The sequence below is a fragment of the Numenius arquata genome, chromosome 3 (genome assembly GCF_964106895.1).
Source record: "Numenius arquata chromosome 3, bNumArq3.hap1.1, whole genome shotgun sequence".
NCBI classification, from domain to species: Eukaryota; Metazoa; Chordata; class Aves; order Charadriiformes; family Scolopacidae; genus Numenius; species Numenius arquata.
Genome location: NC_133578.1, coordinates 69,853,492 through 69,997,670, shown reverse-complemented (window position 1 = coordinate 69,997,670; position 144,179 = coordinate 69,853,492).

Sequence of the window (144,179 nt, the reverse complement as noted above, 5' to 3'; positions counted from 1 at the left end):
AAATAAGAAGTCATTTGTCACTTGAAAGATGAAATTGTTTATTTTTACTGTCAGCCAAAAAAAAATATTTGTCCTATATCTGCATGCATACATTTTTTGCATCTATAAATGCACCTATTTTGGCCTTTTTTAAAAATCCACTGCAGAATCATGTAGGTGACTCTCCTTCTCTTCCATTACCTTTCATAGAAGTTGCTCTTGGGTGTGCAAGGACTGTGCATGGCACAGGTTCTGCTGACTCCTATTTAAAGGCTTCTTTAATCAGGTGAAATTAAAAATCTCTGCCTGCAAGGTCGTTTTTGAAAGTTACACATGACACATGAATGATGAAACATTGCCTTTTGTTTTTCTCAGGAGGAATTTATTAAAGGGACCAAATTAATACAAAGGTGAGGAAGCTCAGTGGATAAACAGCACATTTTGAGTGAAATTCAGTCAAAATGTGGTAGATATTTCCCAATATACATGAATATGGAAGGTGTGCCCCAAAGACTTTGCTCCAGCCCAGCAGAGTGGGTGGATGTGGATGGACAGACCCATACAGGACGCACTTTGCAAATCACAGGCTCCAAGGGCAGTGAATTTGACTGGTCCCCTGCATTCAGCAAGCACAAACCAGTGCCCTACAACCAGCACTGGGAGCTGTGGGTCTGCCCCATCCAGGCTGGCCACCCTGACACTTGGGAGGGAGCAAAGCACATCACCAGTCCTCGCTTTCTAGTCTTCTCTGTGCCATGACTTCTCTGTTGCACGATGGACCAGGGGCTCTAATTCGTGTGTGTAGAGTTGCCAGCTCTATTGGTGACTTTTTTAACCTTATCATGAGGGTTGGATGCTAGCAACCCTTTCCACAGACCTTTCCATCACCGTTCCTGCCCTACCTGTTCTCCAGTTCTCCATCCATTTGCATACCAAGGCTGCCTCTGTAATTCCCAGCATACTCCTGGGCACAGGAATGTGGCTTTATTTGCTGGTAAATCCCTAGACTGTTGCCTGTCCAGAATTTGTCCTGTTCCAACTTGTGCAGTCCCCAGCAGCCCCTGGATGAAATTTAACAGCTGGCATGATGCAGGGATCATTCCCCAAAGTGGTTTGTGTGCAGCCACCTTATTTTGGAGACTAACCATGGTTTACTAGCAGGGGTGCAGGGTGATGTATAACACTTGACTTCGAGGCCCAGGAATATCTATTTGTCATCGTAGGCAGCCAGCATGTCCCACGACATCCTTCTCTCTGTGCCTGTCGGCTGCCCTTGTGGAACCTGCCATTTCAAATCTCAGCTACTGCAACAGACCCTTATTCCCTCTCAGTCCAAACCATTTTCAGAAGGCTCCTGCATGTCAAGATCATGTCTGTGCTCAGGTGTGAGCTAATCCCATCACTCAGCAGCAGGCAGGAAGCTCCCTGCTCCAGCCGAGGCTTATTCCTCAAGGCGCACTCTAATTGTAGAGCAGCAGCTCTCCCATCCCTCAGCCTGTCACGGATGTAGCTGCTGACAGAAACATTAACTGCAACAACAAATAGTCAGAATTTTCCCTAGAATATGAACAGTAAGGATCTATTTCTTGGCGTATTTCTTTCCTAGACCTTGGGATACAATAATCTGATTAAATTCTTATTTTCTTATTTTTTCTTTCTTATATTGTCGCTGCTTGATGAGACAATTGGAATAACTGAAATCTACCCATGGTATTTTGAATCGTGTCTTTTCTGATAAGACTGAGACCTCTGGAGTAGAGGGCAGGGATTTGCAGCATGACTCTCATGACTCTTTACGCATTGATAGCTGGGTAATTTGGAAAACAAGGGCAATTCAGACTCTGATTCACATTGGATTTACCTGCAGTGGCTGAAGAAGTTACCAGCCTGGAAGATAAACTCTTCAATTGTTGCAGCTAAATCAGAGATGATTGTGAATCTAAGTTGTCAGCCTGCGCAGTTTACAGCTTGATGTTTTAATGTAAACTGAGATTGATAGTGGTTTACATTTACTGGCAATAGTGAAATCTGCCCCACACCTAATCAGTAATCTGGCAGGGACACTTGGGGGTGGCAGGCTTTTAAATCACCCTGGTCTGAAGTGCCAAATCTTGTGAAAAAGGTGGCTTTAAGGACAGGGCTCTAATATCTGACTCTGAATTCACAAGTCCGTGTTCATCAGCCCTGTGGATTTCAGTGGACTCATGAGAAATAGCTGACCTGTGATATTGTGATAAGTATTTTTCTTCTGCACAAGTTCTCTTCCTATCTCTGGATCTCATGAGAGATCTTGTCAAATCAGAAGATTGGAGTAGATTTATTGAAGTGGGTGAAAAAAAAAAAAAAGAGCTGGCTAATTAAAACCCAATTAATTTGATAGCAGTTCTAAGACTTTAGAAGAAATTTTTAAGGAAAATATAGGCATACAGAGAAATGAATGAATATGCTGCAAGGCTTTGTCAAAAACAGGTTCCCCAGAATAATCTGAAGCTTTCTTTGATAAAATATGAGATTGTCTAAATAAGTCAACAACGCATTTTTCTCTTGACACGTAAGAAATTATTACTTATGTTGATTAACAGAATATGAGTAAAGAACTGTGAACTGAGTAGGAATGAAATTAAAAGAAAATTTACAATAGGTTGTGGTGAGGATTAAATTATCACAGAAGAAAAAAGGTCTATGTCTTTGGAAACTAGTATGTAAAAGCATGCATTAACAACCTCTACAGAAAAGCAGGGGTAAATTTAAGAAAATTATTTATAAGAAAAATTAGGCAGAACTTTCATCTCAGAGCAGGTGAGGGATAGAGTTTAGGAAGAGTTAGATGACCACAGGGTAGACGTGGCCAAAAATGTGTCTGAATGAAATGCAAGTCACACAGGCCTTAAGAACAGGAATTTTGGCTGCAGCATGGGAGACCATGATATAAAATAGAAGAGACATACCTGACTATCCATTCAAATGTGCTTCCAAGATTAGGATTACTAGGCAAAGCGGTTTAATGGAGATAAAAAAATGCCAGACTGTAAGACTTTCTCTGGAATAGCATGGGAATTCTGGTCTCCCATGCCTTAGAAAAAGAAATATGAGCTGAAGCAGGTAGAGAAAATAGTATCCCAGCAGGTTTTTTTTATTGGAGGAATCCAAAAGAGCTTAATTTATTTCACAAAGGGAAAAAATGATAACAGAATACATCCATGGTAGGTGTGTGTCTCTGCCCAGGGAACATTTTTCCTGGTGGAGAAGGCTGGTGGATACCCTTCAGTGCTGCATACCTGGTAGGGAAACATAGTTTGGTGCCAAAATGGTTCCAAAAAAAAGCATTCCAAGCCATTCTGAAAAATTATTTCAGTTGTGGAAGCGCCAATTTGTTTCATTGCCCTTTGAATGTTCCTGAACAAGCATGTTGCGTATAAAAATTATTAAATTGGAGGAGGTGAGGGAGATCAAACGGAGAGGTGTCATCTCAGCTCCTTGGTCTCTCACTGCATGGGAGTGCAAAGGGATGTGACTGCCCCAACTTACTTTGGTTGTGGGCGTTCTTGTACATTTTGTGACCTGTGCCACCTTTTGCAGATTATCCCATCTTGAGTGCCAGCAGGGTCCAGGAAACCTTCCCAGTAGCAGTTTGCTGACATCTCTGTGAGAGCGTGGGCAGATCCAAGGAAGACCACAGTACTCTCCCCCAGCTTGTGCAGTGTCTGCTCTCTGCTATAATGTGCTGAGCCAACACTGAGTGGTGGTAAAACTCATGGGCTGGGGAGTCCAGACCCAGGTTTGGGAAGGAAACATGAAGTTTCCTATCAGTTTGAAATGAAAGAAGGAATTAAATCAAAATATTGATGCTAGTATGTCATTCAAGCTCTATGAGGACCCCCAAGGCTTGTTTATCCATTGGTTAAACAGATGTAGCAGACCTTACCTGCTTCAAAGAGGATTCATAAGAAATGGCAATCAATAAATACTTGTGAAGACCTTTGAAGCTCGAAAATGGAAAATGCTATTTTCACTAGACGTATACAACAATCCAATTACTGTTTTGGAGGACCAGAGGGAGTAAAGCAAGCAGATTTGATCAAGAATGAGGTTCTTTGCCGTGATTACACTGAGAGGTAAATCTGAAAAATAATAACAACAGGCTAAGAAAGAACTGATTCAAATGATTATCTTCCAAACTTAGAATAAGTACAAGCTCTAGAAATGTAATAAAAAGAATATTGAAGAAGATAGGCAAAGGCCCTTCTGTCAGATCAGGTGTTTCTGTGTCAGGACTAATGGGAGCAGTGTATCAGGTTAGGAAGGCACAGTTCACAAAAATAATGAAAATATAGGGGGATGATAAATGTGTTTTGATACCATCCTAAGACCGTGGTGTCCCTGAAGAGCTTACTGCAGAAGTGAGTGCAGAACACAATTCAATTTCACGTAATTGCAGTGAAGGCAAGATTGAAGTCACCTAAATTAAGACTGAATTTAGACTAATGTTCTGCAGAATTTGGTACCAACAGCTCAGACTTCAAAATGGCAATTGTCTTGATATCCTCCTTATTGTCCATTGTCTACGTGTCTCTTTGGACACCCCCAAAGTTCCCTGTCTATATAAACATGAATGTTGCACATCCCTCCTGTCACCCATTCAGATCAGGTTGGTGCCCTTGTCACCTTCAAGATGCCTTGACATTCAGATTTAGGCACCAATGTATAATTCCATCCCGGAGAGCTTCTGGCCCATGGTGCTATACTTGCAGGTGCCCTCTGCCATGCATACATCCATACGGCTGACAGACCACAGATATTCAAGCCTATGACAGTGAAGAAGAGAGTACCCAAACCCCAGGAATTTAACCTTATCTGAGGTAAGGGGTTTTGAGTCTCTGTCTCTCACATCACCAGCCATCATGCTCCAAGGACATGTTCCACCCCTCTGGATGCACAACTGGGAGTTTAAGATTTGTGATACCAGGAGGACAGAGAAACAACAGTCTGACTGCTCTGAGAAAAGAGGCTGCATTTCTGTCTGGGATAGTAAACCTTGTCGAAGGACAGAGCAAAGGTAGGTTTCATTTGGTCCTAAGCACTGCTGTAGTAACAGTTTAGCAGTTGGAAAGTTCTGCACTGCCCACCTGGGTGTGAAAAGAACCTGCCACACTGACCTTTCTTGGTCATTAAAGTTTGCTTCCGTTGTGCAGACTTGTTTAAAAATGCCTCTCCCCATGCATTTGTCGTGTGCTTTTCCTTCTGTCTCCTAGAAAAGAAAAAAATGTCATTTGAATATAATGGAAAACCTACTCCCATGATTAAATGCAATGAAGAAACCATTGAATGCAATGATTTTCTAGCAGGAGACTCATATGTCTTTAAATCAATAGAGTTATATTTGCTTGCTGTGATGAGCCAACGGCCCACCTATGGCTGGCAGAGGCTGGATCAGCTGGCTGGCTGCAGGACTCCAGAAACATGTATTACAAAAACATCAAAAAGAGCACATCTGTCATGTCAGCTGTTTTGAGAATCAATCCTGTGCTGGGCAGTACAGAAAGACCGCACCACGATCAGTCTCTGACCTAATATCTCAGCCTGTCTCTTGCATCTTTTTTGTGCACGTGTAGTCTCACTGTGGCCACGAATCTGGCCCTGATTCTGCCCTCTTGCCTGCCGCATCTCTTGGCTTCATCACCATGGGGGCATCATCTACCTGCCCCTTTGTCATAACGTGGGCATCTTTCCTTTCTCCTCTCCTGTCCATTCAAACCACTGCTGCTCATGGCATCCATTACCTCTTCAACTGTTTATGCTGTTCACTGGTCTACAGTACATCCAGGAGAAGCTAATTTCACAGTCTACATCTTTTGCCCTCTCTTCCTCACCTTTCCCATCTTCCTGACCTCAGTCAGGCCTTGACATCATCTCAGTTGCTTGATTTATGCTTTCGAGCGAGCTCCTCTGTGCCTTCCCTGAAGTTTTCTCCTGCATTAGGTAGGAAAACCCCACAAACACCTCTGAAACTACTCTGTTACAATCCTCCTTTGAAATCCCTCCCTAAAATACCTGTTAGCTGTGTGAACAGGGCTTAGGTCCTTCCTCTCCTGAAACCAGCGGCCTTACCACTTTGACCAACAGTGTGTACTGGTTTCCTTGTATTTTCCTTGTCTGCCTGTTGCCTTTCACCTTACATTTACCCCGTGAGCTCTGCAAGGCACTGAGCTCCCCTTCGTCCTGTTTGCAGAGTCTTCCAGAAGGAGGACTGGTACAGAGGTACCGTCCAACTAAATTAATACCCTACGGGCAGCTGTTTGCTCCTGTTGTTAAGGCAGGATCCATCTTCTTCTGTTGCCTCTCCGTGTTATTTGTTACACTCACCTCTACGAACAGAATGTTCTCCTTATTACTAAATAACATGTACTTTCCTCACTGCAACCCCTAAAAGAGGCCTACATTTTTGCAACAGCTCTCTTAGACTCCCTGGTTTCCAGCCCTGGAGCTTCTTTCACTGGATGTATTTTATTTTTAAGCCCAGAAAGGATCCCTGTTGGTCTGACCTTTGCTGCAACACAGACCAAGATAGCAATATTCCGTCCTGCTATGCTGAAAGTCATCAAGGCCACTGGGCTGTTGGGAAACACACTCAGATTGGTCTGAAAAGCCCAGAGAGAGAGTTATCAACTATTTCTTTTGGCTTCAGCAGAAATTCCTGCAGCTGTTGTTTAAAAAAGAAAACAAACAAATTCCAGGCCGGATTTTTAAGTTTCAGCTTTCAGTCATCTTATTCCGATTATATCTTTATTAGGCACATAAAAAAACTCCTTAAAACCCAATATATTCTACAATTGCAGTCTGGTCACTTTTCAGCCATATCCTGTACCTTCAAGAGTATAATAATGAAAAGAGTATAATAATGAAAATAATAACTAATAATGATGATCAAGCCCATTATTCACAGAAGAGACAAAACACACAAAGTGAAAAACATATAGAATCAAAAGTGAAGGCTTGAGCATAGCCCAAGAACATTTCATAAGCTGAAAAATGAAGGCCTGATCATAGCCCAAGCTATTTCATAGGCTGGGACATAATTGCTCTTGATTTCTTTATATTGGCTTTTTATCTCAAAGAAGCCAGATGATGAATTGCCAAGTGATTTATCATAAGCCATTAGTACATGGTTTCCCTCCCTTCCTCCTCCTCCTCATGCCCTCCTCCTTTGCCTTTGGATTTTTTCCTTTTGGTATTTTTAAGTCTACACAATTTAGAAAGGCCGAAAAATGCAGAGCACAAGCCTTTTACACTCTGCAGCCAGCTGGCCTCCTTCTTACTATTTATACACTGCAGTTGCACTTGGAACTCAGTCATCTTTGGTGTTAGACAAACCCATTTAAGAAGGCGCTCCTGCCCTAAGAGGTTTGCACTGAATAGATGGAACATCTAAGAGAAAGAGGATAAATGACAGTGACTCATCCAGAGTCAGCGGGCAGGCAAAGGGCAGGCCTGGGAAGGAATTTATGTCTCAGCGATGCCTTAGTCACCACTTTTGCCATCAGCTACTGTCCTTTTTTTAGGACAAAGAACGTTGTGGCTGAGAAATTAGGTGTTTCTCCAACCTGCCCATCGCCATCCAGACCATAAAGGTCCACTGGGGTGGCCCAATGCAGTTTAATAATGTTGCAATATGCCTGTATCCCCAGAGAGCATTTTGAAGCTGACGGTCAGATCTAGGTTTCCTGGGAAAGAGTAAGGGAAAGATTCCAGCATCCCTTCTTCCCCCCGCCCCAGCAGACCCCATTGCTGTTCCTCTATCATGGCACTCAAACCTTGAGCACTGTGGATGTTGGGGGCCTGGCACTCCCCACCTTTTGATCCTGATTGCTGGTTGTAATCAGCTGGAGACAGCTTACAACACCGGCAGCATCAGGGTGTACATTTTTCATGCTCCCTGTGACAGGAACAGAGGTGAGGAGTTCAGCACTCTCCCTTACCTCCACTGACATCAGTGCTGTGTCAGCCCTGATGGTATTAGCACAATCTTTTAAAAGCAGTTCATCTTATTACCATGGTGTGCACTCCCTGAAGGCCATGGACAAATGTTAAAGTCTGGAAGTGCGTGTGATGTCATGGAAGAAATATGAAACAGCAGCTGAACTGCTAGCTGCTACAAGGGCAAATTTTGGTTAATGTTTCCTATTAACTCCTAGCTCCTCTGTCGTCCTTCTATCATGGTAGGGAGACACTAAAGGAAATAGCTTTCTCGTCTTCTGCTCAAATTTGCCATTTGCCAAGGATTTGCTAGAGGTCTAATTAAAGCAGAATAAATGTATTTTGCATTTCTCACCCAAGAGGGTAGTTTAGATCACAATCAGTGAAATGAATACAGCAAGTTTCTGACTGAATTGCCACTGCTAATGAAAAGGGATACTCTGAATGATGAAGACAAATGTACTTCAAATGAAGAATTAATACTGCTCATAACAGCACAAATATGAAAATCCATATTCTTAGAACAAATGCTTTGGTACTATTAGGCACTTATGTGACTAAATCTCTATTAAAACCTACAGCTGGAATAGACAAATATTTGTGCTGATATTTAGTACTTAGTACTAACGTGGCTGTAATTTATACTCCCCCATAATCATGTCAGAATGCCACTTTGTGTGCTTTGTGCTGTGGCATTTCCACTTTCAATTTTAATGTCCCTGAAGCAACTCTTCATGGGGAAACCCATTCTTCCAGCCAAAGAACAACTGTTTTCAAGTCTCTGTGGTGCTCTCTGAAATACAAATAATAACACTAATAAGGCCCAGAAGCTTCTGCATTGAACAATAGACAACTAGCTCGTGAGGAATCTCTTCATCACAAGGGACCTTATGTTCTTAAACAAGATGCATCAAATGATTTTTGCAAACAAGCAGCTATGGAGGGAAACCGTAGCTAGCCAAGATACCTGGCAATGGAGGCTATCTATAAATGTGAGTTGTGAGAATGTCTTGTTTATACGGACAGAAGCAAACAAAAAAATATTAATGATATCACAGACCTTACAGCCTTACAGAGCAACAGCCTTGCTTGCTCCTGTTCCAGGAACACTTGGAGGTGCATGTCCTCTTGACAGCCTTTGCACTGGATTAGTCCACCAAATGTATACAGGCTTACTTCTGCAGAGGTTCTTAAAGATGGATGAGATATTTAACCAGATTGTTCTCTCCCATACTCTTTCTTGGAGCTCACATGTCTTTCCCTTGATCATGCACTTGGAAGCACATCCCTGACATCCTCAGCTCACTCTTTCTGCTTTTAGCAGACCAAATGGGCCAGCAAAGCACATGTCTCTGATAACATGAAGGAGCATGTCTCATCGCCTCCTAGGGGAACCCTGAGCCTGGCTGCGTAAAGCTTTCCCACAAAACTAAACTGAAGCCCAATTTCAAAACTTAACATAAGTTCCTGGAATCTGTGTAAGAAGAGTGATGAAGAGTGTTAAAGATGGCAATTGGTGGAGGGTTAAAACTCTGAGACCAGAAACGTAAAATCTAGGATGTATTTTTTTGCTAGGTCTTGCTTTTGCATGGTCATCTGCTGTCACTGTTTTGCAGTGACATTCTAGTAGTGGTAGATTGTCATTTGGAGTGTAACCTAAAAGGCTTCCCCTTTCAAATCTCATTTTTCCACCATGATGGACTCTATGCCATAATTTGTCTTAATCTCTCAGTCTGCTTTTTAGAAACAAGGATAGTAATCAACTTTGTAGAACTATTCTGTCATCCCACAGAAAACAGTGTTTTTAAATATTTTTATTAATATGTGAAATGTATTATTCGAGGCTTGCCCCATTCTTGCCTTACAGACTGTAGCTGTTGCCAGACTAACTCCACTTGCTCCCCTTTAATATAATGTTGTAGTAGTTTCTCCAAGTACATTTTTTTTCTGCAGGTTTTCAATGAACCATTGCTGTTTACTCATGAGAAAAGTCATTGGTGGTATCTTGGTTCCTTGCGATAATGAAGATATTGGCTTACACAGCAAATAGCTGTTCCTTTGCCATCGAGTTTATGTTAACATTTATAGTATCAATTAAACAACATTTGAGGATCAAATATGTGACAATAACTGGAGGGGCTGAAATAATTGCAAAGGTTAGATCACGGTGATCAAGCTTCCAAATGCATTTTACAGACCGCTGATGTGAAGTCTGCAGGTTATTTCTTCTTCCTTCAGGTGTCAGAACTCATTTAAGCTTTAGACACTGCCATAAAAGGCAATCAGATCTTCCTTCCCAATCTCCAAAATCATTTTAACACAAGTAATATCAACAGAGTCACATCATTTAAAGCCTTCTCCTACCGCCGTACAGCTGCTCAGGCAGTTAATTACAATATGTTCCCAGGATGAGAGGCTGAATAGGCAGACACATTTCTGCGCTTCATTAAAATGAGCTTAGCAAAATTAGGCTGATAGGATAATGGGGATACCTTGTGCAGTTTCCACCATTCCCAGCAGCAAGGATAGTGCCAGATGTTGATGTCTTTGTGTAAATTATATACTTTGTATTTGTTGACTAGGAATAAGCACATGCTTTCATCTTACACCAACGTGCTAAACAGAATTATTTTAAAGCCTTATAAATGAAAGACATGTCTACTCGTGAAAAATAACAGTATATCTACTATCAAGCTTATCATTTAGTGCTGAGGAAAGAGAAGCCTGAAATATTTTTGTTAGGAAAGTACAGGAAACGAGCCACTCCACGAGAACAGGTGCCTTACATGAAATATGTCATTTGTGCATCTTCATCATTTCAAGTGAAAATGTTCCTTCTAAGTTTATGCAGCTCTTTTCTCTCACCTTCAAGTTATTAAGACTGGAAATTCAAATTATTTTAATAGTATTGATTTGTGCATTGCTGATTCATTTGCAGTGGGTCAGGCCCCCAAAAGTGGGATTCATCTCATCTGTCTTTATCGCTGAAAAACTGTCACCCAGTTAGCTAAATTCAGTGTAAAATGGTTAGGGGAACAAACCTCCCTCCAAGAAAATCTACCTCAGGAGAAGAAACCCCTTTGATTACCAAAAGAGCCCCAAAACCAGATTGAGAAAAATCAGCTAACTGTGAGGCACTCCGTGTCAGAAAGGGTGAATCCAGACCAGAGAGGTCCATTTTTTGAACCCATCAATTAATAAGCTTTACTTGATTAACAGAAAGGTGCCATGTTCAGATAAAATAAAAGATGTTGTTTTACAGGTTTTTGGTGTTTGTTTGTTGGTATTTTTTGGAGGGGTGCTGGTGTTTTGGTTTTTTTGGGGTTGTTTTTCAGGTTGTACCTCTTGCTTTCTGGTTTTCCTTTTCATGGCAACAAATGAGGAACTTTGGCGCTCCCTGGCATCCTCCTCTTGGCTTCGCACAGAGCAGAATGAATACACCGGCGCAGGTTAAGCTTTACCAAGCCCCTTTAGCCATTTCTCTGAGCAGATAATGAGGGCCAGTGTGTGTGGCTCCCATGTATGAGGTTAGGGAAAGAAAAGCCAAGGCCAGGCTGGATGGGGCTTTGAGTAACCTGGTCTATGGGATGTGTCCCTGCCCATGGTTGGGCGTTGGAACTCCATAGTCTTTAAGGTCCCTTCCAACCCGAACCATTCTATGATTCTATGAAAAGTGCTATATCCTGTTCCAGAAGCCGGTTTTGGTCCTTATCTCTAGGACATCTGCAACAAGCTAAGGAGAATCTAAATTGGAGATTTCCAAGACCCCAACAATGAACAAGACTACTAAATGTGGCTTCAGGTGTCTCAGTCGTCCTCGGGTGTAGCCCACTGGATATTGCAGACCAGGTCCCTTTGCAGAGGGATCGTATGAGGCATATTCTGCTGGATGCTTCAAACGTTACACCTGCAATTTTGGAGTTTCATGGTCAAACACCAAGTCAGAAATAAGCCTTCAGTATCTGTTCTTTACTATCCACAATGCAATGAAAATGACAAATAGTGTGAGGCTCTTACTTTTAAATGGCCATTGAGGGGGAAGTAGGTTTCCCTTTCTTTGCTGTTAGCAAGAGCTGTATTTGAAAGATAAGTGAGTGAAACAATTGCGGAGAAAAGTAAGACATTATTCCGTTCACCATCCCTCAGAGATATACCTATTTTTTATGATATATGGATAAAACAGGAGGGATTTTCATCTTTTTTAAACACCTATTTTTCTATAGCAGTGGGGGGGGGGTGCGTTCTTACGAGAAGACTTACATGTAATTCCAGTGTGTACAGTTTTATTGTATTCAGAATTGCTGAAAATGATTAGCCACAATTCCAATTTCCCTTCTGGAGCTTAAGAAGCAGGTTGAAAGCAATGGTGTTATTAAGTATAATTTCAGAGCAGTAAATATAGCTATCTAATCATCTGTAATGGCAGGCTAGACATCCACATTTGACTGAAATGAAGAAATATATCACTGCACATTCTATTTCAGTGAAAATACACATACATCTACCCTGCATGCAGCAAATGTAATGTATAGAAAACATTTTTCAAAACACATAATTCCTTCAGTGATCAGCTCCTAACCCTCACTCTTGCCTCCAAAGTATTAAAACCAAAACGCTATATAAAATACTGCATCTGTTCTGTTATACATCTTGATCTACTAAAAAGTTGGAATACTTTAAATATATTTTATATAGATATAAAAACCATTCCGGATCAAAGCCTATGTCCTGGAAGACAGTGAGACTCTCATTGATGGTTAAGTTGTTAAACTGATAAGGTCCCGGAGATCTTGTTGGCACTCGGTACCGGGTCCACATGAAAAATACAAGTCAGTAGTTGTGGAGCTGCGTGAACAGATGGGACTGTTGCTCTCAGCTCTGGAGAATGCAACATTCATGCCCCCTGATAACAAAACATATGGTCTAATAAACATAAATGAGGGTCAACATTTAACTCTGTTCTTGAGGTATTTAGTGTTCACCTAATGCCCTTCTGACAGAAAGCCTTATGGGACATATGTGGCCAACATTCCCCGTACAGCATAAGTTTAACCATTTATATTCTGCTTGGCAAATACTATTTATACTTCACATTTTTAGTTTGTGAAGTCTGCAGCATTTCACAACTTTTATGATGCTACATATAGAGATGAGACCAGTAACACAAAGAGGCGACTGACACTGATCATGTCACAAATTTTGCAAATTTTGTGGTCTTTGGAGAATCTCAGTGATACAGAGTGACTGTGACCATAAACTGGGCTCTGTGTGTCCAGTGCTGTGCACTGATCCACATCTCTCGGGGCAGGCAATGCAAGCCGGAGCTCGTCCTCACAGGACAACCGGGTGGACCGACCCTGCAAATCACAGCTGGTTTTGCTAAGGTATTTTAGTAGATTACTTTTGCTAAGATATTTTAATAGATTCATACACTTTTTAAAGGAAAATTAGACTATCAATTAGGATGGTTTGACTTCTGCAGTAGACACCAGTGTTAGCGGAAACTCCCTAGTGCTGGTTTCCCATTTCCAGGTGAAACTACCTCTCTGCTCGCATACACTAAAAAGTAAAACTGTTATGGAAAATGAACTTTTTCCTTTATGTTACAGATCCTTCTCTCTCCCAAGGGCAGCATCTAGCAGATGGTATGATACATTGTGCTGGAATGCAGCTCGTGTTTAAGACTCAAACTGTAGTTACAAAGGCAAAGCTTAGAGAATGATTTCTTTTGCCATAGCATTTTATCCCAAACACCAGCCAGATTTCTTGGCCCTCCTTCACTCGGTATAAGGAACCATAGAGACATGCATTCCCAGTAGTTTTACAATACACCAAGAAAGCGACCATACTTACATGACGGTGACTACCTCAGAGCGATGAACTGCCTGTGCTCTGAGCCCCCAGGATCCAGCCCAATCACCCTGCAAAAGCTGTGTGACTCCATCAACACGATACTGCCTTTGATATCCCTGACATGATCAAGGGGTTTTGGCCAGCTCAAAGCATAGGCAGAGCATGTTCACATCTTCACACAACATATCACGAAGCCATACATTGAGTGAAGTCACTGGCTGTCACACTAGGGTTTCCCCTTCCAGACAACTTCAGTGCTTATCAGTGATCCTTCTTAGGAGAGGATTTTGAGTTTAAATCTGATAAGCTATCTTCAAAGAGGAAGGTCATTTGCTGTGATCAGATGCGATGGCAGACACTTGCCTTTCAGAAGAGCTCCATTAAATGAAAAAATAAACCTCTCGTTAGTGAGGAATTTTTCTCAAGACACTAAAAATCTACATCCTGGTATTAATTCTGGACTCACTTAATAGACAGATTAATTTAAATGTTTACTGTATCTAATCTTTCACTATGTGAATCTGGATGTTTCATAAACCAATTTACCTTAGGTATGGAAAGATCAAGCAGTAGAGATGCAAACTATACATAACTTCTCTGCAAGAGCATTAGAACATGACATTAATCTCCTTTCTAATTTCCTACGCTCCCATTTTTGTCATACAAGGTGACATCCCTCACAGCAACTGGGTGATTTATACTGTGGAGGGTAATTCTTAACCATCTTTAATATTGGTGCAGTAGCTCATCCATCTTAAAGCAAATGATATATGCAAGATTATTTATTCAGAACAGGCATTGAATCATTAGAAAAAAAGGCTTAATCCTGGGTAAATACTAGCATATCTGTGTTTGTCTCTCTGATACCAAGTAAATTACGTGTGTCCATTATGAGTATATATAACCCGTCCCAAATAAATGGACTCTAAAATCTTATGGTGAAATACCTATCTGAAACAGAATAAGGACTTGAAAAATAAAACTAAAGGGAACTTATTCTCTTATTTCCACAATATAAAAAATTATATAAGTACTATAACATGATGTCAGAAAAGCAGAACCAACAAAATAGTTGTATTTAGTCTATTCTAGTCTAACAATGTGTCAAAGTTTTTATGTTGGCTGCAAGAAGGTCAGCATTATGGTTTATCCCTATCCAAGTATTAACATCTTTATGTGTAATAATTAACTTCCTCAATAACACTGCGTTTTTGATAGACTTAAGACTTTCTTTGTTATTCCTCCCCAAAGTGATAAAGGCTGTCAACAGTAATTGCCCTAAATTTCTGCTTGTGGGAATGAATGAATGAGGTTGGGCTCTTTGAGTACAGTCTGGCAACCAGAAGTTTTGTAGGATCTGTTTGGGTTGACCTCTTTCCACTGAGAAAGCATCTTGACCATTTTTTTTTCCTTTGATTCATTTATTCCCATGAAAATATTGCTCTCCTTTCCCCTCCCAGTAATTACCTCTTTGTGGGTGACCTGTCTTGTGTCCTCCAAGCTTTCATTTTGTTAGGCCAACAAGTCATTTTTCTATAGGGCTGTTAGAGTTAAATATTGCCCACATCTACTATAATCAGAGATAAGAGAGAGGTAGAGAGAAAGTTCAGAACAGACCGAGAAATTCTGGGATAGCATTGGAGGATTGTCAAACACAAGCTGAAATATGCAGTTTTAAAAATTTTTGTTCTTGGTTTTCAGCTAAAATGCTTGTATTCCATTGTCTGCCTCAAATTAACAAACCTCCATTGAGAGTGGAGGGTCTGTTAATTTTAAAGCACATTTGTCTACCTCATGCTGAAATCTAAGAAAACGGAAACTAGCAGTCTTAGAAGACAAGCAAACCACAGCTTGGCCTGATCCAGAGCACGTGGAGGTCAATGGCGAGATTGTCAGAGTCTTCAGTGTGTTTTGAATCAGTTCTCTTTGAGAGTAGCCACCATCAATCCCTGCTGTGAGGAGGACAGAGAAAACAAAGACAATTGGAATAAAAATCCAACACTCTACTGAAAAATCCCCTGTTCTTTATTTAAGTGTCAAATGTAGAAGAACAAATTACTGCAAATTTTTCTTTCATGGGAACTACCCAAATAACTTTTTGCTTTGAAAAGTCAGGGTTCGTGTTTCTTTCTTTTACAAGAATTGCCTCAAATATAAAATGCATGCCTGAAGAAAGATAAATCAATCAAAGCATAATAACTTATTCAATAGTATAGACTAATGCTGCCAGTGAAAATTGATAAAGAAATAATCAGAGTGCATTAGACCCCATCCTTTCCTGAATTACATGAATGCAGCTCTGGATGTAGCAGAGGCAGTTTTGATACTTCAGAATCTATACAAGAAGCATGGGCCGAAATCTCCTCCCATATTAATTTTATGCCAGGGTAATTTCATACATTTTAATGAAATCACTTTGCATTTACACCAGTGAGAGAGACCAAGAAAAAGCTTCCATAAATACTCTCTCTCTCTCTTTTTTTTTTTTTTTTTTTTATAGGGGGAAAGATATAATTTGGACATAGTAATTTTCAAAAACATGAGTCTTTTCCTTTGTGGACGGATGATCTACAATACCATAGATACAAATAATGGCCATTGAGCAGGGTCCATATATTATACTGTCAACGAAATACTGACTTGAAGACCAAAAAAAGAAAAAGAAGAAGTCGAATAAAAAAATCCCTAATAAAAATATTGATACTAACATGGAGTCAAATAAATTAGCTTTTTGTAATGAAAGCAGTCATCTAAAAGGGGAAGTTTCATCCTGAACTTTTTTTTTCATTGTAAGTTTTTTCTTTAACCTTCATTCAGTCTGCATCCACAAGAAGGTCTCTCTGCTAATAAGGTTACTGTTCAGCCCTTCTCACCTCCTGTAATTTGCCTAAATTACGGAAGGCAAATTAAGTCAGCTCAAAACGATATTAACAGATTGGTGCTACCATCATAATTGAATCACAGCAGATGCAAAGGGACGATGGAGACTTGGTTGTAAATATATCAAGTGGTTCTGATGACAGTAATGCATTTTATTAGGGAAAACTATCATCATTTTTATGATCTAATGTGCATTTACCCTTTTCTTGCCCTTCATTCATCAGGTAGGACATAAGGTAAACGGATTCATGTATGTCAATGTTTTTTTTTCTAGTTAACTGGTATTAAGATTATATTACCCTCTTCTCACCCTGCCTGCAGGGCAAGTGCCTCAGGGCTAGGGCTGGACTTGAGCACTGCTGTGCTCCAAATCCTGGCCAGGTGGGAGCACACAGTATGGTGTTTATACTTGCTATATGCTATAGGGTTGTCACACATAGCCCATCTCTTTGGGTATTTATCAGGCCACCAGTATGGGCGGCCAACCTTGAAGACATCAATGCTTTTCTCATTCCCACAGGACTCTGGGGTGTATTCAATGCTGATATCCTTCATTTGATTTTAGTCTTTCAGTTTCCAGTGCTACCCAGTTCTACCCGTCTCTGCTTGTTTACACTTGAGAGAGAAAATCAGCTCAGAAAAAACAAGACTCTTTTCCTTAGCTTGGAGCATCAATCAAACCAAGCGAGGGGAAATGAAGTGGAAATGGAGTGTGACATCTGGGGAAAAGCCTTCCTTTGATCTGTCTTTATATTGTTGGTTACGGCTAAAGGGGAAAACACAATTCATTCATTACTTTCGGGTATATGAACTAATTATTTCGGAAAAGGGTAGTGGTTGGATGTCTAGATCCTGTAGCCTATGCTGGGGAACAATTTTGTGATATTAGTATAGTACAAACCACAGAGGACAGTTTATCTTGTGGGAAAACTTAATTAATAGACTTGTGTTCATCCAGACCTAATATTACCTATAAATTGTCCAACAAATTTTAATTATGTCAGAGGGGCTGCAGGATAAGGACATGATTAGAATAGTGTAGAGACCTTCCATTGCACTCCTTCTCCTATTACAATGTTGTATGTGCTTGCTAATTGCCTGTGTATTATATCTGTTTACTGGATTAAATATGAAATAACTAAATTTTACCCTGCAAATTTACCCTTTAGTGTTATTGCAGTCCAGGAGAAAGATGGCCCTACTGACTTCTCAGGTGTGATCTGCTGGCCAAGGTCTGAGTGGCTCGTGACTGTAGAATAGGTGCATGAAGACATCCTAGATGGTAGTACGCTTTTTATCATAATAACTTTTCCTGGCACCAGGTGATAGTAGCTTTAATCAGAAGAAGACATTCCTCATAATCAGAATGAACAGAGAAGGTGTTTTAATCCTAGAAGATATCTGAACTCTCAGTTCAGCAATTATGAACTTCAGTGACCTACAAAGAGTTTTTATTTTTAATGTCAAATAAAAATTTTCCCCTGGAACAAATAATGGCTTTGCTAGTCTAAACTAGGGGTTTACAAAGGTTAAACCAACATTTGGCAGATTGTCCTTTTCAAATCCTTTACAGTCAAATCCGCTCTCCCTATAGTCAGAGAATTCAGGTGCATCCATCCTTTGGATGCTCTTTTCAGACAAAAATCCAAAAATTCAACCTTCCAGAGTGTGACAATCTGTTCTGTTTGTGGGATATCCCTATATGATAATTAGAAAGCAGCAGCAGAAGGCAGCTACCCGTGTCCGGAGGAGCGTATTACACCTTGCAGAGTATGTTGCACTGAGGACTGTCACTGATCTTAGTATCCTAAGTGTCCTTAGTATCTTGGCTGACTAGAAGACCCTAACATATGACGATCTGAAATCCACACTTCCATTACCTTTTGCTTACATGACCACTGTCTGCACCTGTGAAAACTCACATTAGCAGAGGACATCACAGTGGCCCCTGTGGTGTGGTGGCCTGTCTTGACATCCTCAGACCTGTTCTAGCCTCTCTGACTTCTAAGTCTTGGCCCTCATCATCAAGGAACACAGTGACAAGCATTTCTGAGTTGTGCCCCTAAAGTTTTAAATCATTCCCATTCTAGAAATATAATCAACGTTCTGCCCCTCAAGCATCACAGAGTTAGCCCAAAAAGCAGCTAATTCCCTCAAGACTCAAGAGGACATTTCCAACACCTACTATAAGGGAACTTCTTTAATTTCCATAATTATTTATAAGAACAAAAGACATTAAAAACATGTAAACATAGCACTGAGCCTCTCACACCAACCTTCTCTGGAAACCAAGACAAACCAGCCATACACAGCAAAGACCAGGCCAGGCACATTAGTGCAATGCCAGGAGATGCTCAGTGATATGGTGTTATGGGCAGAATAATACACCTTCGCAGGAGAAAACAAAACTGGAGTTCCATTAAAAATTCATGGGTTTGATTAAACCATAGAAACTTTTCAGCTTGTAAGGTGCTCTTCTTTCTTCATGAGCCTTACAATTCCCCCAGTTAAGGAGGCAAAGGCTGATGACTACACAGTCCCAGTCAGTGGTATCTAATGCTGCCGCCCACCACATCTTTTGGCTTAGCAGACTCGGTGTCCGTTTATCTTCAACATCCTCTGTGAAGACTATTCACTATTTTAAACAATTTGGATTAAAGAAGAACATAAGCGTGCATAAAGTATACTTTTTTTTTTTCATTATATGCTCAATCATATTTCTAGAAAGTTTCTTTTTCTGTGGCCTAAACATTACAAATGAAAAACCCAAACCATACTGGAGTACTGTGGGATCACTGCAGGTGTCTGCCTCCAATCTTGTCAGTCTGACAGACACTGAAGTAAGCAGTTCAAAATGTTTTGGTTTTTTTTTTCTGTTTTAGGGTTGTGTTTTGTTGGGGTTTTTCTATTCTTTTGGTTTGGTTTTTTTTTTTTTTTTTCCATTATGGTACAGCAGCAAAAATGGGATATTGTTTAACCAGAGTTCTGAACAATTCAGAATTTGAGGAGCACTAGATCTAGGTACAAAGATCAATTGTGCTCTATGTCACTACCAAATGACCAACTAAAACCAGGCATCTAGTTTTGGACTTGGTGTTTGGACAAACTGCAAAGGTCCACGTCAAAACCATGCAGTGAAACCCCTTCCATCTCTGGTCTCAAGTCTCTCCACCTCCCAGATGGAGGATTTTTTTGTTACTGAATTAAAGCAAAATTCACTAGTCACCAGAGTGCCCTGAAAAACTGAGAAACAAAGTGATTATTACTAGTCTCTCTACAAGAGCAAATTGCTTCTGTTTTAAATATTTCCCAGGAAGGGCATTTTTTTTTCCCAGGTCCCTCAAATAAAGCCAACAATTCCAGAGAGGGTGACAGTACTTACATTTATTATCTGACAAACCTTATGTAGCAAAAGATTACATCTGTCTATATTTGTTGGCTGTTTGTGGGAGCTGATGCCATCAGAAATGAAATAACCAACTTCTGAGAATGCTTCCTTTTGGTTTATTGCCTCATTTTGTTTTATGAATGCAGCCTCCATAGCCCTTTGCTTTTATTCTGGCTTTCCATGTTGCTGTGCCTGCTACTTTAGCTAGTTGTGTCATCACTTACACTATAAATCCCAGGGGCTCTAACCGGACGTAAAATTAGCCTCACGTGAAATTTGTGAACCTCAACAAAATGAATTTGAAATACCAATAATAAAAAGCTTCATGCATTTAGAAAGAAATCAGTTTGTTCTTTTTGTAATGTAAAAAAACCCTAAAACCCAAACAACTTAAAAATAAAAGAGGATAAAAACCCACTTTTATCTCTGTTGAAAGCCCTCTGTGTAACCAGCCAAAGGAGCAAATTTTTCCAGCAGAGGAAAGTCCATACAGAGGCCAGGTGTGCAAGCTTCTGCTTCAACCAAAACCACCCCTTCAACGTAAGGAGTTCATTGCCAATTCCCACTCAACATATAATCTCACAGGCCAGGGGAAATGAATGCACGTGGGGTTGGGAGGGAAGAGGAATGAGGGTGGAGAAAAATATAATATTCCCTGAGTAAAATGCAAGTTCCCTCAATATATGTCTCCCTACCTTCCTCCCAAGAGCACAAATTTCTATCAGATCTTTCCTGAACCTCATTCGATTCTCAGCATTCCTCCTTGCCTTTTCCTCTGGAGGCCTTGCACGTATGCACATATTCCAGTTTTCATTTGCTGTGTCTGTGCCTTCTATTTTTCAAAGCTAATAGACGAGTCTGATGTTTTCTACTATTTTATATTCTGGAGAAGTTTTCCAGCAAAAAACATTGTGAAAAATTGCAGTATGCAGCTACGCACTGCAGGTTACCCCATGGAATTGGAGCCCTGTGATTTTCCTCATTTGCCCAAGCAGAATACCCTCCATGTGAGAGATGTCAAACGCGTTCAGAGAACAAGGACAATTATAACTTTTAGCCATGGTCTGTAGTCTTCATCTGTAAAGTTTGAGCCTCATATTACACTCAATAAACAGCTTGTCTTTAAACTAAATATAGACCACTTACTCATGCAAATTACATTATCCCGAGTGGAGCATACCATTACAATAATTGCATTTACAAAGGATGTGAGCATGCCTAAGCCTTTTGGGAAAAGTTTTTTCCTCCACTTACATAAATCTTAAGATTCAGGGCTCCATTGAGATGAAGGGCTTGTTCATACCTCAGGCTCCCTGTGACAACCCTCCATCATTTCAGGTTGGAAGGCTGCCCTGGGAAGCAGGAGGAGGAGCGGGCATTGCCCTGTGATTCTCCAGACCGTGCTCCTGGTGTGGCCATTCACATCTGAGTGGTAAGTGAATATAAAATGCCCTTAAGTGAAATGGGAACATTTTACACCTCCTTTGTTCTGAAAGTAATTGCGTAAGAAGAATGACAGCATCAATATGAAGCTATAGTTTAAAATAAAAGAAGTAAAAAAAAAAAAAAAAAAAAAAAAGATTTGTTATTTTTAGGAAGGAGATGCATGTGGAGATGAGTAAGGCTACAAAGTAAGCTGAGATTATGGCTTTTCCCACCACCTTTCTACTAATATTTATTTTTGAGAATTAAAAATCTCTTTGCAAATGCAAGTAGTTACATAGAAAAAAATTACCTCATAAACCGCTTCACTGCCTCCGAATCTTTCTGATGTGAAAACCAGTGACCAAATAGTAAAAAGGAAGATGGGAGTTCAGGTTCAGAGGAGGGAAATAGCACATCAACAAGAAGGTATTTTTGGTGTCTGAGATATAATGTGGTATATGAGATTTAGACGTGATTTCAGCACTTAGACTCCATGGCTTATTCCAGAGCTGTGATGAAGATGTGATAGCCCAGAAAGGCAGATCTAGGAATACCTGTCTCATCTTAGAGATAAAACTGTAATTCCAGTAAACGGTGTCTTAGATAACAGAGAAACTCAGGAAAAAAGATAGGGGCAGTTGAATAACCTACACCAGACTCATATAATCGAAGATATTTCAAAGATGGTCTGCTAAGGAATTTTCAACAGAAAAATGAGCAGTTGGATCTGATAGAAATTTCCTTGCCCTTGTGTGGGGAGTGAAACTTCTGAAAAAGGGGAAATGACCACCTCCAAGCAACCCCGCAGCCCTCTCTGCTCCTATGGGGGAGACAAAGGGAGCACAGGGCACTCTCTAGGTAGAAGAAACCATTAGGAACCATTAAGGCTAAGAGCAAACTTGCAGGTGTTTAATTAAATACCTAGGACACCTAAATACTTACCTAAATAAAAGGATTAAATAGAAGCACAAGGGTGGTTGCAAGGAAAGCCAAACGTGATTTAAGCAGTCGGCAACTCGATGGCACATTGCCTGAGTGACAGGAGACACTAACAGATCTTAGAGGAAGTAAGGACAGAAAGAAGAGATGTTTGCAGTGAGTAAAATTCTCCCTGTGGGGCAGATAAGCAAATCAGATCGATTGTGAAGCTCTGTGGCAGCAAACGCTCAAAGGTGGTGCATGGAATAGTAAGCAGGGAGGAAAACTGTCTCCCAGGTGGGTGCAACAAGCCCTGTGTGGGGCTGTCAGGGCAGCGTCAGCATGGCTGTGACATTGCTAGCAATCACAAAGGATGAGGGAAGACACCTGTCTCCTGCTGGGCTGGTGGGACCAGCCAGGGCACCAGGGGTGGGATGCTTCTCAGCTGCAGTGGGGATTTGCAGCTCCACCACTTGTGACGGCTGGATAAGGCGTTGGGACCGCTGCCGCAGCAGCGTAGCAAATCAGCATTAAGAGCTGTCAAGAGGACACTGCTATTAATGTAAAGCTGCACTTAATAATTTCTAGGAAGCTGCAAAATTAGCCTCCCCTAGGAGAGGAGCTGAACAAATGTGGCACAGAGAACAAGAAGCGGATTGTTTGGTCAAGTCAATATGGAAAACTGGGTCTAGAAACCCTGTGATTTCAGCCCCAAGAAGGGAAAGCCATAAATTTAAATACATTTGTATCTTCCTTCCCCTCCTAGTTCTCATGCTGCCCTTTTTTCCCAACCTCTCATTGGCAGCACTGGCACGTGGGGAAAATACAAGTACAACATGCATACATATGGACATATTCTGTGTCCATATCAGAGACACCTTTGGCATGGACTTCAGGAGCAGAAGGATCATAAGACTTGTTCTCCAGACCCCCTCACCAGTTTCATTGCCCTTCCCTGTACACACTCTAGCACCTCAATGTTTTCCTTGTAGTGAGGGGCCCAGAACTGAACACAGTACTCAAGGTGGGGCCTCACCAGTGCTGAGTACAGGGGAACGATCACTTCCCTACTCCTGCTGGCCACACTATTTCTGATACAAGCCAGGATGCTGCTGACTTCCTTGGCCACCTGGGCATACTGCTGGCTCATATTCAGCCAGCTGTCCACCAGGAACCCCAGGTCCTTTTCCACTGGGCAGCTCTCCAGCCACTCTTCCCCAAGCCTGTAACGCTGCATGGGGTTGTTGTGACCCAAGTGCAGGACCAGGCACTTGGCCTTGCCAAACCTCATACCATTGGCCTTGGCCCATCGATCCAGCCAAGTCCAGATCCCTCTGTAGAGCCTCCCTACCCTCAAGCAGGTGGACACTCCCACCTAACTTGGTGGTGTCAGCACCTGGCAGACAACAACTTCAGCGGGCCAGAGCCTTAGGGGAAAGCATTAGCACAGTAGCAAAAGTCCTGCTTAGTCTCATTAAACCAGAAAGCTCCAAGCTCTGTGGCATAGTTGTGCTGTTGTCCATAGCTCTGGGATGGCTTTTTGCTGGAGATAGATGGAGATACTTGGAAAGCAGAGAGTGGGTAGCTCTCAGCTCATCCCAGGCTAGCTCATCTCCCAGAGAAGCTGCCAAGGATGCAGCACTCCTGTGGCCTCACAGGACCTGGGGACCAAGAACACCTCACAGCTGCTCTCAGCAGACATCTGCAGGAGGCATGCTAGGGCTGGGAGGGTGCAATGTGCTCAGGAACTGGCACTCTGGATGGGGGGTCTTCCCCGGTATGGTGAGCAGAGCCCCATGTACCCCTGCTTCAGAGTCCTTTTGTGCAGCCAGCCCCACAAGAAGAGTTTATAAACGCACAGATTATAAAATCAGGTCAGACTGTGCCAGCACACAAGCATGTTCAGAGTGAGTTGTAGGTGTGCAATATAAAGATTCAAATACACCATCCACTTCATTTCAAGCAAATTTTTCTCCCCAGGACATAAAACACTAAATAAAAGCTGCTGTAATGCCTGGGGTATTCAGTTTCTCTAAAGGTGTAAAGCAGACCAGCCTCTCAGGGATTTTTCTAATTGAGAGAAGGTAATTAAATGGAGAGTGGTGAGACAGGAAGTGCCCTAAGTATTAAATACTTAAAGCTGGTTTGTGCCATTGTGAGTAAAAGGAATCAATGCTCTGTATCATTATTTAAACACTATAATTAAATTTGGAAATGCAGGTACTTAATGCTCCCTCTGGCCCGCAGCCAGAGAAAATTGTGGTCAAAGGAGAGGGGGCCAATAAACCAACAAGGCAGCTCAGGTGGGCTGGAGATCAGAGGAGAAATTAATTCCAGGGTACTAATTGAAATCAGTGGACATAAAGTAAGGCCCCGTCAACCTCAGGGAGCTGAGTGAAGTTTGCTTTCATTTTGTGTTGTTTCAGAGAGAGGTTTTCTGGCATTCCATGCCTCCACCTTGAGTTGCTTCTCCATCATCTCTGTTGAAGTGATCATGGTGCTACCTTGGAAAAGACTTTGCAGTGATATTTCCCTGTAAAGACTGCTTTTCTCTCTATCTTCAGCTAAAGCACAGCTACTCTGAAAACATCTTTAAACTTTCACAAGCAGAAGAGGGAGGGACCACTGTTTCTAATGACAGAGCTCCACTCCCAGAAGAAGGACCTACTCCTGTCCTTGAACAGATCGTCACTGCTTTTAGGTGTCCCTTCAGCACTTTTCTGCATCCTCCCCAGCAAGGAGGCACCTCCTGAAGTGCAGAGGTGCCAAAGAGAATGCTGTTGCTGTCCCTTGTGTTCCAAAGTAGCGCCATGATCACTTCAACAGAGATGATGGAGAAGCAACTCAAGGTGGAGGCATGGAATGCCAGAAAACCTCTCTCTGAAACAACACAAAATGAAAGCAAACTTCACTCAGCTCCCTGAGGTTGACGGGGCCTCAGTCCTTATGTGGCACTGAGCTGATTATTTAGATAAGGGCCACAGAGAACATCTCATATGGTCTCAGCCCAGTATTTATGGCTCAGAAACCAGCAGACTTCATCTAAATTATCCTACACTAGTTGAATCAATTTTTATGCCTTCTTTAGGTGGATGTACCTGTAACAACAGACTGAATAGGGAGAATTAAGTCACCTTCTCTGGGTATTGCTTTCTGGGTAAGGCATTTTCCTACACAATTGGAATATTGGGTTCATGTCCCCATTTTTAATGTGACAGAGCAAGGGCATGATGGTAATATTTCTTCCTCCATCATCTACAGAGGATAATTTAATTTTAGTTCCCCTCAGGCAGCCTAATAGCTGGGGACTGATGTCAAGGAAAACCATAGTGAAAATAAACTTTGATCAGCAAGGCCATTTGGCCACTGGAGCAGATTGCAAAGATTTTCCAGTTGCAATATCTTCAAATCAAGAATGGGAAATTTCCTAGAAGTTACTGGTTAGGCAACTTACTGAGCTCAACATAGAAGTAAAAGAGTGAAAAGTGCCTGACAGCAGGAAAAGGTCAAAGTAACTGATCAAACTGTCGTCAGCTGTGAGGATCTATACATCATCGGTGAAAAAGGGCTTTGCAGCCACTAAATTTGTGATGCAATGCTGGATTTACTTTTTTTTAATTTCAAGATTAATAGCTAAAGATAATTGGTGCCAAAGTTTTAAAAGCAAACTTCATCTTATGTGTAACCCCAGGACAGCAAATTATCCAATCATATTTATGCTACTTGTGGCAAAACCGTGCCTCCCATTGCTTGAAAAATAGTATCGTGGAGCAAGATTTGTAAGGGAGTTTCTTATTTTCATCCAACAAATTTTAAGGTCAGGCTTAGTAGTTTGTCATTGACAGGGCCTTTTGTCATTTTGAAGAATTGGGAAAACAGGGCAATCGGTGGTTTTCAATGATGTGATGTCCTACCAGCATTGCATTCAGAGAGATGTGTCCTCATCTAAGTTGCATTTTTCTTAGCATATTTTAACAGGAATTCTGTCTTTGGCAATCCACTATACAGAAAAAGAAAATAAAGATCAAAGAAATTTACAATGTGAATTGCAGAAAGATACCTTTGAGCAGTTTCTATAGAGATGAGATTGCCTACTAGAGATGATCTTTAGAGCAGTTTCCATGGTATGTGCAAACAGCCTCAATGCAAAATTATGCCCGAGTCTCTTTCAGACATTCCTTTATCTAAAAGAAGGAGCATTAAACAGCTCATTCACCCACCACCTTGCTTCACAAACAATGCCACTGAAATCAGCAACGAGGATGGCAAAATCAGTCCCTGGGTAATCATGCTTTTCAAGAGGATTTCAGTTCTGCAAGATGCTCAGCAGATCCTGCGGAACTGACATGGACTTGGAGACAATTAAGACTTTGCAAAATCAAACTGATAATTATCAGGCTTTGATAAGTGTTTATTCCTGGGTATGAAGCTTATATTTCAAGTTTTGATCTTGTAAGTAATTTCTCTAACCTTTTCTCATTGCAGCTTCTTGAAATAAAGTAATCAAATAACTTTGGCGTTCAGATATACGAATGCCCCACAGTTTATTGGAAGTGACACTAATGACTTCTTAGGAATACTAATTAATGCAATAATTCTTTTACTTTGTCCAGGCCTGAGCAAAAAAACCCCAACCCTGATTTTCAGATACATTTCCCAATTTGTTTAAGTATATACATATATTATATGTACAAATACAGATATTTTTATATTGTGAGATGATAATTCTTATGTTGCTGTAGCACAGCCTAAACAAAACACGTTGCTTAGAGGTGTGTCTCTCACCCTTACATCAGAAGTGTCACCCTTAGATCTGAGGTCTGACCCTTAGATGGTAAACTCCTTGGGGCAAACAGCCATGCTCTTGCTATGTAGTAGAAAGAGGTGACTTTACAGAGCTGTTCCGTTTTGTGCTTATGTTTGCGTAAAAGAGGAATAGAAGTAGGGCTTTTTGTCTTCTATAATAACACACATGTAATTGATTGGCTGCAGAGATTAAGGTTTGATGTGTAGGAAACACAGAGATAGGGTGAGGTGTCCCATTCCCAAGAAATGTGGTGGTATATAGTGGTTGCCTGTGAATGCAGAGGCCTGGAAAGTGTCCATCTAGGTTCAGTGCTTTTGGTGCTACAGAGGTTCCCAGCAGAGGTGGCAGTGATAAGTGAGACCTCTACAACCTGCTCCATGAAATAATATTGACTTCACAGCACCTGCACTTAAAAACTTGCTGATGTGCGCATTGATCTGCCAGACAGTTCGAGATTTCAGATGTCTTGGTCTGAAACCTTTGGGGCCACAAACCTATGAATTATATCATTCATCTATGAGGGATGAACAGCCTTTTAGAAAACAAAGTTGATGGGAACTACCAGGCTTGGGAAATAGCAGACTCTAGCGTATGTCACTACCAGTTTACTTCTACATTTGCAGATAAAGGTGGTAGTACTCATACGTGGTACCCCAAGCTGTGGCTTCTCTTCTGAAAAGGGTTTTAAGACCACACTTTATTTTTAGGAGAGGATCCTAAAATGAATCAATTTTTTTTTTATTTTTTGGCAAGGGCCACACCGGTAGAAGGCTAAACACCTGTCCCAGCCTGGCACAGACACACACGGGGCTGCATTTGCTCTGCAAAGAGAGAGCTTCCATCTCCAGCCCCTGCTGCCTGGCACATTTCACATGTATTAATTCTACAGAAAAAAAAAACAAAACATGAATTCTGTTTTTTTAAAGCAGATGTCTAATTAGCTACTGGCTGCTATTCTTCTCTTAGACATGCTTTTGGGAGATTAACGATAATGAAAAATTGCTGAATCCCCTTTATCCCAAAGAACATTCATTCCAATAGTTTAGATCTAACGCCATGACCCACAACATAGTGCTGGATGGTCTCCTGCTTTCAAGTATAATCCCTGTCCCTCTTTTGGGGGAAGGGAGAGGTGGTTTGTTTTTGTATAGCCACGTCAGTTTTGATTCATACGTAATTTATGGTGTGCTTTCAACTCTTCAGTTAACTTGCCTTCTGTGCATATTCCACAAAGCGAACAGAGTTTATTTCAGATATACAAACTTTGAAGAGTTTTACTTTTTTGAATTGTTTGATGGATTACGCATATTCGTATAATAAGAAGTGGTGTGGATGTTGTCGCAGACCATGCTTAATGGATTGGAAGTAGGAAGTTTATATTCCCACTGTGAACATAAGCATCCGCTGTGTTTGCAGGCTCCTAGTCAGAAAAATCAACTGAAACAAAAAATATGCTGCCAAAAAAGAAAGTTGTTGGCTGACAGTTGGCCGTTGTACTGCCGTGGGAGGAAAGGAGGCACTGTTCTGCACCCTCGCATTGTGATGGAGGCAGGGAGCCTAAAGATCTCTGTAGAAATCTCCTTGAGTTGAACTGTCTTCCTGCAGAGCTCCAGTTCACTCTCTTTCTCAATTACTTTCATTCTGTCCTTTTCTGCCTCTGTCAGACACCTTTCTTCTCTGAAAACCCGGGGATGAAAAATTGCTCTCCATTGTAACTGGAAAATTAAGGGAGATGTCCCAAGGGTGGCTTCACACCTCCACTTCAGCTGCCTTTGGCTGAAACCTTTGCATCAGTTTTTTCATAATTTTTTTTTTAATCATACAGCCCTGACCTTCTAGTCCTCCAGAATGTGGGTAGAAACTCTTCATATCAGACTATATAAAATTTCTCTGTAATTGAAGTGCGCTATTGAAATAGAAACTCAGATGCTAATTGCGCTGAGATATCTGAGTCTAGAAGAATATCCTTTTTCTTAACAAGTTCTGGCTATTTGATCTCTGCAAGACAAGCGATGAAACCCCACTATCACAGCGGTGATGGTAGATTGCTCTACCAAAAGGGCATCTCTTCAGTAGAATTATTTTTATGAACACTTTCAACTGTTGTCCCATATGTTGAGCACACTTGGGGGAGGCTTGGCTGTGCAATGGGGCTTTTCATGCCAGATGAAATGGCAGATCTCTTAGGAGTGAATTATTCATACTCATGTCATGACCTTTCATTAATATACTCAGTTTCAAAAATAAAGTTTAATATTTTTTAGTTAGTCTCCCTTCCTTTTTCTCAATATCTTTTTCTTCTAACTCAGGAACAGACAGATCCTAAAACTTGAATGTAAGTTCCTGAGAAGAGTCTCTCTTTTTTTCAATCATTCCCCAGCCTTTTTTGTTAATAAGCTCAGGAAACTGAGAAAAGTTCCTATATTCCTTTCACTTTAAAACACACCAATAATTTCATCTTCCATGGAAGAAAGTCACTGTAGCCCTATGTAATTAAACTTCCTACCATATTCTACTAATTATATGCCACTTCCTTTAGGGAAATTATTTCCCAATTCCTGTATCATATCATAAGAAATGTAAGGTATAATAATACTGATTTATTTTTACAGACATTTCCCCTCTCATACAACTAAGATCTCTTTCCTTCCCAAACTTGTCTCAGCTCTTTAATATTCTAGAACTCTTACATTCTCATTAGTAAATAATAGATCTTTATATTTCAGCCTCTTCTAAGAGTATTGCATTTTTCAAATATAAGGATTATCTCAGTATCACGATTTCTAATCCAAATATGGATTACTTGTAAACTTCTCAGTGAAGCACAAAGCTTTGCTTACATCCATTTTTTTTTCTTGCATTCGCATTTGCAAACAATGGGTTTGTAAATCACCTCCTCATCCCACAGTGTGCAGAGTATTTTTTAAATTATTGCCAATGCATCTTGGGTTTCATCTAATTAAACCACACTTGACTGATGGATGTGTTTCTGTTTTATCATTCCTTGCAAAACGATATTCTTTTCTTTACTAGGCTTTCTGGGTCACCTTTCCTTAATGCCCTTAAAATCCTGCAAAAATTCTGGAAAAAATAGTAGGACAATTTATCCTGGGAGTCCTTGCTCATTATTTCAGATTGGGTCTGATCCTGTGCCCGGTGAAGTCAATAGAATGATGCCTTGTGATTTTTGATTAAACCTTTTGATTAAACCTGAGGCATTGAACTCGGTTGTTCTCAAACCTCTTAGGTCACGGCCTCCTCTTTCTTCTCCTCTTCAATAGCTTAAGCATGGGCAAGGGCCAACAGAAAGGCTCTTTACCTGGCTGATCTTCCAGCGAGGCAGAAGAGAGGAAGAGAAACTCAAAATTGTATAGGTCAGAGATAAAGACCTGGAGACTGTGCTTCTCCCCTGCCCCAAATGCAGCCTACCCTTTGCCATAGAGCCCACACTCTGAAATCTCTCTTGGTTTGAGAATCAAGAGTTGGCTTTGCTCATACCTTCTTCCTGGATATCACTAAATCATGCAGGTGAAACAAAAGACCTTCCCACCCTCTTGAGATGTGAATGCACACACATCCCACCTCTAAAGACCTTTGAGACACAATCTGTGATAAAAAGCAATTATTCTACCTCTTTCTTACTTTTATAAATCAAAGTGGTTAAATGCATATGGTTTTCTACCCATCGTCACAACCTGAATTTAAATACAGATTTTGTGGCTCTCTGGAAAGAGAACCACATCATTTTTTATGGACCTATTCCAGTCACAACTGTTATTCTATCTTACTGACGGAAGCAGAGCTAGTTCTTGGTTCTGGCTGATTATGGAAAAGGCAGCTGGGTTCAGAAAGGGGAACTTGATTATCACAGTGCTGAATTTTCAGGTACCTATCTATAAATCACCTTCCTCCTTAGTGCATTTCTAGGTATACAAGGTGAGGGTATTGTTAGACATCCAGAAGTCACAGAGGTCCAAATGCTGTGCAGAGAACTCTTAAACTTAGCCAATAGGATCCTTTAAGGGAAGGCTTAAACTCTTTGCCCTCTTAGCAATCCTAATTGGAGTTTCTTCTGTGAATTCACGCCTTGCAGTGCTTCCTAACCCCCCTGTCAGGATTCAGGGACAAAACTATTACTGGGGAAAAGGCAAAGCAAAAAAAATAGACACGATAGACACATGGAAAAGAAAAAAACCTGCACATCATATTGAACTTTGGTGATTAACTTCTACCATTTTGTCTGGGGTAACATCAAGACCTCTAAGGACTACATGGGCTCAGCATTTACATGACATAAGAGTTCAGATCAGGCAGATGACAAGTGTGACCATGTCTCTTGCACATTTTATGTCTCCCAGCCCCTCTCCTGATGATTACAGTGCTCTTCTACTCTGGTGAGAGTAGGGACCTTTCAGTTCCAGTTTCAGTTCCTAGTACCATACCCAGAGGCAAGCAGTCCTTGCAGGAGTGGCCAGGACCATTGAGTGAAAGCATCTTTCTCTGAAGGTAAAGTTAAGAATGCAAATTCCCCCATACCATGGTCTTCTTGATCCTTGATGAGCTACTATGTAACACTTAGATGGGAAGCACAACGTTGCCCCTTCTAGTCATCTTCTGTGAGGACCTTCTTCCGGTGTTTGGTAGATACGGTCCAGATATACTATGTAAGCTTCTGGGTACGGAGGCACCCCTCTGTACATGCCAGAATCACAGTGGAAGACAAACCCCTAGGCCATCTGCCAGCTTAAGGCCGTGTCAGGCAGCAGTTCAAACTGAGACAGCTGGGATTTTGTCTGGGGGATCTCCAGGATAGTTGAGAGAAACAACTCTAAAAAGCCTTTCCTAGTTCTGACACCTGAATTTTATTTACTTTGAGTCATATGTGATGTTCACACGTCCAGAATCTGGCTCTAAGCGTTTAATTACCTCTTTTACATAGCCAAAAAATGAGGTCCCAAAAGCTTTATTTGGGCAAATTGCTTTCAAATGTACTCAGCACATACTTTTACATTTCACAATTTGTTTATATACCTGTGAAAAAATTCATTAATCTTTCTTTAAGTCTCCAGTTTTGAAAACCTTTTGGTAAAGCTTGCATGGCTCAAAAGCTTTAGTGATTTAGAAAAGAAAGAAAAAGGACCAGAAAATTCCTTGAAGCAGAATTGTTCCTGGTGTCAAGATACCATGAAGTATAAATATCAGCACAAGGATTTGCTCTATTTCTATATGTATTTGAAACAGACAAGGAGATACGTTCCTGTAGGAGTCAGTGATACTTGTACCAAACCCAGTGCTTCTCGGTTTTCATGTACTATTCTCTTTTACACTTGATCTATTTGATTCAGTATTCACTTGATCTTTTTGCACTGGATATGCAGCTAGTGCACTAATATTAATTTTGGCATAATTTGGTATATCAAGTAGTAATGAGTAAATGTCAAAAGTTTCATATAAGGATCTGCAGTCTATTCCCAATACCCGGCAGGTATTCCTTTCTTTTCACAAGTGTTAGGGAGCTAATTTAGCCAACCACATAAAGCACCATCATCAGGTAAAAATAATAAATTGTAATACTTGATCTTTTCAGAACTGACTCATTCGGATCTCAGTGTCACTATCTGAGCTTCTTTGCTTTGGTGGAACCTAATTAATGAACCAGTTAAAAAAAGGCTTGATTAAACAAAACATCCTTGCATCCTGCTCTGAAGATAACCAACTTGATTCACCAGCAATTGCTTTATAAATGAGTATATGAATATTAATATTCATGTGATTTGTTGATGAAGCTATTCACACCTTTTCAGAATTCTTTAGTCTTAAAAATATACTCCCTTCTGTACCTTCTTTGGAGTCTATCGTCTTAATAAAGAGCACATTTAGAGCCTGCTCCTTCAATGTGTTGAGTGCTCTACTTCAGTCCTGAGTGCCCTTGGATCGGTGACCTCAGGGACATTTTGTGGAGCACTGTTCTTGCCTGGCACAATAACAGAACATCCAGTTTCTTTGCTCTAATCCTTTGGTCCTTCTGATACTTTAATAGTTGGTTTATTTTAGCTTAGACAACACTGCTTCAAATAACTCACCTTTTATGAATTTTATTTTCCCTGTCAATCTATGGAGAAATGGCATCTGATGTTATTTGTTGTAGAAATAGGTGTTAGAAAGTTCATCCTCAGTTTAGCAGACGTGGTCCAGCCTCCCATTTGCCACAGGGTCTCGTAAGACAAGAGCATGGCAGACCTTTCTTGGAAGACATTTTTACAGTTTAATCAAAGGACACAGTTAAGAGATTGCATTATTAGGAACTGTGACTGAATTATATCTCCTGCTTAATTTCCCCAAAAGACTGCAGGCTCGGCAGCAAATGCAGCTACTACTTTCTCTCAGGATCTTTTCTCAAAGTCACATATGTGTCACTAAGCTAAATAACTGAATGAGAGTCTTGTCTTTATAAGTTTTGGAAACACAAAGTATGCTCACAGGTTAATCTCTGTCCTGAGAGGATGCAGTGGGAGGTGTTGCAAGGTTCCTGTTATGGATTTACAGATCTAATACCAGCATTAGGATAACACAGTCATGGAGCTGAAACAGTGCCGGCATGGGCATGCAAGTGTCCCTTGACATCCCATGGGTCTGTAACACAGGACTTTGACTGGGGGAGCCATTAGCTGTTCTTTCCTACCATACCATATTACAGCCTTCCCCAGTTCTCTTCATCTGCTGGAAGACTGGAGAGAAGCTGCAACGCTCTCCCCAAAGCTGTAACAGGGAAATAAATGGAAGAGGAGAACCGAAGGTCCTTACCTCCGCGTAACCTGTCCCTGAGTCCCTGACAGTATTGATTTCACAGAAATTCTGTGAAAGCCACTTTCTCTTGCTTTGTCTCCATCTGAAGGATTTACCCTTGGCTTCTGTATTCCAGTTTCTAGGAGAAAATGGGATTCTAAAGCAACTGGGCTGAACAGGGGAAGCAGTTCTTTCTGGCTTCTCCAGCAATGAGTCCAAGCTCTGAAGCTCATCCAATCTCCCAAGCTCATCCTTTTCTTTGGATGATGTCCTTTCTTCACATTTTTTTATCATCTTGCCCTGAGCTTGATGGTCTATAGCAAGAAAGATCAGCATGTTTTAGGTTTTAGGTTTTGGGTGAGGAAATAACATTTTGGGGGCATGCATAGCTGGCCAGATATATTCTGCAGTGAATAAGGTTTTTGTGTGGTTTTGTGCTGGTTCGGGCTATCTGAGGACATTTTTCTAAAATGTGAGCACCTCTTTGGAGTGGCCCGAGTCCATCAGCTCATTTTGTAGAGGATCTGCTTGCCAAAAAGCTGTCAGGTGATAATACCTACAGCCTCTCTGGGTGAGCTTGAAATGGTGAGCTGGCTTCGGAGCTGGCTCCGAACCATTGGTTTGTTCTTCCAGGCAGCGATAATTCGGTGAGATCAGCACAAGCCTGCGGGGTCCTGGTGCTGCTCTCCTTTCAGCTCACAAAGCAATGCCCAGATTAATGAGGCAGGATCTGCAGCACCCACACTGAGGGACATCTGGTTACTTGCTATCTTCTAAATGTAAGTGCACTTCAAAAAAGGAAACAAGAAAACCTAAGAACCCACAGCTTAAACGAGTAGGCACATGATCATCCATGAGAAACAAAATGTTTCACGACTGAACAGCTTCAGTTTTAATTTAATTTTACAGCTTTATTAGCCTGAATAATCATCTCCCAGGAAAATTTCTCAGAACTCATGGCCTGGCAGGCAGAAAACCAAACGGAACAGAACATTAGCCAAATGTGCATTGGTGAAGACTAATCCTGTCTTGGCAACGAGAAGGAACAGATGACTGAGAAGTCTTTTCCATCTCAGGCCATGGTGTTTCAATAACAGCACTGTGCCAAAAATTGGCTTCATCCAAAAAACAGTCCCAAATTTCTAAGCATATCAAAACACAATGGAAGAACTGACTTACAGGCAAAACGCTGGATTACCAGATCTTCACATTAAAGATGAAGAGTTAATTCCAACATGTTTGATATTGAGATCTTCACTTCTCATCCTCAGAGTAGCTTACAGAACTAATTTAATATATGGGTAAAAAAAAGAAAATGTATAATGCAATATCAGAATGCCCTAGCAGGGTCATCAGAACAGTTTAAGCTTTTAAATCCACAGCTTGAGATATAACAACTTGAGTAAATGGAATTCCCAAGGCAAGAGAAGGCCCCTGTCTTATAGGTGAGACGGTCATTAATAGCATGTTACATTTGTGCACACACAAATAAGAGGAGTGAGGTTTCTTCTAATTTCTACCTTGAAACAGATAAGGTGTGTGTGAGGTGAAGTAGTTGGGGAATTGATGTAATTTATGTCTCATTCCTGGATGCTTTCCAGTGGCTTGCTTTGGGACTGACCTCAGAGCAAGTTCTGAAAACCTCCCTAATACTGTTACTGGGTCTGGTGGTAGGAAGGGACCCCAATTTTGAGAAACCACCTACCTTGGATAGTTTATCCTGAGAACCAGAAGTAAAGGCAAATAAGCAGTGTGCGTTGAGCTTTGAAATGGTGGTATGGTGGTTCTCAGCATCATAAATTGCAGCTTGTCTTGTTTGTAGAGCTTATATAGGTATTTTAAGTTTTCCAAACCCATGCTATGTCTTCATGCTTCCTAAGGGGATCCACTAGCGTTTTCCAAAGTTGGACTAAATCAGAAGGGAATGCAATGGTCACACCACAGCCCATGTGTAAAGGATACTGGGGTGCATACACGTACAGCAGTAGATTCATTGTTTGCATGTAGTACAAAATCTATAGCAGCACTCACATTTGAATCTACAATGGAAAAAATCATTTTCAGTCATGGCTCACAACTTCAAGTGCTTCACTATGCTTCACTATCTTGACATCATTAAAGTCAAACACTGCCCTTTAACATGTTTTTTTAAAAAACAAGAAAGCCTATAAGATGTTTTTCTTTCAGAATATATTCCTGGTTACCATTTATTCCAAGTATTCCGTCCCCTTCAGCTGTGCTAGTCCTGAGTTTACATATTATAGAGCACTTTTCTTCTCTAAATTAAGTGCAAAACTTAGTCTTTGGAATACTGACAACTGTAAAGACCTAAAACTACAGAAGGCACAATTAGAACACAAAGGATGTGTTGACAGGCTGAAAAATGGACAAACTAAGCAAATTTGCCCTAGAAAGGTTTGGGGAAGCATCTCTTAAAGAAACAGGAAAATTTTGTCTTTGCTTTGCCCCCACATAAATATTTTTTTCTCTACAGCATTAAAAAAAGGAAGCTCTATATTGATAAAAGGTTAACAAACAGCATCTTCAAAGACAGGAAGAGTAGTTTTCTATCAAAACACTCAAAGGAAGAAATACGCTGGAGTTATTTTTATTTCTGAGTTCTTTTCAATAATTTTTGGCTCTAACTTGAGAGTGCTATTCTCTTGAGAGAGTAAGAAGGTAGCAGGGAGGTTTTCTTACACAACATGTTTTCTCCCTGTGTTTATGCAGGGTCCCATTTGCCTAATGCCAGAAGACGGATCTGTTTGTCCTGTGATGCTAGCAATCATGGGAGTTGGAAATGGGTTTCATTTTGGCTTATGTGTCATTGATTAGAGTCTAAATTAAAATATGAGATCTGATAACTTCGGGATATGAGTCACCAGGATGGAGAGAGTGATGAATTTGTTTGAAGATGAAATTACAAGTGAACTGAAGAAAGAGAAGGGAAAAAGCAGTGATGGAACATTTCTGTCCCAACGTTGATGAAGAATCAGAGAAAACAGCAACTCCAAAGCCACTTGAGTGATAAAAAAAAAAAAAAAAAAAGCCCATAGCACAACAGCTGTCTCAGATGCAGTCTATACACACCCAGATTATAAACTCTCCTTCTGTGTCAAGTCCATATCAGCAAAGCTTTACTGGAAAGGCCAACTTCTGAGTCAGAGAGGAGCAAAAAATTTAGGAGGCATCATCCCTAAATCCATGTGGTGGTGGGCATTTTTGGTGACAACTAGGCTAACTTTAAGAGTGCACAGGCTGTTCACAGAGGTTTCTGGCAGCACCCCCCAATCCCTGGTGGAGCAGAATTAGGTCTAGCATGGGTACAATGGGCTTCAACACCCCACAGCCAACTCTAGCAGAAAAAAATCAGTACTAATACAGCTGAGAAACATTCAACCAGTCCCTATCTTCCAGCCCATGAGTAGAAACCAAGGCAGTTTAAGTTTTAAAGATAAATAAACGTTTCACTAAGTTAATTAATTTTCAGCTGTGAAAATGAAAAACACATAGTGACTTATGGTTTGTAACTTAATATTACTGTCCAGAAAAAAAACAACAAACATAAATCTGAAATACTATCTGTCACAGTGGAATACATCACAAGTCAGGTCTTCATAAGAGAAAATAACCTTTTTCAGTAAGTTATTCTTGGAATCTGAGTGGAAGTGGTGAAAAAAGATTTTCTGAAACACAAGGGAGGTAGCTAAGTGGGAGTTTTAATGAGAGGAAGTTCTGGCATTTCAGTCAACTGCTTCAAAAGCAGTTTGGCAAAGCTTTAAAAAGCCTTCATTAAAGTGTCCATCAGCTGCACTAAGGTTTTAAACATAGTCCATATTTTCATAACAGTATATGACTGAAAGGCGAAAGGGACTTGTGAGCAGCAGGTCCCATCTGTGTAAGTGGAAAGGAGACATATGCCAGGTGATTCCCCTCTTTCAAGCTCTATAATTCTTCACAGGAAGAGCATTATTCCCTGCAGTCAGCTGGGGACACTGTAAAGTCCTATAGAAATGTTTTTCTTGTCAAATTAAAGCTAGATTATATTTTTAAAACATTCTATTAATTTAAAAGATGATTAAATTTTATTTGGCTCTAGATAAAAATTTTCATTTCAACTTGGGGTCGTAGAAACACCTTAAGAAATTATTTATCTCTCTAACTCTCTCTTTCCTTTTTAGTGAAAGTTATTTTTAAGCAAAGGTGGTACTTTGAACAAAATGCGAAGAAAAATCTTAGTTTTTCAAAATAAAAAGGTCATACAAACCCATACTGACATTTTATAAATGAAGCAATGTACCTGCAGAGAGGAGGAGAGTGTGATGCAAGCCATTCCAAAGAAGGAATATAATGAAGAAAAACTTTTAATAAATTGCCTTTACAATGAAATGAGCGACTGAGCTCCAAGACTTCCCACAGTCACTCTTGAGAGGGCTTCTTATTCACAGACTACTTAAGTTGAGCGATAGATGAGCCATGTACCTGAACTGCAATAGAAACGTCCTTTTCAACATGAGTAGTTCAGCATCATAATTCAGGGTCCCTTTGGTGAGTCAGGAAACCAAACAGTTTATTTTGTCTGCAAAATCTTGTCATGTAACATTTGTGCCTTAGACTTGCTATCCCCAAATGAATCAGATAAAAGTTCCCAGATGTTCTTATGTTTATAGTTAATCAACCGTTTCTACTTTTTTTTCAATAATGGAGAAAAAATAAAATGCATCAGCGTGACACAAGCACAGCTTCTTTGTTTCACTTTAATACTTAGAAATGAAAATTATTTTTATTTATTTCCAATCAACCACAGCATAAGAAATGCCCTATGGTCAGCAACCTTCAGCAACTCTCTCACAGTATGCACAAAAATGGTCAGGGAATGTAGGTCAAGGTAGAAGGCAAAGAGATAAGGTGCTAAAAAAAATCTCAGAAAAGCGGGTGGCAACAGAACGATGCTTTTAGAAATGTAGGAAATGAAAAAGAACTGCTTTCTCTCCTTTCTGTATTCCTGTCTGCAAGTAAGCTGCACAAACCAGCCATAGGGAAATCCTAAAATCAAAGACAAATGGATTTTTCAACTGTTGCTGGAATTGGAGAGGCTTCTAATGTAGTCTGTCAGGTTTAATCTCTTCTTGAATTTCAAGACGAAAAAGGAAGGTATCCTTCCTATTCTAGAAGAATAAGTCTATGGGCCACCACTCAGCACGGACATGATTGTCTCCTCCTCCACCCATAAAGCAAATCCTCGTTCTCTTCTTTGGGAGAGCTTTCCAAAGGGCAGATGGGATTTCTGTCTCTCATTTTGGAAAAAGAACCAACAAAATGTCAAGAATATGAAGTCTGAGCTTTCCTTAGCTGCTCTTATAGGGCAGTAAACCTGAAAACTGAGACTCCAGGAGGCCCTAGTACTCAGAAGTCTTCAGACTGCAGATCCTGGTTCACCTGGATTCCTTTTTTTTTTTTTTTTTCCTTAGAGCTGATCTAGAAACAAAAACCAATACCATCCTTCACAACCACACAAATCTGGTAACAGTTTTAACTGTCCAGTTTTCACATTCCCTAGTTTTACAGCAACCACTGTTCAGAGACATGTAGTGTTTTCCATCATTCAACAGCCCATAAGCAATGAAGAACAACTTTCCTGGTTTTTTGGATAGGGAATTCGAAAGGAAAATTAATTTTCCTATGTCATCCTATGAGTAGGTGGCACAATTCAGAACTGTAAGCTGTTTTTCTGAGTCCTGAACAGCAGCTGGAATATGGTTTTATTCCCACCAATAAAACCAGCAATTAAATGTTTCAATAGATTTTTTTGGAAGGGCTGAGGTATTTTCTTAGTACACAGGACATTTTTATATTTTTATTTTGTTTTGATCATTGAAAATGCATTTTCCTATTAAAAATATATATATTCCAATGGGAAATGTTAGCCTAACCTGTTTCTAGTTCCTTGCCAGATCTGAGAGTTGACAGATCACAAATCTTCAGCACTAAGACAGGGATTTCCTTTCAGATTATTATTTTAATAAGCCACTAGCAATGGATCTACTTATTCTGGAACTTTAGTCAATAGCTGTCAAGGGCTGGGATTTATTAACTGCCTACTTATGCAAAAATGGGTTTCTGCATTCAAAAGCTTTGCAGTAGAAGACAGCATCTGAGCTGAGTTCCTTTATCTCCACATTCAAATATTCCCCAATGAACCGGAAAGGCTAGCAGCAAAGCATGCGTGCTACATGACTTATGTTGAGCCCAGTCAGGGACAAAATAAAACCTGGTTGCAGCTTCCACTAAGGAAAAGATAAAAAAAACCTGAAATTGTAGTCAATGGAATAGTAATTTTCAGTGTTGCTAATTGTGGATTAGATAAATCAGATAAATCCTCACCTCAACTACGTTAGGTAGAGCTAAATTGTGTTATTCTTTAATACAAACAGAAGCTGATAGAAATAAACATGCATAAACTTCCAGTGCAGTTAATTAAACATACTTCTCAAGCTTTTGTAATCTCCTTGAGTGTGATGAAGCACCAGTCTCCAGGTTCTAATTAACCTGTGATGATCAGGGATGTGACAGCTTGGGAAGCCTTATCCCAGGCCAGTAACCAGTAGCCATACTCAGCCTCAGAATGGACAGCAACCTGTTTTTGGTTCATTGACCAAAATTAATGCTATTTTAATTTGCTGTCCTGCAGACAATATTAAACTGCATCACAACACTTTGAGACACTGACCACAAGCTATAATGCGCCTATTGAGAGAATTAAACCCTTTATGGAAACCAATGAATTTTTTGCTTTTCATCTCAATTGCTTCTATCAGAGACTTAAATATTAAATATTGCCCATTCTGTGTATAAGGAATTAATCCCTAAAAACCCCCGTACAAAACTAAGTGGGAAAACAATAGTAAACTACTATTTTGTGATTTGAAACACTATAAAGTGGAGTTTCTCTTTAACTTTCCCTCAGCAAGGGGGATGGAAAGCTCCCTTGTGCTGCTGACTAGTTTAGGAGCCTCTCTGAGCCAGGAGAGAGGTTTAGAAAAAGGCAGTGATAGGACACTGGTATGATGCCATCCCACCAGAGCATGCAGGAACAGATAACTTTTGCAGTGGAAACACTGCGAGACCATCTCACAACGAGAAAGAAAAGTTCTGCTGTTCTTGATGACAATCATAGCATGGGGACTGGGTACCTCTGTGCAGTACTGTAAGGGATTATAAGGTTGTAGGATAATTCAGGTTAGAAGGGACCTCAGGAGGTCTCTTGTCTGTCCTCCCGCTAAAAGACGGGTCAGCTACGGCTCAAATCAAGTTCCTTGGAGCTTTATCTGGCACAGTCTTGAAAATACTTTCGGATGGAGATAACAAAAAGTCTCTCAGCAACCTGCTGTACTGCTCAGCTGTCCTCACAGTGAAACGTTATTTTTCCATCCAGCCGTCTCTCTCCTTTTAGCTTATGCTCATTGTCTCTCCTCACTCCATGCACCACTGAAGAGCATGGCTCCATTTTCTTGCTGACTTCCCCATAGATACTGGAGACTGCTCTTAGGTCCCCATGCAGCCATCCCTTCTCCAGCTGAACAAGCTCTGTTCACTCAGCTTCTGCTCAGTGGGAAAGTGCTCCATCTCAGTGGCCCTCCACTGAAATTGCCCCAGTTTGTCTACGTTCTTCTTGTACTTGGGGGGCAAAACAAAGTTGTGATTGAACATATTTTTAAGTGTAGGACTTAAGCCTACATGGTCTAAGGCCAGAATTTCCCTTACTTACAATCCGATGTGTAGCAGTATGCTGTAAACCACCCATCTGCTGACCTTTCTGCCAGCATCTGCTTCACTTCACAGATTTTAAAGGTGAGCACTAATCTGGTCTGATGCTTTGTGCGAAGGCAGTCCAGAGACACCTATTGATGACTGCATAAGCCCCAAACAGTTTATAGATGGCACATAGAATTAACAGCTTAGTTTTTTTCAGTCACCAGTAGGACTACCAAATATCACATATTCTGAGTAAAATGTAAAGGTATGGAGAGTATGAGAGATGAGTAATTGTTGCCTGTTCCTCTTTGGAATGTCCACATTCGGTTTTCAAAGCAGCTGCTCATCTAGTTACGTTTAAAATAAAAGACCATCTGGTTCCAGCTCTGGCACATCTGGATGGTATATGTGAGGAACAGTTTCCATGTTTCCGTGGTATCGTTCCCTGTTTCCATATTTTCCAGTGTCTCATAACTTTTTGGTTGAGTGTTAAAATGCAGAGGCAGAAGAGGGCAGGATTGCAATACTTCGGTGCTTTAGCTATTTTCTACATCTGTATGAAATTTGGGTATTAACTCAAACACATTCACTTACCTAAATTAGGGTAGCAACCAAGCTGATACGGTGACTGTTGTTATGCCTGATAACAGCAGATTTTCATGCCTCTAAAAAGTCAAAACCAAGTTTTGATCATCAGACCTCATCTGTATTTTGTCAGAGATGTTCATTCCTCAAACTGGATCATGTATGAGGTATGGATCATGTGATATTTGGCCATGAAGCAAGAAAAAGAGGAAAATGGAGGGGAAATATAAACCATCTTTGAATACTGATTTGAAAAGAAACAGAATGTTAAAGGTCAGGTCCTTACCCTTGTGGTCTTATTTACTGACAGGGTCCCACTGACATTGATGTAACTTCTAACAAAGGGATGAGAATCTAATTAAATAAAAATGTGATTCCTGTATTTATGAGAAAGGACCATATGGAAGGAATGGCCAAATTCTCCCTTGCTGAAATTTTTGTCTTTTGCTGTCACTCTGTTCTCCATCTTAGCTAAGCTTGAACCAGCATCCTCCTGTATCTACAGCTTTCTTGTGGGTTAAGCAGGCTTCAAGAAGCCAACTCATAATTTGGAATTTTGAAATCTTTTATTGGTCCTTTGAAAAGAAATAATTTTCTCTTTGAGTCCAAGATGTATCTAAGATAGAAAAGGCTCAAAGTAAATCACTACTTTTTGTGGAGTTTTCTCTCTCTTCCTTAGCATCTTCTTTCTATGGAAACACATTCTGTTTAATTTTTCTGTTACTTCACAAACTCAAGCCCTGGTATTTTATACATCCTAATGCCTGAGAACTTGGAAAAAAACCACATAGGGTTCAGGGTTCCGTGATGAAAATCTGCCAGAAAAAAAATGTGTATAAAATATCAAAACCAAGCCTGCAAGCTGTTCTCTAATCTGATTTCCTGGAAGAACTGCTATGGAGAAATCACAGCACACAAGTGATTCCTTTTTAGATGGACTCAATATTTGGTTCATGATAGATGGTACTGATGCCCTCAGGAACTGTCACACCCTAAGCTCATGTCATGTAAGACAGCACTGTTACATGCACAACGATTTGTTGGAAGAATGATGCTGGCAGTGGATGCTTGGGCTCAGAGCATGTGGAGTACCCAACAGATCTACTCTCACTACACAATCCACACATATCTCGAAGCACTGAACTGAATCTAGTCTGGGTGCAATAAGGGAATCATCTTTGAGGTGCTTATTCAGTGAGTGTAGACTCATCTCTTGGAGATGCTGCTCATCACTGTCACACTGAGACAAAAGGGCTGTTGTCTAAATTGGACTTGCTACTGTCTAGAGAGGTGTTTGTGGGACCCAGAGGAAAGACCCTGAGTAAGAAGTCCTAATCTATAACCCTCTCTAACAATCATGAAATAAATCAGTCAACTCAATTCAGATCCTTTTGTAGAATGACCTGTTTAGGGAAATCTTTCTGTAGCAACAAGTTGTAGATAAATAGAAAAATGAATGCAAAGTAAAAAATTCCAGAGTTTAACGGCTGAGTTCAGATACACCAAAGCAATATCCACTTCACTCCAATTATAAGCCAGTTAGTATATAGTCCTGCGCTGGAATACTGGACAGTGACGTAAAACCTACATATACCTAAGAAATAAATGTTCAAATCCCACCAGTAACCAAGCTCAGCAGTAATTGCTTTACTGAGCAATTTTCTGCTAGTCATATGTCCCTAGACATGCCATAAAGGAAGCAGTTGTTTTCCCTGAGATTTTCTTCTGGTTGATGGTGTCATCAAATACCCCCTTTTCTACAGTAATGACTCCTTTTCCTATAAATATAAAATACAGTGCTGGGAAAAAATTATCCTCTATCCTGTAGGAGTTTTTTGCCTCATGAACACAGAATAACTCATGATGATCATTTTATTAGAAAGACATTGAGATGCATGCATCTTGGGCCATAGGTTCAGAATCTGGCATTTAAACACCACATAAATCTCTTGTTAGGCTCTGAAGGACCATTTGTCACTCAGCTCTAATCAGCTTGACAAAAGAAGGGAAAACTCCAGGCCACAACAAGTAGCAATATTTTAAAACACTAAGCATCAAGTTAAAAACAAACAACAGAAATAAATTATTTTAGTAGATGTTTGCAAATTTAATCTAGTTGTCAATCACCTAGTAAAATTTAATGTTACCTTGATATTGTCACCACTTTTCTACAATGATCATTTTTGTTAAGAAAGTTGCCTTGAACCACTTCCATATTGGGTAGTGTCTGAAAATGGCTGTTTAGCATTCTAAGGAGGTGTTTTCTTACGAGCGAGCTTTGCAAGAGAAAACCGTCCCCACTTAAGCTTCTCTAAGATCCATTCTTCCTGAGATCAGAAATGTCACTGTAAACTGCATTTCCTCTTAGGCTAATTGGTAAAGGTTCTCATATTTAGTCAATAATTCATCAGAGCAAAGTAAAATGTAAAATGTGAATTTTACAAAAATTCGTAATTAGCAGATTATGAGGTCCTTTCCTGAGCTAGTTTCCTGCTGATGCTCAGGTGCTCTGACATGGATCTATGGTTTTGGCTTTCAAAATCTGCTTGGTCAGTGCTGGCTTTGGTGTCTCTGTAATGTTCCACTGCATGATGCAAGTGTTGCCTTTCTTGAGTGAGGGGGCCCTGGATCCTAAAATGCTGTTGGCAAAGGGGACATCAAAGTTCAGTCCAAAATCTGATGCTGCCTAGGTTTTTGGCATGTTTTTTAGGCAATTGTTGATATTTTGAAATGTCAGTGACAAGTCAGCTACTAAAGGAGGGTAAATTGCTTAGCAAACTATACAGAGCTGGAAGAAACAAATCTGTGATCCAGGAGGCCAGGAGAGAAATCTATATTAATAAAAAAATATTTGTAGTGCAAAAAGGGAGACCTTCATCTGGAGACTGTGTTTCCAAAGGACTGGAAAGAGCAACACTTATACCTGGGATCAGCTGCTGCATTAAAATAAAACACTTTACTTTTCAGTGACTATTTGAACAAAAACAAAAAATTACAAGTTTCATAACCTCTAACTAGTTTTAGAGATCATTGCTTCTATTACACACTTGAGAAGCCTAAAAGACTCAGAAACACAGATTTTGTTTTCCAACTGTATCATACTGTCTAATATAATCTCCCCGCAAGTCTGGCTTCACTTGTGGACTTGACCTATAACAGTTACAGCAACACTATCCCTAGAAAGAGATAAAATCCCATGGAATTGCATGAATCACCTGCATAGATCAAGTATCCCCTTGGGCAAAGCAACCGGTCATCTGTGGTTCCAGAAAAAAAAAAAAAGACTTTTTATTCTTCCTATTTTCTATAACAACTGAATCTCCAGTGAGAGCAATGTAGCATCTATCCACATGCTCTGTGCATGGTTAGCACTATGCCTTCCTATAAGGAATTTGCAATATATAGGAATGGGAGCGGTAGAAAGGAAATTGTACCTTCCATCATTGAACACATAGTCACACCAATATCTAGAGACATGCCTGAGATTTCATAAGATGTCTGTAGCACAGCCAGGAATTGCTCTATATTTATCTCACTGATAGCCCATGATATTATCCATAAACCCAACTTTTTCAGGGCTGAACTAATACAGAGGCATCTGAATGAGAAATAAGTGAAGCATGTTGATTCTGCAACTTCAGTTAGAGATTTTTTCATTTCTTTGTTTCCTTTCTCTTTACTGCATTAAGACTATCTTAAGGATGGAGGAAAATATCAAAGAAAGCATTCATTGTATTTCAAGGCATGAGAAAAACACTGGTGTGCTGGTTTTGGCTGGGATAGAGTTAATTTTCTTCATAGTAGCTTGTATTGGGCTATGTTTTGGATTTGTGCTGAAAATAGCATTGATAACATACTGGTGTTTTAGCTATTGCTGACCAGGGCTTACAGAGAGTCAAGGCTGTTTCTGTTCCTCACACTGTTTCACCACTGAGTAGGTTGGAGATGCACAAGAAGCTGGGAGCAGACACAGCCAGGACAGCTGGCCCCAACTGACCAAAGGGATATTCCATACCATATGACGTCATGTCAGCATATGGAGGAAGAAGAAGGAATGCGAGGATGTTTGGAGTGATGGCGTTTGTTTTCCCAAGTAATAGTTACGCGTGATGGAGCCCTACTTTCCTGGAAATGATTGAACACCTGCCTGCCAATGGGAAGTGCTGAACGAATTCCTTATTTTAACTTGCTACCCTCATGGCTTTTGCTCTACCTACTAAACTGTCTTTATCTCAACCCATGAGTTTTCTGACTTTTACCCTTCTGATTCTCTCCCCCATCCCACCGGGGAGGAGTGAGTGGCTACATGGAGCTTAGTTGCCAGCTGGCGTTAAACCACAACCATTGGCAATACTCCCGTTGCCTAGATGAAAAAAGGAATCTCAAAGCAATTAGAGGACAATGACAATTTTAAATTAAGATGTATACACCATACAAACTGATTTTGCTGAAGGCAAGCATAATGGTAAAAAAATCCTTACTGGCAAAGTGCTTTTGAATATTTAGATCAAGTTTATTTCTTGATAAAGACTCCTAGAAAATCCCAGAAACCCTGGCTCTTATGTTTATACTACACAATCTTTTCTACAATTTATTGCTCAGACTGTATATCCTTAGGTGAAGATGAAACATCTTCATGTTACTTTTCTCTTCCTGCTAATGTTTGAAATGGGGGTTGAGAAGAATCATAGCATCATTTAGTTTGGAAAAAACCTTTAAAATCATAGAGCCCAACTGTTAACCTAGCACTGCCAAGTCCACCGCTAAACCATGTCCCTCAGCACCACATCTACCTGGCTTTTAAATACCTCCAGGGATAGCGATGCAACCACTTCCCTGGGCAGCCTGTTCCAATGCTTGACAACCCTTTCAATGAAGAAAATTTTCCTAATATCCAATCTAAACCTCCTCTGGGGCAACTTGAGGCCATTTCCTCTTGTCCTAACGCTTGTTACTTGGGAGAAGAGACTGACCCCCACCTCGCTACACCCTCCTTTCAGGTAGTTGTAGAGGGTGATAAGGTCTCCCCTCAGCCTCCTGTTCTCCAGGCTGAACAGCCCCAGGAGCTTCAGGTTCTCCTCATAAGACTTGTTCTCCAGACTCCTCACCAGCTTCATTGCCCTTCTCTGAACACACTCCAGCACCTCAATGTCTTTCTTGTAGTGAGGGGCCCAAAACTGAACACTGTACTCGAGGTGGGGCCTCACCAGTGCTGAGTACAGGGGAACGATCACTTCCCTCATCCTGCTGGCCACACTATTTCTGATACAAGCCAGGATGCTTCTTGGCCACCTGGGCACACTGTTGGCTCATATTTAGCCCACTGTTGATCAATAACCCCAGGTCCTTTTCCACCAGGCAGTTTTCGAGCCACTCTTCCCCAAGCCTGTAGCGCTGCAAAGGGTTGTTGTAACCCAAGTGCAGGACCCAGCACTTGGCCTTGTTGAACCTCATACCATTGGCCTTGGCCCATTGATCCAGCCTGTCCAGATCCCTCTGTAGAGCCTCCCTACCAGCAAGCAGATCAACATTCCCACCCAACTTGGTTTCACCTGCGAACTTACTGAGGGTGCACTCGATCTCCTCGTCCAGATCATTGATAAAGACATTAAAGAGAACCACCTCCAATACTGAGTCCTGGAGAATGCCACTTGTGACCGGCCACCAACTGGATTTATCTCCATTCATCACCACTCTTTTGGCTTGGCCATTCAGCCAGTTTTTTATCCAGAGTAGCATATGGCTGTCCAGTCTGTGAGGAGCCAGTTTCTTCAAGAGAATGCTGTGGGAACCCATGTCGAAGGCTTTACTGAAGTCCAGGTAAACATCATCCACAGCTTTTTCTTCATCACTAAGCAGGTCATTTTGGTATGGAAGGAGATCACATTTGTCAAGCAGGACCTGCCTTTCATAAACCCATGCTGACTGGGCCTTATCGCCTGGTTGTCCTCTATGTACTGTGTGATGGCACTCAGGATGATCTGCTTCATAACCTTCCCTGCCACTGAGGTCAGACTGACAGGCCTGTAGTTCTCTGGATCCTCCTTCCAGCCCTTCCTGTAGATGGGTGTCACATTTGCTCCTCCTGTTTGTTGTCCATGATGCGTGCGTTGGGGTAGGCAAGAAGAACAATGGGGAAGATGATATCTGATATTTTTACAAAGAGGTATGTTAATCGATCTTATGTTCCAGAAACAACTCTTCTGCATTGACTACAGCTACTGTTTGAAACAGATCAGTAGCTTTCTATGTACAGTATGGATGTTGCAACCAGAAGTTTAAACGCCTTCTGTTATCTGCCACAGGAGACTCCAAATCTCCTGGAGCAAATAGACAGAACATGCCCACAACAGCCACAACTTCAGGCCAGTGTTTCTGAACTTCCACAGGGCAAAGAGCATTCACATTGGTAGGAGAAGCCATGGAGAGTCTATGCCAAGTGGTTAAGCTCCTGTGCATCGCTGATAAATGTCCTGTTAGATACTGAACTGTTTTCTTGAACAACTGAAGGACGCTACTGTGTTGGATTTAATCTCACAACAGTTTTGGAGTTCACCTTCTTTTCCCTCCTGTCATGCCGTTATTTACTTTTCCTTTATCTCATGCACGTAACTAAAAGAGTGCTGAGAACCAACAAGTTTATCAGACTGTTCCGTTTTGATAGCGTTTTTGTTGGTACCTGATATACCCCAGAAATCAATACGGAGACTTGACTGCAATGTGTTACAAGACTCCACTGTAAGAGATTAAAGAATTAATAGAGCAATCTCTAAGTACCACTCATGTATACAGTGCTTTGTCGGGGCACGGAAAATCTAGTTAAAAGGAATCCAGGAATCCTTTTTTTTTTTTTTTTTTTTAACATAGTGGTGCCAGGAAATAGGTCTCTGGGCAAAGAAAATCTCTGACCTCATCCATTTTAGTAGCAAAGTAGCAGAGAAAATCCTCTTTCTTTAGAAATGCAAAACATACAAGGAGTTGAAGACAACGAACAGTATTAGTTTCAAATTCATTTTCCCCACGCATCACTATTAAGTATGTCAATGTATTGCTTAATTTTATGACTTTTTAAATACATTTGAGCATGACAACCCCCTAAAACCTCTACTGAAACTATTTCTACAGAGACAACCCTTTACCTGAATTACTGGGGTTCTAGTAAAGGGAGCCTTTTATATTCAAAGAAATATATAGTGACAATAAAGCATGTGAGAATGGCCACATCTCCAGTGAAGATGGGTTTGATAGCCACATTTTTTCATGGTTATTGTTATCCATTAGTCCTTAAACGAACTGAGCTGTGGAAGAAGAATGAGGAAAATGGGCATTCTTGTATCTTATTTTAGCAGAGCTAGGACTTCCCTAGTTCAGGAGATAAGTGGGAACTCACTAAATGGATGTCCATCGGGCATTTTAGTACTGATAGGGGGGAAAAATATACACTGTTGCGTGTTAATTTGGAGGCTATGTTGAACAGGAAAAAAAATCCTCTGGACAAGAAATGTTGTGATCAGAATGCTGTCTCTCCCTGCCATCCCTAAGTCTGTGGATATAGGAAGCTTTTAACAGAATAGAAGAGGCACTTTTATATTGAAATTCATTTACTGTATAGATAACAGAACCTTTCAACTCAAGAAGTAACATACGTGATAACAATTTTTATTTTTACTAGGTAAAATAATAATTTCACATAAAATATCATTAAAATACATAAATCCACGTTAACAGTTAGCAATTAAAATAGCCATAAATCCCACAACTCTCAGAACTTCAAGACCCAGCACCCGATCACGGCTATTACACATTTTGAAAGTCTTACACTGAACTCTTACTGCAACAACAGACATACCTATAAACTGACCACAATTCCTTTTCAAGATCTTTCTTCCACAGCTACCTGTGAGTGCCTTTCTCTCTGCACCATCATCACTGCAGCTGTGAAGTCTCAAACTCACTTGGTGAGGTTAACCGAGGTCTTATGGCTGCCAAGTGCCAAAGTAGCAGGTAGCTCAATACCTCTCCCTGCATTATCCCTTTTTAACCTTGCTGTGGAAAAGGGTGCCTTTTTCCTAGTTGCAGTGAAATGTTGATTTTGTATTGAAAGGAGATGTTTCCTCCAGTGAAAAATATATTTTTTTCCCCACATTTGGCCATTTGTTTCATGCAACATATTGCAGACATGAAAACCAACTCTACATACACTGGAGAAAATCAGAAACATTTTATGAGCCCAGCTGGGAAGAAACACCAAGGAAACTGTTTTTTTTTCTGGTTTTGTTTTATATTTTTCTTTTGCAAGGGCTGTTATGAGCAAAGAACCATCTAGGTCAGAAAGAACAGCACAGTGGTAAAATCATTCCACATTACTTTTTGTATATTGGCTTGCATTTAATTTCAGCTTCTCTGCATACAGCATATGGACTTTTTCTGCAGTCCCTGGATGTCTATGGAGTCTTCTGACACTGAATCAGATGTCTTCTGATCTCACGCATGCTTTCCTTCTTGTGTTTGCTTGTGATATTTCACTGGATCAATTAATCTTGAATTTTCTGTGTATATGATGCATTTATATCCAACACATGAAACCTAAATCTGTGGAGAAACTGAAACATTTAGGTTCTCTGTCAATTTATTTGAAATAACAAAATGTTTTTTTTCTCCTGCTTTTCTCCTTTGTCCTCCACTCCTTTATTTCTTCCTTCTGCTCACAAAATCATGGGAATAAACAGATATCTCACAAAATTATGGGAGATTAGGGGTTATATCCTCAGTTGATGTAATTTTTCATGACCCACTGGGTTCTACATCAACAAAGAAAGACATTTTGGGGTTTCTCAGACAACATTTTCTGTTTCTGTAAATGGATCACGTATTTAAGTGTCAAGCAATCTGAATCACAATAACAAACAAGGAAAAAGATATGGGACCTGTTGATTTTTTATCACCTCACAGCTATGCCCACTGTGTTAAAGACTATCAGATCCAAAGTATATGTTCATTCACCCCAGCTGTAGCATTTTACGTTGTCTCCGTGTAGGTAGAGAAGACACCCTAAGGAGTCAAAGAAGCCGGTTCATAAAACAAAGTTATTTAGGTCTCCATTATTGTTTCTGTTCAAGCAGCAGGGATTATGAGTTAACACTAAAGAACTTCCCACCCCACAAGGACAATGCATCTTATATTACATTTTGGAAGTGCATATGAAAATCATGCTCATGTTTTATAGCAGACCCTTGTAAATGCACTTTTCAGTTTGTGGCTTTTTCTGTAAAATTGGGTGTTAATTGGCATTTCCTAGGAATTGATACAATCTGGTAAAATTGCAACTGAAAGATGATTATACCAGCAGAAAAAGAGCTAGTTGTGTTGTAGAAGTGCTCTACCCAGTCATCCCACTATTATCAGAGCTGCAAATCATACTTTAAAAGGTCTGGGAAGTTACAGCGTACCATGAGGAACCAGGTGTAATCCTAGCAGTCTGCTGCTGTGTGAGTGTCATATAGTATTAATGTTCCTTTTATCCATTGCAAAAGGTGCCTGCCTGGGTAGGGTTGTGGGGCCTTTTAGCAGAAATGGATACCATTACAAAACCACGCATCCCTGAGGACGTTTCTGCAGCACTGATAAAGAAATGACGCTGTTGTTCCCTGGCTGGTTTTGAGCTGTGGTGCTGAGTAAAAGGAAATGTAATATGGCCAGTGACTAGAGAGAGATCCTCTCACGAACGGAAAAAGAATAAATAAAAATGTTTCCCTCTACGACCACAAAGCTCTTGTCTGAAATCCGTGTGTACCCCACACAGGTCCCTAGGGTTATCATGTCTTTACACTCCAACACTAAGAAATTTAGTGAGAAAAGGCAGACGAAAGCTAAGCTGAACGATGCTTGGCACAGGGAGTTGCAATAATAAGACTAAGCAGGATACTGATTTCAGCCTGGGGTCATCGTATGAGCTGCCGTGTACAGAGGGAACCTGGCTTCCTCTGGTGGAACACTGAACTGGTCATTAAACATTGATTTTATTTTTTTAGTGGGACAGACAATCCCTAATCACTTTAGACTTGGTTCCACAGTGTCCAGTAATAGCTCATCTGCTGTGGAGGCAGGTTGTGCCTTAGGCAAAAGTGATATACAGAGTCCTGGGACCTGTTTCATCAGTGGGTAAATGTCATGGTAGAGGAATTGATGCAGAGCAAATGAGTTAGCGCTGTTATACCTCGCACATTTTCTTTTGGAGGCTGTCCAGGGACTCTTGACTTTCAGGAAAGTTTTCATTTTGCAGGCCACTTTCACCAAGGCTAAGCAAACAAAATCACCAGTGTGCTGGGGGAAGCCCAGACATTGATCTGGGTCTAGTTCAAACTGACTTCCTTGGACTTCCCTGGACTTTCCTTGTTATTTCCGGAAACGCATGGAGATTCTCACCTCAGAACCCTCTTTACTAGATGTCCACTAAATCTGACTGCCATGTTTTCCCCCAGGGAAACATAGGCTGATCTCCCTTCCAGGATTACACATAAATCCCTATCTTGTCCTCTGATCTTGTATGTATTTCCCAGCTATGCTCATCTTCCTCTTATCTCAGGTTAGAATATGGATTTAAGAAGCAAAAGGATTTGACTGTGGATCTCTCGTGTTTTGATAAAGTCTCTAAGTAACAAACAATCAGATGAAAGAGACAGTGGATCTGTCCTAATTTCACATGGGACCTGAAGTAATAAACTTGCTGTGAGAGTGCTTTCCAGTCTGAGTCCCGGAGGTGGGAGAGGTGTAGGAACATTTTGGGAAGCTTGAAGTGTTTAGATGTGAGGTGGACATTTAGTGCTTCACGAGGCACCTTCTAACATATTCAAAACACATCTTTAGAGTCTATTAGTGTAATGAACATAAGCACCTAATGGGTTTCAAGTCCCTCCAATGTTCAGCAGCAGGCACAGAGAAGGCTGGTGTCAAGGTTTAAACCCACCCAGCAACTAGAACCACACAACTGCTTGCTCACTCCCCCAGTTGCAATGGGAGAAAGAATCAGAAGGGTAAAAGTGAGGAAAAACTCCTGGGCTGAGATAAAGATAGTTTAATAGGTAGATCAAAAGCCTGCACGCAAGCAAAGCAAAACTAGAGATTCATTCACTGCTTCCCATGGGCAGGCAGGTGTTCAGCCATCTCCACGGAAGCAAGGCTCCATCACATGGAACGTACTTGGGAAGGCAAACGTTGTAACTCCAAGTGTCCCCCCACTTCCTCCTTCATTCCCCAGCTTTATATGCTGTGCATGACATCACATGGCATGGAATATCCCTTTGGTCAGCTGGGGTCAGCTGTCACAGCTGTGTCTCCTCTCAACTTCTCATACACCCCCAGCATAGACATTGGTTGGGTGGTGTGAGGAGCAGAAAGGGCCTTGAGAGCTTAGGAATAACTGAAAACACCAGTGTGCTGTCAACACCATTCCCATCCCAAATCCAAAACACAGCACTACAGCACCTGTTAGCAAGATAGTCAACTCCACCCCATCTGAAACTATGACAGCTTGTGAATCTACTTTTATAAGTACAGAAAGTGGCAGTGATCTAAGTCCTGTCCAGGGCACCGGTCTTTCATAATGGCCTTGGAAACAGAGCTCCTTTTAATTGAGTGGGAATTCAGATCCTGAAACACTTCTGAGGACCAGCTGCTTTCTGTCATGCACTGCATGAAAATGACAGATGCCATGTCCTGCACTGCATATGTGTCTACAGTTGCATGCCAGGTTGAGGAATAACCTGTGAAAAGCTATTTTCCTTCAATTCTAGCTATACTTGCGAGCAATGGAGGGTGCTGAGCGCCTCAGGGTACTGAATGCAAGGACCTGTGAGAGGTAAATACACATCTATCTTTCTGTAGCATGAGCTTGATGTGTCTGTGCACTCATTCAATGGCAGCACTCCCCTGATCTCAGTGGCGCAAGATCACATCCTTACTCCTTGGGATGATGTGAAAAGACAGCCAGAGATGCTCTTGTTTTTCCTGCACACAAGAATAGTCTCAGGTGCAAAAGGGAAAAAACGAAGAGGATTAAAGTTAAAAGCATAAAAGAAATACCGAAAAGATATCATATTCCATCCCGGTGCATACAGAATAACATTTCAGATTGCATCAAAAAGTGCAGGAAGACTGTCCTGTAGCTCATTAGCCTGACTTGGTGTTGACTTTGGAGAGCTCTTTACACATGTCATTTAATGTAATATTGATTTTTCCTATGCGAGTTTCATTATTTGTGAGCTCCCCCAAGATGAGCGAGTGTGATGGAAGAAATGGAGTTTTTCTGTTGACTGGCATTAACACTTTGCTTTCCTTCCCATTGCTGTGTGTGTAGCACAGAGCTGCACTGAAATGTGGCCATCACTAAATCAACGCCTTGCTCACAGGCATGGTTGTGTCCCACGCAAAGTTTCACTTCTCCCTGGGGCTGCACAGACATTCCCAGCCCCAGGGAGAGAGGGAAGGTCTGTGCACGCTTCACAGGTTGAGGAGAGTGGATCGACATACAGAAAGCAAGCTGTGATAAACTGGTGGCAGAGCTGGGTCCAAAGCACAAGCTTTTCTCACCAAGTCTCAGATCCTGCTTTGCTCCAAAGATGTGGACTAGGACAGGAAGGACAGAGAGAATGTCTTAAAAACCCAAGCTTGTCAAATGGTGTTCCTTGGACAGAGCAAGACTCAGAGCCCAGTGACAGGATGGGGAGGGATTCAGCAGCCAGCTACAGACTCTCCTTGGTCTAAGTCCAGTTTTCATCCCCCTGTTTTTCTATATCAAGTTTAGCTGTAAGGATCCCAGCACAGGAGAAGGGAAGTCTGACTTATACCAGCTCTAGCAGGTATAATTCTTTTTACTCTTTGACATGCCAATTTTCTCCCACTTCCATGGTATGCTGGCAGCTCAGATATTACATTCTTACATTATCTGCGCCAAGCTCATCTGTATTAAACACGATTCTGGAAAAAATACTACCAAAAGGGACATGTGACATACCTCTATTGAAAACAGAGGTATAGTTTGAGAAATGAAGTTTAGCAGTCTTACCAGGTGTGCAGAACAAAGCGAACTGAGATGTCTGTCTTGCAAAGATTTTCATGCGTTCTTAATTTTACACATATGACCAGAACCCCTGCAAGCAACACATGAACAGAAGCATGATCAAGGTGCCAACAGAAACAGATGCCACCCAGCCCACCCCCCAATCGGTACACAACTGGCCCACAACCATGTGGGAAAGCAGCTGTCCTGTACCTGCATGGCTGACTGAATGCCCTGTGCCTCTAGATCCAACAAGGGTTCAAGCATGTGGGCAGACACTCAGGGAACATGCTCATCTTGTTTTTCCGATCATGCCTTTCATTTAGCTGCTCAGGGACTCTATATTGTCTTGAGCTTCAATAGAATCTGCTGGGCCAGATGATTTTCTTTGAATTTTAACAAATTACATTCCCATATTATTTCTCTGTCTAACTGAAATCAGTTGTGTGTGGGTTTGTCCTTTTTTCTTTTTTATTTTTTTAATCAAGTAGTGATTAAGAGTGTGGAATAAAAAAAAAGGGGGAGTTAGGGTGATATGAAAGTAGCTTTCATATTCTGAGTGAAGACAGATGTAATGCCATTACTTTTTGTGAGGAATTGGGATGGCTAGAAATTGGATGGCTTTTAATTTTGTTTTTCAGTACTTCCTTCGGTGTTAAGTTAATTAACTGGAAGGTGGCCAGATAACTTGGAATCTTTACAATGTTTGAGGGGTTTTGCATAAAGACAGACAAGCCCACTCCTTGGTGAAATAATTAGATTAGCCCGAATGATTTAAACCCTTTGGAGGAGGAGGAGTTGTATAAGCTTTGTATATCTAATGCTAAAGCTCTTCTTGATTTCTTACAGGGACTTACTGAGGCCCTAGAAAACCAAACGTCATCTATCAGGCATTGTTCTGACAAGTTCACAAGCCAAACAAAGCACAAAAGGAAGCAGAGGGAGCTGCCATTGGTTACCCAGAAGCAGGGGTCATGGAGGATGCTCTCAGATGACAGCCTTCCTGGGACACCAGGCTGAGCTCCTGGTCCAGATGAGCAGAGGCTGTTCGAGTCCTACCTTAACAGAGGGCTTGTGCTCTGACTGGCAGACTGACAGGTGGAGTAGGGCTTTGGCACATGGGTGCCCACTTTTCTCATGGAAGAATAACCCCCTACATGGTGGTTTCCTCTCAGGATAAACTGGGCCTTCTCTGAAGATCCAGGACGCGGGTCTAAATTTATGACAAAATCCACACAGGATATTAGATACCAGTGAGTACCCAGTAGATCTGTTCATGTAAAGACAGCATTGTCCAAGGCTGATTAATTCTTCCAGGAAGGGGCCCACCCATGGTTGCCTTAGCGAGTGGGACTTTCAGCTGATACCCCAGGCAATGACCTTGCTTTACCAGAGGGACCAGTGATGAGGAGCAGTGAGAGAATATGTGCGCGTGACACCGCTTTGCCCCCCAAATCGAGAAAATACTTGGAAAAAGGAGAGCTGCTGCATCTAAAAGGTTTTGGAAATAACAATGTGGGGGGAAAAAAAAAGGTCCCCAAAACACTGTTTCTATATTGAATAGCAGTGGTACAATGCCAGCAGGCTTCCTATGAAGGCTTCCTACCACAAGTCCACTGCAGCTGCTAATGAGATAAGCCTTAAATCATGTCTTTTTTTCAGAATACACCAAGATCTCTATTTTATAGGAGTGGAACCTTGCTACAATTAGCAGGATAATAGATGTGGAGAACAATACCTCTGTAGCACAGCAAGACCCTAGGTCGCACACTCAAACCCAACATATTTACCTGAGGAACTGAAATTTCCTTCATTCTTCTCTAAGTGCCTGTTCCAAGCATAGCTGAAATCAACAGGAAAGCAGGCTCTGAGCAAAAATGTTGAAATGATCCATTTGTCTTCGGAATTTCATTCAAATTCTATTCCTGGTTGGAGTTTCATGTAACTGATTGCACCTGAACCTGGCAGTCTCCGTCTTTTGTAGTACTACATAGGTAATAACTTTCTGTAAGCATGAATTATTTTTGTACTCTTCCATATTAGTCCCAAATTCAGTCTCTCAGTCTTTTCTGGGCATATCTTATTTTCTCCTATCTGCCTTTTTAATATAGAATTTTATGCATATACTGATATATCTTATTTATAACCTTCAGGCATTGGTTTATTTTTATTTATAAGGCTGGAGTTATTAGATTCACTAAAATTCTCATGGTAAAGACCAAGTACATGATGCATAAGACTCAGGAACTGTAGGAAGAGCAATGCATATTTAGTAGTTCCAAAGTGATCCCAAATCATACGGAAACGTAACTTTTTCTGACTGTTTCTGCACCAATTAGCTGTCAGACTCCCTGTCATTTGAAAAACCGCCCTCTGCTACTCCATCATTTCATTATGAAGTCAAAATGAAGTTTGCCTATATAGGAGGCTCACAATGGATTGGTTTCCCCAGTGAACGTATGAAAAATTTGACTGGAACTTCTACTGCATGCTTTTGGTACAGCTACATTTGCCTTATTTAAGTGTTTTAATCTCTTTTTTTTAGCTCCTCTTGGAATGTTCTTGGACACTGGAGCTTAAACAACCCCCAAGAGACATTTCCCTGAGCAATAGTTCGAGTTCCTACTCTGAGTTTCCTGTTTCTGGGTCATATTGTTCACAGCCTTGAAGAGCAAATCTGAGTTAATTGAACTATGTGGCCATGTCTTCACTGCCCTGCTAGGTAGCTCCCAGGGGCTGGAGCACCCTGCTCACACTGCTCTGCCAGCCCTCCAGATCAAAGCAGGCTCAGCCTTTATGAACCCTGTACAGCCTCGTGAGACAACCCCATCCAGCTCTTCTAGCAGTCAGCCCGATCTCTGCCTCCATTTCTCCTGGATGCAGAGATCCCCTCCAGCCAGGTCCTTGGTCAGCAGTGGTGCTGTACCCAGACAGTGCAGAGGAAACCTTGGACACCAGGCAGTTATCCTACGCAGCCATGAAATCACCACACTGAAGCATAATAATGTCACATTTGGACCACTAGAAATACACGGTATTTCTACCAAATGCTTCAGTGTTTAAGATACAGCTTAGACAGGAGTGCTTTCCTTAAGAACATTTAAAATCCCTTAATGTTAATATATTAACAAAAGTGTTTCTCCTTCTTTAAAGTGTATGTTCTCATCATTGTGTGCTTTCTTATCATTACTCATACTTTCCATCCTTGTGATGCTTATATTTCACATTGATGTCATGCCCTGTACTTACACAAAGCTAAATTTCACTGAGGATTTTGAGAAGCTGTACCTAAGCGGCTTTCCTGGACTGACCTGTTGTACTTGAAGTCATTTGCAATCACGGCATGCAATGAGGTATCTTTTCCTGAAAAACAAAACAAAATAAAAATCCAAATCATCCCCAACCCCACCACAAGTTAATTATTTTAACATGGAGGAAAAATTGTAATTTATTTGCCTTAGGACATGTGAAGAAGCATGACATAAAAAGAGAAGGTTATTGGCTGTAGTCAGTGAAGTCATACAGAGATGATGAAGAGAAGAGCTCAGGCAAGTAAAATTCCTTGTTACGGATGTCTTCTGTTATCTTCAGTTGATTTATGTGGTTTGAGTAGCAAATTACATTGAAAACCAATTTGTGAAAGGAATATTAAACATATGATTCAGACACGGTTTTCCGTTTAACAAACGTGGTGATATAAAGTGTGCTCAGTCAATCGGCCCAAGGTGATTACTCACAGGGTAAACAATTGGAGAGAAGATAGACCACAGTAAAAGGGCAAAACACATCAATCATAATCTCACTTCTTCCCATTCTGAGTAGGTTCAGTCCAACTCATTTGGTTTCTCAGCTGGAGTCCAATAATGTCCTGAGGAGTATAGATTTCTCAATTACTCCCAGTGTAGTATATTTTACATATGCTAAGTGTGAAGTGTGCTAAATTAATAGGTCTTAGGTATGGGCACGGCCTGAGGACACTTTCATCTGGATGGGAGAATCGGTGTAGATGTTGGTCTTTTGAAGCATCTAAGTCTGACCTGGGCCCCAAGATTCATCCCCACCTACTCATCTGCCTCCCACCATCCTTCTTGTCTCCTGTCCATTTTACCTCCAATGTCCAAACTTTCAGATGCAGAGAAAATAAGGATACATTCAAAGTCTCAGGAAAAGGTTCCCGGCATTTGGCCTGTATCTAATCCTCCAAGGCAAGTGACATAAATTTACAGGCCATGGCATGCTTCAAATGTTCTCACTGCACTCAAGAAACTGAGCTGGTCTCCAGCAGAGTGAATGACAAGTTGAACAGGAGTCACCAGTATGAAGGTGGCACATCTGGATTTTCTGGTTTTGGGATACCTGGTACAAGAACAACATTGAGGAACAGCGGTGAATCAAAGGGATGGTCCCCAAGGTGGTCAGATTGTTGGAGAACATGACATTTGAGAAGATGCTAACAGAACTGGGCCTATTCAAAGTTGAGAAGAGGAAGCCAATATTCTTATTGTTGACTTCAGCTGCCTGGTGGAAGGACATAGGGAAGGTAGAGCCAGACTCCTTTTGGAGGTGCACAGGGAGAGGATAAGTTTCTGAATGCACAAAAGTTGCAATTTGGAAACAAATTATGACTTGGGAAACTGCATTCACATAGAACAAAAATAATTTCAACTATGAGGGGGATCAAATACTGGAATGGGGCCCAGTTTGCATCCTTTGAGATATGTAAAACAACTGACAAGACTGAGCAGCCTGCTCTAACTAGATCTGCTCTGAGCAGCAGTTTGCACCAGATGATCTCCAGGTCCTTTTCAACCTCAGTAACCCTGTGAGTCTGACAGCCTTTGTAAAACCGAGAAAGACTTTGGTCATGCAGACCCACACTCTGAAGATGCAGAGTCCAAACCAGGAATATTAAGTAAGCAACCCTGGGCTCATTTGAAGCCAATCCTACTGTATGGCTTGGTGGATAATTTATAATCCCTGCTCTAACACTAAACTGGGGACCTCAGAATTTTTTTCACTTCCTGTTTCTTCTTCTCTTTCTCCATCTGGTTTACTAAATGTGAATTTTTCAGGATAGGATCAGCATTCACAGGCCACTTAAATGTTGGGCTAACATCTCTGCCATCAATGACAACAAAAGGGAAAGATTTGCTATGACATTTAGCCTGACAAATACACTTGCAAAGAGAGATGTGTGTATTTATTAAAGATGAAGTAAGTGCACTGTCTGCTTTTCCTTTCTACAGCATTTTCTGTTTCGAAAGTATCCCAAGACATTTCAGGTCTTTCTATATTTGAGACAGTATTTAGGAGAACAATTGAAGAGGATTGAGCACATAGTGAAGAAAAAGCAGTAGGAGGCAAATAAGAAAATATAACACATTACAGAAATTGAGTGCTCTGCATTTAATAAGGCAAGCAAGTAGACAAGAGAAAACCAAAGAAAAGGCACAATGGAGACAAAAAAGGCTTATTATGACAAGAAAGCCAGAGCTGTTAACTATCAATCTGGTGATAAACTATTACAGTATTACCAGTGCTGTCTCCTGAAGAATGTAAATTACGTGACAAGAGATTTGGCCCCACACAGAGATAAAGAAAGTGCATGCAGTTATATTTCCAAAAGGACAAGAAGATAAGAAAAAAATGGGGGTAGGGAGGCAGGGGAGTCAATTTATCATTTTAAAGTCACTAGCACAGGTGAAAATACATAAAAAAGGAACAAACGAACAAAGCTTGAAGTAAAATAGAACAACAGATCAAGCTTAGCTTATGCAGATGCAAAGAGAAAGCAGATCTCACACTGGGTGTTGTTGATTTGATTTTAGTTGAAATTTAGTGCTCTGTTAATCAGATTTCCCAAATACAAGGGGATTTGGCTCTCAGAAGACCCTAAGAAATATTTATCAATCAGCTAGGAAGAAAAATACCCTCCTTGAAGACTGTGGGTGTCCACAGAGGGCCTGAAAACTTACAAAAGCAATCAGAGAAAAATAGAGTGAAACTGTCTGGGGGCTGGGAATGGTACCAATCAGCTCAAATATGTTTTCTTAAGTGGAATCACAGGTTGCATATGCTTTCAGGGAGAAGTACAAAGAAGCGTTTTCTCAATGTATTCTACCTCAAGCATTTTAACAGGGCATCCATACAGACTTAGAGAGGTCATGACCATGCATTATTAAGAGCATGTTCAAAGGGATCCACTGCATAAGGGAGAGGTGTTGTGCTCTGCCTGGGACAGTAGAAGCATATCTCCTTCATTACAAAGGACCAAGGGATCTGCATGATGGTCTCTCATTGCTATTTTAGAAGAGCTTCTTCATGGAGACTGCAATTTCTTGCACGCTGTGTTCTGCTCAAACTACGTTTAAGCATCTAATATCTGACAGAGCACTGCACCCTCAAAGGTCTAATTTCCATCCACCACATGTAGGAAAACAGAAAGTACCTGCACCCCAGGTGATATTATGGGTGTTGTGTGTATTGGTTCCCACAAATGCAATCTGAAAATGCAGTTATTGGTGTTGCAGGAGGCCCCCATGGGTGTGAGGAAGAGAGCTCCCAGACTTCCCACACCAAAGCCAAGAGAGATGCCGAAGGGTCCAGTCTGCCTCTGGTTTGCCAGAACTCATGAAAAAAAAAAATCAGGTCTGTTGAACCCTTCCAAATCTAGAAGGCAGGAAAAAGGGAAAGGGGATGGTATCTATATATTGTTGTCCTCACTATACAGGCTTTTACTGTTGCCTGGGGTTGCTCATGCTGTCCTTGTTAATTATTTACTGTTCATGGGTGGGTGCTGTCAGTTTTATAATTCTGAGATGTCAGTGCTAGCATATCTGCTGTCCAAACCTTGCCTCATAAAGCATTACCAAAGCTTCTGTTTGGTGGCAAATATTCGGATAGCTTTATTGTCTCAGAAGGATGGCCCAAAAATACGGTGTTAATGTGCATGGATGCTTGTGACAGGGCACTACTACAACATTATTAGCAATAAGTCAATAAAAAGTTGACATGATTTCTATGTCTTCTTTTATAAGGCACTCAACATGATAAAGTATTAAGTTTTGCTTACATGTTGCTGGATGTTCAGAATCTTCTCATATGGCATTGGTATTGGCATATTATGTCATTATTATGTAAATACTAATATATGCTCACTAAGTCTGCTTTACTCTTTTGTGGTTTTTTTTTTTCGTTTTCAGGACTGTCCATTTCATACCTATCTCTTGGTCTTGTAAGTGTAGGGAGTTCACCTATTGGGCATAGCCTCTTTGACACCTGCTTTGATTAATACTTTTGATGAAATTATGAGTCTACGTACTGATCAACAGCCCTGGAATACTCTCTGCCTTGTGATATTAGCTACAGGAGAGACACAGCTGAAGCTTAGTACCTGTTAGAAATAAAGGTTGCATGTTGGCATAGGTCGTTGTGGACAACAAGGCATGGCAGAGATGGGTTGTTCCCACCACACACCATTTCATGCTGAATAAGGCCTCTCAGGTTCCCTCTGGAGAGATGCAGGCAGTTTGGCAGCTGCTATTTCAGCCCAGTGGTTTGCTTCAGCAAGTGAAAAAACATATAGTGTAGGTATATCCTAACAGACTTTAGACAAAGATCACCCCCTTCACAACCTGTGCCTTGATCTTAAACTGTTCTGTTGATTATTTTACAGTCAAAACATTCCTTCTACTCCTTTTATTTAAACATATACAGCTTTCATGGCACAGAGCGTAGATTTCATGTACTCCAGTTAAAAATTCTCTTTGCACTCAGACGAAACATTTGCCGGTTCGAGATCAAAAGAGTTTCTCTTTATACCTTCTCCTATCGGTGAGTTTAAAGGAATGGTCTTTCACTTTGGTCTATTAATGCTGCTGGGTTGGTAATCTCCTCAGTCTACCATGCAGTAGAGTTATTCCCATTAGCGTGGACTATCATCCCCAACAGCCTGGTGCCCATGACCCATCATTTTGTATAGTTTCATCATCTATATGTCCCATCCCTGAATCCCCATTCAAGGTCAGGTTGGACGGGGCTCTGGGTTACCTGATCTAGCTGGAGGTGTCCCTGCTAAATTGAGGGGGGTTGGACTAGATGACCTTTAAAGGTCCCTTCTAACCCAGACTATTCTGTGATTCTATAAAGCAATTAGCAAAGAAAACCCATACCCCAAAACAAAGTTTATTTTTGGTTTAGATGAAACAACAGTCACCTATCTCTTCCTCCTGCCTTCTCCTTTGCCTCCTCATGAAAAAATATGGATCACCTCACTTTTTCATAACACTGTGAGAAGGTTTTGCCTCCTTTTTTTTTAGGAATATGTAATGAGAAAGTAGGACAAGAAAAAAAATACCTTAAAGGGTAAAAGCCAGCTTAGTGCAGAATGCTCAAATCACACTGCTAAAGACATCATTCTACAGGATGCAATTAACATTGTTCAGATGTTTTATTGTGTGTGTTTAGATTTCTCTTTAGTGTAATAATTCTGTTTCCTGCATTCAGTATGTCAGTGGTTTGAAAAAATGTCTTGTAATAGTTTTGTCTAGTCTTAAATACCTGATACACACTCCCATTCCTATCTCATTTTTAGTCAGACTTTTAGCTGCCTACAGTTCTTTATATTCCTGTGTTTTCTCCCATTCTTGCTTTTCTTCTCTCCGATGTTTGTCCTTCTCCCCTTCTCCTGTTTCTTTTGTGCCTCCATTAATCTAATTTGAAGCAGACAGGGAAGTTTCACTAAGGACCGTTTGAATACGGACACTTCTTGGTCTATTAGGGATACTAAGTGACTGGGGTAGAGCAAACGACACAGCCCGATAGCTCAGTATAAGCAATGGATCAATACATCAGCCCATCCAACAGGAATAGCAGCAGAAGCTCATTTCAGTCCCTTTTTCTCAAGGTTGTGGTGTCTTTTCCTACATCAGAGAGTTACAAACTTCTTTTTCCAGGTGTCACCACTAGTGATAATTGCAGACCCCAGCTGGGACTGCAACTCCTGCCTCTGGTCTGGGCTGTGCCCTTTCTGAAAGGCAATGCAGGTGGAGTTACACGGTCCTTGTGTTTTGCAAAACTTGACTACACAGTCTGCACCATGAGTACATTGAATTGTGCACAAATATGCTTTTTTAGGACTTTATAAATTGACTGCATTTCTAAGTGGTTCACAAAGTCTTTGCTCAGGTCCCTTTTGGTCCTCCTCTTAAGACAACAAGAAAACTTTGAAAGATAAAATTTATTTTGACTCAGAGGTTCAAGACTTTGAGGAAGAAGAAACTGCTTTTCTAAATGCAGAGCTTGTTCCTGGAGAATCAAACGAGACAGAGCTTTGACAAATTAACCCAACTGCACATCATTAGGATGAGGGAAGGAGAGATCACACCTCTTGGGAATCAAGCAAATGAAACCCTAGATCAGTGGATTCGCCTCCAGCCAAGTAACTTTGACATTGTATTGCCTCTGCTGTTTAGTGATCATCTGACCTTTATTGAGACACTTTATTTTCATATCTCTTTTTTGTCTGAGTCCAACAACTTGTTATTGAATAAATCACTGGAGGCTAAACAAAATCTTCAGCTGCCAACTCAGAAACATATTAGATGTGCCTTCTTGGATATACTATTTCTATCATGCCCACCAGAGATACACGAATATACATGTTACCTGTGCCTAATCCGTTTGAGGTCACTCACTATTGCTTTGGATAATCACTTCCTGCAAGCCCAGTCACACGTTTGGGAATTTCCTACACTTTGCTCACCAAGTAGCTGTGAAAAAATACAGATCTCTTATGAATTGTGTTTTACATCCTTAGGCACACTTTCTAAAATGACAAGGCTGAGGAGTGTGCATAAGGTTTGCTGTGTTTTTCACCTCCAGTCTGCTGTTTTCAAGTAGAGGTCGTATTTCAGGAAAGCAATTAAGCACACGCTTAACTTCCACTGCGTTTTATGTACCCTGATTGCCACTGTAATACTCATAAGATTAAGCACATGTTCAAGTGCAGGGTTGCACCAGAGGCCTTCATAGCCAGTGTAATGTGAAACATTTGGATTCTTGCTGGCAGGATGAATCATTTACAAACTCCTTCTTTATTATTTGTCATTTGTGTGTGTATGTATACATGTAATGCGATAAATATGTTTATCGTCATATACTCTAGAGCATCCAGATATGATCTTTCAATTTATGGAGAACGAGGCAGTTCAGGCTCCTTTAGTGTCACAGTCTAAATGAGATAAATATAACGTCTGAGATAAGATAATGAACAAAGAGGAGTCAAGGGAAGCGGTGATAAACCACATAAAAATAATTTGGGCCATACTGCTGTCAGAATGAGCACATTTGTAAAAACTTAAACAAAAGAAGGCATTTGAGGTTTTTTTTTTTATTATTATTATTATATCTGTACATTTATGTACCTATACATCTTTGCATATGTGTGTGTGTATTTTATCCAAACGGAAATTGTCATAACAAACATAGAGTTCAGGTGATTTTTTGTAGGGTTTTTTTCCAGTATCAAACCTACCCTCACATTTTTCCACCCTTTAAAAACCATGTCAATCCAAGTTGCCAGATAAACTGAAATGCTTCCAATTTTCAGTACCAAAGAGAAGGGGTAAACAGGTGGCTGAGAGTGGAGGTGTAACACATAATCCTCCAAAGCACCGTAGATTTTTTTTTTTTAATGCAATAAAACTGCTTTATTCCTGCGTATTTTTCAGAGGGAGGCTGTTTCCTGAAGAGGAACACCGATTTTTAACTGAGAGAAGGTCAGGGAGGCAAGGAATGGTTAGTTTAAGGCTGAAAAAAAGGAGGTGGAGGAAGGGATGAGGAGGTAGGAGGAGGCTTGAAAAAGGAGAATAGAAATGTTTGAAGTGATGATGCTATTCTAATGCAAGGGAGCAGCAAGAAAAGTGTCAGGAAAGAGACAGACAGAGAAAAAAGGCTGAAGAATGAGAGGGAGGACAAGGGAGATGAAAGAGATGAGCAGAAGGAGAGATAGAGAAGCAGGGACGTAGAGTAAAAGTGGGACAGAGCCGAGCAAGGTACCAAAGGTGCAGCCAAAGCGGTGGGAAAGAAGTGCATAGTAGCTACCAAAAAGTGAAAGGATAAAGAGGAGAAAATTAGAGTGCTGGGAGAATACAGAAACACAGATGAGATATAGCCACATAGGAACCACTGATTTCATAGTTTTTCTGCCTAAAAGGAAGGTTGAGGCACACTGTCTCAGCTCACGGGGAGCAGGGAAACTCAGGACTGAGGCAAAGGCTTTCTTCCAGCAGGCTGAAGCAGGGATGGAGCAGAGTCAGGGACATCAAGCAACAGACAGGCTGGAGTGGAAAATCCCATTGCTCTGGCTACAGCTGCGCTGAAATGTGGTACAGAAAGTGCTTTGCCTAAGCCCGAGGTCAGCCTCTCCCCAGGGAGTACTGAAGGTGTGATTTGCTTCTGTGCTGAGGATGCTTGTGGCTTGCACGTGGGCATTCTGTGGATAATTAAATTACTGCTACCTTTGCTCTGCAGGTCTTTAGAGATGACTAGAATTGCTGTGCTGGCATCTTCTGTGAACCCCAACAGGGTAGGAAAAACTGTAAAATAAGAGCTACTGCTCACAGAATGTCCTGCCTCTCCCGGGAAGGCAGCTCTGGGACCAGCGTACCTAATCTGAACTCCTTGATTCAATGTGGCCAACATAAAAATTGTCCTTACTCATTTGTTTGGAGACAAGAAACAGTGATTTTAATAAACATTTAATCCCAGCCTCCCCAGCCATTCAGGTAAATTGCTGGTAGAAGACAGAGAGAAGGCAGTGAAAAAGCTCGAAAATCTGAGCAGGACTCGGTCTAGGCTATAAAGATAAGCCTTTTGTCAAAGAAGACATGTCAACGATCAAGGTATGTCTGAGAGCAGATATTTTGTATATCCAGATCCAGATTTTGCACCTCAGCTCTAATTCTTAAAGGAAGTGATCTGAATGGATCAAAATATCATCATCAGCAGCAAAGGCTGCAAACACTTCTCAGTCATGGAGGGATTTTACACACACGGTAACGTCATATGAAATTATGGAGGTCATGTAATCTGTGTAACCTGCAGGAACAAAGCCTAAGCTGTTTGCTTGAGACAGGCAGAGGGTCAAGAGTAGAGTCAAGGCTCTCAGATGTCAACCCACCATGGTACATGTGACAATTTTCTTCTAGGTTCTTGAAACTGAGAGAAAGGTGATGGCAAATTGAAAAGAATGGACTGAATAATTAAATTGAAACAGGTTCTTCAAGGGAAAAATAGTAATAAAAGTCTCTAGTCTTATCTGAAAAATGATCGGGACTTTAGAACTGTTAGAGCGATTACTAACACAGGTGCACCTCCAGTTCCAACACATTTCCTCAGATAAGTAATATCAATCATATTTCCACATCCGGCTATGCCAGCAAGCACATAAATTTTATACTTGCTTAACAGAATATATAATGCAGAGAGGTGGCTGTATATATTTCAAATCCATTCGCCCCAACAAAACTCTGTCGCTGCCTCTCATTGCCAAAGGAAGCTACAGATTTATAATGGCAAATTGTACCGAACATGCTGCACAGCTGAAACCCACTGAACCAACGCACGTCAGCTCTAATCCCTGGCCACTCGCAGAGCAGAGAGAAGGAATTGCTGCCTGACTGCATCCCATCCACGAGAAGATGTTTCAGAGCTTTGTCCCCAGAAGACCAGCGATCCCCTCTACTGGGACTGATGCTCTCTCCCACACTCCGCGTGGAATCTCTGCTGCCCACTGGCTGCTGCCAGGCAGCTGCACGAAAAGAGGCTGGATTTAATTCTCTTCCCATTAAAAACACGGTATGAGACAATATCTGGTTGCAGCAGACCCATGGGCAAAGACATGTAGTGACAGGACCTTTAGTTCTCTCTGAGGAACCTGGGGGATCATAATAAGGTTTTGTATGTGGAGTGTTAAAACTCCATGAAAAATATCATGTTTAAATCGTATTGAAGTTTTGATGGGGGAAGTAAGAATGTCAAAAAAAAGCGCATTCAATTAAGAAATGCTTTTTTGCATTTGATTTATCTTTCATAGTCTGGCTTATTAAGACTTCCAGCTGTCCTGAATTGCCCGTGAAGCCCTGCCTCAAATGGGTCAGAAGTACTGAAAAAGAAAAAAATAACCAGAAAGAGCAATCACTCTTGTTCCTACTGCCACAAACTCTGGTGCAAGGGAATTGAGGGGCTTATTAGAACCTGCAAACCTGCCAGGAAGTTTTTTTTCCCCTTTGGTAATAAAACACAAAAGGAAAGAAGCAAGTCTGAATCACAAACACATCAAAGAGATACAGTCTGAAGTGTCTATCAAAAGTCATTAAATATTTGTCTTCTATAGAGAGCACAACAATGGAATAATTGTCATGCTGGGACACCGGGAGGAGCAGAGTGAAGGCTCATTCCTGCGGGACGTCTTCAGGCTTTTCCACACAAAGAGTGTAGTACCCCGTAATGACTTTAATCAAATGCCTGATCTTAAAAGCGCAGCAGAAATGCAAGCCAGGCTGTGCACTGCGTGTTCTGTCAAGGCAAAACATAGCCTCAAATTGATGACAAACCTTTATGAGAATGACTCACTAACCTTCCTCTCCCATCCCCAATTCCCCTCTTCCCAGATTCCATTTCTTAGAGGTGAAAGCACTTAAATTGCTGTCTAGCAGTCATCCATGGTTACCTTCAGCTAATTTGAGGTTTCACTGCTATTGAAGGGGGGGGCCTATCCTCACCACCTCCACTCTTCAGGTTCATGCATCGGAGCAGTCGACCAAACCTGTGTTTTTCCACTCCCTCCCCCAGTCACCTTGTTTCATGGCCACACAATGCTGACAGGGGGAAGACTTAGGCATAATTCAGCAAATAGGAGTTGTATCCCTATAAACTGTAACAGCACAAGTTAAAGTCATCCCTTTTGGAGCTGAGGAATTGGTGGCACATTTACTCTGGCTGGGTGACATGGCCTTGCTTCGTCTCTGTCATTCATGAGCAGTGCTGTCAGAGTTTTGGAAAACAAGGTATATGAAGATAATATACACATATAAAAGCAGTAATATAAAAATATAACATATATGATATAAATATATAAAAGAAGATGTCTTTCTGTGTGGTATACATTCTGGCCTGCATCATGAAGGCTCCTCTTCGGTCAGATGGATATGGAGTGGGGAAACGAGGATAACTGTAGAAGTTTTGGAGATAAGGGGAGCTATGACTCTATCCTGGGTTTTTCTGAAGGAAGTGTCTGAGTGGTTTTTCACAGCCTGATGCTTGAGGTCCTTCCATGTGGTTGGAATTCTTTAGAAATAAATCAAGATGAAAGAAAATGCTTGAAGTGAAAATATTTCTGATTATGGTAGTTTTTACTTTATCATCTCAATTTTGTGCCATTTTCTTAGCCGATGAGCTCTTTCAAATGGCACCAAACCTGGGTATAATAAGAAAATACATCAAAATAGCTGCTTTTCCCCCTTCACTGTGTCTTTTGGCCTAAGATATTCTGTCTTCCAAAGGAGGTCTTAGAATGGTAATTTTGATAATGCATGGCTGGTTATCTTTAGATAAGGGTAATGCATATAAAAGCCTCATAATTATGTATTTTCCCTGACTTAGTTATCAGAATGTGTAAAGGTAGTAACATCACATTAAAAAAAAGCATGAAAATCTACCAACACCATAAAATAGATTATAAATTCATATTAATGCTATCACGTGTCCCTGTTCTTGTTTTGAACCATTCACTAACAGCCCAACCAACAGATTTACCAGTTACAGTGAGAGAATGAGGGTCTGATTCACTCCTCATTTTCAAATAAAATTTACTGAAATTAGTCAAGCCACTCTGGCATAAATGACAGGTGAATCAGGCCTTTATTTAGGACCATAAAATGTCCTTTTAGGCAAAATGTTATTCTATGTAGGACATTCATCTATATGGCATATATATGTGCACACAGCTACATTACACTAGGTCTGTCTGCTGATGCTGCCTTTTAGGGGCTCTCATGAACATCATCTCAGACACAGAGATGCCAAACTGCTCTGTACAACATTCTCAGCTTCTGCCAATCAAGATCCAAGCTCTAAGACAGTGGCCAAGTCCAGACTCATCTATCACACCATCGCAATCCCATGCTCAAATGCAAATTTAGGCTGAGCTCCTGAATGCCTTGGGGCAGGAAAATTTGGGTTTGGCACTTGATCTTTGAACTTGGCATTTCCTAAGCAGACCCTGGATGTATTACACTGAGGCAAATAGTCAGCAAGGAAGACGGAAATTGCACAGGATATGCGACTTCATAGAACGGTTTAGGTTCGAAGGGACCTTAAAGATCATGTTGTTCCAACCCCCCTGCCATGGGCAGGGACACCTCCCACTAGACCAGGTTGCTCAAAAACCCATCCAGCCTGGTCTTGAACACCTCCAGGAATGGACCCTCAACAACTTCTCTGGACAATCTGTTTTGTGAGGCCTCACCAACCTCATAGTGAAAAAATTCTTCCTAATATCTAATCTCAATTTCTCTTCTTTCCATTTAAAACCATTACCCCTCATCTTATCACTACTTTTTGTATCTGAGTTGATTCTTAAGGCTTGTCTTTATCCTGCAGTATAGATATAACCTCACCGCTATTTGGCATAGGCCAGACCACCCAGGTCACACTATCCCATTCCTGAGCACTATAAGGCTAGAAATAAGGGATTACAAGTCTGGGAATTCAGTCAAGAGTCACAGTCATTTAGAGGCTATAAAGAGTTATTTAGAAATTGTATCAAAGGAACTAAAGATGGGCAAATGTTTTACCTTGCCTGAGCAATAATTAAAGTGAAATGTGACATTTTACAGTAAATTGTAGGGAATAAAAAGCATTTAGTCCATCTCAGGTTTTGCATTAATTTTCATCTATGTAGCTTCTTTATACCACCTGTGTACCAAACGTAGCACAAGGAAAATAATTGAGTATTCTTCCTAACAAAATGGAAGCAAATCTAACCCAAGGAAACAGCTCAGTGGTTTTTGTTTCCACTGGGTTATAACTAAAAGCAAGAGGAATATGCAGAACCTGATGTCACCAAATCTGGATCCGATAAGCATCCTCTGACTTACACACTTAAGTCTTTTTTCTGTTTTCTGTACAGAGGCATCCAATGCCATTTCATACCTTCAGGTACAAAAACTAGCCTCCAACTGCAGTTTTGGAAAGATGGGAGTCTACTGTGTGTTCTGTGTCATAGTAACCCTGAGTGGATGGTTTGGATACTGGGCCCATGGGGTCACCATATTGCTGGTTGGATTTTACTGCATGTCCGATATGCACTTGCATTAGCACTGTACTGCATATACTGCTTAAGATGCCTCAGCCTTTTCTGTAGGTGCTTTGGGAGTTCACAGTCCTTTTGGAAAGTTTGGGTCTTAATGCACGTGTTGCTCAGAAACATACAGCAGTTGCTTCTGGATCCTTGTTGGAATGACTTTCACTACAGAAGAAAGAAGAAATGCCCAGGACTAAAGGAACTGATGTGAATCATGACCTATGAAGTAGCTCCAAAGTCTTCTTGTTCTCAGATCTTTGGGGTTACACTTACAAAAAATCAGAGGAAGGGCCTAGAGCCTTCTCACTCAAGAAAGTTCAGAGCATGAACACTGGTAGTCAAAAGAGAAATAACAGAATCAAGGTTGTGACACTTAAAGACCCTAAAACTGTATAAATTAATGAACTCTCCATACCAAGAACCGGATCCATGGTTATTACTATTTGGCACAGATCTGTGAACTTCTGCAGAATACTGCCAGTTTATGGGAAGACATGGCATTTAAAAGTTCAGTATATTTAGTCTTGAATGAGAAAACTTGGGTTCCCCCCCCCCCCCCCAAGATCCAGACAGTGAAGATATTACACATTTCAGCACTGCAGAATTACAGCATGCTCTTCACACATACTAATTCATGGCACTTTACAAAGTGTAAAGCCATTTCAGTTGTCAAAGATCATGGGAGAAAGAAAAACTAGTGAACTCATGATAAAAGAAACACTGCAGAGCAAATTGATAAGAAATTTTTTAAATATTTGGCAGTTTTGCAGACAGAATCAAGTACAACTGACCTGTGACCAGAGATTTGTTTCAAAATGACCCTCATGTAGGAGAAAATGAATGCACAGAGAGGGTGTATTAACAAAGGGATTTATTCTTACTGCTTTGGGGCATAAGTCCAAAACTGAACTATTCAAAAGTTGTTACGAGTTGCTGAGGAACCTAAATTCTTCATGCAACTTAAGTATCCATCAGCAAAAGTTATCTAATCATATAATTTTCTGCCAGTGGCATGCATACCTCTGGTCAGGTCCTGGTGACGCCACTATGTTCATAATCTACACAGAAGGTTTTGGAAACATTGTGATAGGAAGGATCTCCTGATACTTTAGATTGCTGTTGTTACTGTTCCTACAGGAAAGCTGGTTTCAAGCTGCTTCTTCAGGCAAAAACTACTGTAAACCAGTCTGTAGTCTCCACCTACATTTTCTTGTATGCTATTGCTCTTCTTTTTAAAACCTCTTTCTAAACCTTTTTGTAGTTAGTCCTTTTCTGCATTCACAGGAAACAACCAGGGCAGTTACAGCAAAACTATATGAATTCTATTGCTTTGTGGCTTAACTGGATACATTCAATTCAATCCACTAGGATGATGGTGAGACTTGGACTTTTTTATTATCATAATTAGCACTCTGGAGACTGGGACAAATGTACAAGCATTCTGTAGGTAAATATTTTAAAGTATATAAAATCTACTGGTACCTTGGTCTATATGAATTAGTTTGGCTGTAAGTCTGACACTTATGAGTGCTCAAAGTTTTCAGGCCATATCCCTCTGAAATCAATGAAGAGAGCCCCAAAGTGAGTTTTAACTTTTAAAAAGTCATTGACGTTTTCCCAGGCAAACCACAAATACAATTCCCCTTTTTTTGTGGTTTAAATCATTTGAAGCCACAAAGCCTGTGACTTAAGCTTTGCAATATGAGAAGCTGTATTTTGATTTTAAACAATTCATGTGGAAAATGCAAAAAGTTCACCCACAGAACCTTTATTTTTTAATATATAAAATAAGGAAGATTATTTTTTGTTAGCTAAAATTGATTTTTAAAATATGAAAGATAAGCCCAAATAAGCAGCTTTGTCTCCAACGAAAAGTCACACTGGTTTCATGTAAATCCTTTTTTCCCTTCACTTCCCAAATGCCATAAGACAAATAGAAGATGCAGGAATGCTGGAATTTTCAAATAAAAATCTGTAAAATTCTGAGTTCATAAGATCTCAGTTGATAATTAAAGACACTGATGGTATAAAATGTTCAGCCCCCTCCGAAAACATTTTGAGTGGCTCAGCCACACTATGAAGATACTGAGGCCAGCAAGCTTCAAGAGTCTATCCTGTGCTCTCCATTCTCCCCACCAACAGTAAGTTCAGGTTAAGGTGAGTCACGATGTAGTTCAACATATGTTTTTAGCTGCCACCAGTACTAAAAGAAGAAATGCTACCTTTCCTCTTTTCTGGGCTGATCATATCTAGACCTTACAGGAGCTTAGAGAAAAGATATAGCTGAAAACTAACCAACCTTCAGTATAACAACAACAATAATCATAATGATAATAATAAGTTGTTTTTCTACTGGATCAGTTCCCTAATTTGCTTTACCACACATTTGTATACATGTTTCAACCAGTAAAGAAAAGGGATTGTGGAGACTGAATGGCAATGGGGAGAGTGAAGGACAGTTTCTTTCAGTGTCACTTGATGTTGTCTTGCAGTAACAACCCAAATACCAGTGCAGCGAACCAAATATTACTACAGGCTACAGGCAATGGAATTATCAGACTGTTGTTACGGGAAAATAGTACACATAAGGGCAGCTACTGCAGCTCCATTAATGCTTGGTAACTCCTTAAATTGAGCTAATTTAACAGTGGGTCTAAGCCTTGAGAAAAGAATTTGAAAAGAATCAGTCTTAATTATCACAATAGCACCAACTGTATAGCACTTCATATTTTCATAGTGCTTTACCATCTCTAGCCAATTAATCAACTCAATTCTTAATGGCATACTGATATTATGAGTAATTTCAATGTCTTTTGCTTAAGGCTGGGAAAAAAACACTATTAAATCTTCACTCAACTCATAGAAACCTTTCTGTAACCAGAAGTAGGAAAGTGCCTGACCTATCTGAATGTTAACTGCCTCTTAGTGTGCTGCTTGATGGGCAAGGCAGGCTGTGATCTTCCCAGGGGAAGATGACAAGGTACTCTAAAGGCCAATAACCGCAGAAATAAAGGTATTGCAAGAATATGGAGAGGTATCTTGAGTGCTAACATTTCCAGGAAACCCAGGGCTATGAAACAAAGACATATGAAACCCATTTTGGTTGGTTTCTGAAGCACTTTTGTTGATTGCTAAACATACAGGAGGCTAGCACACGCGGAAACAGATGCATTAGGACAGGATACAAGCACTGAAACACCAGGAAGAAAGAGCAAAGCCTAATTCTGTAAATATGAGACCTTCAGAGCAGAATAATTTTGAAGAACTCTGACTTCTGGGAACAGAAACATTTTTCTCAGCAAAAAGAGAAGGTGTTACAGAAGGTACACAGTGTGTTTGCTTGGAGTCAGGGAGTCCAGAGGCAACTGGAAATGGTCCGGTCCTTCCTTGATTTCATCCTTAGAGGATAATTTAGATTTGGGCATATATAAGTTGCAGAAAAAAACTGGGATAGGGATCTATGCTACCATACTAAGAAATTAATTCTATTTCAAATCAGAGGAAGGAATTCTGCTTTGAGTTACTCTGGTGTGGGGCAAGAAGAGCCCAGAAGGCCCATAAGGCCAGGTTTAAACTGGTGAAACTTGGATTTTCTTAGGTGGTGTCCTGAGTTGGGCCTTCTGGCAACATTTGAAAAATGTTTTTTCCCCTTTTTTACAACTGAATTATATTAGCAAACAGATTGTAATGGAAATGAGAACAAACTCTTTATCTGCAGTAGTGTCAATGTTACTCTGAAATATAAATTATGTCCTGTATGAGCTTTTGTTATTCTCTAGTATTTCATCCTATCCCTTCATTAGTGTAGTGATTTCCTCCTCCATTAGTCTCCCGTGTTTGTACTTGCATGTAGCAATGGAAATATGCAAGAAGAGGTTTTAGTGTTTTATTTTTCATGAGTACATTTGTTACTGGTAGCAATTAACCTGAGAGGAACTTAAAGACTTTTTGTTACATTGTCCACAAATATTCTGCATCGTCTTTTGCATTGATGTTCTCTTTCCCAATACAGCATTACGGGGGAAATTTCCTTTATTCTGGTATGTGCAATGTAGTTAAACGAGCTTTCCAGGCTGAACAGAGTTTGCTGCTGAGAATTTGGACCAGACACAGGACCCTCAGCAAAATCATGGTATGAAATATGTCATTGTATTGAGGCAGAGGAAAAGGGGAAAGACTGTTCAATTTAGACACATTTATTTGTATACTTATTTTGTCTATGGTAGAATTTTGATGCGAGTGGTAGATATGGAAAAGGGAAGCTGTGAAAGTACTGAACTTTCAAGCAACCTGCACAATATCGGTTATGCAAAAACTTAGCTGGAAAATCAAGGCAAAGGTTTTCAAAACTAGGTCCAAATTAGCTGTCTTGCTTTCTTCTTCACACACACTAATTTTACACTGGAACAACTGCACTGACTGTCCACCAACTTTAACAAAGTTACTCTTGATTTAATAGTTTGGATGCAAGAGGCAACTCAAGCTCTTGGGGTAAATTATGGATCAAAGCTTGGTTGGAGATGGAATAAATCCACACGTTAAAGCCAAAAGCTTCACAATTACAGAATGGATGACACATGAGGAAATGAAACTATAACTCTGACTTGTCAGTTCCAAGAACAAAAGCCTTTATCTCCTGGATAAAAGGAGATATCTTATAAGTATTCTTGGCAACTGGTCCCTTCTCATCATTACAGGTCAGTCACTAGAAGGTGGACACTCATACCTCCAGAGCTAGTATTTTACAGCAACAGATTCAGCTATGGATCCCTTAAAAAATAGCAGTTTCCTCAGTTTTTAATGAGTAGCTTTCATATGAAAGGGTGGAGTTGTGTGTGATGTGAAAGTCAGAGGAGTACAGAAAGCTCAAGAGAAAAAATGACCTTGGAATACCACGAGAAAACTTGTGCAAACAGCTATTTCTGTGAGTTTTCAGTAGAATCCAGATGAGACAAGGGCAGAACAAGTCATATATGTCACCATATCATCGTGCCTCTACTCTGATGTGGTGATGGAGCTGTTCTTGCAGGTGACTGCCCAGCTGTTGCCCTTGGTCTCTCCTGAGACTCTCAGCAAGATACCTGTTAGCACCAAATGTGCTTTAAATAACAAAACAAAACCACAACTCTTGGCATTATTTTTAAGAAAGAAGGCATCAATACCAAGCTGTGACAGTCAACATAAAAGAGAATCTAAAAATCTAATGTTGATCCTTTGTTAAATTTTGGAAATAGCTTTTGTGTTCTTTAATGAACATCTTATTTTCCAAGACAAAATATTTCATTGGATCCTATTTAGTTGCTGTTATCTAGTCAACATGACTGCTTTGTCTTGTAGAAAAGGTTAACATTCAGAAAGATTAATTTCTTCTTTCCCAGAAAAAACATTGTAATTAAGTTCTTAGTGAAACAGATGGACAGTTCCACCCAGAAAATAGAGGTATTTATGCAAATATCACTGAACTAATTGATGCTCAGTTGCATCAAAAAGAAGCACGTAAGATATTTTCATGGTGTCAACATTTCTGACTATGATTTACTACGTTAATGATTTCTCATAGTGAGCCATTATCCTAAGGGAGAACAAAGCCTGTAACTCTTGGACCCAATTTATTTTCCTGATCAATGCAGTTGCATGGAAAGAAAATACATTATGTTAGCCTAACAGTAAATGACACATCCATAAGAAAGTGTAGATCAAGTTTGCTTGGACTTTGTTCCATGTAGAAGTCACACTGAAAAAATTACAGTTTCTCAGGTTCCTCTGCATTGTATAATTTTAGAAATTATATGCATTTAAAAATTATTTACTCATAATTAATTATCATTCAGTTAATTTATAGCTCCTGAAGAAAGAGCCAAACATGAACACCTCATTAATTTCAGTTAATCACCAGTAGAACATTCAGAGGTATCACATGCTTTAAGCTCTTTATTAGAGATATCTCTACCAACTACTATGTATGTAACCCTCTCAAACTGTAGGACAGTTCACATTTTCCACAACCCCTGAGGCTAGAACCCTTAAAAGCAGCTGTAAAAGGGAAAAGTGATGTCAAAATGCTGATGGGACCCATATTAGTCTTCCTTTAATAAGTGTAATTCCTCTGTAAGTATAGAAATCCTTTATATTAAAGTTTCAAAATATGAAGTAAAATGGGGTTTTACCATAAATCTATAACTTGAAATGTCACCTGCTCTACTGTAGCTCTTTAACTGTTCACCTGAAGTAGAGAAGATCATGGCTTGGAGATATGTACGGTGACTTCACCAAGAGTTTCTACAGTGGAGAGGGAAGACACTACCTGTGTCTGAAGGGTAATTTATAAGCAACTGATTAATCTGAGAAAAACATAGACATCAGATATTGAAAAATATCAGACTTGAATAAATACTGTATGTACCAGAATAGAAGAGATTCTTCAGAAGAGGCTGATGCTTTTTCTGGGCCATGTTAGTGTTCGTGTTGAAGATGCAGGACAAAGAACATACCTGAAAAGGAGATGAAAAAACAGGGGCATGTTTATGCAGACAAGCATGAGACAAAATGGGAAGTGTCAAATTGACCCTTGAGATCATGGGAGGCTGGTGGATTATCAGCCAGTGAAGGAGCAGGACAGGAAACCTAAAGGTTCTGATTTGCCCAAGTTACCTTTAAGTCCAATAGGATGGCAAGAAGTGTCTTGTCCAGGTGACCAAAAATTAAGTTGTTTTTTCTCTTCCCCCGCGCTCCCCCCCTCCCCCCCAAAAAAACCCTAGATGCTACAAAACTGAGTTCAGCTCAACACTACTCAGTGTGCTTAATCAGTTATAATGTTGGTGATTTTATCATGTTTGTTGTTATTTTTACTGCTATTTTCAGCTGGCACAGTCATATGTAAAACACAGGGTTTTTATTTTTTTTCCCGATTGCTTGGAATTATTTCTCGTACCTCTTAGAGATACCACATTCCCTTTCTACTATTGCCTGCACGTAAGAAAATTATCAATATGGTTTCTTTTACCTCCTGGGAAAGGTTAAGAGTAAGTAAATCTAATTCCTTTACTTCCAGCAGAATAATTGTAACTTCCATCATTACTGAAACATATGGACAATTGCACCCAATAAATAAAATATTAGTGTAAATACTGCTGAGCTAATTGACATTCATCTGAACCAAAAGAGGGAAAACAAGATACATACATGTTACTAACAGCTGTGAGTATAATTTACAGCAGTAATGGCTCCTTACACTAAGCCATTATCATGGGCACAAAGATTCTGGAATCTAATTTATTTCCTTGATCAGTGGAGCTGAATGCAAAGATGGCATATAGGGCTTGTTGTATAGTAATCGTGTTGTATATCATACATCTATGGCAAAAAATGCAGACACCCTAAACGATATGTTTTTTTCCGGAAGGAGAAGATCACATCAGGATTTTAATTTTTCATCTACTTTTAGCTAAGAGAGAATATTTTTTCTTTAAAGATTGTTTTTAGACATTTCTTCCTCTAGAGAAAAGTATAAGATTCTATCTATTATCTATCCATAAACCCTTATAAGTCTGTGAAATTTCCCAGAAGATTTACGTCGTTACCACTGAGAGTAGGATTTATCCTTTTTGGTAAGATTATGCAACAACTTCAGTGAGACCACAATCATGAGGATGAATTTCCTTCTTGAAGCTGAATAACAAGTAACATTGTACTTCTAGAGATAAAACATAAAAACTGGATGTTCTCCTTGTTTGCCCTGATTTTATATGTGGGTTAACCCAATACCTGTTGGAGTGAGAGCAGTATCCCTCAAATCTGTGTAAAGAAACTCAAGAATTCTTTCACTTTAAATCTGCAAATCTTTTAGTGCAACATCTCCCAGCACAGGAATATGTCAAACTCACTAAATTGGAAGTCAACAAGGTGAGAGTTTCTTTTTTTCTGAATTTTAGTATCACCAGCTGTTCTGACGGCCAGTATGACTGCTTGGAGGAAGGATGAGTCTAGCACAGTAATCATATTCACATGGCTTCTATCTAGCTCCAAGCATGGGAAACAGCATCTTATCTGTTCTAGCAGGTATCACTATCCAGTGTGGGGAATACATGGCATGTTAAAATGATAGGTGGCAGAGTGTGCAGCTGGGAAATATGGTCATGGCACCTTGCAAAATGAGTGCTCCTAGGAATCATCCTAATAATTAATTAATGAAATAGAACATTTCACATGAGATTTGCTGTAGTACCTGTTCCTAAAATTCTGCAAGAACTGTACTTTCAGTTTTAGGATACGGCCATTTTGTTGGTTTTTGAACTCATTAGGTTAAGGGCTTGAAAAGATACACATGTCAAATTTTAACAGCTTGGAAAAATTGCATGCAGAAAATGTGTAGGGTTTTCCCCCCATAACCGCCTTCAGAAATGTAAATCTCTAGGCACTGTATAGCAGTTCAAGCTACAAAAGAGTTTACATACTTCAAATGCACACTGACTATTACATTTCCTTTCCAATCCAAACACCAGAACTCTTTTCCCCTCATTTTTCATATAAGTTAGGTTTTTAAAAAAATCAATGACAGAAACAAAGAACTGCTGGTGGGTGCAGTGCTGACTCAAGTAATCTCTGATAGCTCTCTAATCTAACAGATAACACATCTTGCTACACTGCACAGCCACATTCAGACAGATAATGTGCAATTCTAATTCAAAAAGTGTTTGAACATAATGTTTCTGTCTTGCTGCCTGATCTTTCAACTTATGTTTCTTTGCAGTGTTAATTCTTATATTATATTCCATTGACTCTTACAAAAAAAAGTATTTCTCTGGCTTTGTTAAGAGAACTTTTTAGTCACAATTTTTTTTTTTCTTCTACACTGCTGTATCACTGAAAAGTACAACAGAGAAGGAGTATAATATAGTTTCTTCTTCACAGATGAGACTGGTAGTGAGAATTTGTCAAACCCAGAGTATGAGATGAAGACCTGACACGGACAGGACGCTGTCCCATGACACTGGAAGAATTCCAGGAACATTGGGACACTTGTTTCTGCTGAATACTCATGAGACTAGAACCGAGATGTCTGTCTGAGGAAGACCATCTAAGAAGCACAAATTCACCTCTTCTTGCATTCCTCAATGCATTTCCTCCAGTTCTCAACAAAGGAGAACAAAGTTGTATTAAAAAAATTAAGATCACAAGATGTCAGAGAACTGGGATGTATTTAGAAAAAGAAGGATCTTCTCAGATGATGGAGTCTGCAGGAGGAATAGAGAAAATAATGTCCTGGGATGATGGTTGGCAGGACTGAGCTTTGAGGATGAAACAATCTTAAATCAAAGAGTTTCAAAAGTAAGAAACCAGTGAAAGACATTATGAAGTTGTGTAATCTTCATACATTGCTGTAAGGTGTAAGAAAGAGGAACAAGGATACAAAGGTGGATGGAATGAAAAAAGTGTAGTTGGTGGATGGACTGAAGAATCCAATGGGTAGATGGAGTGAAAGAAGAGAGAAATATTAGCATTGATATAAGCAATCATTTCAAAGTGACCGAGTTAGGAAAGCAACAGTGCCTAATCTGGCAATTGGTGAAGAAAGTGAAGCAAATGAGAAGTCTATATGCAAAGCCCAGGCAACAAAAGATATAGATTTACTGGCGGTTGTGTATGATGGGAATTAGTCAATATAGATGTACATCAAAGCACCTGGCCCATTAACATAGTCTTAGGAAATGTGAGAAAAACCCTTCCTAAGGGACCACTTCTCTCTCATTCTGCATGACTCTGACAGGACAGTACTGAGAGACTTACTCATGCCTCCCCATATTGTCATTGAAGAAATACCACACTATTTTCCATGTCCTACATGAAAAGTGTAATTCCTACTTTGGGATTTTTTACACAACAGTTGAAGAAAGGCAGGGCACAAGGACAGCTGATAAAGAATGGGGAAACAAAGAGTGGAAGAACAGCAATTAAAAGACATGGAAAATGCAGACTTACTAAGGAGTGCAGCAGTTCAACTAGAGATATTAAAGTTTATCCAGAACACGGCAGAAGAGAAAATACAACAAGAAGTCATTGGTAAAAGGTGGCAGAATGCGAAATTGCAAGAATGCAGAAAAGATTAGTTTTCTTATGGCAAATTTCTTCTGTGGAACATAAGGACATGGCTGCTTGTTTCATCTTAGGATGGCAAAAAAAGAAAGCACATTTCAAGGAGAAAAAAAGATAAAATAACAGTAACACAAGTGTTTCCTAGCTCATTTCAAATGGAATTGCTAGATGAGTATTTTTTTCTTTTCTAGTTTCTCATCACATCTCAGGATAGCAGTTGCTGAAGGCTAATAAATAAAACCAGACAGTATATTTTTCCAGGCTTCTGCCCCTCCTTTCTGCTTAATACAGGCACATTTCAAGCTTTTCATCCCATCTATTTGTTTTTCAGCATATATCATCCTCGTAATTCATTTCCATGAATCTGATTATTTCCATTTTCTACTTCACATAATGAATCACATCTTTGTTTCAAGAGCTCCTTATCTCCTGATCCCCTTTGGGATCAAAAGCATGAAATTTGATACATTAGCTGTACTATCCCATTACATTAATTAGGAATGAAGATCATGTTTTGAGAAATTGCTTGAACTTTATGAAGCATTTATTGAAATCACTGCATTTTAAATATATACAATTGCAGAGCTTCTCAAACAAAAAATAAACAGGAGAAACAGAGAAAGCTAGAAATCAAAGTATCATGGCTGGAGCAGACATAATTACTCCAAAATTATTGTCTCCAGTTGTCACTGTTCACAGGCAAAAATGCCAAAGGTAAATACCAAAACACTCCCCTTTTCAACTTGAGAGAGCAGATAGAATTTCTTGTAGTTAGAAGGTAGAGTATGTTGTTGGTCTGATTAGGAGTAGTGTCAAATCCAGAGCAAAGGTTGACAAACACCACATTGTGGAGTCAATTTTTGCTCAAGTTTCCTCTGGCAAATGTTTTAATCAGAATTCAATGGCTCTGTGAATGGCAAATAGGACAGCTCTCCTCCCACTATACTCTTAAAAGTTTTAGTTCTTATTCCTTTCAGTTTCAAAATATTGCGACACCTCCATCAAAAGCAGGAGTTCTCAAGAGATCTGTGACACCACTCTGAGGACAAGTTAACACCCTCTCTCCATGCCTCTGCTCCTGCTTGTGCCAGTGTGGAGGCGCCCTGGTACTTGCACAAAGGTAATTTTCTGGCACCAGAATGGAGCTGGATGCCCAGGGGACAAATTCAGGTCCACCCACATGGCACAGAGCACTGCTGTGCAGGAGTTTGACAGAGAACAGGATGGAGAGGAGGGGAGAGGAGCAGGGTGGAGTCTGAGTTTCAGAACATTCTTTGTTTGGTATTGTGGGATAACATATCCAGCTATGAATGATCAGATATGTACCTTTAGTTTTCCCTTCCGTAAAAGTGTTTCTGTGCTCTTGGCATTATTTCTAAAGAGAGTGAATAACACCTCCCTTTAGCCAAGGGATTTCTGAAAGCCTGTAAAGATTACTCATCCTCCCTACAGACTCAGAGCAATTTGTCCAAAAACTTCTCTCAGCTGTTTTGTTCTACATCTTCTGGAGAGGCATGTTCTCCCTCTAAATATCTCAGAGAGGTAAAATGTAGGAGCCAAAGCAGACACAATGAAGTTTAAAAAAAACCATACTGAGTGCAAACATAGGCCAATCCACTCAGGCATCTTAGACAAGTTTTGGCAAAGCAGCTGAACTCTTCAGTGCTCAACAGTAACAAATGACAAAATATATGTTCCCTACCTCTGACTTCATACCTTTTTCTTTAGAGCTTTTCCTATACTATCCTTTTGTTTTCATTCTTTCTTTTGGTATTTCTGTCTTCCTAGATAGCAATGATAGGCATATTTGTGCAGATCACTAAGTAGGCAAATGTATTCCTGCATGTGCTGTAATGTCTTTTCTGTCATGTTGTTCATTATCCCTTCAGACTTTAATAATGTTCTCAGCTTGATATGGTTAAGAATAATGAAGCATTTATTCCTATTCAAGAAGCTAATTAAAAGACTCAGTTTTATTTCTCTTAGGTGAGTTGATGGCTTAATTATAGATGTAACATTCCGAAAAAAATACCTTCTATGTTGGGTGGCCCTATATAACTACACCATGTCTCTGTTTCCATTTTCTCCATGACATTGTATATTATAGTTCCATGAAAAAAGAACAATACAATGAAGTTTGAAAGAAAATGCTTCTGCTAACGAGCTGCAAAGTTGTGATGAGCAATTACTATGTGAAACTTAAAGTGAACATTATTCAGAGCTGGAGCAGAGTTTTCCATTGTACGTCTGAAAGCAAAATGGGCCCTGGCTATTGTCTCCACTTGCCACCTCCACCTCAGATCATAAGTAATGGTACATGAGTGATACGTGGCTACGTGCCCATCCCAAGCTTAATCCTTCAAAGTGGAGAAGTCTATGGAAAGTCAGAGACATGCAGTGCTTCGTGGGGTTTTGTCTTTGTTACACTGTATGCTAGGAGTGATTTAAAGCTACACTGTGGTGCCTTCCCAACAGTATGCCAGACATATTTGACATGTATTGTCTTCTTGTTATAGCTTGCTTTGTTAAAAAGCACAAATTGTGAAATAAAGAATGAAGACATAAAGGACCTCTCAGAATCAGACCACTGGAAGCGTAGTGGATGCAGAAATAACTGCGAGCCCTCCACTCCATAAACTCCCTGGTCCTGCAGGCCTTCAGAGTCCATAAGAAAAGCAGAAGGACCCCTGCAGACGAACTCAAACCTGAAGCAGAGGCAGAACTGCGTAGGGTACTCCAGGCAGCAGACGAAGACTGTGGAACAAGATGAAAACCTTGAGAACCAGCCCCTGCCAGGTGCCCAGCAGGGATCTATGGGAACGACTGTCCTGAGAAGCTCTGGAAGGGATCTTCTGGTCTCCTGCAGTAGGATGTGCTTTGACTTCTCCCTGGAGTCCTGCTGCAAACTGGACACTGCCAAATGGTTTATTTGAGAGGAAAGAGGGAAGAGAAGAGGTGGGTGCCCTGTTGTATTCAACAGTTTTGTGTCCCATAGGCTCAAATCTTAAGAGGATCATAAAGAGTGCACTGTGTACCCTGGTGTTTCTATTCTGTGAGAGGAGACTGGAAACAAGGAGAGCAGAAGTATTTCAGCCTTGTCCTTTCTCCTAGACTTGTCCCTTTGAACAGCACAGCCTTTGTCACAGCCATGTGTGATAACGCCTTTACTACAGGAATTCAAGACACGGTTGCATTCATCCAAAGTGGCATTTCCACTGAGCCATATTGAAACAGGATGGAATATGGATCTTCAGATCTTAGGAGTCAACACTGTGACCTGGCCTGAGGTTTGGAGGCTCCTGACTGCACATACTTGCAGGCTTTTTGTCTTTTAAAAATAAACATTCCCAGACTGTTTGTAGTGGAAAACTCAACTTGTTTGCAGTTTGGAGGCAATGCCAGACCTGCCAGTCACGCAGAGAATCATCTCATGACAGTAACCTTTCTAACCAGGGTCTCCCATATCTGCTTCCTTGAATTACAGACTGTGGAGATTTTCCGTTGCTGAGCATGGCAAGTGCAGTTTCTGGTGATACTGACCATCCACTGATTACTACATCAGGCATCACAGACTAGTTCCTTCTGTCTATTTTAGACTACAGTCTTAATTTCAGATACGAATTTCTCTCCTTTTTTTCTTTTCTCCTCTTATTTCTTTTTATCTTCTTTTCAGTGATATTAAACTGCAACTTTGAAAGCTTGTAACAAAAAGGCTAAGAAACCACTTAAATGCATAACTACAGTAATGCAACAGCACTAATAGTTTGGCTCCTTTCCTGGAAAATGAGTTTATCAGCTGTAGGGGCCCATGATAATTTTTAGACAGTCAGGAAATCTTAGAGTAGAGAGACCTGAAAAGGCATACAAAGAGGAAGGAAATATTTTACTAATAGAGGTGGAAGCTAGGTTTTTATGCCCTTAAAATGAAGCAAGATTCAGTAATAAGAGCCTGATGAGGGAAAGGAATTCAGTGTACATGAACACAGGCCTCAGGGAAAGAGTGGACTTGAAGGAGAGTTATTAAAATCGGAACATTTGGTGTTTTTGAAATGGTCTGTACTTCCCTGTGATTGCTTTATTTAGTGAATAACAATGACTTTTTAATACCACCAGTGACAGGCTGGACAGGACAAGGAGCTCAGGTCTTTGGGACCCAATACAGTCATCTAAGTTACCTAAAGATGGAGAGTTCAAATAAATACGCCACTTAATAAACCTAAACTGGTTGATAGAAATCATTATTTTCATTTTAGATTAACAGTTTTTCAGTGTGTCTGTCGGATTTGGATGCAACCTGAAGCCATTATTCGACCAAAGGAATAATTAAGTAAACATAGATACATACTTCCCTTCTTGCAAAATCCATAACTCAATTGCACTGGCATTTCCATAGCAACACACTCCTAATGTAGAATCCAGGATTACCCTTTAAATACGGGTGTCCAATATGACATAGATTAAATATTTCTCTCCATTGCTGCTGGCAATCAGGTATGAAAGAACTCTGCTAAAATTTAAGAACTGGCACCGTCTAAGCTTGGATGACCAACATCTAAATGACCACTTAAAGGCTATATAGCAAAACTTGCTGCAAGATGCGTAAGGGATCTGCACTGGGATCTTCAGGGCTCCTAAGATTTAGACTGTGATGCTTAAATAATGCAGCAACATTTCTTAACTATATCTTGGGAATTGATGTCATTAAGAATTGTAAAAAGTGTATGCAGGAATTGAAGGCACAGGGGCTCCTTGAGGAAAGAAAGCTGAAAATCCAAATTAAAACTTCTGTTACAACAGGTATTTGGAGCTCTTTTTACAGATGTGAAATATTACAATACTTTCTGTAAAGACTCGGCTAAGGAGAAGCAAAATGTAGGTTCCTGATTGTATTCTTCGATCTTTCAGACTTTGAAAAGACCAGCCACTTTAGGGAACACTCGTTAGGGTCTGAAAGCTTCCTACCCTTGTATATGTCAAGCTCTTTCTGTTGTAGACACAGCTGTTTTGCTGTGATGGTGATCCACTCCCTGAAAAACCTCCCCAGGAAACGTAGGACCACTTCCATTAGCTTCATGCAGTGTTTAAGTGATGAGCTTTGCATAGTCAACAAAATAAACCTTGATTTGTCCTTCCAAGTGAGAATTTCCTTTCAGCCAAGAAATGAATTTGAACCTCTTTGGTTTCATGGATGCCAGATCTCTAGTATGAGCCTGAGATATATGACGATCCAGTGAAATTAAGTCAAGTAAACTTACCAGTGAGAAGACTGTACTATCCTCTAGGAACAGCCTGAAAGCAGTGCAGAGCATTCCTTGCTGCACTGCAAGCCCACTTTCTGAATATATTGTACTTTGAAGAAAACATGCAAACTGCTTTAGGCAATGCTGCGGAGTGGTGTTACTGACACTGTATAGAATCATAGAATGGTTTGGATTGGAAGGGACCTGAAAGATCATCTAGTTCTAACCCCCTGCCATGGGCAGGGACAACTTCCACTACACCAGGTTGCTCAAAGCTCCACCCAGCCTGGTCTAGAACGCTTCCAGGGATGGGGCATCCACAACTTTCCTGGGTAACCTGTTCCATGGTATGCCAGGACCTGCAGGTCTAAGGGCACAGGTAGCCCCAGCAGACACTATCCGTGCAGACTAACAATAGTTAACCTAACCCTCAACATGCAGGATTTTTCTCTGATAGCCCATGCCTGTTGGTACTGGCATCTTCTCCCTCCTGCCCCTCATGTCCTAAGGAACAACAAAGATGGGGGAAGGCCTTCCCCACATCTGTGGGATGTTGTTCACTTTTGCATATAGCAGTTTGGTCACAGAGAGATGCTGCGCCTGATTGCCTTCATTACCCAATGTCACACGAAAGCTTTCATGGTCAAAGCAGAAGACTAAAATGGTGCTTGCCTACAGCTGATCCACCAGGGGACTTCAAAGAGTTTCAGTGAGTGGGAGATAAAATTCAAGCTCTTCCTGAAACCCAACACCTGCCTAATCCACATAGGAAGGTTCCCCACCAGAGTCCTCTCAAAGTTAGCAATGCATCTTGGGATATGTTACTCAGCCTCCACACGCCAATCTTAATTTCAGTTTATCTTGCATAAGATGCAGTGGTTGTTTGAAATTCACAGTGAATATTCTGCGAACTACTGTATTTTAATTGAAAAACTATTGTTTCTTATGATGTGTGACTTATAAGATAGGAAATTTATCACTGCGTCTTTTCCAAAAGGATTAACAGGAGAAGTCAGTCAGACAATAAGAAAAATTCTAGTTGGAATAAAATGAAATATTGAAGAGAAGGAGGTAGAATGGAGAGGCAGTGTTTTAATCTCTCAGAGGATGATGTGATGCCCCAGTGCACAGGCAATGCAGACATAGGGCGGGATAGAGATAAGGCAAAGATAAAAAAAAAGCTGGGATGGCAATGTAGGCCAGAATAGACAAGGTACCCAGAGAAGAGGAAGGAGCAGCCGTCCTGCATGACAGAGAGGGACCCAAAGACAAAAAGTCACCAAGAACTCTCCAGGTCATGCTGTCTTTGGGTAGAAAAAGTAAGGTGCCAGCTTCCTAAATAAACAGACAAGCTAAAGCAGCTGAGGAAGACTTCAGATGACAACTGCAGTTAGGAACTTTGGGTGTTCTGTCTGACGCTTTTACACCTAGTTCATGTACAGCAAACACATGCTTCAAAGAAAACCCAAAAGCTGTCTTTTCCAATATGTTTCTTGCCTTTGGTGGTCTGGCCAGATAACTTCTGGTACCCCCAGGCATACACCCTCTCATCTCTCTACCAGCAAAGCTGCAGGTCTTTTGGGGCAGTCAGGTCATATCTATCCTGTGTACTGAGTGGAACTAGCCCACCATCACTTTTGGCCCAATGAGGCAGGTCCTCCTACAGCGTTCACTGCTCTGGCTTATATATCTCACGTGTCATGTGTAGTTGACAGAAAAGGACATGTTCAATGGTACCACTCAGCCTCTGCTTTGCACATCCTGCATGTGGCTTCATGATGCTTCTGATATGGGCAGAGCTTCAGTCATGGAGAATTGCATCAAGACCAAAAATGTGCTTGCTGGAACAACAGAAAACACAAGGACATTGGTGTCTCCTGATGGAGTCTGGTTTTGGTGACACAGTACTTTACAGTTCTAAATGACGCATCCTTACAGAGAGCTTTGGGGGCTTCAGCAACAACTGAATGAAAAATATCTCCCTTCATACTTGGTTACAGAAAATGAGTTAACTCACAGTGGAGAAATGGGTCCTGTAGTATATTGGTTAGAAACACTTTGGAAAACATCAGAGAATGAAAAGGAAGTCTTAGGACCATGGAAGGTCATTTCAAACTACCTACAAAGCACAAGGAGAGAGGGGAGGCTTTTCAAGCTGTCAGCTGCTTTTCAAAAGAGTAATTCTTTAGGAACTGTAAGCACTTAAGTATAGCTTTTATTTACTTCAGGAGTTTCTTTTAGTCACTAAGTATTCTTTATAAATGGAGAAAGTCCATTCTCTACATAAAATCAGAATAGTAAATGTAATTCAAGTGTACATTATTTCACTGTGGTACTATAGGTAGCTTTGTGTGTTTTGTTTGCTTTCAGTTTAGGTGCCAGTTTTTCATTGTGAGCAGTTCAGAGCCCTGAAGAGATTAAGAGGAAACTTCTTTTTAAAGCACAGGAGTTTATATGTAATTCCAGGCCATAACTTCCTCTTTTTATGGGCAGATATGATTCAAAACTGTTGATATCTTCTGCTGCCTGAAACAACCATGCTCTCGAGTCCTCGCTATACAATCTTTGCCATGGAAACTCATGCTTTGTCCAAGCAGGTCACTATTCCCATGGGTCAGGAAGGTAGCTTTTTAACAAGGGTAGCAGACAGACAGATACACTGTGCATACAGCCAGACCATAAGAATACATTAGATTATTGCTTGTCCTTCCTCTGTCCTTTCTGTCCTTCTGCTTTTTTTGTTGGCAAGCTCCTCTTTGGGGCAAACATTGGCTTTTGCCATCTGCTTCTTTGCATCCAGAATAATTCCCATCCTCATTATTTATGATAGTAGAGCTAATATAATACAAATTACCTCCTCCAAATCCCTTTTTGTGTTTCAGATTTCAAATGTTCTTTTCTAAACCTGCAAAAAACTGTCACTGCCTCGACTCAAATGTTATTGAAATCCTTATTTTTCTTTTCCTTTACCTGATTCCTTGTCTTCTAAATTTCAAGTAAGCACAATCCCACATAAACCTCAAACTCCTTATCTCATATATCCTACGAAACATGAAGCCACCCCTATCAAAGATCCCACACTCATTTCCAGATATTGGACAGAAATGCCTTGTGTTTTCTTCAGTAGTTCAGCGGCTTTATTCACTGCTCCCAGAAGCTGAGCATATCCACCGCCATGATAAACCCCCTTTTCTCTCTTTTTAAAACCACAATACTAGGTGGCGGGCAGATCATCTTCTCTATGACAATTTTTAGTAATTTAACATTGTTTGCTCACTTGTTTGGTTCCACAGCAATCAGAATTAGAGCAGTGAAGGGAAGACAGAGAAAAAGGAAAAAAAGCAGTGAAAGAATAATTATATATTCTGTAACAATATAGGATATTAATGGGGACATCTAAAGCAAATACAAGTTGCATTCCACTGGTTTTCTTAAGTTTTGAAAAACAAGTTTTCATGATCACAAAAATGAAAAAAATAGTTATAGAGGTGTTCAACACAACAGCATGGCCAGGTTGATCCCCTCATCACTAATCTATAGACTTTAGAAACCTCTGAAAAGGAAGTTTCTTGCTGCATCAGTTATGAGGTCATTTTCTCCCTTTATTTTTGCAAATACATCTATAATTACAAATGCCCTATGAAGAACTGTTACAACTGAGTACATCACTTCTAATTACTAACTAACAATTATCAAAATAAAAGAGCATCAGAAATGTGGCAGCTTTGATTTTTATTGTGTTTACTTGTATACTCATTAATTTGAGAAAATAAGTAAATGGCAACAATTTAGAAAAACACTAAGGCCTTAATATGCTTAATTTTCTGAAATTGCTCCTGCCCTCAGAGGCCTAACAAAAAGTCTGTGCATCATTTCAGATGCATATAGGACTCCTTTTTAGATTTAAGTGGTGCATGCTACTTTCCTAGGCACCTCACTGCGGTCAGAGGTGATTCTCATCTTACAGAAGTAATTTGAGACTTAGTAAATCTTTAGCTAAATATTCTAGTTTTCATAAATGAAACATTTTTAGAATATATATGACTCCTTAATTTACCAGTGCTGAAAGTCAATATATTAATTATGGTCAAGGAAGGCAAGAAATTGGTTCTAGCAGGATCTCATTCAGACTGATGCTAAAAATTGCAATTGCTATTTGATGCTTATTCACTACCTTATCTACAACTAATGGCCACTGTCTATATCGTAACAGCTGAAGGACTTCACTGCAAAGACAAAATTTCAAATAGAAGTAGCTACAGCAACTGAGAAGAATTTGTTTGAAAATACTTCTAGATTTGTTCCTTTGGTAAGTTATAGGACAGATATTCTAGAACTCCAGGAAAGATTCAGCTAAACTTGAATGAGCAGCTATAATTTATATGAAACATTAATGCCAATTAAGATGGCAATAAGACAGTAGTTATTTTCTAATTATAATTGACAATAACAATCTTATTAGATTGCAATTGGTATATAAATATTATGAGTTTATAGTGTCTAAACAGAAACCCAATCATTTATTTGAGTCAAATAAGAACTATATTGCAGCCAATCACATTAAACTAAAAGTGTAACTGGTAAATCCAGCCTCCATTTCACCGGCAATCTAAAATATTTGCTATATATTAGTTTAAAATAAATGTTACTTAGTGTTACTTGGAGGGAAGAGACACAAACATCTGTCAATCTAAATTTCTGTAAAATCTGAGTCCCAGCATATCAAGATCCAGATTCTCAAAAATTTCAGCTGTTTCAAAGGCTTTTAGGAGCCTAACTTCCCCTTTAAGTCAAGCAGTAGTGGCTGCATAAATTCTGTTTGAAACTGGACCTTTACAATCAGTTCAGCAAAATTTAGTTCCTTAGCTGCCCAGATCACCATGGCAGCTTTAATTGTAGCGAGCAATTGAGCATAAAAAATGAAGCGGGTACATGCTATCGGATCTTGAAGTAACTGATTGACTAAGCAGGCCCGGAGAAATGAGTTTTGAATAAAAGTCTTAGCCTCACCCGCGCAGAGGTGCACAGATGCCACATGAAGGAAAGTGAGCTCCCTGGTTTTATCAAGGTCAGTGTGTTAAAACTGATTATTGCAGAGAGACGATGCTGCTAGGGAAAGGCTTTGGGTGTCAAAGGAAAGCGTGCAGGATTGGAGGCCAGATACAAGGCAAGAAAAATCAACAGATGTCTTGCAAAGTCTTTGTAGGTCCTGAGGTCTTCTTCAGATTCATAATGTACCAACTCGGAATGATACTCTGGATGCACTGACATATGGATGAGGCATAAAATAAAACTGACAAAATGCAAGTGAAAAGCTCAACATTTCTGGTCATTAAAGCATCAAGGACCTTTCTGAGAGTCTAGCCCACTCATACATAATGTGACAGCCTGTTCCCATCCAGTGACCAAAGCACACGCACAATATGGGTCTGTGTGAGATACAGGTGAGATTTTTTTAGCTCAAAGTTAACATTTTTCTCGTTAATGTATGTCTGGGTCAAAACTCCCTGCTGCTGTCCTTCAGAAAGTTATTTATTAAGTCATACCAGGACAGGAAGGGTTTGCTCAAACAGCAGCTCTGGACATTCTATAGCAGCCCCACAGAAACCCTCAGCCCATTTCTCCAACCCAGTCTAGGAGGAGAGTTAAGGGCAGTTCTCTGCTCAGAAGATGAAGATGGTTTGGGCTAGGCTGCTTATGAAATGTTTGGGTTCCAGAGCAGCATTCTGTGGTTTACTGGCTTCTGTCAGAAGCAGTTTTAGACCCACAGAGGCCCGATGCAGCAATTAAAGCACTGGTCCCCCGAGAGGCAAGAGCATCTCACCCATTGAACACCCAGCATTACTTACCTTTGTTCTTCATCATGTTTCCTATGTTAGAAGCAACTCTCCTTGCTTCTCTTCCACAGAAACATCCTTGTTTTCAGTCAGGGACCCCTCGAGAAGATGTCTGTTTTGACATTACACCAGCACAATCCCACCACAAAGGGCACCAGGATGGCTTCAACCACTCTAACCGTTCCTCAAGAGACAACAAATAGCCTGTCAGGAATTATCAGAGATTAACAGGAAGGTAATGCAAAAGGAAAGTGCAAGGCAGAAGACGAACCCAAACAGAGACAACAAAATACGAGACTCTCAAATGGAAGAGGATTAGTAGCTGAGCAACGTGGAGAAAGAAGTGCTTGGGTGCAACCTGCTTCTTATCTAGCTTGATGATTCAGTCTGGATAATGAGTTGTTTGCTATTTGTTGACTCCAGAGGAATCGCATGACAGATTGTGCTGCAGATGTCATTGTCTAAGGGATATTTTTTTTCACCAGCTTTGCTTTTGGGGAAGAAAAATGAAGTGGCAAAGAACATTTATTGTTGGTAGTTACCAGAGTTATTTCTGGAAGCAAAACGTGTTGTGAAGTTATGAGCTGGATAACAGAACTGGGTACATTTTTAATGCAGTGTTATTTTGTTTCATGGAGTAATAGATCTGCAAATGGGAATAAGGGGGCATTGTAGTCAGAAGCTTTAAAACACATTTAATTGGGAAATGCTGAAATTATATATAGTTTTTGCAAGCTTTTTTCAGGAAAAACAGCTATTACTATTACTAATTTTTCCATATGCAGAAAAATTCAGAGAAGAAATAAAAATCATGGGAATGCCATAACTTTCGAGGCATCTACATAGGAATACAACTTTCTCACATTCTAATATACCTACATAGATATACCTGGCAAAAAAGTGTTTATGTGGAATTTAAAGCAAACCCACACAGTATAAGGCAGATAGAGATTTTTCAGCAATGAAGAGCTTCATTCCGCTCTCACTGAGGTCAGTTGTAGAACTATTGTTAACTTTGCTAGAAGTAGGATCAGCCACTTGCTAGAAGTAGGATCTGCAATTCTGAGAAAACAGAGCAAAATCTGTTATTTTAGGGATGAAATTATTAATGGCTGGTGGCCCGGTGAAGAAGAGTAAATGTACAAATAGAATTAGGCAAAAGATAGAAAACGAGTGAGTGAATGCTTCCCCGAGGTGCTTGAAATAAGAAGTGTGATGAAAACTTTGAAGTTCCTTCCTTCCTTCCTTCTGTATTTCTTTCCTTTTTTCTTTCCCTCCTTTATCCTTGTTTTTCTTCCTTCCTGCCTTCTTCTGTACCGTGATACAGGAGTGTAAGTGGACAAGCACAGTGTAAGGGCAAGGGAATGCAGAGTGAACAGAGAAATCTGGCCTCCTATAGCCGGTGACCACCTCATCTAGAGAAAGTCTCTAAGATAGATGCTGCAGCTTTGTTATTAAAAGGTTTTGCTAAATCCTGCACACTCATGCCTGCAATCTTCCCAAAAAAGTCACAGTGAAAGTCTAGAACACGTCTGAGCTCTGCAGAGCCAGGAAGGACACTAAGGGCTGAGCACCCTGGCTGCCACATAGTGTGTGCACCTCCTGCTAGCAGATCTCTGAAGGTTTAGGTAGAGTCATTTTTGCTTTTACACTTCTCTCTTCCAAGTGCCTGTTCTTGGGAACTAAATTTTCCATCAAATGTTATTAATGAATATCAGATTAAGACTGGTTTGTTGGTGTTTGGTTTTTTTTTTTTTTGCTGCGTGGTTGGTTTCCCAGTGCTCACCCAGGACTGAAGAATAAGGAATAAGAATTGTCAAGCTTCTTGGCATGAGACGATGTCCTGGAAGGAAGAGAAAGGAAACCTTCTCCTCACAGCAGTGTGCTGTTGACAGGCAGCTTGTTTCTGCTGCGTATCCTGTCTGTGAAGAACATGTTCCCTGTGAAGACTGACACAGTTTGCAGACTGTTCAGAGGGAAACTCTATCCCAAACAGAATGCAGTGCCAGAGCAGGACACTTTATGAATTTGTTTGCATTCCAGGCATTCATTATTCACTAACAAAAAGATACTAGGATGGTTTAAAATTGTTACTCCTATGGCCTCATCACTTTGCAAACAAGAGTAGAGCTACAATTATCAGTTGATGACTTTGCTTGCTAACAGACTATTGATCAAGTGGTATTGAGCTATGAGCAACTTGACAGCACTTTCACTGTCTAAGATTTTTGACTGGCTCATATGGGAGGCCAGATAAGAAGTTCACTCAGTTCTCTCCACCATATCTCAAAGTTTGCATTTGCACTGGCTACTTAATTTTCCATTTGTCATGTTGCTTTATTCCTTCTTGCATTGTTTATGAGAAATTTCACTTAACAAGTTTCAGAAAAGTAACTTGCACATGCTCACTAGCAAATTGTCTTGCCAAATTCATGAACAACATGAAGTACTAATATATGCACAAACAGAAAGACACGCATTATGTATTTAACTGATCTCGTTAACTCACCTACTCGAATATGGCCAAACACTAAGTTCATACTTTGAATGAACGAGACTGTTTTATTTTATACTGACAAGTAATTTTTTAGGATTTTTGGAAGTGCATATGGTGCTTTCATCGTTTTAGATAAAGTACTTCATGAACATTATAAAACTTTCCACAGGGAACAATATCTCTATGATTAAAATATTCTAAGAATTAGCTTAATAAATGATATGTCACAGTTTCATATTTAAAACAGCTTGTGTTTAAGTCGTAATCACTCTTTGAGTCAAAGCAGAGCACAACTGCAAATTACTAACACAGGAAAGTACCCAATGAAGCCTGAATTTCAGTATTTATAGATTTGCTGTAAATATCTATAATTAAAATGAAACTTGATATTTAATCACAGAAAACAGCAACGTTTTTTAAAATCTATATTCTTTTGAGGAAGCGTATTTTTAATTTTCCAAAGGAAGAAACTCACTGCTAACAATTGCTTTGCAAGGCAAATCGTTCCATCAATATTAAATCATTACAACTTTCCCTACAATATAATTGGATCTTCATTTGTTTTACAAAATTAAAGAATAATTCATAGATTGTCATATCTTTAGGTTAAGGAGGGGACATCATGGTTCATAGTACCTTAGATACCCATACGACACCTTTTTGAGCCAAACAGAATGTGCTTGACTGTAATGACATGGTTGGGCTTTAGTCTTTCAGTGTTTTGTGACCTGAACAGCAAACTTTCTGCAATTCTTGAATGTCTCTTCTCCTTCCAGAGGAATAACAGTTGATTCTTGCATATTAAACAAGCCTGAAACTGCTAATACTTAAGTACTTTGTTAATTCAAATCTGTGCGGATCTTGGCTGAATCACAGTCTCTTTCTGGTGAAAGTTTCATGTGCGACACTAATAAATGATCTTGTTATCTGTCTTTGCCATGTCTGTCTTAGTGAAAAGCTGCACCTCTATAGCTTGTCTCACTGGAGGTTATGAGAGAATTTTAAACTAAAATATAATTCAATGATTTTGCCCACATTTCTTTCCTGTTTATTATCAAGGTCCCTGCTATGCCTTTCACATCACACCATCACCGAGCCTTTGTTTTGCATTTCCTCAGACATGATCCTGGGCAACCTGCTCTAGCTGACCCTGCTTGAACAGGTGGCTGGACTAGATGATCTTGAGAAGATCCCTTCCATCCTTGGTGATTCTGTGATTATGTACCAGACAGCAGTAATATTGAAAACACCTCAGTTTCACAGAGGTATCCTCTTCCACAAGTATACCATCAATCAGAGCTTCTCATCGCTATGCTGATATCTTCACTGGGGTTACAGGAAACTGGAGATTTCACTAATCAGATTGTTATTTACCTACTTACTCTCTCTCCTGATCGCACTGCTTCGGTGGACAATGAACTGCAATGCAATAGCCGCAGCAGTACAATGGATTTTGCAGGTGCAGTCCCATGATTCTTCTCTTCCCAATAGCTGTGATTGTCACCGTTCAAAGCTCTGGCTCAACCACTTCTTCAGAAACTGCAAATATATCTATAGTTATATTTGTACTGGAGTGTTTGTCATGGAATCCAGCTTTAGATTACCGAGGTCAGCAGTGATAACAAGGTTGCCACTGAGGTCTGGAATTAAGCACAGGTCCCAATAAACAGAGTTTCTCTGATGTTAGACATTGCACTGGAAATAATAACACAGCTGAGCAACCAACTATATGGCTGAACCAAGTGCATGATTAGAATATAGCAGGCTGAATTCCAGTCTCAGTAATGCCAGAGGAATAACTCCTGGGAAAGCAACAATGTAAATATGGGTCACAAAAGATGCTGGGTTTTGTATGGGGGGAGGCTTGATGGACTCTTTACAACTGTAGATGTAATTTTGTCATGATGGCAAAAGACTTAAGAATATTTCATGAGCCTAGGTCTTTTCTGATTGTCTAGATGGCCTGAACGGTGGTGATAACTGTAGAGAGATCTGAGCCTGAAGATTGATCTCATATGAAGAAAATACTGCAGTGTTTTACAGAAATGAAATAAGTGAACAGAGCAGAATCAATACCTGGAGGCACAAGAGATACTTCAGATTTAGTAGCATTGATTAAAGCATGATTGCTCAATATCACACACAGGGGAATCATAACTATTTTCAGGAAGAATAAAATATTCTATGCAATATCTGAGAAACAAGACAGGAAAACAAAAGTATTAAAACAAATGCTAGGAATTAGCCAGAATTTTTTACAACCAGAGCATATAAAAGTACAGAAGAAGAGAGTGAGGGTCATTAAAACATATTCATCAGTATAGCGTACAAATTGCAGTTGTAGCCACTGTCATTAGGCCGGGAGTCTTGTTCTTGGGTTTAAAACAAAGACAGACAGTTACACACTCTGGTTTCTGCTCATGAGTCTGACTAACTTAAGTAACTTGGGTGTGGATTTATCCTAAATATCCTGAGTTAAAAACAGAGTTGTTCCAGATTCCCTCTACAGTCAATCGGGAAAGACACTGAGATGTAGATTGCAAACTGACTGTCACCCTTCCTGGAGCCCTTATTTTCCAGGTTGGTTTTTTGTTGTGGTGTTTTTTTGGTTTTGGTTTTTTTTTTTTTTTTTTTTTTTTTTGTTTTTTTTTGTTTTTTTTTTTGTTTTTTTGTTTTTTTTTTTTTTTTAATTTTCCTTATTTTTTCTTTCCAGTTCCTTATTTTTAGCATAATGACTTGTATTTGGTGGTGGACTGTACTGGGACAGCTGAAGAGATTTTAGCTCACAGCTGCCTCCTATGCTCTTCTGACAAATGTACAGAGGCTCACAGCTGGAAACAGCTTTAGTTCTGATTAAGAAGTTCCTAAATTACATGTTTTATAGCATAGTGAATGAAAAAATCCCCATCACTGTTCTATTTAACATCCTGGGCTACAGTATGCAGCATTTCCTCTGTGAATTCAGGACATGTTTACCTCTCTTCCAAGCAGTGATGACATCTGTCTTACGAAGGATGGACGGGCGTAGAGGCATCCTTCCCAGGTACGTTATGGGAGTCTAACATGTTTTAGCTCCCCCATTAAGTGAACCTATGGAGTAAGATGAATCCAGGCCTCCTCCTCAGATTTCTGCATGGCATAGGCAGTTCTTACAGATCTTCCCCTAAGAAGCATGACTGTGTATTTCCAAGCTGCTAAGCCTCTGTACATCTATCCTAGGACAAAGCTCAGCCCTTGAGCATGTGTCTCCAGCAGAGTTCAGAGTGCTAGAAGAGTCCTGAGAACTTGGTGAAAATGATGTATTCAAAATGTCCGTTTCAGGCCTCTAACTCACATCAGTCTTTTGTAAGTTCTTCCTTTTTTCTATCAACTATAGGCCTCAGGTTGCACCAGAGGAGGTTTAGACTGGATATTAGGAAAAAATTTTACACTGAAAGGTTTGTTAAGCATTGAAACAGGCTGCCCAGGGAAATGGTTGAGTCACCATCCCTGGAGACATTTAAAAGATGGGTTGACATAGTGCTTAGAGATATGGTTTAGTGACGGTTTTTGTCAGTGTTAGGTTGAGGGTTGGACTAGATGATCTGAAAGGTCCCTTCCAACCTAGACAATTCTACGATTCCATGATTCTATGTAGCAAGCTTTGTCATCCCATGATCTCCTCTGAAGACAGATGATAAGGTCATGAAGCAGACGGGAGGAATAAACACCTCCCTCATTTTACACATCCACCAGCCATCTTAATACATTGAAGAGGAAGGGTACCTGTTGCAGAGCAGAACTACACAAGCAAAAAGCCTAACAAAGCCATGCTGTGTTAAGGACAGGTAGAAGGCATTTTCTTGTCTCTCTCTGGTCTCTGTACCCCTGAAGATGCATCTCTTCGCACAGTCTCAATGTATAAGAGGGAAAAAAAAAAAAAACAAACAAGGAGAAGTTGCACTTTAAAAATGAACCACTGAAAATACTGCACCAAAACCCATTTGCTTCCAGTGTTTTGTTACCTCATCAAAAATAACAAGCGATCTCAGGTAATACTATCATAATATTCTCCTAAGTGCCAGTGTATGGTATTACAAAATCAAAGATGGCCATATCTTAGTATTTATGTTTGAGAACTTAGTTGTGAACCTGTCAGATTCACCTGAAGTATTTTTGCAAGAAAAAATAACAATACTTAGCATTTATATAGCACAGCACTATTCACTCCTATAGTGCTTTCAAGTTATTACCTAATCAATCCTCACAGTGTCCCTGTGCAGCAAAGATAAATTTCTATCCCCATTAGACAAATTCTCTACACTGTAAGGAAGTACACACCCTTGAGATCTCTAAAAAGCTTAGCTACGCACAGAAAGTTTGGATAAATACCCAAGCTGAAATTACTTGCTTAAACTAGTGAGAGTTTTGAAATAGGTATCAGTAGTGTCAGGCTGTCATGCCCTTATTCTGCACTGCTCATGTGAGAATCACCAACACTAACTGCACTTTTTATAGATTCCTGTTATTATACGCTACATCTATATAGCTAAATTAAACAGGGGATGTAGCCTGTGTAGCAGGATTAGAGGAGTGTTTGGGGTGCAGGGAGCCAAACACTGCCGAGAGTGCTTGTTGGTGTGCTGTAAAACCACCGCAGGGGTTGTGCTGACAAGGAGGCAGCAGCAACAATGTCAAAGCTCAGTGTGCGGCACTATTTTATCCAGTGGGACAAAAGCAGCCTGGTATACAGACTTCTTCCATTTTGGTTAAAAAGAAAGAAGGACCAAATTCAGCCCCATCTGAACATCCCTCGGCTTTCCAATAAAAACATGTGTTCAGAAGCCATTAAAATATGAAAATTTTCCTTTTTTTTCTTCTGACTTCTGCTAGTGCTCCAGACATTTGGAGGTCTGGACCTACACGTCCAATTTTATTCACTGAAGAAAACTACAATATAGGTTTCGGGGGAAATTAAATATGTGAGAGGATTTTGATATAAAGGGAGACTTGATATCTTTGCCTCTTCATATTATACATAAAAAGACTTGCGATGACAACTTCTGTTGTGGCTTTTAATGCAAGTTACAGTAAGCAAATGTCCAAACTGTAGGCAAATGTCTTTTTTTAATTGAGTTATATATACTTGAGTTGACAAAATTGGCTAAGAGCAGAAGAATGGAAGAGGACTCAGATCATTTTATATGAGACCATGAGACATTAACAGCTTGCCTCCATTCTCATTTTCCTAGCCCCATAAAACACCTACCCTGCCAGAGACTTGATAAGGAAAGTTTGTAGGTATTTTGCTGCCACAGAATCACAGACTCACAGAATAGTTGAAGTTGGAAGGGACCTCTGGAGGTCATCTGGTCCACTCCCATGCTCAAGCAGGGACAACTAGAGCCGGTTGCTCAGGCTCCTGTTCAGATGGCTTTGGAATATCTCCTAGGATGGAGACTCCACAATCTTTCTGGACCAGTGCCAATGCTCAGCTACTCTCCAAGAAAAAAAGTTTCCTCATGTTCAGATGGAACATCTTGTGTTTGTCCCCACTGCCTCCTGTGCTGTCACTGCAAAGAGCCTATATCATGCCTACATCATAGCTATCATGGCCACAATGGTCCAAGGACATGGGCAAAACAAGATTTATAGGCAGATGTAGTCTATCTTACTAGATCAACTGGTACAGTTGGAAAACACGAGACAAACATTTTGGTAAACAAGTCCTCCCTCAGGATTGAAATAGATCTTCACAAGCAAATACAAAGTTGGCCGGCTGTTATTTACCCTAAGAGCGTTGCAGATTTTATTCCCCGTGGATTGTCTCGGAGCCTGACTGAATAAAGGCAAAGCTACAGAGACTGCCTTATATGTACAAATCTTGCCACAAGCCTCCTTGAGCAGAAGCATGTAAGACTGTTGCTGATGCAGAGCAACAAAATCGGAATGGAAAAGTGCCATGTGCTTGACCCTTCTTTTTGAAAAGAGCTATTTCTCATAGTGGAAAAGGTTGATATATTTTCTTGCCCAGAGACAATGAGCTAAATCAACAGCCTTCAAATAAACCTCATTTTGTGAGCATCAGGTCTGTGTATCTCTGCTTAACAAAAGCTTTTTTGGTCTGCAACTGAAAGATAGAAAATTAACGTTACTAACTGAAATCTGTGAAATCATTCCCGCTGTTGTTTTTGTAGGATGACAAAGTTTAGATTCTAGATTTCCTGGCCAGATTAGAATCGATTCAGCACAATACTGCTGATTTCAACTGAGTTATGCTGAATAATACCAGCGTCACTGAAAGAATAATCTGCCCCGGAGACTTCAAGAAGATCTTATCATGAAAAACATAACTTGATTAGAAATAATCTTTTGGGAAGAGAAAGTTCAGATAGCTCAGATAAATATGAGAAATGAAATTGTGTTTGGTTTAATAAAGCATTTAATTTATAAATTTTTCTTAAACATGCATGTAGAAAAGAATATAATAATTTGTGTAAAATGCATTGGGGGTTTTTTGTTTGCTTTCTTTGACAGTTCAACTAATGATCAACTTCTGCTATTATTGTCCTGAATATCATGGATTCAGTTGGCTTCAGTGATGGGGCCTGCTATAAAAGGAATTTTGTCTGTCTGTAAATTTATTACTAGTTCTGTACTGTTGAGTAGCACCAGTAGATATTGTTAAAAGGGGCTAGGGTTTTTTTTCAGAGGCAATAGCACCTCAGTACTTAAGGAGAAATTCCTTGTACAGAAGGTCAGAGTTTTCTCTAGGATAGACTGATCTGGGATAGGACTAAAAAGAATTAAAATTCACCCAATGGTTAATTGCTAAATTTACAGCATGTGCAAAAAGCTGAATAAATTTTGAAGAAACCTACAAGTTCTTGAAGTGTTTTGTTTTCAGTTTTTCACTATTAATAATTCTACGAAAGGCTATACTGTTATTTAAACCTTCCCATTAACTCAGAAAAATTAAATTCTTATTTTACTGATATAGAATTCTACTAAAGATTACAAGGTAAAAAAATACTATTCTAATTGGATAGAAAGGGGCGAAACTGTTTGTTGTAAGACCCCAGGATCTGTTTGTTGTTTTTTCCTGTGAAGGTAAGCTATTTCAGTCTTCCTCTCTTTCTTCAATTTTCTAGCATATTTATGGAAGATACTAAGAAATATGCAGATAACTCAGTTCACATATTTTTACTTGTAGTTGCAGACCTTGCATGATTGTTTGATAGACTTTATTTAGAAGCATATAAAACTATTTCTTCTTAAATGAAAAATGTATGTCAGTGTGCTAGTTTGTAATTTCTTTATAATTAAGATACTTTACAATGGTCTAATCAACTTTATTTAGAATGTGTTAACTTAATATGGGCTATTTTCCTCTATAAATGGATAAAAGACTTGAAATCAATATTATTCATTTATTTCTAATATGTCTAATAAGAATTAAATCTGTTTTTTGAAAAACTTTCTTTTTTTTACCCCAACAGATGCCAGCACCAAAAATACAGATGCTTAAGGGAGACAAGAATCTCTGTAATAGTTGAGAGGAAACAGCAAATGTGTAAGCCCAATTTTCTGTGTAAAGAGGGACGGCAATAAAGATAAATAGCTCAGATTAATGTAGGAATCTAATACCAAGACACAGGACAAAGAGGCCTTTTAAAAATATCCACTGAGGAGGTGTACAGGGGCTCTGCTGTTCTTGTGATGTAGCCTGCAAGATTGTAGACTGCAAGATTTGATTGTGCTGAATTTTCAGATTTTCCTGCAGGTTAGATTTAGAAAAGGTCGTTCAATCATTTCAGTCATCAGTTTAACTTCTGATATACCATGGGACTTCAGAGACTTCATTCAGCTGAGGCCTGAGGAAGATGCTTAAATAGTGTTAGTGCTTGTGCTTAGGCAATTGCATCCAGTACTCAGCCTTATAGAAACCTGAAAGTATCTCTTCCTGTTACTGATGCAAAAGGTATGAAAAATTTCTCTTAACATTAGCCATTGGTGTCTTGTCTAAGCCGATTGTACAGTGCTCTTTTCAGTCAGAGGAGAGAGAAAGGTTCCTGCAGAAAATAATTTGTTCATTTTTAATTAAGCACCTCAGACTGGAGACAGGAATAAGCTACCCTTTGCATGTGCCTATCAGTCACCAGTGATCCAAATGACTGTCTTTAATAGTCTACTTAATTGTAAATGTCTCAGGCTACAGGGACTTTTTCCACAAAGCTCCCATTCTCTTAACACCATGGTATGATGTACAGGACCTCAAAGAGTCTGTGTTAGAACACTTTTTGTGGACTTTCAGTATTTCTTCTACTCCACCAACCTTTTCTCAGTTGCAAATTTTTCAGGCAAAATTAATTAGTGGATCCTCACTATAATTTTTCTCTTTCTCTTCCCCCCTCACCTCAGATAGTATTGGGCCATCAGTTAATTCCTGGGGTACCCAGAGAGAAATACCCTGAATATTTTCCTTTTAAAACCTGGATTTTGACTTTCTGTGCTCAGTGTTTAATACCTAATATGTCCCTTTTCTGTTCTCACCAAATAAATTATTTTTGACAAAATATTATCAGGTACCCATTCAAATGTATACGGAAAGCTAGTCATGCCAGCTACCTTCATGAATCTCTACGAATAATTTATTTCTAAAAAGGAAAAAAAGAGAGGAGAGGCTTGTTTGATCAAGCCTGATTTACAAGAAGAGATGGCAACGGAGATGAATAATATTAATAAAGACAGAGAAGGAAACAATAACACTGTTGATTACTTCTGGCATTATTTCAATAGGGATTTACATCTGACTGCCTGATCTCTGTCTCTCTCAAATACTGATATTATACAGATAATCCCTGAGACTATGAGAGTGTCCCTGTTTCTAAAAATGTGTTCAGATAAACTCTTATGAAGTTGATTAACTAATTCTTTGAAAATTTCATGGGTGCAACTTACCTGAGTCTACTTTTTGGAAAACATTTTAATTTCAAGACTCTATACTTTGTTTTATTACTATTACTGTCCTAAGCTTTGTTTTATTACTGAGGAAAAACATTCCAATCCACACTTACTATTTGAGATCGTGGGTCTAAAATTCACTATTTGCAGTTTCATCCGTAATTCATTTGCAATTCCAGTTCCCATCAGTTCATTTTTCCCAGGGTGGGCTTTTTTTAATACCTTGCTATTTTCTTTAACCATATTACCGTTGACTCATTTGCCTCTGCTATCAGTCACTGACAGATTTTAATTTGAAGTTCATATTCATTGCCCTTTATGTTCTCATTTTCAACCTCATCTATATTTTTAAGCATTTTAACAGTTTTGTAAGACTAGACAGATTTCGCCCAGGAGAACTTGCTTTGCTTACTTGTGGGAAGTGTCACTTTGGGTCATTGGATAGGACACCTGGGAAAAATCGTCATTAAGATCTTATGCTTAAAGTGTCAGTGAGTTGTGTCAATAATTGGATTAAACTTTTGGAAACTGTTTCTTTTTCAAGATCTGTTTTTATGAAGGTTGGTTAGGCACCATAATCTGTTTGCACGAGAGGTGCAATCAGTCTTGATACTTGCTGCCTGTTGAGTACCTTTGTTGTAACCAGCATAAGAAGATCTTGTCTGTCTAAAGCAGCTCCCTGATATTCTACCAAACAGCTGCTTTCACTGTTAAATCATGTCCTAACCAGCTTCTGAACAGTTTCCTCTTTTAATAACTCTCTGGGAACACAAATATTTCCAAGAAAGGGTTTTGGAATATCTCTTCTGTTGCTTGCTCTAATGCCATGGTGGACTTTTGCCAAAGACGTATCTTTCTGACAAACCCCAGTATTTTGTTTACTCTTGTTCAAAAACGGGACAACTATTTTTGCACATACCTCCGTTAACTGCAAAAGAATCTTTGATGAGTAAGCGGTTTGTCAATCTGTGTGATATCAACACTGGGCTGGCCTCTCTGCTGGCCATCAGACCAAGCATCTCCTCAGTCCTGAGTGAAAGCATATCTGTGTCCTTGCTGAATACATTTTGGAGAGTCTAGACAGAAGTGTGTGGGTGTGATGAAGAGGGGACATAAATAACAGGCTCCTTAGGCCTGCTACTGGGAGGGCCAATGGAACTCTGACACCCATACACCATCATACCAGGTAACACAGTTCAGGATGACTGGAAAAAATTGATTTTCTCAATACCAGACATTATCCTATTAATGTTATGAGATTCTGGAGTCACTTTTCCAATCCAGAACAATGTTTAGGACAGGTGAAAAATCTAAGTTCCAGGAGAATATAAGAAACATGCCCAGCTGGATAAGTAAAGATGCCTTTGTGGCTTGATTTGCAGAAGAGATCAAGGTGTGAAATGGAATTTGACCAAAAGCCACAGTATATGAATTAACTTTCTTTCAATTTCAACTAGCAGATGAGCCTGAGAAATGAAAGAAATATTAGTGCCATTCAATATTGCCATTTCTTTCCAGTTAAACAAGCATTATGAACTGGTTAGATACGGATTGGGTGAATCAGAAAGTTCTGCTGTGTTACAAACAAAAATTTCAGATGTAAAAAAGTTTTTTTGGCTGCTTGTTTCTGCTTCTGCTGCAGATAAGGTGAGATTAGCACAGACTTGGAGAGGTGGAATGACCATGACCCAGAAGACTTACTTGGAATCAGGTTCACACCTGAGAGATCTCCTGAATGACCTTGACAGTACTTAAGTAGTATCTCTGGACAAATGTGAGGATGAAAGTGTTAAAGATCATGAGGACTTCAGAAAAACTAACCACTAAGTCCCTATAAATATCCACGAGTAGCCTTTAGTTCAGGATTGAACTGTGAGAAAACAGTTTGCACCTGTATAACTATTGAACTCTCTTAACCTCCAAATCCTGATGTTTGCACCCAATCCACTTGCCAGGAAACAGTCCCTGGTCCACTCTAACTCCTTCCTGTGCCTGAGAATTACTTGGGAGAGAGTGAGCAAGCCTGGACCATGACCAGAGACATGTTTAACAATTTAATGTTGCAAACAGTACCATTTAAAGATGTTTGAGGTCCACCGCCTGGAAATGTTTCCTGGTACTGTTTAATTTACCACTGCAGACAGAGCCTGTGAAGCATCTTAGAAAGCATAATTTACCCAGACAGACCCACATAGAAAGGAGATAAAAGCCCTGAGACACTGCATTTTTTCTTCCTTGCAACAAAATATTTTGATTTAATTAGACAAATGAATTTATATCAAAGGAAATTGGTACTAAATATTTAACTTCAGCTGAAACTCATTTCAAATGATAGTTAACATGTTCCATTAAAACCCCCACAATTAGTATACATGACATTTTTTATGAAAAAGTTTGTTTTGTACAAATTTCCTCTAGAAATATTTTATCAACTAACAGTGCTTATGCCTCAGCCTATGCTGGGATTGTTTGCTGTGATACGTACTTACATGTGGCACAGGTCTGTGCCTCATCTTTTCAGAGAGCTTCAGAACTTGATGTGGTGTAAGGGGCCTCTTTTGCAGATTCTCCAACAGTAGGTCAGCATCACGTACGCTTGTCAACTCTGCAGTACCAGTTACGACGTTATACAGACTTCTTATTTTTTTTTAGAGATTATAATAATTAGCCTTTTCAGCATCTCAAGTCTCTCAGAATAGCCCTCCTTCTGTGCTGTAAATACCAACGCTTGCTAAATGAACTTCTTCATTATACATGGAAATAAAGATTGCCTGTGCTTTTAGGAAAAAGTCCAAAATTGTCAAAGACTGCACATGAAGGCTGACAGCAGGAGGTGCTTCGGTAAGCCTCCATCTGGAAAGGCAATGCATGCATATGGAGGAGAGATCATAACCTGAAGATTAACATGACAAAGCACTGCTGCAAATTTTCGACTGGAAAAACAGAATTGCTTTCAGCTCAGACAATAAATTAGATGATGATTCACATGCAGGGTTAATGGTAATATCTATGGTGTCAGAAGCATGCAGTAATTACAGCTGTGAAGATGAGCTCTGATGCTGGGGCTGGTATAACAGCTAATTATTTAGTGCTGCTGGAAATTCCTTCGAAAACGTTGAAACTAAAGCCTCAAATGAGGAACTCTGAAACCGTCTTCTGTCTTTCTGTTTAATACTTGTTAACCTCTTTAACCTCTGTGTCAACAGGCACCTTATTTTCTAAAGCAAACAAAGAAGTAAAACCCCCAAAAAGTATGATCTAAAAGCAGGATGCTTGAATGGGTGGTCATGCTGCTGTCATATGTCTAGTCCCTATATATAAGACCAGTTATGTGCTTGGGAATAGCCATATGTGACTGGGAAAGCCACTGGTCTGAAACACAGCAGAAGAGTGAAATATCACCAGAAGGCCTTTGCAGGATCATGGGACTATGCAATATTCCCTTTACAAATTGCCAGTCACTCCTTTTTTTTTGTGGGAAATTCCTTTGTCTTCCTTTATTTATTTCCTTTTGGCTTTGCAGGACCATTAAAGGGAAACAGAGATGCCACCCCCTACCCTTAAAACTACCAATAACAGAAAAAACCAGTCATGATTGTACATCGAAGAGGAACGACTTCATGCTTTCATGTGTAAGATCAGATAGTCTTCTTTAAAGATACAGAAAACACCTGGGGCTCTGCCTCACACACCTTCTCTTTCCTCCTCCATTTACATAGTTAAATACTTACATGTCTGTTTGCCCACACTAATATCAAAAGGCATCTGGACAGAAGAACACCAACCTCCAGAAGAGGTGAAGGTCACCAAGAGCTACATTGAAACAACTGATACATGTCATTTAGGTAGTCTTCAGCCCAACAAAGCCCAACTAGAGAAGGTCAGCTCATTTCTAGTGAAAACTCAAGTGTCAGTGTTTGAAATCCTGCCTAACGTGGCCTGGGGTAAAGAGGTTCATGCTGTCTCTAGAGATGCTTTTATTACAGAACTGCAATATCTGTCACACCTGTGACATCAAAAAATAGGCAGCCACACCTCAGAGGGGGTCCCTGCCAGGCCAAAGAGGCAGGGACACCCCTGAGGGACTGCAGCGTATGGAGAGCCCATCCTGGGTCAGTGACATAAAGTAAAGTACAGCAGTGGGAAGCCAGTACAAGACAGGGAACGGTGGAGGAAAACCAGTTGGAAGCAAGGATGGCAGGAAGAAACCAATCAGAAGCAAAGCGTGGCAAGCAGAAGCTAATATAGACAGATGGACAGAATTCATTATGGGCATGACCACAGCCTTCTACAGCCCTTTACCTCACTGAAGGCATTGGGACAGACCAAGTGTAACCCATGATGAAAATAAGGGAAGTTGAGGCTGGGAACGGGTAGAATAGGTTTTTTTGACTTAAGATGAGTCTGGAGAAAGGGAAGGAATGTTGTTTGCTGAAGTGTTCTTTTATATTTCTCTTTTTTATCTGTACATGAATGAGTGATTAGAAACTGGTATTAATTTGCAAGTAATTAAATTAATTCCCCGAGCCATGGCTCTTTTGTCTGCACAAAGTCACTATACAATTATTTTTATAATCTTCTTAGGGTCTTGTCTTCTGAGAAGCATTGAATCCTTGCCCAGAAGGTCCTAGCACTGCATGGGAAACACAAAGACATCTACTGCCTTACTTAGTCCACTAAATGCAGTGTAAGACTATGGTTAGTGTCACAAGAGTTACACCCTGAAATCAGCTTATTTTTGCCAAGAAAGCAGCATGGTCACAGAAACCAATAAATTGACACTGGTAATGGGTGGTGGGGCAGAACAAGAAAATCTTTTCAAGACAAGTCAATCTCAATTCACTTGTTGAACTAAAACTACATTTTGCAAATACAAAGTCAGTAATTACTACCTGCAAAATCATTTGACTCTCGAGCACTGAACTGTGTTCCTAAACTGTCCTGTTTGTGCTATGCCACTACCTTTGGGCATTTGTGGTGTATAAATAGTAATATAACCAGGAGCTCAACTTAGACAGGGTGGGGCTTAGATTTCTTTGAATGAAAGAAAAATAATTTTTGGATTCAAAACCAGACTGGCTATACACAACATAAAAATCACCCTCAGAAGTCACAGAAGGGAAATTTTCATTATAGGATTGTCAGCACTGACTTTCACACCATTTGGAAGTCAGAATGTCCAGCCACATCCTCGGGGTGCTCCCTCCCAGCAATGGGGAAAGCATCCAGATCCCTCCAGAGCACACATGAGAGTCAGATGCAAGCACAGTTGGAGTAACAACGCGTTTACAGTCCTGCTCCAAGCTGTGCTGGTCAGGCTCAGAGCTGGTTGACAGGGAGCTGTGATCACACGATTTGGCTTACATTATATTCCCTTTTTCCCCCACAAGATCTTCCTCTTTACTACTTTCATCCCTTCCCAAATAAACAGCTCAGTTTTATGTACCATTTTGCCATCAGCCCTGGTTTTGCTGATTTTATACCCTTATTTGGTATTTATGCTATGGTTGCTCTGGTAATTTCTAACTTTGACAGCAATTTTGTCAAGCTATTACCTTTTTTGCTATCTATAGTGTCCTGCCGTTTCTCATTTTGCTGTCTTGTTAGTGGCACCACGGGTCAGTGTAGGCCATCTGCATATACATTACTTCCCTTTGTAATCTGTAGCATCCTGCAGTTCCTCATGTTGTTATCTTGTCAGAGGCACCGCAAGACAGAGTGAGCCATCTGTACAGCCACCTTAACGCATACCTGCCTGTACCATCTGCCACTATATTAATAGGCAGAGGTAAATAAAAACCATAACTGGAAAAAAATAGGGACTTCCTTTATAAACCAGATAAAACAGAAAAAATCATGACCATCTTTGAAATCTGTTAAATGAGAAGTCATCAAATAAAATCACTTGCTACAGCTGTGTTCTGCTGGATCTTGATTTACCTTTAGGTTCATGTTTAATGCATCTTGGAATAGTGTCCTGTGAATGTGAAGGCACAGCTTATCTTGTGTTTCTTATTCAGTTCCAGTTCTAGGTCATCTAACACACTGAAAACCCAGTCCCAAACACACAGTGGAACACAGAAAGAGCCAAAAGGCTCTGTTCTACCCAAGTGGGTATGTTTCGCTCTGTGGAACTCTGGGGACACCATAACTGGTCTTTCCCATGCAAGAAGGACAGAGTGGTAAGTCCTTCATGGAAGCTGATCATCACCAGTAGTACACAGAGGTGCTGCCCTGGCCCATTATAGTAGTGCCCTCCTGAAATAGGACTTCCACCGTGCCCAGGCTTGGCTATTCCAGCTATTTCAAAGCACCTGATTAATGCAGGTTTTATGCAACATGTACTATTAGCAAAACAGTGATCTGGTTGTTTTTACTCAGTATGTTTTAGTTATAGCTAACTTCCCACAGACAAATTTAATTAGCAATCGATTCTCGCTCAGTGCTGTAGACTTCAAAAACCTTTTCCCCTCACTGGGGCTGCACAGTAAAGTGCACTGTAATTAGAAGCAAATGTGAGATCCTTGTCTTTCCTTATTTAGAAACGGTAAAAGAAAGGATTATTGTGTTTTTTTCAAGTGATGTATGAAATAAAAGCAACACAGGAAATTCTCAAGACTTGCTTAATGTTAATGCTAACACATTTATAGTCATAACTTTCATCCAGAAGGCCCATATTGTTTTAAAGACCAGCCAGGGGGTCAGTAGAGGAGTCAGGTAGGAATAAACTGCTGAGGCAGAAGTGGAATGCTGGATTCAGCTCCACGGACAAGTCACTACTCACCACTTACCTCGATTTTTGTCCTGCAGATCGGTTCTTTGGAGGCTCTCTTCCTCAGTTTGTGCATTTATATTACCTAAAGCCACATATCTTTTGTCCTGTAGGTTCTTTCTTCATAGGATAAACTAAGCCTTTTCTGACATTAAGTCTGAGGAGAGGAACACTCCCAGTTCCACTGACCCCTCTCTGCGCCAGTTGACCTCTCCTTAGTTGTGAGGATATGATCCATGATAATGTCAGGGGACATCTCATTATACAGGTTATTATAGCCTCAGTCTGAGGTTGTTGTGCCTCTCTTTTCTGACCCGTAAAGAGTCATGCTTTCTAGAGAAATGGTCCCACTGTGCCCTTGGGGCAGAGCAGTAATTCATTGTCCTTTACACTGGGCACACACCAAAGCTGTGAAGTGTTTTAAAGCCCAGGGCATATATATTTAATATTTTTTTTCAGCAGGTCTGTAGCCCTGTGTGTTAACGCTCTGATCCTGCAATGGAGATTGTATGCACAAGAGTTCTTTCATGGACTTGGTCAAACTGGCTGAGCAAGGCTGCTGAGCTGCGCTCTGCAAGCAAAAGCTGTGTGGAAGGCGTACAGCTTCGCCTGGGGAAATGCCATAAACTCTTAACACTAAATATTTCACTTGTGTGGAGACTGTATGTCAGAGATAATAGGCCTAATTTGAGAATGGCCTTTTACAGAAAGTTTAATATCACACACTGGGCTCCGGTGATGGGACTTTTGCCTTTTGCACTTGCAAACAACATTCCCCAGGCTATGCCATCAACTGAGCTGCAGAGAAGTGTTTGAGGTTGTCTCTGCCTGACAAAGTCACACTGTACTCTCCATCCATTAACTGGATAAGCCTGAAAATAAGTTGCAGACACTCCAGAATACTCCGGGATGCTTCTGGTGAAAGTGTGTATAGTGTAAACACCTTCTTTTCTCAATAAAGGTGATGTAACTGTTGCCTTGCTCAGATTACGTTTTTTTTCAATATATTGAGACTAAGCAGCCTACAGAATGTGTATTTCTGTTAGTGGTTTGTTCAAATAAGAGAAAATACTGATTATGGTAGTTTTAAGCGATGTGTTTACCAGGAAAACAATATCTAGAGATTCTTACCAAACTATCCGAACAGTATTTTAAGCCTTAAACTGGTTCTTGGGTAGATCTGCTCTTTCCAGATTCTGTCACCCATCACTACTTACAGTAGTTTAAAATCAAATCTTCCCCACTTCTATTACCGTTTTTGTATCACTCACCTTTATCCAATCCTTGCAGAGGTTCTGCTCATTAAAGAGTGGACCACTTGTCTACACAACCATGTATAAGCATTTTTCATAAGTAGCCACTATTTGATACTGTCTCTTTCCCAGCTGCCCAGACATGCTCGTGACCACAAGCTGCACCAAAGGTTAGGATGAACCCTTATGCCAGACACCGCTAGATACAGATCTCTTTTCCATCCGTTGTCAGACATGAATGATGATGTTTTATTCAGTTCAACTTCAAAACTTCATGGTACTTCAACAAAAATTCTCACAGCATGGTATTATACACATGCAGACGAGGTCTTGAGCATTCAATCAATTCTCCGTGTTCACCAGCAACTGGGGACAGAGGATCCTCTCTCTGGGAGTTTCTTCTTTCATTGGGAAGCTTCAGGGGATGTCTTTGCTCAGTTCATGATGGGTATCACCAGGGTTTCCCCAATCAAGGTACAATATCAATGCCCAGTCCCTGTGGAATGTGTGACAGAACATGAGAGGTTAATTTTTACAGATGATGACACTGCAACACAAAGCAGAGCAGTGAACTTTGCAGGGACACAGCAGAGCAGTCACAGGGCTCAGACAGCACCTCGTTGCTAGTACATTTCTCTTGCCACTCAGTCATGCAGCTATGTTCATATAGAAGAAATATTATTTGCTACAGGTGGCCCTAACTAACTAGTTGCCCACTGTGGGTAGGATTGCAGGGGTAGGGGATATGGCTGTGAAATAAGCATCTGACAGCTGCCTGAACTGGCTTTTGATGGTTTTTGGTTTTTCCAGTCTGATTTTGGGAATTTGAAATTACAAAACCAGTATTAACAGTTTTGACATAAAAAAAAAGTCACACTTTGATTTAAAGGAAAGGAAGAAGGTTTATGAATGGTCTTTAATTTTTTTTTTAATCAAGTATTCACTACAATGGTCATGTGATATAGTAGTTTCTAACTTTTCCAGTTTATGCTGGGGCCAGAGAACATTTGTGGCTGTAGAGATATGTGTGGAGCTCTAATGTGAGGGCCATCTCTCTTTTTTCCCCATCATCAAGCTGTGATGAGGACCCTTCGGTTGTAAATTTGCCATAATAATTCCTCAAGACTGGTTAGAACAGGCACAAATAAGATTATCAAAAGATTCGAATGTTAATGTTTGAGTTCTTTCCTTCATTACTTTTTTTTTCTTTAAAAAAACCCAAACAACTTAGGCATTGTCTCGTTAGCAGCTTTTATATTTCTCCCCCCAAAACTAATGTCATCTACTGAAAAATAAGTTTGTTAGTTCCTTGAACTGAAAAGCTGACAGCTTATATACCGATTAACCATTCAACTGTGCTGCTGCACGCTATTTTCAGCTTATGGGCTTGTCTCAGGTGCTTCAAGCTTGTCTAAAACATCAGTGCCTGGAGTCACAGCATTTGAAAACTGATTTGAATGGAGGGCAGGAGAAGGACAGAGCTGCACAATACTGTGAATTATACATCACAGAAGCACACATGTAAGACATTCTTGTAAGGGGTGGAGGAAAGAGGGGGCAGCACAATGCATCAAGCATGCAGATAGGAGGTGCATTATCTCTTCTTTAGTTAGGATTCAAATACTTCACTGTCATTGCTATGCAATTGAAGCACAAGAATCATATCAACTCCTTAGCTTGGAGACTGAGTTGTAATTAAAAATAGATTGACTAGTCTTCACACCTTATATAAGATAGAATAAACCAAGCTATGTTTCTGCCAGGCCTTCCTCCATCCTTCATGCTAATGCTACATCCAAGTTCTCCACACTAATTTTAATTCACAGCCATGTCTGTGAAGGGTACAGCCAGTGCAGCTTCAGCAGCACTCAGTATGTGCATGCAGCAACCTTGGTCCCAGTGATGGGACACAGAGACAAGATTCAGGACCCCTAACTGTTAGTTTTGTGTGTACCTCTGGTATGAGGACTTGGACTTTTCAGTCCAGAGAAGAGAAAGCTCAGGGGGATCTTATCATTGTGAATAAATACATGATGGGATGAAATGAAGAAGAAGAGGCCACACTCTTCCAAACTGTGACTACTGAGAGGACAAGAGGGAGTGGGCACAAATTAAGACACGTGAAATTCCATCTGAACACTTTTTTACCATGCTGGTAGTCAAACACTGGAACAGGCTGCCCAGAGAGGTTGTGGAGTCTCCATTCTTGGAGATATTCAAAAGCTCTCTGGACATGGTCATGAGAAACCTACTCTAGTTAATCCTACTTGAGCTGGGTGAGAAGACGCAGGGAGTATGGATGAGATAATTTCAAGAGGTCCCTTCCAACTTAAATTATTCTGTGACTTTCCAAGTAATTTCAGGAAAAATTCTTCTCTTCTACTGTTTGTTACCTGTTTAAATCAAGATCTCTCTTGGAAAGATCTGATTTGTTCAGTCATGTCAATACTATATATATATACAACTTTTTCATCTGGGGGCTCAAAATATGAAACAATTAGGAAACAAAACCAATAAAACTTAATCTCAGGTCATCACCAAGTTAAAGGGAAAATATACAAGACAGGACAAATAAGACAGTACAGAGAATTTATATGTAGTGCAAGAAGGACAATGACTTACCCTGCTGATCGCTGCAAGCGTTTGAAAATGTCGTTACTTTTAATGGGAAGCAATTTGTTAGGAATCAGAGCAGGGTGCTAGGAGGCTGTTTTGTTCAACGCCTCTGCCTCATCTCATTCTGAAACAATGTGAAAACTATTCAGAATCAGAGAAAACAGGTCTGGGAGGGACTGTTAGAAGCTGTCTAGTCCATGTTCACTGTGTTACCCCCAAACTACTGATTGCAAGTCGTAGTATGTGCTAGACTCTCCATCTCTCACCTAGCCTGTGACAGTGCTTAGCTGTCCTACTCACTAAACAGGTTTTCTTAATGTCTAGTGGATTCCTTTTTTTGTTCCAGTTTAAGACAATATTTGTTCAACTCACTGGGCTTGGTGAATGTATCTGCAGTTATTTATTCAAACTTCTCTTTAAATTTAAAGGTCTCTATGAAAAACAGCTCCAATTCCTTTGATTGTTTTTGTACTGGTTTTGGCTGGGATAGAGTTAAACTTCTTCATAGCAGCTAGTATGGGGCTATATTTTGGATTTGTGCTGAAAATAGTGTTGATAAAATACTGATGTTTTAGCTATTGCTGAGTAGGGCTTACACAGAGTCAAGGCCATTTCTGTTCCTCACACCACTCCACCAGTGAATAGGCTGGAGATGCACAAGAAGCTGGGAAGGAACGCAGCTGGGACAGCTGACCCCAACTGACCAAAAGGATATTCCATACCACATGATGTCATGCTGAGCAATAAATCTAGGGAGGACGTTGGTGAGGAGCCGCTGCTCAGGGACTGGCTGGGCATGAGTGTGTTGGTGGTGACCAATTGTTTTCATTTGTATCACTTGCCTTTGGTTTGGGTTTTTTAATTCTTTTCCTTACAATTTTTTAAATTATTATTATTTCTTTTGAATTATTAAACTGTTATCTCAGCCCATGAGTTTGTTTCTCACTTTTACCCTTCCAATTCTCTTCCTCATCCCAAGGGAAGAAGAGAGTGAGTGAGCATCTGTGTGGTGCTTAGTTTCAGGCCAGGGTTAAACCACAGCAGTTTTTATTCTAGATCACTTAATTTACAGATGTTACCCATTATTGTAAAGCAACACTGGTGTCCAGTCCCACAGAATAGTTGGTGAAATGCTTGGAAGATCCATTGTCCCAAAGGGAATTGACTGTACTTTGATGCATGAGTCATGCTCAAGTAGGGGTGAAACAGTGGGGTTTGCTCTTGTTTGAAAAATGTGGGCACCAGGAGTGGGATTCAGTTGACTAAAGTAAGTTTTCTAAATCTGCACCTGAGTGGGGTAAATCTTAACTTTCTCCTTTGGGGTGAGATAAGATGTGCTTCATGGATTAGACTGACATCAATACTGACAGTAAGGGAAACCTGCAATCAAGGGTTCTGTGCCAATATCACAGAGATTTCCAAATTAGTTGGCTCTCTTGTGTCCTTAACAGTCACATTTGTGCCCATAAATAGAGCTATCAATCCTCTGATACAGGATCTAGCTTGGACATGGAGGTCTTTGTACTACATTTCCCTACCCTGGGAATTAGCACCTTTTCTTTCCAATTCAATTACTTCTCACTCAGGGGGGCTCTACTGTTAATTAGCTGCATGATTTTACAAGCAAGTTATTGAGATATTGATACACATAACCTTGGAGGTTAAAAATGCTTTGAATGAGTTGACAGTAGTCTTGGAAAAACTTCACTTTTCTGTATTAATCCAGAGAGACTCTGTTGACTTGAAGAGCTGTTTGCTTGGGTTTCACTCTGGTGTAATTCATGGCAGAATTTGATCCTGTGTAAATAGTGATTATTGAAAGACAGAAAGTATCACATTTTACTAATGTACTATATGCACTTTGATTTGTTAATCACCTATTTGAATTCCAGCTGTACTAAGAGCAACATCTCCAAGTAAAGACAACACAAGAGCAACTAGATAGAAATCGACCTTTTAATTTTTTGCCTGAAAATTCTCTACGTTGTATCCCCAAGGAAGCTCTCAAAGCACTTTGCAAACATTTCCCCAGCCTTACAGACAGGCTGCAAGAGAGATAAGAATTCATACAGGTGAAGTTCAAATATCTTTGCAAAATAAATCCTGTATCTCACATGCAGGTTGTGGTCCAATGCAGGGAATAGTGGGTTAAATTTTATACCCGTGTCAGTTATGAAGGTGAACAAGACATTGGTAACAGTCTTTGTTGGCATAAATTTTATGACTCATCCTACCTTCGTGGAGTTCCAGCAGCACAAACATATTGACATTTTAAAATGGTAGGACCTTTGGGCATATTTCAGAGTTCTGGGCTGCTGTTTTAAGAATGTCTGTTTTGGAAAAGAAACATTAGTGGTTTTACTTTTGATTGGAAAGGAAGGTGTCGAGCTGTATAGCTTTAGGCCTTTGATGTAAGTGTTTGGCTAAGAACTACACTCCCAGCAGTGTCAGTGGAGAAACTGTTGTCTTAGGTAGTTTCAATTGGTTTCTTGACTCTGCAGAGCCAAATAGTAGATGATGTGATTCTCTCCGTGAGTTTCCCACTTTTATAAACTGCTTTTCACTCTTATCTGAAAAATAAATCTATCCCTTCTGTTGTGGAACAAAGTATAATTAGATTATACTTAATGTGATATTTCCTGTTACTTAACTTGATCTTACATAAACTGATGTTTCCTCGCGCTCATTATAATGATATTGTTGTGATTCATGGAAAATTATTTTGGGTACAAAAAGGTTAGGGAGAAGGCTAATGGGGAAAAAAAGCAAGCTATTCTAAAGTAATTAGGAGCATTTATCAGCTTGATGTTTATCACTGTTTTCTATGGACTATGTTTTTGTTTACTGTTCTAGGACAATTCCACCCAGTGAATCATGGATGACATTTCTATGGTGTCATAAATAAAAACTTTCTTTTGATGTGTTGTCCTGTTCCCTGCTTTAGATGTTGTGTCATCGGGCGCAGTTCATAGTGATATATGAAATAATGTTGAGTTCCCTTCCTTGTTGCCACAGGAGGGTGTTGACAAGTGCAGAGACAGCCTGTCGGATAAACATTGCTTATAACTTATGTAAAGTTGTGAACACCAGAAAGACAGCAAACTGTTTTGACCAGAAGTCTTTCTTGACACAAGAACGACTGGGAAGAAATTAACCTGGATAATGGAAACTAAAGGAAACTTTCTAATGAGTCAGTGGACTAGTGAAGTCTTGGTACTGCTGAGGCAAAAACCAGGCAGCTGCTATTCAAGAGGGAGCTTGATCAGTTTTGTGGGAAGTTTATAATTCTCTGCAACTGTGGCTGGCTGGATTTGGTGACTTTGAAAGTACTTTCCAGCCCAGAGTGCCCAACACACAGTCATTCCTGCTACTGGGATCCAACACGTGGCACTCAGACATAGGCAGGACAGTGTGCCACACGTCACCAGCCCCAGGGTCACATAACAAAGGAGCAGCGTCCCACACAGCAGAAGTACAGTCTCATAGAGCACTGCAAGAATAAAAGAAACTGTGCTTTTTGCAGGAGGGGCAGGTGACAGGGTGAATGGTTTCCACATCTCAGCTAGGAGTAAAATGAAATAAATGCTTGACCTGAACCTTTAGGACACAAAACGAGTATCTGATTCAAATACAGTTCAAGGAGCTAAGATCTCCATATCTTTATGGAGCATTCAACCTATATAAAGTAGTGTGTAGACTTTAACTGTACTTGGAGTCTTGAATGTTATGGTCAAAGTTAAAATCACAGGAAAAACATCTCTCAGTAAAATCAAAGTAAGGACATTAGACTGGTCACAGAAATGTTGCTGTGTGACTACAGCCTGGAAGCAATGCAGTAGAGAAAATCCTATTGACAAAGGAACTGCTTTCTCCTGATCTGCTGATGTTCCCAGGGAGCTGGAGTGACTCAAGGTGGGATAGGCTTTTGACTCAGACAGGTTTGAGGACTGTAGCCCTCTTATTTGGACCTCAGTATCAACTTTCCATTCTCTATTGCAATAAATGTTTTTCAGGAGAGGATGCTTCACAGAAGATAGGCAACTACAGATTCAGTCCTCACATTGTTTGACTTCCAAAGGACGACACAATACATAGCTCAATTTAAGGATACAGAGACATAATATGGAAGGAGGAGAGTTGTTTATATCACCTCTACCCTTTGGGTAGTGTCTATGTGATTCCTCAAAGCTGTATACAATTTACTGACCCCATGTAGTAGATGAGGAAATGGAGATGGATACAGAAACTGGGGATTCAGTCCAGTAAGGATACAAGTCCTACTAGGTTCAGAAGGACCTTTCATATATTTAAGATTAAGCACATCTAAATGTCTTGTTCAAGGAACCACTTGTTCCAAGGAAGTCCTGTGCAGTTCCAGCAATGACTTCCACAGAGCAAACTGAAGAACCCAGAGATCTTAAATTAAGACCAGCTACTGTCATAACTGCCAGGTTATCCTTCCTATTTCTTTATTAGTAGTGACCTCAGTTTGAGAACCTCTGTTTTACAAATGAAATACGTCATTGTTGGTATCCGCTAAGTTTTTCAGCATAGAAAAGCTGAATCTTTTATGTGAATTGCGCCTGGGATTGAGTTCTAGTTTCCTCCATAGCTGCACAAGCAGGTAACCTCCTCATGCCTTCTCTGCAGTCTCAACAGGGCTGGAATACAGTGTTTCTACTTGCCTGGGATTTGGAGTCTAGTATTTGCTTGTTCCTTGACTTATTCCACATTACTTGAGATCTGCGTGTGGTCTTCCATCTAAGTACTAGCCAGGCCTAGAGGCTTCATCCAGGAGCAATTGTGGCAAGCCTGGAATAGCCATGATCAAGAAGATACCAGGAAAATGTCAAGGCTTTGGGCTGCTGCTCGAACAGTGGCCCAAAGCTCAAACATCTTTGCTTAGTTCTCAGGCCTTCTGTTACCTTGTTATCCATCCGCATTGGAGTAAACCTGGTAAAAAGCAGGAGTAATCACCCGTTATCTGCTGCTCCAATGAAAAATTGTTCAGTTGCCAACTACAACTCAGCTTTACAGAGTAAATATCCATTCCCTCTGCTCATTTGACACTCATCAGATAGTGCTTTTTTTTTTTTTTCTATGAATCCAGGTGTTTTATTAAGAGCCAAATGAGAGCTGACAATTTGTGAGCTTTCCTCTTTCTTTCCAACCTGAATGATATACCTTATTCCAGCCTGAATGATATACTATGGAACACACTACTCCTTTCAGCCTGCTGAGTGGAGCCTGAGTAAGAAATAGAGGGTCCAGACTTAAAAGAAGGAAGAAATGCCATAGCGTGTAGTGAATCTCACACAATGCAGTGTTCTGACTCCAGACATAATGCTGGTAGAACTGGTGGAACAGATAGGATTTATTCTCCTATGAAATCCTGGGAACAGGTGCAGCTCAGCCCTGTTCCTTCCCTCACCTTCCAAGAAAACCTCTGTTTTAGATGGGAAAATTATTGCAGAATATTGACATGATATGCCTGCTGTGGTCAACTCCTGCTGGTTCCCGCATTGCAGGAATGTGGGACAACTCTGATTGATTTTTTCCATGAATATGTACAAAGAGAGGGATTGGGAAAGTAGCAGACACGTATCAGATCACATATCAGATCAAATAGCCAGCCTAAGGGGATCAGTATTATACTGCTCCTGAGCAGACATTCAGTCCAAGGCACAAGCTGTCCCTTAAATAAATAAAAAGTATTGAGACTACAAGTTTATTTTACCCACCAGGGAGCCAAGAATATGGCATTGCCTCAAGTGGTTTCTTCTTCAGGGTATAAAACTTGGCATAATATTAACTTTTCCAAATAAAAAATTGAAGTGTTACCATCTGGGAATTGCTTCCCTCCTCTTACTCCTGCTTTCATCTGCTATTTCTTCCAGTAGGAACTTCCAAAACCTGGTCCTAGCACTGACTAGAGCATCCTTTATCCAATGGCAGAAGGTATTTCATATCCTTTAGCCTCACTAATGTAATCATCATTTTCTCCAAGTTAATGAATAAAGTTCTTGTTATTATATATACTTCCCTGCTAGTGGAGGGAAATGGTGTTATCTGCTTCATGCACATTCCTCAGCACCACATTTTTTGAATGTCCCCAGGCACAATTTTATCTTTAATATTACAATAATAAAAAAAAAAAAAAAAAAAGAAAGAGTATTTCTCCTCCTCGGCTGTCTGCAAGACACAGTTTGAGCTTCCAGGGTTTTACTGTTTGCTTGAAAGGGAACAGTTTGCATTAGATTTCAGGCACGTCACAGTTTATGCCGTATGTTTTTATCTTGACTTGCTGTAGCAGTAAGGAGAGGAACATCTGTAACAGTATGTTCTCTTAGAGCACCTTTTATCCACTGCTCTCCAGATGCTTGAATCCCAAATTAATTTCCTCTACATGGCTGGAAGGCAGCAGGCAGGGATTTAAGAGGGAGGAGAGGAGACAGCTGAGGCAGCTTTTAACCTCCTTCCATCTCCTGCTGTGTAGGTGTTCAACCAGCACCAACTGGGGTTGCTCACTGGGGGTGAGGCTGGTCCAGCACTCCATGTAACAGCGGCTGGAGAAGGAGGCTGCAGTCCATATTCAAGGTTGAAGACGAGTCACCAGAGCTGTGGTCCCAGCACAAATGTCAGCTTCCTCAAAAGCTGGTGTGGGGTCTGATCACGGCCCTACACAAATACCAAACCCCCTGTCACAATTATTTCTTTTGTGAGATGGGAAAGTGTCCTGAGTGGCAGTAAACCAAGAGTACTGTCACAGAGCAGATGAAAACAAGTATCTAGACAAAAGAAGAAAATCTCACAAAAAAATTCCAAAGCTTTCCTTTTGGAAATTTCTTGAAGTGATGATATTTCAGGAAGTTCAGTTTCCTCTTTGAGTGAAGTCTGATGAATAAAGAAAAGAGTAAAAGAAAACATTGAAAGCATTTTGCCTTTTTTTTTTTTTTTTAGTTCCCTGGCATATAATTCTCTTCCCTATTATTTCTCTTCTCATTGCCCTGATGTATATATGCATATATACATACATACATGTATGTATATGTATATGTATATGTGTATGGATATGTACTTCACATGAGCAATGACATCAAACTTTACCCTTGAAGGTAAAGAAGACAAGACAGCAAGCTAATTCTATAGAAGAAATTATTAATTATTACAAATGTAATTACTTTTGAAAGTATTTCACCTTAATTAAAAGCAACCTATGAAAGAAGACAAACCAATTCGTTCAGCAACTGTCGTGATAAAAAAAGTTTCTGCTAGAAACCACCATTCTTTTCCACAGATCCCTTTATTCCGAGTGATGCCAATTAACTTTGGCACTTCACATTCCACCTTTTCTCTTTTAGCAGCAGCATTCAGAGGTGCAACTGAGAGCACAGCAGCACTACTGGGTCTCATACAGGCACACAGCAAGAAATCTTGCATAAAAATGGGAAGGTTTTTGCATCCTTAGTTTCTTAGCAGAATAGACAAGATTAGTAATAAACAGGCAAGGAAGCTAAAGTTCTTCCTGAAGTCCCACAGCAGGTTATTGGCAAAGCTGAGACTGGCTTTCAGGTGACCCTTGCAAGGAGTCAAAGCTTTGGCTACTGGATCATCTTTTCAGACACAGCTACGCACACCTCAGTATCTCACTTGGGATTGCAAAGAACCACTTATTTAACAGCACACAGCAACACGCTATAATAATTGTCATGCTGTTACAGAAGAGCCAACATTTACCTAGGGGAGAGGATTATCACATCCAACCACATTCATTCCAACATTTTCCCCTGTTTCAGCTACACTTCAGACTTTGTACCTCATTTTAATAAAGAAACTGGGGAACATTTTACCTCACTGTTTCATTTGATCAAAGCAGCTTTCTGATATTTGTTAATTTGTCTCAAATATCTGCCATTAGAAAGCATTTGTCTCTTCTGTCAGCTCCCTCTCTCTCTGGCTTTCATGAATGGGTTTATATTGCACAAAACTTGCCAGGGCCTTGTTAGTCTGACAGGCTGCCTTGTATCTGCCCAAAATGTGTCTAGCAAGAGCTGTCAAAGCCACGGAGAGTTAAAATGCACAGCCTAGTAATTTACTGGAATGCATTGAAGAGTCTCTGCCTATTAGAAAACAAGTTTAAGGTATTTCAGAACGCCTTGGTCTGGTACAGAATTTGCCAGGACAGGCCTGACAAAGCAGATGAGATATAGGTTTAGAAACATGGTAAATCAAACCATCACGCAGTAAATTGTGAGGAGGTTGGCACAAGCGGTTAATCAGCTGCCAGTACTTCGTGCCCTGTGTCTGATAGGCAGTCGGGTCGGTGACAGAAACGTGTGGTTGGGTAGCACGGGGTACACCTGTGTATATTGATGTGAATGGAAGTACCTGCAAAGGGTGCCATAAAAATTCTCTTTGCATACACATTTAACCCTGCCCGGTTCCTGCCATCAGTCAGCGTGATCACTCGGCTGATGGTGTTATTAAAGGGCTATCTTGGTTAATCGCCACATTATGTTTGCACACTTAGTCAAACAGCGTTAGGGTAGACCTGTCAGCTCCCTGAAAGCCGGCAGCTGACAAGCTCCTTGAGAGCAGCACCTGTACGTACGCAAACATAAAGAGCAGGAGCGTGTGTGTTCTCCATCTGGCTCCAAACTGGAGCTTTAGGTCTATTAATCACACTCGGAGACTCAAAGGCTTTTCTAGCTTGTTCATTGCCTGACCCAGAGGAGTAATGCTTCAGTGCTTGGCACTGGAAAGCCAGGGCTTCTGCATTTTATTCCGAGCTCTGCAGTCAATTCACAGCACAGGCCTGTATGAATCTCTCAGGATTAGATCCAAAGGGCTGAAGATGATAAAACTGAATCAGAGACACTTCTATTTCCAGGTTTTGGCTACTAGACCAATTCACAGCTTGGAGACAGGTGTCTGGTCCCTCCGCATTTCATCATGAGGGGAGCCACCTTGGAGCAGCCATAACATCAACTGGGGACATCTCTATGGAGAGCAAAATACTGGAGAAAAGGGCGCATGCTAAATCTCACCTCTCCTCAAGACATGGATGCTTATCTGGGCAGCATTCACCCTCTGCTAAAGGTCTCTAGTCTATCTTCACCAATTCAAGACATCTTCTGATTTATTACTAGAGAGCAGTTTTGGTGATGCACCTTTATATGCGTTTCACTGCTGAGCACACTGTGTGGGAGAGCCGATTCCAGTCTCACAGATGCATAGTGTTATTCGAAGCCACCTCCAAGAACAAAATCTGCTTATTTGGGTGTGGGGAGGAGAGGGGTTTCTATTCCTCCTTCTGAAGCTATTCTCTCTTGTGGGAAAAAAACCGAAGAAGTTACAATATCACTGTCTTTGGAGATACTGGAACCTCAACTGGACAATGCCCTGAGCAACCTGAACTAACTTTGAATTTGGATCTGAGTAGAGGATTGAAGTAGATGACATCCAGAGGTCCCTTCCAGACTTGTGCGAGTCTATGATTCTAGAATTACTTTAGAGCAAAGAATATGTGAGAGTTTCCTTGCAGCCTAGAGCTTAGAGCTCCCACTGAGAGGGACTTTCCTGTCCCCCAAGAACTCTTCATATATTTACCCCATGTCCAAAACATATAGAATTACCTCATTTACTTCCTTTCCTAATTGCTAGACACATCTACCTGAGAAAGGGGATGGTGCAGCTGAACCCATCTGAAATCTGATGTCAGACTTTCAGGGAAAGTGTCTTCTGAGATGCTTCAGGGCAGGTAGACAAGGCTTTGTGTAGCCTATGAATCTGGCCAGTCCTGCACAGAATGAAACACAGAAATACAGCTGAGGTATCTGAGCAGTGAAAGCAAAGAGTGAAGTAGTCTCAAAGGGGAGAGGTTTGGACTTATGCACCTAAGTTTTACCTACTCCCCATTGTGTGTTTCCTTGGAGATAGCCCTAAAACCAGGTTCAAAAATCATTCCGGATGTTACTAAATAAGTTGCCTGTTTTTCGGCTGGACTTAGCAGACACATCTGATTTATTTCAACACTAACAGGATCATGACTGAAATGAAATCACACACAGATGAGTGTTCCAATTGCTACTCTTATTAATCCTGCTGTTTAGGTTCATGTTTAACAGGAGGCATATGCAAGGCTCATTTGATATCAAAACAGTGAAGAAGCTCCTAATCTGTCACTGTCACAGACATCTGCAAAGAGCCACCTGCAGCACTCTTCAGTGCAGAGAGCAACTGAACGGCGTGAAAAGCCACTGTGACAAATAGAGGGACCGAGATATTGACTGTGCTGTGTGTTTTCCTTGTCAAAACGGAACGAACCCATCTCAGAGAATCCAATTTTTCTGCATCGCGCAGGCATACAACAGGAGTCACGAGACTCCACAGTGCACTGGAGGTGCATTGCAGTGAATGATCTCTGTTATAGAATAAATATGCTTCTTGCCCTTGACAGGTCAGTGCTGGGCAGCAGAGTGACGTTTGCCTGTTCTCTGTGCAGCATAGAGAGCTCACACTAAGACCTTTTCAGCCAATATTTGCCTCAGATACTTTCCAGGATGGAGGAGCTCAGATCTTACCCCAGCTTTTACTACCAGCGTACTCAAAGGCAAGTATCTCCACTTCTTCTATGGTCTGTGTGCAGTAAACCAAATGGTGCCAGGGTACGTTCACAAACCATTGAGTGTAATCGTCCACACGCTGCCGGAATGGTCCCTAGCACAATCTTAGCCCAAACCAGCTAGAACTCTCCCAGACAACCCCTGGGCCAAGCATAAGCTGAGGACCATTTCCACTAGGTAGTCCACATGTTTTTTCCAGTAAGCCAGTCTGTTCCTGGGGAGCAAGAGAGTGCCTTTCTACACCAGTTTGCCTCAGCTCCAGAGAACTGTCCTGATCAATTTAGATTCACAACAGCAAATGAAACCACAGGATTTTACTAGCTTATTGGTAGGATGGAGTCCTAGCTGTTCTCTGGAGGGGAAGTCAGTGGACAAGTTACTGATGTTACCTGCAGAGCAACGTCCCAGGTATATTTCACAGCACTTTGGGTTCAGTCAAAGATTTCAACAAAGTCATGGGAAGGTTTTCTTTTGCTTCACTCCATGTCAGGTGAACTGTTTCGTGCTTAGCTGGCTCCCCTCACAGCCATTTTCCCTCTTGCCTCTGTGGGACAGGGGAACTGCCAACCTGGCTCTGGACCCTGTCCCTTAGCTTGTTATTGACAGAAACCAGAACTATATCCTTCAGAGGAAAACATAGAAAGTGGCAGGCTATTTAAATGGAGTAATTTCCATCTCTGGATGCCTCATTATAAACTCAAGCGATGCTTCAAATTCTGAAAAAAATCCTGATTTTCATCCCTAGGGCTCTCAGAAAGTTGGACAAGGTGAGCAAGGGGAACCATTCCTCCCTTCCCAGAAATTATCATCATGGAGCTGTTGTAACTGTCAAGGATACTCTGTTTCAATTCTTACATGCAATTTAATAATCCTCTTTTTTCAACCCTGGGCAGAGGTCCAAGGGATGTTGTTTTTTGAGTATTAAACCAGCAAATATTTAAGACATTTCCATGCATGAGTCTGTATTGCATGAAGACCGTATCAGGATCATAACACCTCTGGAGAAAAATTTGAGAATAGATGTCAGGTTTATTTTCTTCCCAATTCCCAAAGTCTACCAGGTTCCTCTCAAAACCAAAAGAAAACCTAGTCCAGCTGAAAAGACCCTGTGACTTACATTAGCACACAAAATCTCTCTTGCCAAACAGACAAATATTGCCTTTGATATTTCAGCCTCAAAATTACATGCACTTTTCAGGCCAAGGGAGCATCTATTTTGACATGCTTCTCACATTCCTAGTACAAAAAGGGTATGTAATATTGCTGTAATATGATAAACACCTTATTATCACTATCATGGGCTCTACAGGGGAAACGTTTAACTGCTATTGTAGTGTTTAGTCATTTAATTATAAAGCTGTTATCTTCATTTAGTAGAATAACTTTGGGGCCAGATGACAATCCTTATTCTGTGTAAACTGTGTTTTGCTTTATCTGTTGTTTTGGTTTTTTTTTTTTGCTTAATTGCTTTGGTCAGTCAAGTGCTAGAAGTTCAATGGTCTATCTCATTTCCTGAGAGATGTTTCTGCAAAGTAGAATACCAGTATTTCCAGGCAGTTTCACAAGTACAGTACAGAAGAAAATAAAAAAAAAAAAATTCACAAATAAACTTGTTAAAAAGAAATAACTTTTTCAAGTTGAAGAAGATTTATTTTATTTGAAATTTAAAGCAAATAGGATGGCTCTGATTGATAGACATTATTTTGATGTGTTAGAAGTGATGCTGAATAGGATCATCCCCTCTCTTTCTTAGACTTCTAACCTAAAATGAACAGACTGGGATTTATCTTCTGTCCTCTTAATTTTAACATGGAGTCCCCGTTCCTCCTTAGCTATTTTGAAGAAAAAGGCCTCCAGATTTAGGATGTATCCACCTTACACAGTGTGGATTTCAAATAGTCACTTGATTTGCAATAAACTTAGAAACAAACACAATGTTGAAAAGCTGTTGATTGTGGCAGTGGGAAGGCTCTTGTAATCGATGGAGGGGCAGATTTCAAACTGGACTGGCAGTCATGCTGGGAATGTCACTCCCCAGCTCTCATCAGGGGAAAAAACAGTCAACCCACGTATACTCGGAAACATTTACATCAGTCAAAAACATTTCTGAATATGCAAGGAAAGGACATTAGGGCCCTTAGATCATAAAGAAGGATGTTTACCTCATTGCAATGCACTATAATATATGGTACCCTTGCATGAAGAGGAGCCTTGTGCAGCACGTCATCAAAAAGCCAGTACAGTACACGGGATAAACCTGTGGAAGCAAGGTTGTGTCCCTTGATGGATAAAATAATTTGCTCGCCATGCACTTGAGAACTTTTTGCCTTCAAGAACCCCCAAGATTTTTCCTTTTTTTTTTTTTTTTCTTTTGGTTTGTTTTGGTTTGATTGGGTTGGGTTTTTTGTTTTTGTTTTTGTTTTTTTTTTTGGCTTTTTCTTTGGTTTTCACATTTGTTTAGAAGTGTGACACACTGAGAAACAAATGTTGCTTATGCTACTTGTGGGACTCCAGCAGCAGATTTCCTCTAAGAAAGGGTGGAGTTGTTTTCATGATAGGCAAGCTCAGGAATCCACTGTGGAAATGCAACCAGCTTACCAGCTTTAAGAAGAAAGTAATGTTAACCAGATAACTGGTCAAACAAAGCAATGTCAAAGTACAGGCTGGAGGAGGGAATAATCTTTTTGAAGTAAGAATCCACCATTCATGCTACATGGATTGCTGCTAGCTCAAAGAACATCATGGGCCTAATTCTGGTCTTATTTTCTTCAAAGTCAAAAGTATTCATACTGAAGTCAAAGCAACAACCATGTAAGGTTTGGTATAAAAGATTAGAAGCACTCCCACCTGGTGAAGTGTTGGGCAAATGGATCCAGGACACTTTACCATGTTAAAAAGAACTATTTTCATCCCAATTTTTCTTTGAGTGTCAATGTTATAAATCCAAAAATAACCAAACTGAAGTCAAATTCATTCCCTGGCACTTTGTAACAATAACTCACTGAAGAGCATTAAACACCTTTTACATTTTCTATGGTTTGAATTTTGCCATGTATATTAATAAATCTACATCTATAGGTAATAGCACTACATTTAAAACACAGGCTAGTGTTTGTACTCAGAGCATAGAACACTCCTGTGAGCTAACAAACCTGGTTGTAAAAGCAGAGTGACTCTTCACCTGTATATGTTAATTTTGGAGGCTACAACTGTGTGAGAGGCACCAAATAACTGAATTTGAACCACACCTGGAAAAGTTGTAAGATCTCTGTGGAACTAAATTTAACACTTTTCAAAGTTTTTTTGTGGGCTTGTGAATGTGAAATCCTTTAAACCTCTTTCAGGCTTGTGTCCCATGTGAAGATTTCAGAGATTCCTTTTCTTCCTACTCAGAAATAGACAGCTTCTCTCTTTTCACTCACAAATATTGCTTCTGGCCTTCCTTTTTCAGTCAGCCTTCCTCTAGGGTGGGCTTTCCACTTCTTTTAATTCAAAGATCCTAAGCTGGTCACTGTCTCAACCGGCTTCATAAGGTATCACCAGTCAGAAAGGGTGCTGAGGCTTAATTCCATTCTCCAAAACATCTGTTCGAATACCCACCCCTGCAGCCAAGCAGTCCAATGAGAGTTGGAATCAAGTCTTTGATTAACGTTATACTGAGGATACATTTAAAACCAGAATCCTAGTTACATTCCTAAACCAACATGCACTCAAAAACTTGTTTTTCTCCTTTATTTTTATATACAGGTACCTGGCTTCAGGCAAAGCTTTCAATTCAGGACCTGAGTTGAGGGATCTAAAAGCCCAAGAGAAAGCAACTTAACTTCTTGCTGGAGCTTCCTCCACTTTCCCCACGTTCTGAGCACCCTTCTCCTATACCCACCTGAGACAGGGTGATCCTTGCAGTCTGGATGTGAGTGAAAGATTATCCAGAGGTGTTCGTGGCTTTGTTGTCTGTAGATAACTCTTTGCCTTCTCCTGCAACGTGTTGGGGGATACCCACCATGGAGAGGCAGGAACAGAGCCCTGCTGTAGGGGCTGTGTGGTACTTTTGAGTACTCGGGGTGCAGCAATCACTCAAAACTAAAGAGAATGAAATAGATATCCTGACCACCTTGCAGCCTTATGAAGCAGCCTACATCTTTAATTTTGTTGGAGATGAATCATCTGTGAACAATAAAACAATAAAACGAAGGCCGTTGCAAGGGCTGGGCAAGTACAGAGCAAGGCCCCAGATGTTTTTTGCGTGTTTTCACTCATGTAAAGCTTCAGGCTGAACTGAATGGGAACTGGCTGTCCTAAACATGTCACAGAATGCGGCTTTCAGCAAACCTTTAACACAAGCTGTAAGAAGTCACCCATTGTTTTTACGCCATGGGAAGAAATAGACATTGACAACATGAAATCCCATCCCCATTCCAGTCTGAGCTGTTTCTAACAGTGCTTCACCTACCTTTGTTTCACTGTCTGCGCCCATCTACCATTTGCAACAAATTCAACTAGAAACCATCAAGTCCAACTCCCCCCGTATTTCAACGATGTGTTTAGTTTCCTGACTCTGGCAGAATATTTCTGATTTGCAGTTCTAAAATGAAGGGATGTTTCGGGCAGGTAGCAGTGCTCTGGTAATCCAAAGATTGTCCGAGCTGGGTTCATCTGCTGCCTACATTTTCTTCAGAACTGAGTGCAAAAAAAAAAAAAAAAAAGGGGCTGTTTAACACTCCATCTTTACAGTTTTGTGGTCCTGTTGATTTTGCAAATACAACCAAGAGCTCTGTGGAATGTCTGTTGCTATGGTCTTTCAGGTAGCTCCTGGTGGCAGGCTACTGTAAGCCAGAGTTACTCCCTGTGTGCATTCAGATGCTTGAACACTTCACCTCCTCTGGCTGTGGTTTATTTCCTCTAATGAGTGATTGCTTCATCATAGTAAGTGCATCCAGCTCATGACAAAATTGATAGCTCAGTGCTTTTGCCCACACGAGCTGGTATTTTATTGAAATGTTCACATGAGCTGCAATACACCACAGAGAGCCAAAGACAAAAGAGTAGCAATAACAATGTAATGAGTGTGGCTCATCTGAGAGCTCCACTGAGAGCCAGACTTTACAATATCCTAAATGGAGAAACACAATGCACCCACAGCAAGCACAAGGTTCATCGGGAGTGCAGTTTACTCCATCCTAAATGTAGCATAGCCCAGGGGAAGGTAAAATCATAAATGAATACATCTCCTTTAAGGAGGTTTCAGAGAAAGATGAGTCTCAGGATACTCAGGATATTACAAGCAGCCTTTGGAGCTAGGCCCAGTCCATCTCCCACACACCCAAATACTGACCCATGGTCCTGCTGTTTCCTCTCTCTGTGGCTGCCCAGGCTGCTCTGACTGTGGGCTTGTCTCCATAAAGAGACAACCTTTTCCCTTATTAGGGTTGGTCTTCCCTTTTTAATACTCAGGTCTTCTTTCTCAAATGAGTAACCCATTGCCTCATCAGCTATGGAGTCTACAGGTGTAGCTTTTCTCCGCTGCCTTTTGGAGGAGGACAGTAATTCTGTTATCCAATACTGTAGGTATATTGGGTATTTCAGAGCATCCCACCCACTAGGTTTTCCTGTAAACATAATGGACTGTCGACATATGCCTTGAAGGGTTTGTATTCCTGGAGACTGCAGAATCCCACAGGACCACCCTGTCCTTAGTTATAACAGTCCCTGGTAAGGACTGTCGTCTTAACAAGAGACGGAGATGAGTCCGTGCTGTTTCCCCCTCCCTTCACATCAAATCTAGAGATGATCCATATCTTAATTTTAGAAACAGACATGTCTGATCTGACAAAAGGAATAGCTGAGCTTTCTAAGGAATGGTTGGTGACTCTTTCCTATTAAGAAATAATCCAAATATGGGCTACAAACATAGACATGATAGCTCTGATATTCTTCTGGAAAGACAAATGTTCTACCTGACAATTACAGAACAAGATAGTAACCTGGACGGTGTCGCCATCTCTACCATATAAACTAAACCCAAATGAAAAAAAAGGTTCATCAAGACTAAATGTCACACGTGGAAAAAAATGCATGAAACAATGAGTAGTTATGAATAAGATCAGAAACAACTTTGCTCTCCCAAGAAGGAGTAAGCTCACCTAGCTAAGCACAAAAGGAAAAGTTAAGTCACTTGGCTGAATTTGTGTGGGAAGTCTTGTAAGTGATTAATTTCAACACCTGCCCTTAAAGCAGGGACGATGGTTCCCTCTGCATTCTATCCTAGCAAAATCAAGCTTTGTCACACAATTACACAAACCACAACTTTTTAAATGTGGTTTGTTTTTTTTTTTTAATTTTTATTTCTGTTTTAACCCTGGAAGGCCTGCAATAGACTGCCATCCACAAGCAGCTATGCACAAGTATGACTGACTGTCACCCATAGTTTACAGGACTAGTCTGGCCTTCAGCGAGGCCACGCTCTAATTTTCAGCCCTGCTGTACCAAACTGAGTAGTAGCTATTTCTGTTCCTCTACCAGCCTCTGCTGTTTCTTCTTTTGCCATTAGACAGCTCTGATGAACTTTGCAACAAACTCTCACTCTTACTGCGAACACAGAGATTAAATTTCCTCTTCCTTGGGATGAGTTTGGCAGACATATGCCGATTCTGTTTTCAATTGTGTCATTTCTCTCCTAGTGCATGCACAGTCACAGCTGTGAACGAGTTACAGGCTTAAATTTTTAATGCTGGAGGCTATTCCTAGCTACCTCTTCAACATTACCACCTTCACTGCATCCTATAATGTACCCACGGAGACATCCTGGGTCTCACTTAATTGGAACACCATTTACATTCATCTTTCTGGTTTGTTTGTATCATCGAGTTCTTAAATGGAGTCTTGCTGAGCCATGGTAACAAGTTTGTCTTTCTTTGCTTATTCATTTTGGAAAAAAAAATATTCAAACTACATTATCTGCAAACTGTTGCAAAAGGAAGATGGAGAAAAGAATTCTTAACTCAGAGTGAAAGACATCCAGTTAATAAGAAGGGAAGATAATGCTGTTTATTAATGGCTGGATGGAAAATGTTTGCTGTGGTTTATTTAATGGGATGAGCTGAGCTCAGGGTATTGTTTTCCAGGGTATTGTACAAATACAGAGCAAGAAGCAGCCTCTGCACTGAAGACCTAAATAGAAAAGAGACTCAAAAAATAGAGGCAGTGAAATCATCCTCATTTTACAGGATTGAGGCAGAGAGAAGGTAAAGTCACACGGAAAGTCCTGGAAAATCTGGCAGCTGATAATATCTTTTGTCAGTTAATGTCCTGTGCTTTTAGCTGAACAACATCTATCTGATTTGCAAAATTTCTGTATTTGCCACAATTTGGAAGCGAGCTCAAATCAATGGGGCCTTTAGGTAAAGAAGATATGTTTAGGAAAAAGAAGCAACAGAATTCTCTTTGTAAGCATCTCTGAAAGTAAAAATATGTATTTTTTTTTAATGTGCCTTGGTTGCTGGTTAATTAATCAACTTCTGCAGAGAGACAGAGTGTACTTCCTTGATGTTGGAATAGGATTATCCCACAATGGGCACCAGAGAAACTTACTGTTGAATGGGAGAAGTAAAACACTGTTTCTTCTTATGCAACATTGTGCAAAGTCATTAGGAGCTCCTATTGTAGAAGAAATTAATTCCTGCTTTAGCCTTAGGAAGTGTCATCCTCTCAGTCCCCTAATAAAATAAAAAAAAGAAATTCCCAGTTTCATGACACTATTAAAAACAATGTTTGTATCATATTGTCCACACTTGAAATGAGTTAGAATTTCACTGAGAAATCTCTTGGCAGTTCTCCCTCAATCAGGGAACATGTTAATGAGATATTGCCTTACTGTATTGTATTCTGTATCATAATTTGAAAGTTAGAGAGACAAAGTAATGCAGTTTTCCCATATAACATTGTTTGGTTTTGTTTTCAAGATGCCCCAATATATTAATATTAACTCAAGTACAGTCTGAAGGAGAGCAGAAAAGTTAGCTTCCAGCCCCTGCTGGTTTAAGAATAATAAAGTTATAAATCTCAATGCATTGAAGAATCAGGCCAGAATATAACCACTGCTGACATTCTTCTCATGGTCATTATTATCCTCTAGCTGGCACAACATGTCTCAGAACCCCCGAAAGTCCTAAATCAACACAGCAGCTATCTAGTGCTCTCCAATGCAGATGGACCTACAAAGTCCTACAAAGTGACCTGCTGCTAATTAGACGTGGCACCTCTGCCCCCTCCAGGGTTTACCATCACACAAAGACAGGTGATGGGAAACTTCTGAGGGAAAGGTCTGGCTCTAACTTACTAATAGTTGAATGGAGATCCATATAAACGTGGATAGTGTTATCGCAGTAAAAAGGTGATTGAACCATGATGGATGGGGCGACAAATGTCCTGTCTGCTCCTGGCATACACATCTGATGGGTCAGTGTTGAGTGCATACGCTGGATATTGTGCAAATCCATGCTGTCTCTTTTGGCTCACTGATGCTAAGTCAGCTCCAGTCCTGGCCACTCTGTCCTGTGGATCTTCATACACCAGCTAGACATTGCTGAGGGTGGAACCACAGTCAGGAGGTAAAGCAATTTCCCCTGATCTGCAGTGTCCAAAAGCCATTGTTCCTCGGAGGAATGGAAAACACACTGCTGGCTCTTGCCCTGTCATAGGTATATGTTTTGAGCAGGAGCAGGTAGATGGCTGACAGAAGTCCTTTCCAATATTTTATTCTGTGACTCTATATTCAACATGAGGGTGGGAACAACATTTCATTTTCTTCCTGCTGCTCCTCTTCCAAGGCATACTAGAACTACTTGAGTTATTTGTTAATTCTGAGGAAGATGCTTTTTCATATGTCTCATAAATTGACAAGACTGTAAGGCACTGGACTGTCACAGTATATGCATTTATGTAGCACATCCAGGCATCAGCTCATATTAGGATCATGTTGAACCTATTTGTGGTTTCGGTCTCTTAAATTGGTTGCAGCTGGACCTGAACTCAGAGAAACAAACATACAAAGGCATTTTAAATAAAATTTAAAGACAGTTTTGCTGAAATACTTTGTGACTTCATCTCATTTTTCTCTGCATATGTCAGCCTGCAGTCCTGTTATCTCACCCAGCATCTACTTTCCTGTCAGACTTCTTTAAGGACTCTTCTAAGCCTTGATGTCTCCTTCCCCTTCAAGGGAAAACATGCAGCCTCTTCTAAGAGACTTGGGAGACAGCACATCCACAGCAGAGTGTCACCTCAATGGCTATTGTCTCACAAATAATAATGCCAGAAGCATTACGGACCTTGGAAGAAGGAAGAATGTCTGTCTTGAAAAAAATAGATTAAGTGGTTTTCAGCATCACCTTGGGAAGTGTGTCCTTGCATATGAAATTGTCCTCTTTTGCCTGCATTCACGTAGAATATATTGCAATGAACTCTGCTTAATTGGGGTGCCTGGCCATTCCACCCTCCATGGGATCAACTCAACCTAATGACAGGGAACAGTAAATGACCACTGCTTAACTAGGCCAAAATTAGCATAAATTCCAGATAATGGGGGAAATATCTGTGGTTAAGAAAAAGATAAAGTGGAGAAAAATGTTGCTGTTAAAGATCCAAATGACATGTAACTTTGCCTTATTTGGGACTTTTGCTAAAGCTTCAAGCTCAGAAGAGCTGACAGGATAACAAACTGTTTGAGGAAATGTGGTCTGGGTTTCACATCACAACCAAGCAACAGCCCTATCCATAATTGCTCACAATTAGATGGGTTAGGAGGTGAAGTGAGGAAAGTGAAAGAGCTTCACATGGAAATTTTTCAGGTTGTTTCAACACAGAACTTAATGGGAAGATACAAATATAATCAAAACTAAGAGGAAAAAGGAAAACTAGCTGGATCTTTTAGTTGCAATTTGGCCTTGGTGGATTTCATCTGCAAAAGAATCCAACTATTTTATACCAATTATAGATAGACTAAGTAGCCAGAGCTGTGAAAACAGCTTCAACATGGGAAGTGGTTTCTCTGCTCTTTTGAAAGCAAAATGTAGGTATCAGGAGGAGAGAAGTCTCTCTTAAGTTACAAGCCATTTGCAACATGGCAGGAGCAAACATACAGTTAGTTAACCCGGCTTTGCGGGCAAATGGTTAAACTATAGTGATTCACCACTTTGCATCTCTCTATACATAGAGTGGAATAGCAGAACAATGCTATTTGCAAAATCAGAGAGTTGTGCTGGAAAACTGTCTTAATATTGACAAACAATTGTCATTTTCTTTCTGTTACTTTTTGCCTCTGAACTCAAGAATGTTATCTGATCATTGGATCTGAGAAGACAGGGATCGGAACCCCAGCTATATTGTAATCTCTTTATGATCTTAGTTATTCAGCTCATGATAATCCATTTTACTCATCTGCAGCATTTTCTCTACTGTTACGGTCTGGGCATAAAGCATAGCCATCATTTGTAAATGCAAATGATTACCATTCCTTTTCATTGAGATAAATGACGAAATGATGACAGCCAGATTTTGATTGTCTTCCTTTTTTTTTTTCTTTTTTTTTTTCTTTCTTTTTAATCTCATCACTATTGAGCAAAGTACTTCAATGTTGATTTCATGCATGTTCTAGAATTGTTTGGAGAATAATGATGTCTTAGTCATGTGGTAAAATAAGGCCACAAATGTAGTGGTGACTAAGGCCCCAAGCGGACATCTCAAAAAATGATACATGCAGATAATTAATTCAGCAAAGTACCTTCAGTAAATGAGTGATCCTACTGCTTGAAATCCATGAAGCCTCACTTGGGGTAAGGTGGGATTTCAGCTGCGTAAATACTTCAGAGCCCAGCCTATGGCCAGCACTACAGTAACCCTCAGATTGTCCCATTTTAAGAAATTAAACACAGTTCAGCACAAAAGAGTAGTTCATACACCAGCAGTCTCATTAAAATTAACAACTGATCCTATGATGAAGTCTTGTTGAAAGTTAAGGTGTTGCAACTGATGTTGCATATGTTATCAAAGATGATGAAAGAACTTGGAGATTTCTTTTTCAGATACAGTGGTGCAAGGCAGAGTTTAACCTCTGTGAGTTATTGTACCATGACACCATGACAGATTTAAGCGTCTGGAACATGGACAAATATGTACATGCTTATTTCTGTTGTTCTCATTCTATTTATGAACCCTGTAGCCAAGGTCACCTTCATTAAAAGAACCAATTAAAATAGAGTTAACTTAATAAAGATCTTTGACTAATGAACAACAACAAAAAATATTACTAAGCATTAATTAACTTTACTGTCAAGCTGGCTATGTGTTTTAAGGATGAGTTAATCAGTTTCCAAGCAGCGCTTCACATTGACAAAGCCACCCAACTTTCTTAAATTAAAAAAAAGACAAACAAACAAACAAAACAGAAAGGGTGCATAAGATTCTCCACAAAGCTAATAATGGTTACAAACCAGCTTGTGGCAAAAGCAACCTACTGAAGACATTCAACTTTACTGAGAGCCATAATACATTACAATTTCCACCGAAATGCTCAGCCCAGCTATCCTGCTCCCAGCAATCTTTAAAGCTATTTATTTATTAACCATATTGGTTTATTATTTTGCCTTTAAGAAGCACAGTTTAATGCTTGAGTGCTTTTCAATTTTGCCATTCAGACCGCTGATTAAGTTTATAATGACTAGCTTAATTTTTACAGGCTGTAGCATGTATTTGGTCTGAAAGATACCCGTGGTGATATGAGGCTTTAGATGACTTTGGTGTTTCAATAAAAGTTAGATGCAGTCCAATGCCTTCTTACAGTCATATTGCGGCTGATTATATGACTACACATTCTTTCTGGCCATTGCAGTATGTAATTTACAGCATATTTCTTTCTCGAAGTTTAAAAAGGCAGAGATCTCTGAACTACAGGGTTAGAAACAATTTTGCCCTCTATTTCTTGTGGCACAGACAGATTACAAGTGGATGAGGAGTCTGCATTGAACCCCTTAAAAATGTGTAGTACTATGGGAAAAGAGTACCCAAACTAAAAAAAAAAAAAAGAAAAAAGACCTGGATATACTTGAAAGCCTGTTAGTGGAGACTGCTATTCAGAGTCTGGCATTGACTGGATTTGAAATGGCCATACCGAGACAGGAACAAAACCCCTCATCTCCCTCTTAGACCTTTTAAACTCTTTAGTTTTGAGTACAATTTATTTTATGTAACTCTGGGAGATTTTAGCTCACACTGCACTAGGTACCTGTTAGCTGCATTGTTTACTGGATTCCTCTGAATGTACTGACTAGATCCTCATAAGCTACCCCAGTTCATGGACACGCCAGGTGGGATGCTGTAGCTCACATATACGTGAATTTTAAGTGAATTTTATCTTCCATGGCATGTGCATGTCACTTGGGAAGAGTAGGGATCTCCCATAAGACTGTATCTCATCAGCTAGCTCCATAAAGAGGTCTTTGATGCTGTAGGGTACCACTGATGATGCTAGGCAGATGTCTGAACAACCCAGTGCTTTTTCACATGCCTACAGGTAGATATCTATATGTAGGTGTCTTAGTCTTAAACAAGACCTGCCCTGATTTGCAATAGTAGCGGTATCTGAGAAGTAAGGCCTAAGGTGCATTCCTCTGTGAGTGAACCCTGGCTCAGAGGAAATTAAAACTGAAGGAGTTAATTCCCTACACAGATTAGAAATGTATCCCAGCCTAGAAAGAAAGAGAAAGAGTCTGCAGTGAGAAAAATCCATTTTGGTTTGTTCAATCCCTTTTAAGCCACTCTCTCACCAAACAAGTATTGCCAATTGTGAAGGACTTACACACTGGGATTTTTACTTCCTTTTCTTTCTTTAATACAAAGAAAAAGAAAGCCATCAGGTGAGTAGAACTGTGAAAACCTCTGTATGTTTTTGTTGAATGGACTTAAATGCTTAAGATAAAAAAAGTAATTTGATGTCAGATCTGGTATTGGAAAATAAAAAGGTCTGCTCAATAAAGATTTTGGGGAAAAGATTTCATAGAATAGTGAAAGAGAAAGAAGAAAATCCTTTTTTATTTTTATATATATAGTTATATACAAAAGAACCATTTCCCACAGTCTCTGAGCTTCTCAAACACTCAGCCTTCAGTAAAACCCACTGAAAATTATATAACTTTTCCCCTCCAATGATTTGGATTTCACTATCTGACATATGTTGTTAGTAATAGATGCAATAAAACTAACTATGCCGAGAAAGTCAGACCCTTATGTTTATTGTAATAAAACAGAAGGATTTACAATTTGGTGCAAAAAGTTTTTTGTGGTTCACTATAATTCTTAAATTCAAAGTGTTTCTTAACTTTGAGACAGAAGCAATAAAAGTGAAGAGATGACCTATTATTACTACTTTTCCTCAGCAGATTTCAAAGAATATTCCAAAGACGGTATCAATTTTAGAGATGGTCAATAATTACCCTTTGGAATGATTTTTCAATGTAAAAAGATTTTTTATGAAATTATAGTTTTTCTATTCTCTGTGAGGAAAACAGAAATGATAAATCCCTATACACTCACCAAAAAAGCATCTGTGATTTCAGTATTCACACAGAACATGAAATTACATGAGAGACTTCCAAGCAGTTAACTGGAAGGTTACAGTAATAGCCAGACCTCTGCTCAAATCCTCAGGCAAAACTGATCACAGAAAGGGCTTAGATCTACATAGTAAAGTTTATTTCTACCACTAGCTTGATTTATTTATTTTTATATATATATATATACATAAGCATATGAAATATTCCAAGCCTCTATTACTAGTTTAGTTCATTTCTGTAGAAACCTCTTTTGAGGGAGAAGTTTAATTTTTGCATGCTTTAAAATAATATATATCAGACCAATCTAAAATTTAGAGAAGTTAAGGTACCGCTATATGTTTTTATAGAAACCTGGCCTGAAAGAAAATGTAGAACCGTTTAGTATTTAAGGAACATTTTGTTAACTTTTAAAAGATCTCCCTACTTTAGGAAATTGCAGAAGGACATGTTTGCACAAGCAGAGTGCAAACAAACTCATTGACGCTCCTGGTCAAAAGCCATCAGCCCAGAGAATTCAGCTCTCACAAGACGAAAACAAAAGTCTGAAGTTGTGCTGCTATTCCTGGAGAGATGAAAATGTTACAGAGTGATGTGGTGTTGTCTGGACAACAGCAGAATCACTGCTTTGCTCAAGCATTAGTGCCCCAGACCAGTTGGATTGAATGATTCCAAATGTCACTCTGAGCAGTGAAAGTCCACTGTCAAAGGGAAATCATGAGTGCAGGGTTCAGTTCATGATCACGGAAAATGTTAGAGTTGAGTTTGCCAGCTCCCTTTATTATTTATTGCTAGATACGATATTGGAGAGGGGCTTAGGCTGACTATGATCTCTAACTAAAACCAGAAAATGGACTGAGCTCAAATTGCACTTATTTACCTTAGTAAATAAGATAAGTACATCTCCTTCTGGGGCTTGAGTCGTCTCTTTTACAGTGTTGACAACACAACAGGTTTCTGACAAAGAGTTTTCTCTAAAAGCAACCTGGCTGCAGCGAGTCTATTCTTCCCATGTGCACATCAGCAATCAGCAGCTAAGCCCTGATAGCAGGCTGTTACTGGAGACAGCGATGAGGAGGGGAATGATACCTTTTCATCTCAGCCTGACTAGGAGCCTGCTTGGTTTTATATATAAAGAAAGCACTTCTTCAGACTGGGAAGTCACTCAGAGTGGTCAGGTTGAGGAAACATATAAGGGGTGTTCTCTGACTCTAGCTGGAACTGTAAAGTCTAAAAAGGGAGGTATTTTGCCACTGAAAGTACAATTGCTACTCCTTTAGTTTCTCTTCCGTCTCTAGACAGACCAAGGTGATAATCCTGTTCCTTTTTTTCTTCTACATGTGGGATTTAACAGGACATTGTCCAGCAGCCTTTTTTTTTTTTTTTTTTTTTTGTCATCACATTCACATCACAATCCTGGCTGGCCCCAGGGGTTCTGGAGCTCCATGGGGGTGTGGGATGATACTGGGATAGGCTCCAGGATGTGTTTTATTCCAAGGGTCACGGTGCCAGTGCTTGTAGCGCTGGAATAGACTGGCTAAAAGCTGGCTTGGGTATGTCTATACTGCCATGACCTGTCCTGGGAGAGGATGCACTGGCTGTGAAGTCTTCACATAGGACATAATTGTTGCCCATCACAACAATCTACAGAGAGAGCAAAATAAGACTCTACAGAAGAATCTAGGAAATGGCATGACATCCAAAAGCACAGAAATGGGAATTTGAGTAACAAGGGAACGAAAGAGTCTGTGTGGGTCTGAGAAGTTAAATTGTTGGGGGAGAGATGCTAAACTTGATTTCACAGGCTTGCGAAATATAATCCCACTGTTCTCTAGGACTTCAGGGCCCCTTAAATCCTTGTGCTAGTGGGCCAACCCAAAAGTGTTAGTCAGGTTCTTCTGGGGAAGTAATGTTGCAGTCACCCTGAAAGCCGTGTGGTATCAGCAGAAAATCAGGGCTTTGTACTGCCATCACAATTAATGTACTCTCTGCTGCAATCAATTTACACTTAATGGTGCATTTAGAGGTAATAGAAGTGGGAAGCTACAAAATATTCTTACCATTGTTATAATTTGCTAGCTTTTAGGTGTCAAGGAAAAGTGGGGTCATAATGTGTACCATTTTGGGGAAAAAAAGTCCAAATAGGTGAGGTAGAAAGCCATGAGAGAAGAAGATAATGTTACTGGGAATTATAAGTACTTTTTCTCTGTACCAACCAAGAAAGTGCTGAGTTAGGAAAATGCATTTAGAGAGTTCTTTTATTAATTAGAAATGCCCTCCTTGCCTCTGCACAGTAGTATTCCCTCTGAGATTTCTGTGCCACCAGGCAAGGCTTTTAAGAAGTCATTATGACACACAAATAGACCATGGTAAATTAAATTGATTAATACATCGTATGAGTATTTTCAGCTGCTTAGTTTTGGCTGACAGCAAGTTCTAATGGACATTTCATCTAATTAGCATAGGAAGTCCAAACACCTGAGAAGTCTGAATCATTGGGGAGGGTATGACACAAAACATCTTCAGGGGAAGGATGCACCACTTTCCATGGGATGAAGATTTTCACAGAATCACAGAATCTTCATGGTTGAAAGGGACCTTTGAGATCATCGAGTCCAACCACAAAAAAAAAAGAAGAAAAAAAACCAAAAAAAACACCACCACCACCACCAACAAAAAAAAAAAAAAAAAAAAAAAAAACCCCACCCACAACCACACCCCACACCCACCCACAAACAGACACAAACCAACAATCTCAGGCGCTAGAGCATGCCCTGAAGTGCCATGTCTACACGCTTCTTAAATACCTCCAGGGATGGCAACTCCACCACCTCCCTGGGCAGGCTGTTCCAGTGCCTGCCTGACCACTCTCTCAGTAAAGTAATTCTTCCTGATATCTAATCTAAACCTCCCCTGCTGCAACTTTAGACCATTTCCATTTCTCCCTGTAGCACTGGGCTAAACCAGCCCCGATCCAACCTATGAATCTCCCTGCTGGAGGGTTCAGGCAGGAAATTTTGGACATGAGGATTCATTATTTAGTCTGTACAGTTCAGGATTGCAAGGACTTTGTTTCAGTGGCCCTCATTTGAGCTGAAAAACATTTATGTTCCTGTATTTTCTTTGTGGAGACAGGCAACGTGGATGAGGGCAGCTAAAACTGAGATGTGGTCATCAAGTAATTTGGACATGCAGAGTTGACTCACTTTTCTCTTCCTACCCTGGAACGCCAAAAGACATTATCTCACTTTTTGGCAGGGGGAAAAATGAAATGGAGGACTGGGGCAGACTGAAAATATTATCTTGAGCAGGTGCGGGGAGGGTAGGTGGTAATACCATTCAGCTGTTGAATATTGGTTCATACGGTTTGGATTTTATTTTTGTATTTTCCATAAAAGCTTGGAGTTTGGAGGGGCCAAATGTTTTCAAGGGCCATCAAATTTCAATCGATAAGAAACAGAACAACCTAAAGTAAATAAAACCACAAGCTTGTCCCAATTCTCTTCCACAACTTAACCCCATCTGAACTGAAATGCTGAGGTTCAAAAATTTCTGTTAATGAGTTTTCTTTTACTATTTGCCCCTTTGGACCTCTTTCAGACTTCAAGCTTCTTGCATTACTGCTAAGGAGTTTGCATTATTTGGAACAATAAAAAGTGCTGAAATACCAAAGGAAAGTAAGATAGCTAAGACTGTCCATCTTAATCCTGTGCTCCCAGCTAGAAGCTAAGGATGCAGAGAGCAGAACTGTCAACAGCATGTTTTTATACAATAGGAATGAGAGTTAGATGTGTTTACAGATGCCTCTATTGTAAAGCAGCAAGAAGAGAGAGAATTTCACCTTAGGAAAATAACAATGAGTCAGGGCTAGTTTTATTTCTGCGTCAATTCAATGCAAGAAAGAGAAGGCAGAGTGTGGTGAGGGAGATGAAAACATGATGTGCAGATCTTACGGATTTCAGTGTGACTTATCTGGGGAAGCTGAGGTTCCTCCTGTGTAGGAGAAATTCTCCTTGCATTTATAATCTAAACAAATTCTGTGGAGTCTGGAGCACCTTAGGCTCTAGCAGTGCTCTCCTGATTGCTGGTCTTTGCTAAGGGGACAAAGAAAGAGTCAGACGGAAGCCAGTCCTTCAAGCTCTCTGTACTAATGTCAAGTGCTTTCCCTAAATAAAAAAGCATAGTCCCCACTTTTGTGATTTTTCTCAAGGATACTGCACAAAAAAAAAAAAGTGGTAGGAAAATCTAGAAGAAAGCAAAAGAGCTCTATTTGGCACTAGCACGCGTCTTCCCCTATTGCTTGCATTGAAGTTGCTCTGTCCCTCTCTCCTCCACCTTTGGCAGGCAGGCAAGGTTTTAATTTCAAGCTGTCAAGAAGCTGTATGGAGAGATGGGCTATATTTATTCAGCCCCAGTTATGGGTTACTCATGTTTACACGCTTCTGGATGGCTTGAAGCACATCAATGGCACATTCGTGTCTATTTACAAGAGACTATTTAGAGACCTTGTCCTTGCTCCTAACATCCACCTCCCGCTTATTTATCCCTGAAAAGTGGCACATTGTACCTTCAAATAAGAAGAGGAACATTTCCTAGAAATACTTGCCTAGTTATTACAAGACACAGATGATCTTCTTTTTCCTGTGAGACTGCCTCCACAGTCTACTATTCAATATTGTATACTGGGCACCTCAATAAGGTAAGGTGATGACACATTTATATAGTGACTTTTTTTCTGCAAAAAATTGCTGGCATCAAGATATCCAATACCAAATGGAATAACAGGATTCCACTGAAGAAACATGTGCTTCAGACACTCTTCACAAACCTAAGGAAATGAGGTCATTTCCCCAGGTGACCTCAACAGGACCTGGTGATGTCTCAGAGTAGGAGAGCACTTAGGTGGGATTGACTCTGGCTAGGGAGG